The sequence below is a fragment of the Arvicola amphibius genome, chromosome 6, assembly GCF_903992535.2.
Source record: "Arvicola amphibius chromosome 6, mArvAmp1.2, whole genome shotgun sequence".
Taxonomy (NCBI): domain Eukaryota; kingdom Metazoa; phylum Chordata; class Mammalia; order Rodentia; family Cricetidae; genus Arvicola; species Arvicola amphibius.
The window spans coordinates 82,835,554-82,957,449 of NC_052052.2; the positions used below are offsets into that span (position 1 = coordinate 82,835,554).

At 48.2% G+C, this 121,896-nt stretch overlaps 1 protein-coding gene across 4 annotated transcripts; it reads left to right on the plus strand.

Annotated features, from left to right (window-relative positions):
- The first annotated feature begins 34,292 nt into the window (after window positions 1–34,292).
- On the plus strand, window positions 34,293–121,618 carry Whrn (whirlin). Of its 4 annotated transcripts, XM_038333098.1 has the most exons (13): window positions 34,293–35,730; window positions 64,236–64,454; window positions 75,814–75,939; window positions 100,090–100,292; window positions 101,461–101,497; window positions 102,922–103,134; window positions 103,729–103,938; window positions 106,604–106,636; window positions 117,005–117,076; window positions 117,898–118,432; window positions 119,943–120,124; window positions 120,501–120,623; window positions 120,941–121,618. In XM_038333098.1, exons 1-13 carry the CDS (start codon window positions 35,113–35,115, stop codon window positions 121,121–121,123), a joined length of 2,754 nt encoding a protein of 917 aa, XP_038189026.1. In that variant the 5' UTR covers window positions 34,293–35,112; the 3' UTR covers window positions 121,124–121,618. The 4 variants fall into 4 exon arrangements, with proteins under 4 accessions (XP_038189026.1, XP_038189027.1, XP_038189028.1 ...); XM_038333099.1 differs by lacking the exon at window positions 106,604–106,636; XM_038333100.1 differs by lacking the exon at window positions 75,814–75,939.
- The last annotated feature ends 278 nt before the right edge of the window (window positions 121,619–121,896 follow it).

Genomic DNA, 121,896 nt, shown 5'->3' on the forward strand with positions numbered 1-121,896 from the left:
CTTGGGATCAAAAAGAAAGTACTCTGAGACCATGCCAATGGCTCACTGCTCCCTTCCTGCACCTGGGCAGATGGCGGAATCAGGCTTAGGCTAGCGGGACAGCATTTGCGGATTCCTGCCGCCATAGGGAGAGAGGTGTTTTCAGACTGCACGGTGCTCTGCGCGTCAGATTTGACTGTAACTTGGATAAAGAGTTTCTGTGCTGCACGCTCAGTATCAAAATTAAACTGCTGAGTGCAGCTCCAATGTGGACTGCTGTGTACCTGTAACTGTGTGCAGCTCAGGGACACCAAATGACTGAGGCAGTAGCAGCTCTGGCTCTGCTCCACCATGCTGAATTGTGCTGACCTCAGGCAGGAACTATCGTAATTACCATGATAACAGCGCAGTTAAGGTTTAGACTTGGCTGAAAACAGGCAGTACCATATTACCTGTACATGGCGCAACTTAAGTTTTTAAAAAGTGGTTAACCTTTTAAGAAGTGCTCCTGGATATTAAAAAATTACAGATTCACAATAGGACAGATTCAGACATATAAATGTACGTAGGCTTGAGAGAAGAAAAAAATATAAAAAATAAAGTTAATGCCTTAAAAAAAAAGGTTAAAGTCTTTAAAGAGACAGAGTACAGATAGTTATAGATTAAAAGAAGTAAAGTGATAGAGTAAAAATAAGCCACGTAAAAATGGAAAATTCACAGAGAGTCTGGATTATGTATTTTGTTGTGTTTTCTTTGATTTTTTTGACTGTAAAGGAGCTAAGTACAGAGAGACATTTCATTATATGGGCTGCCAGGCTAGACCAGAATGGACATCTTAACGGTATGACTTCAGGATTTGGATCTAAGAACATGATGCTTTGGAAAAGAGTTTCTTCTTTTGTTTTCACAGAGGACGAGACTCTGTGGATTGCTTCTATCCCAATATGGTATGATAGACCACGCCCTCCTGAAAGGTTGCTGTGAACATCTTCAAAAAATTACTTCACTCAACTGCCAACTGAGAGGAACCTAGCACACAGGTTATACCATGAAAGACCTAAATAACAGCGCCCCCACTCAGCAGGAAGCAGTTTGGAGAGAAATAACTGCGCCCACATTCCCAAATATTGTTTATAAATGTTCTTTTACATTTAAAGGGGGATATGATATAGATATGAATAATTTGCATTGGTATGGATTTTAAGGTCAATTTGTTATATGTATATGTATTTCTGATTTTGATTAAGCTATTGTGATTGTAGTTTATTTTAAAGAATGTAATGTATAATTAGGAAATATAGGTTGTTAATGGATAATCATCGATTAATAGTCAAGCTTGTAGTCATGTTAGTCATTTTCTAGATGTGCATAGATATATTTCAGATAGGCATTCTTCATATCTTTCAAAGACTGCAGAATATGGCATTTAATGTTTTAATAACTTAGGGTTTTTCATGACAATGAGACACGTCTGCTCCTGGCAGCACCAATCTACTTCAAGAGGAAGATGGGCATCGAAGAGGCTATTTATGGAGTTTGTTAGCCATTTGGGCAAGAAACTGGTCTTGCCTGGACTGTTGCATAAACTGGACACAAGGAACCCACACAAAGAGGACTGCTAAACTTGCCTAAAGGTGAGATGGTCTCTCAGGGTTCCTGATTCGTGAAAGAGTCTGCGAGACGTTCTGCAGGACACAGCAGAAAGTGACTGAACTGTCTTTGGAATTTTTCTGCTTCATGGAAATGTCTGCTGGATACTGTGGGCCTGAAGCCCGAAGATGGATGCCCCGACGGTACAGAGGAACTTTGGGTGACTGTCCAGGCAGCGAGTTGTCTCTGTCATTTCTAGAGTTTTATAAGTTACTTATTTCTTGTTTACTTAGGTAGCATTATATCCTTCTGGAGTCTTTGATGGAGCTGAAGAATAAATAGTTATAGATTTCCTTAGTTATGATAAAAGATAAAATAGATTTAAATATTGTAACTGTAATACTTACTTGATAACTGTTTTGTTATATGTAATTTTGCTATGTTAAAGTTGAAGCCTTTCTTTTTTGTTTAAACAGAAAAAGGGGAAATGATGGAGGAGAGTTATCTGTCTATGTTTCTTTCATTGGTTAATTAATAAAGAAAACTGCCTTGGCCCTTTAAGAGAACAGAAAATTAGGTAGGTGGAGTAGACAGAACAGAATTGTGGGAACAAGGAAGTAGAGTGGGGGAGATGCTTCAGGCAGTCGCCATAGTGAGTCTCCATGCTGCTCCTCTCCGAGATGGACACAGGTTAAGATCTCTCCTGGTAAGCCACACCTCGTGGTGCTACCCAGATTACTAAATATGGGTTAAAGAAAGATGTGAGAGTTAACCAATAAGAGGCTGAAACTATGGGCCAGGCAGTGTTTTAAAAGAATACAGTTTCCGTGTAATTATTTCGGGTGTAAAGCTAGCCGGCGGCCGGGTGGCGGGACACAGCCCCGCCGCTTCACACTACACAATCCCAATCAAGGTCCCATTAAAATTCTTCACAGAGATTGAGAGGACAATAACCAACTTTATATGGAAAAACAAGAAACTCAGGATAGCCAAAAAAATCTTATACAATAAAGGTACTTCTGGAGGCATTACCATCCCTGACTTCAAACTCTATTACAGAGCTACAGTATTTAAAACAGGTTGGTATTGGCATAAAAACAGAGAAGTCGACCAATGGAATCGTATAGAAGACCCGGATCTTAAACCACAAACCTATGAACACCTGATTTTTGATAAAGGAGCCAAAAGTACACAATGGAAGAAAGAGGGCATCTTTAACAAATGGTGCTGGCATAACTGGATGTCAACCTGTAGAAGAATGAAAGTAGATCCATATCTATCACCATGCACAAAACTCAAGTCCAAATGGATTAAAGACCTCAATATTAATCTGAACACATTGAGCTTGATAGAGGAGAAAGTGGGAAGTACTCTACAACAAATGGGCACAGGGAACCGTTTCCTACGCATAACCCCAGCTGCACAGACATTAAGGGCAACATTGAATAAATGGGACCTCCTGAAGCTGAGCAGCTTCTGTAAAGCAAAGGACATTGTCACTAAGACACAAAGGCAGCCTACTGACTGGGAAAAGATCTTTACCAACCCTGCAACTGACAAAGGTCTGATCTCTAAAATATATAAGGAACTCAAGAGACTAGACGGTAAAATGCCAATTAACCCAATTAAAAAATGGGGCACTGAACTGAACAGAGAATTCTCAACAGAAGAAGTTCAAATGGCCAAAAGACACTAAAGGTCATGCTCAACCTCCCTAGCTATCAGGGAAATGCAAATCAAAACAACTTTGAGATATCATCTTACACCTGTCAGATTGGCTAAAATCCAAAACACCAATAAAAACCTTTGCTGGAGAGGTTGTGGAGTAAGGGGTACACTCATCCATTGCTGGTGGGAATGCACACTTGTGCAACCACTTTGGAAAGCAGTGTGGCGGTTTCTCAGGAAATTCGGGATCAACCTACCCCAGGACCCAGCAATTCCACTATTGGGAATCTACCCAAGAGATGCCCAATCATACTACAAAACATTTTCTCATCTATGTTCATAGCAGCATTATTTGTAATAGCCAGATCCTGGAAACAACCTAGATGCCCTTCAGTGGAAGAATGGATGAAGAAACTGTGGAATATATACATGCTAGAATACTACTCAGCGGTAAAAAACAATGACATCTTGAATTTTGCATGCAAATGGATGGAAATAGAAAACACTATTCTGAGTGAGGTAACCCAGACCCAAAAAGATGAACATGGGATGTACTCACTCATAATCGGTTTCTAGCCATAATTAAAGGAAATCGAGCCTATAATTTGGGATCCTTGTGAAGATAATAAGAAGGTGAACTCCCAAAAGAAGATACAGTAATCCTCCTGGATATTGGAAGTAGACACGATCGCCAGGCAAAAATTGGGAACTTGAGGGTTGGGCGAGACTGGGCCAAGGGAAGATGGGGAGAGAAAAGTGTGAAGGGGAGAATGGGGGGAGCTCAGAGGAATGGGATGCTTGGGATACAGGAAGGGTGGATATGGGAGCAGGGAAGCATATATCTTAATTTAGGGAGCCACCTGAGGGTTGTCAAGAGACTTGACCCTAGAGGGGTTCCCAGGTTTCCAGGGAGACGCCCCCCAGTTAGTTCCTTGGGCAGCTGAGGAGAGGGAGCCTGAAAAGGCCAGTTCCTATAGCCATACTGATGAATTTCTTGCATATCACCATAGAACCTCCACCTGGCGATAGATGAAGAAAATGACAGAGCCCCACATTGGAGCACCGGACTGAGCTCCCAAGGTCCTGATGAGGAGCAGAAGGAGAGAGAACATGAGAAAGAAAGTCAGGACCGTGAGGGAACCTCCAGCTGGCGATAGATGAAGAAAATGACTGAGCCCCACATTGGAGCACCGGACTGAGCTCCCAAGGTTCTGATGAGGAGCAGAAGGAGAGAGAACATGAGAAAGAAAGTCAGGACCGTGAGGGAACCTCCAGCTGGCGATAGATGAAGAAAATGACTGAGCCCCACATTGGAGCACTGGACTGAGCTCCCAAGGTCCTGATGAGGAGCAGAAGGAGAGAGAACATGAGAAAGAACGTCAGGAACGTGAGGGGTGCGTTCACTCATGGAGACGGTGGGACAGAACTAATGGGAGATCACCAACTCCAGTTGGAATGGACTGATGGATCATGCGACCAAACCCGTCTCTTGGAATGTGACCATAAGTGGGGGCTGACTGAGAAGCAAAGGACAATGGCACTGGGCTCTGATTCTTCTGCATGGACGGGCTCTGTGGGAGCCTTCTCAGCTTGGTCGATCACCTTCCTGGACCTGGGGGGATTTGGGAGGACCTTGGTCTTAGCATAGATTAGGGAACCCTGATGTCTTCTTGGCCTTGAGAGGGAGGGAGGGGAGGTATGGGTGGAGGGGAGGGGAGGGAAGGGGGAGGAGGACGGGAGGGAAGGGGGAGGAGGAGGGGAGGAGATGGAAATTTTTTAATACAAAATATAAACCATGAAAAAAAAATTAAAAAAAAAAGTTGGAGAGATAGCTTACCATGTAAGAACACTTGCTGTTCTCACAGAGGACCAGGGGTGGGTTCCCAAAACCTACATGGTGGCTCCCAAACATCAGTACTGCCTGTTCCAGGGGATCTGGCTCCCTCTTCTGGCCATAAAGGGCACTACATACATATGGTGCCGTCAGACCACTCATGCTTAAACTTTTTTTCAGTAAATCTTTAAAAAAATAAATAAATAAAAGAGAATAACACTACTGGGACCCAAAGTTTAAGGAATAGTAGGTAAGCTTCAGAATGAGTACAATGGACACCAACTTAGTCACCTAGTTCTAGTCCTGCTTAGTGGCCTTCATTCGTTTGTCTGTTTGCTCTGTCTCTGTGGGTACAGCCTTCATTCTCTTGTCTGTTTGATCCATCTCTGTGGGGTTCTGCAGGAACATTTCTATAATAGTCATGTGCCCCAGAATCTTCAGTTCAGGTCCCATGTAGGGACATCTGACCAGAGATGACCGGGTGGCTTCTGCATTCTGAAACTTTCTGTGTATAAAGCGGTGGCTACGACGTGGTCCTTGCCCAACACCAGCTTCCTCCTATTGGAAACATGTCTTCTGAGTTCTCTGTAGGCAGATGACTGTAATCCTGTCATGTCTGAGATAAAGGCAAACCGTCCTAATGCTCGCGTAACTGGTCCCAGTTGTCCTGCTACCTAGGGAGGCCCAATGTTGCTGCTTGGAAGGGACAGTGTATGAAAAACTAAAAGCTCTTTTAAAACAAATCAGTTCTGTCCAGTCATCAGCGCGGAGAGCCGTGGGGTCTGGAAGCTGCAAACTCAGAGAGATTGGCTCCTACCTTGCCTTTTGTCACAGGGATTTGGAGCCTACTGCAAGCCCAGAGCAAGGAGCCACTTGCTTTTCTCACGAGTGCTTGACATAGACTTAGGACAAGAAGCCAGTGTATTCATGGGGTCCCATGGAAGGACCATGAACCAACAAAGCAATTTTGGAAGTAAGCAACAGGATGCTCCCATTTTAGTAAAGAGAACTACTATTTACTACAGTGGACTGAATAATGTCATCTTACGTCAATCACCTGAACTGCAGGAAGTGACCATCTTTAGAAACAAGGACATCCTCACAAACATTACTACTCAAAAACCATCAGATGAAATCAACCTAGATTTAAGGTGGCTTCTAAACCTGATCACTACTGTCTTATAGGAAGAGAAGACACAGGGATAGAGAAAAGGTTCACGTGGAGGTGAGGCAGTAATGGGAGGGAACCACTGCAAGCCAAGAAAGAGAAGCCTTTCCAGCAGCCACCAGAAAAGGGCGCGGTACAGAAGGGTTGTGGACTTCCAGCCTCGAAACTGTAAGAGAATACATTTGTGTTGTAAGTCACCGAGTTGGTAGGAATTTGTCTGGACAGCCTGGGTAAACCCCACTGATTTTGCTGCTTTCTGCAGAGCTTAGGATGAAACCAGGCCTTGTACACACCAGGCAGGGCTCGATCACCGAGCCATGTGTCCTGCCAAGTCCATACTTCTTAAGAGGGTTCTAGAAAGGCCTTCCAAGAATATATGAAGTCAGGGACCAAGCAGGTTAGGGACACCAACTGACAGGCAAGGAGTTGTTGGGTCTCCTTAGCCGGTTGTTCCCCTTGGTGCTCTTGAGTTCACACTCATGGGGGCTGCAAGACTGGGGGAAGGAGGGCTCTTGCTCAAATCTGTTTTCCCACTGAGCAGGTCAGTGTGGCTACAGCAGTAACCCCTCATCCTGGTCCTTGGTTCCAGCCTTCAGTTCTTTCTGTCCTCAGACTTAGTCACACTGTACCTCTCACGGAGTGCCTTCACCTGCTGAGCAGGGGCCACAGTTCCGCGTGACCTGAGCAGTGGCCAGAGTTTCTATGACCTGAGCAGTGGCCACATTTCCGCATGACCTGAGCAGTGGCCACAGTTCCGCGTGACCTGAGCAGTGGCCACAGTTCCACGTGACCTGAGCAGGGGTCACAGTTCCGCGTGACCTGAGCAGGGGTCACAGTTCCGCGTGACCTGAGCAGTGGCCACAGTTCCGTATGTCCGTTGGCCCCGAGCCACTAGGCTCTGAGAACCCAACTTTCTTCCCTTTGTTCTTTGAGGTCCCAGGGTGATTTTTGAAAAATTATTTTTATTATGTATTTGAGTGTTTTGCCTGCGTGTATGTCTATGCCTTATATACATGTAGCACCCATAGAGAGCAAAAGAGGGCGTCTGGACCCTGGCACTGACATTACAGAGGTTGTTGATCACCATATGGAATCTTGGAATCAAACTCAGGTCCTCTGGAAGAGCAGCAAGTACTCTTAACCACTAAGCTATCTCTCCAATCCCTCTCAGGGTGATCTTTGATCCATGCAACTGCCCTCTGCAACCTCACAGTTCTTTCTGGCCTTTCCACCCTCCCGTGCATGAAGCAAACCTCTTCAGCTGAATCTCTGCAGAGTGGCGCAGCACCGTGGTTTCTGTTTCCATTGTGCTGTCCTATATGGTTCTGAGTCATGACATGGGCAAGGCCTTAGCCAAAGTGTACTGGACACGTGGTCCTTGGAAGAAATAAACCGCTGTGGCACTGGGATTTCTGTGCCCTGCCCTCCAGTTTTGGTCTGCATCATTTACTCTATCTTAAACAATAAAGGAAGCATCAGAGTCATGCTGTTCCCATCCTGGGAAATGTCCTTTTCTCAGTCACTGAAACACTCACTCCAGGACCCCTTTGGGAGTAGGATCATCATAGATGAAAAGGCTAAGATGGCATCATAAGACAGTTGTGGGAGTTGTTGTTGGCTCTTTTTACTCTTTCTCTTGTGGGCCCACCACCCAGCTCCCAAACACACACACACACCACACACGCACATACACACAGACACACACCACACACCACACACACACACACACACACACACCACACACACACCACACACCACACACACACACACACACACACACACACACACACACACACACACACACACAGAGAGAGAGTCTTAGCTTGGCTTATTTATAGAAAGCTTTCCTTAACTTAAATTACCCATCTACCTTCTGTCTCTGGGTTTTTCCTTTTCTTACTTCTGTATATCTCCCTTTCATTCTTACTCCGTGCTGGTGTGTGGCCGAATGTGGCCCGTAGCATCCTCCTTCCTCCTCTCCTTGTTCTTTTGCTCCTTCTTCTTTTTGCTCTTGTTCGCCTCTATTTATTCTCTCTGCCTGCTAGCCCTGCCTATCATTTCTCCTGCCTCACTATTGGCCAGTCAGCTCTTTATTAGGCCAATCAGGTATTTTATTTTATTTTTTGTTTTTGTTTTTCCATATTTTACTTTTTTTTCTTTTTTTTCCTCTCTCATGGTTTATTTTTTTTTATATTTAAAAATTTCCATCTCCTTCCCTCCTCCTCCCCCCTCCCTCCCCTTCTCCTCCCCCTTCCCTCCCCTCCTTCTCCCCCTTCCCTCCCCTCCCCTCCACCCATACCTCCCCTCCCTCCCTCTCAAGGCCAAGGAGCCATCAGGGTTCCCCACTCTATGCTAAGACCAATTTCCTCCCAACTCCCCCCAGGTCCAGGAAGGTGATGGACCAAGCTGAGAAGGCTCCCACAGAGCCCGTCCATGCAGAAGAATCAGAGCCCAGAGCCATTGTCCATTGCTTCTCAGTCAGCCCCCGCTGTTGGCCACATTCAGAGAGACGGGTTTGGTCGCATGATCCATCAGTCCCATTCCAACTGGAGTTGGTGATCTCCCATTAGTTCTGTCCCACCGTCTCCATGAGTGAACACACCTCTCTCGTTCCTGACTTTCTCCCTCAAGTTCTCGCTCCTTCTGCTCCTCATCAGGACCTTGGGAGCTCAGTCCAGTGCTCCAATGTGGGGCTCAGTCACCTTCCCCATCTGTCGCCAGCTGGAGGTTCCCTCACGGTCCTGACTTTCTTTCTCATGTTCTCTCTCCTTCTGCTCCTCATCAGGACCTTGGGAGCTCAGTCCGGTGCTCCAATGTGGGGCTCTGTCATATTCTTCATCTATCGTCAGGTGGAGGTTCTATGGTGATATGCAAGAAATTCATCAGTATGGCTATAGGAACTGGCCTTTTCAGGCTCCCTCTCCTCAGCTGCCCAAGGAACTAACTGGGGGCGTCTCCCTGGAAACCTGGGAACCCCTCTAGGGTCAAGTCTCTTGACAACCCTCAGGTAGCTCCTTAAATTAAGATATATGCTTCCCTGCTCCCATATCCACCCTTCCTATATCCCAAGCACCCCATTCCTCCGAGCTCCCCCCGTTCTCCCCTTCACACTTTTCTCTCCCCATCTTCCCTTGGCCCAGTCTTGCCCAACCCTCAAGTTCCCAATTTTGCCTGGCGATCGTGTCTACTTCCAATATCCAGGAGGATTACTATATCTTTTTTTGGGAGTTCACCTTCTTATTATCTTCTCAAGGATCCCAAATTTATAGGCTCGATGTCCTTTAATTATGGCTAGAAACCGAATATGAGTGAATACATCCCATGTTCATCTTTATGGGTCTGGGTTACCTCACTCAGAATAGTGTTTTCTATTTCCATCCATTTGCCTACAAAATTCAAGATGTCATTGTTTTTTACCGCTGAGTAGTATTCTAGCATGTATATATTCCACAGTTTCTTCATCCATTCTTCCACTGAAGGGCATCTAGGTTGTTTCCAGGATCTGGCTATTACAAATAATGCTGCTATGAACATAGATGAGCATATGCTTTTGTTGTATGATTGGGCATCTCTTGGGTAGATTCCCAATAGTGGAATTGCTGGGTCCTGGGGTAGGTTGATCCCGAATTTCCTGAGAAACCGCCACACTGCTTTCCAAAGTGGTTGCACAAGTTTGCATTCCCACCAGCAATGGATGAGTGTACCCCTTACCCCACAACGTCTCCAGCAAAGGTTATTATTGGTGTTTTGGATTTTAGCCAATCTGACAGGTGTAAGATGATATCTCAAAGTTGTTTTGATTTGCATTTCCCTGATAGCTAGGGAGGTTGAGCATGACCTTAAGTGTCTTTTGGCCATTCGAACTTCTTCTGTTGAGAATTCTCTGTTCAGTTCAGTGCCCCATTTTTTAATTGGGTTAATTGGCATTTTACCGTCTAGTCTCTTGAGTTCCTTATATATTTTAGAGATCAGACCTTTGTCAGTTGCAGGGTTGGTGAAGATCTTTTCCCAGTCAGTAGGCTGCCTTTGTGTCTTAGTGACAATGTCCTTTGCTTTACAGAAGCTGCTCAGCTTCAGGAGGTCCCATTTATTCAATGTTGCCCTTAATGTCTGTGCAGCTGGGGTTATGCGTAGGAAACGGTTCCCTGTGCCCATTTGTTGTAGAGTACTTCCCACTTTCTCCTCTATCAAGCTCAATGTGTTCAGATTAATATTGAGGTCTTTAATCCATTTGGACTTGAGTTTTGTGCATGGTGATAGATATGGATCTACTTTGATTCTTCTACAGGTTGACATCCAGTTATGCCAGCACCATTTGTTGAAGATGCCCTCTTTCTTCCATTGTGTACTTTTGGCTCCTTTATCAAAAATCAGGTGTTCATAGGTTTGTGGTTTAAGATCCGGGTCTTCTATACGATTCCATTGGTCGACTTCTCTGTTTTTATGCCAATACCAAGCCGTTTTCAATACTGTAGCTTTGTAATAGAGTTTGAAGTCAGGGATGGTAATGCCTCCAGAAGAACCTTAATTGTATAAGATTTTTTTGGCTATCCTGGGTTTCTTGTCTTTCCATATAAAGTTGATTATTGTCCTCTCAATCTCTGTGAAGAATTTTAATGGGACCTTGATTGGGATTGCATTGAATCTATAGATTGCTTTTGGTAGAATTGCCATTTTTACTATGTTGATCCTCCCAATCCACGAGCAGGGGAGATCCTTCCATTTTCTGGTATCCTCTTCAATTTCTTTCTTCAAAGACTTAAAGTTCTTGTCAAATAAATCCTTCACTTCCTTGGTTAGAGATACTCCCAGATATCTTATGCTATTTGTGGCTATTGTGAAAGGTGATACTTCTCTGATTTCCCTCTCTGCTTCCTTATCCTTTGTGTATAGGAGGGCGACTGATTTTTTGGAGTTGATCTTGTAACCTGCCACGTTACTGAAGGAGTTTATCAGCTGTAGGAGTTCTTTGGTGGAGTTTTTGGGGTCGCTTATGTATACTATCATATCATCTGCAAATAATGAAAGTTTAACTTCTTCCTTTCCAAATTGAATCCCCTTGATTCCCTTATGTTGTCTTATTGCTATTGCTAGAACTTCAAGCACTATATTGAAGAGATAGGAGAGAGTGGACAGCCTTGTCGTGTTCCTGAATTTAGTGGGATAGCCTTGAGTTTCTCTCCGTTTAATTTGATGTTAGCTGTCGGCTTGCTGTAAATAGCTTTTATTATATTTAGGAATGACCCTTGTATCCCTAATCTCTCCAAGACCTTTATCATGAAAGGGTGCTGAATTTTGTCAAATGCTTTTTCAGCATCTAATGAGATGACCATATGGTTTTTTTCCTTCAGTTTGTTTATATGATGGATTACATTGATAGATTTTCGTATGTTGAACCAGCCCTGCATCTCTGGGATGAAGCCTACTTGATCGTAATGGATAATTTTTCTAATGTGTTCTTGGATTCGGTTTGCCAGTATTTTATTGAGAATTTTTGCGTCAATCTTCATGAGTGAGATTGGCCTGTAATTCTCTTTCTTGGTTGAGTCTTTGTGTGGTTTAGGTATCAGGGTAACTGTAGCTTCATAGAAGGAATTTGGCAGTGACTCTTGTGTTTCTATATTATGAAATACCTTAAGGAGTATAGGTATTAGGTCTTCTTGGAAGTTCTGGTAGAATTCTGCATTGAAACCATCTGGTCCTGGGCTCTTTTTGGTAGGGAGGTTTCTGATAACAGTTTCTAATTCTTCGCGACTAACAGGACGATTTAGAGCATTTACCTGGTCCTGGTTTAACTTTGGTATATGGTCTTTATCTAAAAAACTGTCCATTTCTTTTACATTTTCCAATTTTGTGGCATACAGGCTTTTGTAGTAAGATCTAATGATTTTCTGAATTTCCTCTGTGTCTGTGGTTATGTCCCCCTTTTCATTTCTGATCTTATTAATTTGCGTGTTCTCCCTCTGCCGTTTGATTAGTTTGGCTAAGGGTTTGTCAATCTTGTTGATTTTCTCCAAGAACCAGCTTCTTGTTTCATTGATTCTTTGGATTGTTTTCTGTGTTTCTATTTTGTTGATTTCTGCCCTCAATTTGATTATTTCCAGTCTTCTACTTCTCCTAGGTGAGTCTGCTTCTTTTTTTTCCAGAGCTTTCAGGTGTGCTGTTAAGTCACCAATGAGCACTTTCTCCGTTTTCTTTAAGTGGGCACTTAGTGCTATGAACTTTCCTCTTAGCACTGCTTTCATTGTGTCCCATAGGTTTGAGTATGTTGTGTCTTTGTTTTCATTAAATTCAAGAAAGACTTTAATTTCTTTCTTTATTTCTTCCTTGACCCAGGTGTGGGTCAGTAGTTGACTGTTCAGTTTCCATGAGTTTGTGGGCTTTCTGGGGGTAGCATTGTTGTTGAATTCTAATTTTAATCCATGGTGATCCGATAAGACACAGGTGGTTACTAATATTTTTTTGTAACTGTGGAAGTTTGCTTTGTTACCAAGTATATGGTCAATTTTCGAAAAGGTTCCATGAGCCGCAGAGAAGAAGGTATATTCTTTCCTATTTGGGTGGAATGTTCTATAGATGTCTGTTAAGTCCATTTGGTTCATTACCTCCATTAAGTCTTTCAATTCTCTGTTAGGTTTCTGTCTGATTGATCTGTCCATTGGTGAGAGAGGAGTGTTGAAGTCTCCAACTATTAGTGTGTGTGGTTTGATGGCTGCCTTGAGTTCTAGAAGTGTTTCTTTTACATAAGTGGGAGCTTTTATATTAGGGGCATAGATATTCAGGATTGAGACTTCATTCTGATGGATTTTTCCTGTTATGAGTATAAAGTGTCCCTTTCCATCTCTTCTGATTGATTTTAGTTTGAAGTCAACTTTGTTGGAAATTAGTATGGCCACACCCGCTTGTTTCTTAGGGCCATTTGCTTGATAAACCTTTTCCCAACCCTTTACTCTGAGTAGGTGTCTGTCTTTGTGGTTGAGGTGTGTTTCTTGTAAACAGCAAAATGTTGGATCTTGTTTTCGTATCCAGTCTCTTAGCCTGTGCCTTTTTATAGGTGAATTGAGTCCATTGATATTAAGTGATATTAATGACCAGTGGTTGTTAACTTCAGTCATTTTTAGTAGTAGAGTTTGTGTGTTTCCCTTCTTCAAGTTGTGCTGGTGGAGGGTCCCTAGATGCCTGCGTTATTGTGGGCGTTGTTGGACTCCTTGGTTTGTGATTTTCCTTCTATTACTTTCTGCAAGGCTGGATTTGTGGCTGCGTATTGTTTAAATCTGTTTTTGTCCTGGAATATCTTGTTTTCTCCATCAATGGTGAATGCAAGCTTTGCTGGGTATAATAGTCTTGGCTTGCATCCATGTTCCCTTAGTGTCTGTAGCACATCTATCCAAGCTCTTCTGGCTTTCATGGTTTCCATTGAGAAATCAGGTGTAATTCTGATAGGTTTCCCTTTATATGTTACTTGACCTTTTTCCTTTGCAGCTCTTAATATCTGTTCTTTATTCTTTATGTTTTGTGTTTTGATTATTATATGGCGTGGGGATGCTTTCTTTTGATCCAGTCTATTTGGTGTTCTGTAGGCTTCTTGTACCTTCATAGGAACATCCTTCTTTAGGTTGGGGAAGTTTTCTTCTATAATTTTGTTGAATATGTTTTCTGGGCCTTTGAGTTGTAATTCTTCTCCTTCTTCTACCCCAATTATTCTTAGGTTTGGTCTTTTCATGGTGTCCCAGATTTCCTGAATGTTTTGTGTTAAGAATTTGTTAGATTTGTTTAGTTCTTTAATCTGTGAGTTTATTTCCTCTATAGTATCTTCAGAGTCCGAGATTCTTTCTTCCATCTCTTGTATTCGGTTGGAAATACTTGTCTCTGAAGTTTCTGTTCGTTTACTCAGAGTTTCCATTTCCAGTCGTCCCTCAGATTGTGTTTTCTTCAATACCTCCATTTCATTTATCAGGTCTTGTACTGTTTCCCTTACCTGTTTGATTGCTTTTTCTTGTTTTTCTTGTTTGTCTTGGGTATCTTTGAGAGATTTATTTATTTCGTCTACCTTTTTGTTTGTCATCTCCATTTCTTTATGGCAGTTTTTTACTTCCTGTTTAAGGTCCTCTATTATTTTCATAAAGTACTGTTTAAGGTCGGTTTCTTCTATATCTTCTGGGGTAGGGTGTTCAATTCTTGTTGTTTCGGGATGTCTGGCTTGTGGTGATGTCATGTTGCCTTTCATGTTGTTGGAGGAGCTCCTGCTTTGGCGCCTGCCCATCTCTTCCTTCAAAGGGAGCCCGGAGGCGTTTGGTGTCCTAGACCAATCTTTGCTGTGACTGAAACTGGTTGGATCTCCCCAGTGTCAGAGGAGGACCTATTCCTTGCGACCCAATCTGAAGATGCCCGCACTCCCTTGCAGGAATCCTCAGACCTGCCTGGAGGCCAGAGTCTGACTCCTCTGGGTGGATGGCCTTAGAACAGGAGCAGGACACCTGAGAACACTAGGGAAAGCTTGGGAGACATAGGGAAACCGACACAAGCCTGCAGAGGGAAGTGGGGGTAGGGGGTCTGTGCTCTCTTCCAGGGCAGGTTGCCCCAGGGTCTGCATTCACTCACCAGTTCAGATGGAATGTCAGGGCACAGGATCAGGGATTCCAGGCAGCCCAGGGTCGCAGCCCCGAAAAAAGGGCCAAGGTGGGGGCAGGGCGGGATGGAATACCACACAGCGAACCTGGCAGCACAATCTGAAGGAGCCCGCACCCCTCCGCAGGTATCCTCAGACCTGCCTGGAGGCCAGAGTCTGACCCCTTTGGGTAGATGGCCTTAGAACTGGAGCATGACACCCCAAAGAATGATGGATCCTCTGGCAGACTGTCAGGTCCCCTTGCAGGCCAAGCAGCTCTCAGACAAAGGCCTACCTTGCCCAGGGCAGTCAAATGAAGGAGGGGACCTCCCACCGGCCTGGGTGCACTCAATTCCAGGTCCCCAGAGCCCAAACAGGCTGAGCTGTGGGATTTTGTGGCCCCAAAGACGGGAGGATGAGGCAGGGGGAGAGGGGGAGGATTCTGGGTGCAAGCTGGGAAGGGACAGGGAGAGAGAGGCAGTATCCGGGGAGAATAACCCCTGCAGGAAGAGCAGGAAGTGTGCTGGAGGCAGGGGGAGTTGTGGAATGTCGGTGGTCCCTCTCCGGGCAGCTGCCGCGGTTCGGGCACTCACTCCTCACTCACCCCAAAGAATGATAGATCCTCTGGCAGACTGTCAGGTCCCCTTGCAGGCCAAGCAGCTCTCAGACAAAGGCCTACCTTGCCCTGGCAGTCAAATGAAGGAGGGGACCTCCCACCGGTCTGGGTGCACTCGATTCCAGGTCCCCAGAGCCCAAACAGGCTGAGCTGTGGGATTTTGTGGCCCCAAAGACGGGAGGATGAGGCAGGGGGAGGCCCAATCAGGTATTTTAGACAGGCAAAGTAACACAGCTGCACAGAGTTAAACAAATGCAACATAAAAGAATGTAACACATTTTTGCATCATTAAAGAAATGTTCCATAGCATAGACAAATACATAACTTTATTTTGCTTTTTTGAGGCAGGGTTTCTTTGTGTAACAGCTCTAGCTGTCCTGGAACTGTCCTTGAACTCACAGAGATCCATCTGCCTCTGCCTCCCAAATGCTGGCACTAAAGGCAGGTGCCACCACTGCCCAGCTAAAATATTCCCTTTTTCTTTTTCTTTTTTTGTTTTTTTCGGGACAGGGTTTCTCTGTAGCTTTGAAGCTTGTCCTGTAACTTGCTCTGTAGACCAGACTGGCCTCAAACTCACAGAGATCCACCTGCCTCTGCCTCCCAAATGCTGGGATCAAAGGTGTGTGCCACCACTGCCTGGCAAGTGTAACACAATTTAAAATAGTATTGCACAACATAAGTACCTAATCTGACAGGAATCCTGATAAGGTGGTCTATTCTGAATCAGAAAGAACATCGCCAAACTCTTTTTATGAGACTATAATTACCCTGATACCCAAATCACACAAAGGCATTAGTAAGAAAGAGAATTACAGACAAAACTCACTCATGAACATTGATGCAAAAATACTCAATAAAATACTAGCAAACCGAATCCAAGAACACATCAGAAAAATCATCCACCATGATCAAGTTGGCTTTATCCCAGAGATGCAGGGATGGTTCAACATATGAAAATCTGTCAATGTAATCCACCATATAAACAAACTGAAAAAGAAAACCCACATGATCATCTCATTCAATGCTGAAAAAGTCTTTGACAAAATATAACATCCCTTTATGATAAAGGTCTTGGAGAGAGCAGGGATACAAGGAACATACCTAAACATAATAAAGGTGATGTACCTAGCTGATAGCCAACATCAAACTAAATGGAGAGAAACTCAAAGCGATCTCACTGAAATCAGGAACAAGAAAAAGTTGTCCACTCTCTCCATATCTATTTAATATAATTCTTGAGGTCCTAGCTAGAGCAATAAGACACCAAAGGGAGATCAAGGGGATGCAAATTGGAAAAGAAGTCAAACTCTTACTATTTGCTGATGATATAATAGTTTAAATAAGCAACACCAAAAATTCTACCAAGGAACTTCTACAACTCATAAACACTTTCAGTAATGTAGCAGGATATAAGATTAACTCAAAAAATTTAGTAGCCCTCCTTTATATCGATGATAAATGGGATGGGAAAGAAATCAGAGAAACATCACCTTTCACAATAGCCACAAATAGCATAAAATAGCTCATAGTAACTCTACCTAAACAAGTGGAAGACTTGTATGACAAGAACTTTAAATCTTCGAAGAAAGAAATTGAAGAAGACACCAGAAAATGAAAAGATTTCCCATGTTCTTGGATAAGTAGAATTAACATAGTAAATATGGCAATCTTATCAAAAGCAATCCACAGATTCAATGCAATGCCCATTAAAATCCCATCAAAAGTCTTCACAAACCTTGAAAGAATGGTACTCAACATCATATGGAAAACCAAAAAATCCAGGATAGCCAAAAGAATCCTGTATAATAAAGAAACTTCCGGAGGCATCACAATCCCTGACTTCAAACTCTACTATAGAGCTACAGTACTGAAAACAGCCTGGTATAGGCATAAAATCAGACTGGAGGACCAACGGAACTGAATAGAAGACCTGGATATCAATCCACACACCTACAAACACCTGATTTTTGACAAAGAATCGAAAAAAGACAAAATAGAAAAAAGAAAGCACATTCAACAAATGGTGCTGTTATAACTAGATATTAACATGTAGAAGAATGAAAACAGATCCAAACCTATTACCATGCACAAAATTCAAGTCCAAATGGATCAAAGACCTCAACATAAAGTCAACCACACTGAACCTCATAGAAGAGAAATTGGTGAGTACACTTGAATGCCTTGGCACAGGAGACCACTTCCTAAATAGAACCCCAGCAGCACAGACACTAAGAGAAACAATTAATAAATGACACCTCCTGAAACCGAAAAGCTTCTGTAAAGCAAAGGACGTGGTCAACAAGACAAAATAATAACCTACAGAATGGGGAAAGATCTTCACCAAGCCCACATCAGACAGAGGGCTGTTTTCCAAAATATACAAAGAACTCAAGAAATTGGTCATCAAAAGAAAAAATAATCCAATTAAAATTGGAGTACAGACTTAAACAGAAAATTCTCAACAGAGGAATCTAAAATGTTTGCAAGGCACTTAAGGAAATGTTCAAAATCCTTAGCCATCGGAGAAATGCAAATCAAAACAACTCTGAGATTCCACCTTACACCTATAAGAATGGCCAAGATAAAAACCACTGATGACAGTTTATGCTGGAGTGGATGTGGGGTAAAGGGAACACTTCTGCATTGCTGGTGGGAGTGCAAACTGGTATAACTCCTTTGGATGTCAGTGTGGCGATTTCTCAGAAAATTAGGAAACAACCTTCCTCAAGACTCAGTAATACCACTTTGGGGTAAATACCCAAAGGATGCTCAATCGTGCCACAAGGACATGTGCTCAACTATGTTCAAAGCAGCTTTGTTTGTCATAGCCAGAACCTGGAAACAACCTAAATGCCCCTCGACTGAAGAATGGATAAGGAAATTGTGTAATACACAATGGAGTATTACACAGCAGAAAAATAATGACATTTTGAAATTTGCAGACAAATGGATGGATCTAGAAAACATCATATTTAGTGAGGTAACCCAGACCCAGAATGATAAATACCATATGTATTCACTAAGTGGCTTTTAGACATAAAGCAAAGTAAAACCAGCCTGCAATCCCAGAGAACCTAGACAAAAAGTAGGACCTTAAGATATACATGGATCTACTCTATATAGGAAGTAGGAAAAGACAAGATCTCCTGAGTAAATTGGGAGCATGGGGACCATTGGAGTGAGTAGAAGGGGGGGAGAAGAAGGGATGGGAACCAAGAAAAATATATAGCTCAATAAAAACAATTTTTAGAAGATGGTCTATTCTATGCCCAGGCAAGGTTGTTAATCATGATAAAGAAATGGAGGCCAAGGGACAGGTGGCTCAGTTGTTCATCTAACTCCCATCAAGAACCAACAATCTGACACTTGGGACCCTCTTGGACCATTGAGCTGCCAATGGACTCTCTCACTCACTTTACATGCAGAGATGTGACAGATTGGGCGAGGTAGAACTGCCCAGCTGACCACAGAAGTGTGAGTTCAGCCGCTGGCGTCTGTCACACTGAACCACAGGATGGCTGCTACATGGTGGAAACTAACTGACATGCAAGATACCAAGGTGTTAGAGTGTCTTCCAGAATGACAGCAGGATCCAGGGCTGCTGGGTTGCAAGCTGGAGTGTTTGCAAGTCTCCTAGGCATTGCCAAGCAGCTTTGGTTGTGCCAATTTACTCTCATATCAGCCCTGTAAGTATGTTCTTTCTTGCATCACAGTGTTGCCAAAACCTGGTAATGTCAGCTATTTTGAGTTTGCCAATCTGCTGTGTGTGAAGTGGTGTCTTGTTGTTTTAACATGAAAGTCCCTGCTGACAGGTGAGGCTGCAGGTTCTGAATTCACTGATTTCAAAAGAGGCGATCTTGGTCAGATACGTGCTTCACCATCTTGAGCTGGCTGACTTCCATAGCTTTTCCAAGATATGCATGTTAGGGACTGGGAATATGGCTCTTAGGACACTCAGGAAGCCATCCGAGGTTGACTTTGGCCCTTCACATGCATGCTTTTATATGCACGCATACCCATAGAGAAGAACATGGACAGACACATGAGTGCACACATACACACACACACACACAGAAACAGGGGGACATGGAGGGGGGACTTTTCTCCAGGAAGACATTTCTGACTCTAGCCCCTCTATGCTGAGCCAGATGCTCTAGGCCCTGTCTCCTTCACTCTGCTGGAATATCCACTCATACACTGATCTTTTATCTCCCCACTAGAGAATGAAAATTCATACGTGTCAGTTGACTAGCCTCTTCAGATTTAGCTTTCCAGCCTCAGTTCCCCTGTCTGTGAAGTGAAGATGAGAGCTGATCTGAGTGTTAAGTGAAGAAAGGAATATAATGATAAAAGCTCCTGGTACATCCAAGCACTTAGAATAAGGGAACTTTGGTGTGGCAAGATATACCTGTGGGTGCACTGGTGGCATGAATGTCATGGGGTAATCAAGGGCTTTATGACTGGATTTGAGACCCTCACTCCACAGGAGGAAATGCATGCCTGCTGGCTTAAATCTGGCCAAGAATCCACGGCTGGGGGGCTCATAGGCCCCAAGGATGAGCTTCCTGTCATTAATTTGCTAAACAGACATAGTTTCCTCAGATTTGTATGTCTATAGCCATAGATGGTGTGAAGCTCTCAGACCTCATAAGAGAAGTTTCTTTGTTTAGTGGACGACAGTTACTGCAGAAACTCACAATGAGTCAATGTACGAATAATTGCTACCTGTGCAGAGCGCAGACACTACTGGGACATCTATATAACACCCTTCCTCCCAAGACTCAGAGACCACTGTGGAAGGGGGAGCAGAAAGATCACAAGATCCAGAAGCAGGGGAGGGCCAAGGCAACAGTATCTTCTAGACATGTCAGGACCACTGTACTCAAGAACTCCAGCAACTGGGGTTGCCTGCATGAGATCTATGTAAGATCAGGTGATTCAGCATAGATAGGAAAGGGCTCATGAGACCCCACCCTATATGAAGAGCCATTGATGGTTGGCTTTTGGGGTAGGGAGAGTACTTTTCTTCGTGGGTCTGGCTCTTGGTAGGTCAACCACGTTCTAGTGGATAGCCTTGAAACCATGAGCGTGTGGGCAGCACAAAATGGACTCAGAGGGGTAAAGGAGGCCAAATTGGGAAGGGGTGGGAACTTAGTGGGTAGTTAGGAGGAGGAATAGAGGATGAATGTAATCAAAGTACATTGTATCATGTATGAACTTCTCAATAGAAATATATTAGAAAAACTTAATCTTTTTGTGTCATGGACCATAATTTTTTTTTAATTTAAAATTAAAATTTATACATTCACAAAATATTGTGCAAATTTGTGAACTTTATAGGGTCTCCAAGGCCATAACTCCAAGTGAGAACTTACAATTTAAATATATTTTAAAATGTCAACTCTTGTTATCAATATACTGTCTCGGTTAGCTTTGATTGTGAACTTGACACAGCCTAGAGTTGTTTTAGAAGAGAGCCCCAGCTGGGGAATTGCCTGGACCAAACTGGCCTGTGAGGAAGTCTGTAGGGATGGCCGTTGTTGCTCATTGATGTTGGCGGGCTCAGCTCACTGTAGACATCACCATCCCTAGGTGGTCCTGCACTGCGGAAGTATAGCCAGACTGAGTATGAGCTGAGTGTAAGCCAGCATGGAGCCTCTGGATGCAGCATCCGCATCCCCCATGGTTGTTTCTGCTACACTTCCTAGTCTGTGGAGTGAGCTCCAGTTCCTTGGTCAAAGCATCTTATCATAGCAACAGAAAGGAAACTACAACATAGGTCCGCACTCTGCAGCTCCTGATAGATTTTTACTAAGAAGTTCTGCTGAAGGAGTTAGTTATGAAATCACTCAGATTCCCCTGTAGAACTCAGTGAAGGGCCATCTCAGGCCATGGGTCAAACCCTCCCAGCCCATCACCTTCAAAGAAATGGACTCTCAGCCAGCTATGTGACCTTGGCTTTTTCTGAGAAGCAAAATCAATGGCCCAAGGCCTTCTCTGAGAGGCCAGCAAGGGCTTCCACTGACTCCATGGGCCATGCTTTCCAGCACCCTCAACACAGTTCAGTAAAAAGGCCTTGTTTCCTTCAACTCTGAAACAAGAACAGTGTGATGCTAATATGTGCAACTGTGTTCTGCTTCCTGCTACAATGCTTTTTAATTAGGCATCCTGAAACCCCAGAGGACAGACTGCTCTCTCGTAATAGTGTGTGCCAGAAAAACCACTGCCACTGCATTACAGTGGAGAAAGGTCGCTCAGCTGCTAGGCCCCTTCAGACGCTGTTTACAGAGCCAGGGAAGAAGTGCGTCCTTCTCAAAGGGGATCAGTGACGTGACTAAAGGAAGAAAAGCTTGCATGGTTGAGACTGTCCCCAGTAGAGCTAGATTGAATTTGAATTTATATATGGAGCCCCAAATCTTCACTCAGTTCCTCAAAAATGTAAACATATTTGTAGTTGAATTACATTTTGTTTAGATTTTTTTGACACAAGGTCTTGCTATGCATCCCAGGCTGGTATTGAACTTACTGTGTAGCTCAGACTGACTTTGAGCTAACTCACAGATATTTTCCTGCCTCAGTTCCCCAAGTGCTAGAATCACATATGTGTGCCAACAGGCACAGCTAGAATTAGGCTTATAATTTTTTTAACTTTATTTAATATTATTATTAATATTAGTAGTAGTAGTAGAGAGGTATGTGTGTGCATGTGCATGCGTGCGTGTGCATGCATGAATGTGTGTGTGTGCGTGTGTGTGTGCATACGTGTGGCTCTGCATCTGTTGTTCACTGTGCCTTTTATCAACTTATTGAACACACAGGACACAGAATAGGAAGGATTAGCCACAGTCAAAGACTTACGAGGTCGCAATGTGTAAAACAAGATTTTGAATCCAGATCAGCCTAACATTGGTGCCTGCCATCCCTGACCAAACTGAACCTCGCCAAGTTTGCCCACTGGTGACGAGAGCAAAAGGCATCATTGGCCAGAAGGCGTTTTGCAAGTCACTTCCCAGGTGAACAGTCTATCCACACGGTGGTGTCCCCCTGGGGCTCAGCCGGGTTCCCAGCGAGCGCTGGCATCTCTCACCCTCTTCAAAGGATGCAGCTCTCCCTAGGGAGCTCTGTGGAGTAGGAGAGCATCCATGACTGTTGAGAGCTGCTAAGTAAGGTGCATGATGCTCCCTGTGGAAAATGAGGACCACACCTGCCCATCAGTGGCACTCTGACTTCCAGAACACTGTCAATGCCTGCAGCTCACTGACTCTTTGCAGCTTACAGCATGCTGCCAATGTTACATAACAGCAGCCCGGCCACAACTCAGCCCTAGCTCTGCCTCTTCAGCCATGCCTCTGACACAGGACATCTGCCTAGAGTGTCCTTTCTACACGACCCACTTGGTGACCCCTACTCATTCAACATCAATCCTCCAGGGTTTCCCCTTCAGCAAGTCTTGATCTTCCCTGGAAGATTCGCATCTATTTTGTGACAGACATGTCCTAAGGTGACCCCGGGGAGTGACACTCTTGTATATTCTCAGTTATCTTAGGTTAGACACAAACTGCAACTTGCTTTTAGCCAATTTGAAATGATAATGGGGAGAGGATGTCACTGCTTTGATGAGGTCCCTTTCATGTCAAGGATGCTGGGGGTGGCATTCTTATGATTGTATTATGTTCTGGAAAATATCATCTTAGACAAGTTAACCTGTGTCAAATTATGAACAGCTTCTTGGCATAGAGCAACTGTCAAAGAGTAGGGTTGACAATCCTACGGTCAACTCCATGAGCATGGAAGAAGCTCATCTTTCCCAGTGCAGGTGCCAGGGGAAAGCACAGCAATGCTTAAAGTATCCTGTGAGTAACAGCTCATTATATATATTAGTTAATGAATAGACTGTCACACATATGGCCCGACCTGTGTGTGTGAGTGAGTGCATACGTGTGTGAGTGTGTGTCGCTCTCTCTGGGTATGTGAGTATGTGTGTCTATGTTTGAGTATGTGTGACTGTGTTGTGTCTCTGTGTGTGACTGTGTGAGAGTGCGTGTGTGTGTTTGCATGCATCTGTGTATGTGTTCTATCACACATCAGAGGACAATCAATCTCTAGTGCTCGCCTCTCTGCTTTGTATGAGACAGGATTCTATGTCACTGTATTAGCCAGGCTAGCTACCCCGAAAGCTTCTTATAAGTTTCCTCTCTCTGCCTCCCATTCCCTTCCCTATGGGATGTGCTAAAACCAGAGATGATTGAACATCTTGCTTTTACAAGGGTTTTTTTTTTTTTTTACATTTTTTTACAAGGGTTTTGGGGATTTAAACTGAGGTCATCGGCCCTGTGGGGTAAGCATTTTACCCAGTGGGCCATCTGCATAGGCTCCACAATCATTCTTTATGTGTCATTCAATTAGGTGGCAGTCATAGGAGCAAGGACTCGAGCTCTGTTCTTCTAGCCTCACATAGTTTCTGACACATAGTAGGCACTAAGTAGTTAGTGGATGAGAAACGAATGTGATTTCTTTAAGGTTAAAAAATGATCGGCTTTAGAATACTGAAACTCCATTTCCTGTGACCTTCATGGAAAGCCAATGAAAATATCAAATTTCTAAAAGAAAGAAGTGTGAGAGCAAGCATTCTTCTGCAACAGCAGTCGAGTCTTTGACACAATTTGCCAAGTACTTGGGCACACTGGGCCCTGTAAATGTAATAACAATGTCTTCCGGGTGCCTTTGAAGATAGTCAAAGGCAAAGGCAGAAAGCACAGAGCCAGCTGAAAGGCCAGGAGGATCATTAGCAGCTATTTGAAACCCGGAGGCAAAGGGACATTGAGTGCCTGGAACCAGTCAGAGAAAGAGCCATCAGTCAGCCATGGAAGCAAGGACAGAATCCAAATTTCTGTGAACTGAGAGCCCCCTCCCTCATCCTTCTCCCTTTCCTACCCCTCCCTTCTCTTTCATCAAAACAAAATACAGTTCTTGCCTGTGGAGATGGCGCAATAAAGCAAAGATGACCTGAGTTTTGTCCTTAGTGCCCTCAGGGGAGGAGGAGAGAACTAATCCCTGCAGGTTGCCTCTGACCTCCAGACACACAGACACACATTTAATAAAAGAAATTAATTCTTGGAGCCAAGAAGGCCCACAGATCACCACCTCCAAATCCCTCACACTATAAATGAGGCACCAGTGAGTGGACGAATTAGTCAACAGTATAGGATGGTGCCAAGCACAGCATTGAAGACCAGAATCTCCCCAAGAAGCCACAAGTTTCCACAAGAAATAGTGAAGGAAAGAGATAATTAAATGAAAAGTCAGGTATCTTACTTTATTTTCCTTTTTAAAACTGAGGGTCTCAAGGCTGGCCTTGAACCCACAATGTAGCTAGGGATGACCTTGAACTTCTGTTCCTCATGTTTCCACTTCCCGAGGCCTGGGGTTATAGGCTTTCACTGCCATACCTGGTCCATGTGGTGCTGGGGAGTAAACCCAGGCCTTGTGCACGCCAGATTAGCACTAAGCAATGAAGCTACATCCTCAAACTAGTAGAGGTCTGCCACCAGCCTGTTCCAATGCTTTCACATGTGTTTGCTCTATTAGCTAACTACTCCCCTTTCAGGCCCCTGTTTTTAGCTCTCTCTTTCTCTCTCTCTTTTTTTAATAGGTAAAGAAACCTAAACTGGGAGAGACAATGTGGTTTCTCCAAGGTTATATAGTCAGGAATCACTTTACTAACTGGCTGTAGTGCTATTTGTGGTCCTATGGTCTGAAATGAGTGGGGAAACTGAGGCTCAGAGAAGGGGATACTGGCTGTGAAGCAGGTCTGGGACCCTTAGTTTACAATTCCCATTGCTTCTGTCCAGGTACGTCACAGTCACATCTGATGTCCACAATGCGCCACATCCCGCCGCGGTGTGACTCCTATGAACTCCCAGAACACGTCAGTAGAGCAGAGGTACGGAGAACCATGAACTGAAGGCAGCTGTGGGTGCCCACATTGGTCCGGCTGAGATCTTGAAAAAGGTCAGTGCATTTGTCCTCAGAGCTTCCCTAATCTGAGCCTTGCTGGGGTGGGAGGTGGCATCCTAGTGCCAGTTCATAATCCCCTGACGAAGGGAGCTCATACAGACCCGGTAGCAGTGGGGTTATAGACCAGCAAGCTCTGTCTCCTTTCAGCTCACAGATTGGCTCCCTGGGATTTATTTTTGCTATCATGAAAGTTTGCTATTCCCCCAAAGCCGTGAAGAGGAATCGGCATCAGTTCCATCAGCCATGCTACTACAACGCACAGGGAGGCAAGGGGAGTGCACAGACCCAGAGAGCCTGCTTCCAGCCCAGATGCCCAGTTTCCTCATCCATAGAGGCCAAGTAGTGATAATATTCATTTCACGAGATGGGGAAGAACAAAGAAGAAAAATGTCTGGGCAGCATAGTGCCTTCTGTACCCATTCAGGATATTGTCTGTCCACCCACTAGTAAAAGAGCTTGAATAGGCACCACTGGCGGTGGGGAATGGTGGGCAAAATAGAGCCTTCTCAGCCCAATTATGTCTGTAAGACAAGTCCTGAGGGATGGGGGGGGGGGACAGTAAGGAATCATTCAGCATAAAGAAGGAGCACCTCCCATGTGCTCCCCCTGGGCTAATAAAGTAGTTGCGCTCCCATGTGGAGCTTTAAATGAGATGGATTCCAAGCGTTTTGAAGCTGACTTTGCATACATCAATACAATCAATGCTTGCAATAACACTCATGACAGCATTATTGATCCAACATTACAGATAAGAAAATTCAAGTGAAAAGGTTCTTCCTAGTTTGCTCAAGGTCACAAAGGTAATAAACGGAAGAAATTTGACGTTGGAGATCAACTTGGTGCCCTGACACCTCTCTTACATGCAAGTCACACAAATCTCCTTGACTCTTGACAGATTATATCCGAGAGGCTGCCTATGGTGTTGGTTAGCCATTTGGGCAAGAAACTTCTTGCCAGGACTGCTTGATGAACTGGACATGTAGGACCCGCAGAGGAATGACTGCTAAACTTGCCTAAAGGTGAGACAATCTCTCAGGGTTCCTGCTTTATGAAAGAGTCTGACAGACATTCTGTAGGATACAGAAGAAAGTGACTGACAAACTGCCAATATAGGCGGAACTGTCTTTGAAATTTCCTGCTTCATGGAAAACTCTGCTGGATACTATGGGCCTGTAGGCTGAAGATAGGTGCTTGCAATATTCCAGAAGAACTTTGGGTGTCTGTCCAGGTAGCAAGATGTCTCTGTCATTTCTAGAGTTTTGGAAGTTGCTTACAGTGCACTTCCTGTTAACTTAGGTAATATTATATCCTTTTGGAGTCTTTGATGGAGTTGAAGAATAGATAGAAAGTAGATATAAATATTGTAACTTTAATTCTTGCTTGATACTTGTTTTGTTGCATGTAATTTTACTATGTTAAAGTTAAAGCCTTCCTTTTTGTTTAAACAGAAAGGGGGAAATGGTGTGGGAGGACCTTCTGTCTATGTGTTGCTTTTATTGGTTTTATTGGTTAATGAATAAAGAAATTGGCTTGGCCTGTGACAGAGCAAAAGAAAAGAGCTAGGTAGGGAAAACTAAAGTGAATGCTGGGAGAAAGGAGGCAGGGTCAGAGAGATGCCATGGAGCTGTGACCATAGACAGATGTGCTGAAACTTTGCTGATAGTCCATGACCTCATGGTGATGCACAGATTAATGGAGATGGATTAAGTTAAGATGTAAGAGTTAGCCAATAAGAAGCTAGAGCTAACGGGCCAAACAGTGATTTAAATAATATGGTTTCTGTGTGATTATTTTGGGAGTCTGAGCTGCTGGGCAGCCAGGAAACAAGCAGCCTCCATACTATAACAATACCTGTCTCTTTCCCATCTTCTGTTGTTTGGGATACTTTCTCTTTTTCTCTCTCCTCTCTCTTATCTCACTGCACTTCCATCAGTACTGTTGGTGTTCTCTCCCATTCATAGCAGAGACTGTTTTCCTTCCTCTGATGATGCCATCCATCCCTACTGACATTTGCAAAAGAAATAAGCTGTGGTCCTGCAGCCTCAGTGACAGCTCTGGTCATGAAGGTTCTTTCAGCCAGGCATCTTCACACCATAGAGAGCTCCCCATGACACCCAGCATCAGATAGCTTTGAGCCCTGTGTCCAAGCTGAGAACCTCAGAGGTCCCCCAAGTCCTCACCACGGGAATGCTCTTTCAATGTTTTCTTGACTAAACTCTACTTTGTCTTCTACTACAAACTGTCAGCTTACCACCCAGGAATTATTGGTGCATGCCTCATTATCAACCTCTGGGTTGTCCCCTCAAACCCTCTAAATAAAATGTTCCACTCATAGGAGAAATGCTGTCCTCAACTGGTCCCAGCAAGAATGCTGGAACAATTTGACATCTGGGAGACATTACACAACAGAGATGGAAAATCAGAGCTTGGGGAGGGGTTAAAAGACTCTCTGGGTTAAAAGTCTAATTCTCCCTGTAGGTACACCTCCCATCTTGAGGACAGTCACTCCCTGGTGTCTCAGTGTCCTCTATGCTCTACCAGGCAGATGACATCTCCTTTACTAGCTGATAGAAAGAGAGTGAACAAAACATATGTGTTTAAAACAGTGCCATTCAAAAAAACACCAGGTGTAGATTTCTCTATGTTCCACAGGAAGTGCATCTCAAACTAATCTTCTATCACCTTCTAAGGAGACATTTCAGTGAATTAGAGGGAAGGAGAGAGGCTCCAAATAACTTTGAAAAGAGCTTTTAAAGATTGAGAGAGAGAGAGAGAGAGAGAGAGAGAGAGAGAGAGAGAGAGAGAGAGAGAGAGAGAGGGAGAGGGGGGGGGAAGGAAGTTATGGTCTGCCCTTCTGTGTGTCATATGCTTCATTTGATGCATAGGACATGAAATATGTAGACTGTATTTGCTAAGACTGTTGTGCCCTAAATCTGAAAATAAACTCCACAGCTCAAAGTTTGAATAGCTTATTTCAAGCTGATGACACTACTCTGGGGAGGAGGCGGTTTAGAGAGTTGGGAGGTGGGGTCCAGTTGCTGGAGTTATGTTGCTGGAGGCTGCACATTTGTTCTCTGCTGCCCACACTTGAAATAACCACCCAGAAACTATATTATTTAAATCACCGCTGGCCAATTACTTAAGCACATTTCTAGCTAGCTCTTATATCTTAATTAACCTATTTCTATTAATCTGTGTATCACCACTTGGCTGTGGCTTACCTGGTAAATATTCTGTCCAGCATCTGTCTCTGGTGGGGCTACATTGCTTCTTCTTGACTCCACCTACTCTCTCTCTCTCTCTCTCTCTCTCTCTCTCTATATATATATATATATATATATATATATATATATATATATATCTTCCAGCCTGGCTATATTCTGTTAAGCCATAGGTCAAAAGCAGCTTTATTCATTAATCAATAAAAACAACACATACAGAAGGACTTAGCATACCATTTCCCCTTTTCTGTTTAAATAAAAAGGAAGGTTTTAAGTTTAACATAGTAAAATTACATATAACAATACAGGTATTAAGCAAGAATTAAAGTTACAATATTTAATATCTATTTTTATCATAATTAAGGAAAACTATAACTATTCTTCAAACTCCATCAAAGACTCCAGAAGGATATTACCTAAGTAAACAAGAAGTGCACTGTAAGCTACTTCCAAAACTCCTGAATTGACAGAGACATCTCACTGCCTGGACAGTTACCCAAAGTTCTTCTGTAACATTGCAGATACCCATCTTCAGCCTACTGGCCTGCATTATACAGCAGACTTTTCCATGAAGCAAGAAAATTCAAAGACAGTTCTGCCTATATTGTTAGTTTGTCAGTTAATTTCTTCTGTGTCCTGCAGAATGTCTGGCAGACTCTTTCATGAAGCAGGAACTGCAAAGGACTGTCTCACCTTCTTTAGGCAGCTTCAGCAGTCATTCTTCTGTGGGCCAGTCAAGCAGTTCAGCAAGAGGAGTTTCTTGCTCAAACGTCTACCAAACTCTTTGATGAGCATCATCTTCTTGAAGTAGATTGGTGCTGCCAGAAGCAGATGTGTCTCATTGTCATGAAAAGTCCTAAGTTTTTAAAACATTTTAAATGCCATATTCTGTTAGTCTTTGAGAGGTTTGAAGAATAACTATCCATCTGAAATATATTTCAGCATATCTAGAAAACCTAACTAACATGACTACAAACTTGACTATTATAAATGACTATTAATGTATATTTCTTAATTATACATTACACTTTTAAATGTGCTGCACAACACAATACCCTAACCAAGAGCAGAAATATATATATATATATATATATATATATATATATATAATAAACAAAAATGATCTTAATTTTGCATCAATAGACCAAGATCTATATCAATGCAAAGTATCCATCTCTAACAAACATTTATAAACAATATTTGGGAATTTGGGCATAGTTCTTTCCAAACTGCTTTCTGCTTTTTGTTGGGTGAAGTATTTTGGGAAGTTTTCATGGAGACCTTTTGGGTGGTCTTGGTCCATCAAACCATATTAGTCTGGAAGGAATCAATAGGTTCTCATTTTTCTGGAAACAAAAGAAGAACATCTTTTCCAAAGTAACAAATCCTTGGACCCAAATTTTGAAGTCAAGATACCTATAAAATATATGTCAGTTTAGCTTACCATACCATATAATGAAATGTCTCTCTGTACATTTCACAGTCAAAAAATTTAAAGAAAATACAGTAATATACATAATCCAGATTATCTGTGTATATTCCATTTTTATATGGCTTATTTTTCTTTATTCCTTTAATCTAGGATTGTCTGTACTCTGTCTCTTTAAAGACTTTGTTTTATTTTTTAAAAAACCATTTGCTTCTTTTTATAACTGTAACTGTCTATATTCTTTTTCTTTCCTCTCCCAAGGCTATGTGCATTTAACCAACACTGTGACCCATTTAGAGGCCTTTTTAAAATCTGAATCCGTCTTTATTGTGTATCTGTAATCCTTTTCTGACCAGGACCACTTTTTTTTAATGCTAAGTGGACATGGCTAGGACCAAGGCTGCTTCGCCGTTTGGCTCCACCCAGTCCAACATGGCAGAGGTCTGTTCACCACCTCTATGAGCCATGCACACAGCTCCAGTTCCAGATATGCAGTGGGTCTATGTCGCGCCATTAAGCAGTTTGTAACACGCTGCTCTGTAACTAGACCTCCCAAAAGAGTCCGAGTTGTTGATGCAACTACAAACCAGAACATTTTCTTAAAGAAACCATGCAGTTTTACTGCTACACTGAGTCAGGAAGCTTTCTCTTAAAAGAATCATGCCTCTTCTAGCAAACAGAGCCCACCTGAGAAAATGCTGCTTTCAAAAAGCCATGCTTAACTCTGTTCTTTAGTGTCTAGAATTCCATTTTATTCTCAGGTTTTACATTGGTGCCAAATTGTTTATGGAGCCTGCTTGTTTCATTCCCAGATGCCCAGACTTGAAATAATCACACAGAAACTTTATTATTTAAATCGCTGCTTGGCCAATCACTTAAGCATGTTGCTAGCTAGCTCATATCTTAAATTAGCCCATTCATATTAATCTGTGTATTGCCATGTGGCTGTGGCTTACCAGGTAAAGTTCCGTCCAGCATCTGTCTCTAGCAGGGATACATGGCTTCCTCCTGACTCTGCCTACTCTCTCTATATAGCTCTTCCAGCCTGGCTATATTTTCTTAAGCCATTGGTTGAAAGCAGATTTATTTATTAACCAATAAAAGCAACACATATACAGGAGGAGTCTCCATACCTGAGATGGGTCACTGGAAACAGCCTTTTGGGATCATATTGTCACTGGTTAGTTCTTTTCACACCTTACTTCCTGGCCAGTCATGATGTGAATTCCTGGGCCAATGTGTCACTACCATAATGGTCTGAACGTTTTGGAACCTTGAGCCAAAAACTAATGCTCACCCCACAACTTGTTTTTGTCAGATATTCTGAGCACAGCAGTGCAAAAGTAACTAAAGGAGAGAGAAACAACAGACAAAAATCCAGCTCAACAAAGAACACATCTAAGCACTTATAAGTTGTGCTAAGCACAACATACAACACAATTCCTCCTCCCATGCTGTCTTTTTAGCTGTCCAAGTGAGTCCAAGTTCCCAGAAACATCTTAACTAAAAGGTTGGCTCAGGTTGGTTGTAAACAATAAACAATTAAGACTGGTTTTGGTGCAGGGTATGGTGACACTTTGAAGGTTGAAGCAGGGTGGTCATGAGTTCAAGGTCAGTCTGAACTACATAGCAAGTTCCAGCATAGTCTGAGCTATGTGGTGAGATCTTGTCTCAGAGAACCCAGGCTTGGGGCATAGCTCAGTGGTCTGAGCTCCTAGTTAGCATGTGTATGTGTTTGCTAGGTTCAATTTCCAGCACTGGGGGAAAGTTGCTTTTGGAAAGAAAACAAAGGGCTTCAAATGCAGGAAAATACTGCTTTCGGTCTGAAGAGGGCAGTATGCAGCCAAGGCCAGACAGTGGTTTCCTTCAGGATCTGAAGGGAGGCCAGCCCTTAGGAGCCCAGGCAGCTTGGGTTTCCAAGAGCTTATTTCTTGAAAGACAAACACATCTTCACACATGAAATAGGATTCTTGAGGTTTGAGCTTAGTCACACACTGCCTCTCAGAGGGACACAGTGCAAACTGATACGAAGGTGGTTATGCAAGATGGATGGGAGAGTCCCCGTTTTCCTTTCCTGTGCTTGCGTCTGCTCGCTCAGATCAACCTTTATGAAGTTAAACAATAGCACAGCCTCCCAGATGGCATCCCATGTTTGCAGAAGAAAGTGTTTCCTTTTCTTCTAAGACTCTGAGAACAGAGGCTTCTGCTGCCTAAAGCAAAACTATTGTTGAAAACATCCTCTGCACAGAAGGGAAATATTGGGAATGGGGATTTTAGCTCCTGGGATGCTTTTATCAAACCAATAACAGTAATTATAATTAGAACACACACAAACTGAATGCTAAGCATGAAATAAATTTTCAGAAAACCTGAACTGTATGCAATTAAGCCCCGTGTGGTGGCATTTCCAGGTATTCCATTAATACATGGGGGGAGGGCTTGGAGCTTTCCTTAAATATCTTGGTCTGGGTGCATTAAAGACACAACTAGAGTTGAAGAGGGGAAATAAGGATGCATAGCTTGAGCTGCTACACACAATATGTAAGACAGATGTCAAAGGGTCACCCAGATGGCCACTTAATCCGTCATTCTATGACACCCTGTGAAATATGTTCATTGAGCGCCAGTTCTACCCAGGTCTGAATTAAAAGGAGGGGAGAACTTCATGGAAGGTAGAGCTTTAACTCTTTGCCTCCATTTTCGGGAATGCATTAAACTCAGTGTTAAAAATCTTCCATGGCTTCCCATTACTCATAGAACAAAGAATATTCTTCGAAAACATTTATTATATATTTTTGCTTATTTAGTCACTTATTTATTATGTGCCGCAGGGTTGCCACACATGCCACAGGAAAGGACACCTTGCAGAAGCCGCTTCTCCCCTTCCACTTTTAGCCCACCCACTGAGCCATCTTGGCAGCACAGAAAGTCAACCCTCACTTGTTGCCTCTCCTCACTGTGGGCCACCTTGACACTGCGACGTTAGTCTTTCACTTTACCTGGACTTACATCATCTCTCCTTTGCTAGGTCAGAGATTTCATTCCTTTATCCTGGGTCTCCAGCATCTGGCATATGACCCAGCAGCAGAACAGGTGCTGGGAAAATGTTAAATGAAGAGTGGCCAGTTCAATAGGTAAGTAGAGAAAACAGCAAACAAGCCCTTTCAGATAACCCTTCTCTGTTTCTGCTTCTCCCGTGTCAGAGTCAGCCATTTCATTCCCGTGATGGCAATCCAGGACTGACAGGGAAAGGCAGCTTTTCACAGAACAGCTTAGGAGGGCAGTTCAGGTAGGAAGAGATGCACAAGACATGTGGTAGGAGTGCAGAGCGCTATAGCGCTCCATAGAGTACAAGCCCTGAGTTTTTCTTGTGATCCTGTTTAAGACCTGAGTGTCCGATGACAGACTTCAGCCACATCTTCTGGCATCTTATTATATGAAAGTATAAAAAGACTGTCTATAGAGTTGCTGTGCTCCCCCAGTGTGGCAAAAATGACGAGCAGGACATTGGCGTTGATACAATTCACCTAGCTACTTCAAACTTCGTTTTAAATGCACCCGAGTGTGTTTGCAAACTTTACATTTCTGACAACAGTGCGTTCCTTTCTTGCATCCCGGAGACCACCAGAACAGGGGCCCAGACTGGTCTATCCCAGCCCAGGACTTGGCTCCTGCTGGCATTTGTGCTGCTTATATTCATCTCTTGAGTAGTGCAGGTGACTGACAATCGTCCACACACACACATAAACTTGTCAGCCCGTGTGCAAGCAGCAGGAACATTTTAAGGCAGAAAAACAAAGCATGAAGAATCTAATATTTTACAGGGTAAAAGTTGGCCATTTTTCCCAATTGAGAATTGGCAAACCGGCTAATTGCTCCAGAGCGACCCTAGAGTTAAGCTGTGATCGCCGGAAAGCAGTTTTTAGGATCCCATCCTTTCACCCTCGGGCTGGGGAAGTGGGAAGTCTTCGCAGGGCCCCCAGGGCTCCTCCTGCTGCTACCCCCACTTCTCCCCCCTTTCTTCCCTGGGGCCGAACTGTTTCACCCCGTCTCCAGGCAACAGTCAGGCGCGCCAGGCGGGACGTCATTTCCTGAAGAGCCCGCGGGGGGAGGGTGGGAACAGGGCGGGGAGGGGGAGGAGCGAGGGGGCGGGGCCAAGACCCGGCTGGCGGCGAAGGCGACGGCGTCGGAACTAGGTGGAAGACTCGACCCAGAGCTGCTCAACAGTTCGCAAAAGTCCGGGCTCTGCGGCGCGTGGCTCCGGGTGCGCCCAGGCGGCGCTGGGGCGCGGGGACCCCGGGCTGCTGCATGGTGGGCGGCCCGGGACATGCCCCGCACCCCACGCCGGACGCCCCCGTGGCTCCTCTGGCTGCGACTGCTCCGGACTCTGGGACTAGATCGACCGACGCCCTAACTAATGACTTTGGGGTCCCCCAGCCTTAGAGGAATGAGCAGCTCGGCTGGGGGAGCCCCGGGCATGGTGTGACGGGGCGGGCGGCGTGGCTGCGTCCCCACTGCGGCCACGCGTGGTCCCCGCGTCTTCCGTCATGTAGCTACTGTCCCCGCTCCTCTCGGCCTCCAACCGCAGTCTCCGAGACCTCCGGCCTCCAGCAACCAACTCTTTGTCCCCTAGGATCCCCGCGGTCTTCGCGTCCTTAGGATTGCAACAGCCGTCTCTTCGTCCTCCGGATTCCAGTTTCTCCACCACCCACCCCGCCCGCTGCCTTCGTGCCCCTGGGACACCAGCCGCGGTCCCTGCTGTCTCCCCAGGATCCAGCCACCTCTCCTGAGCACCCCCCCCAACCCACCCTGCAGCCGTCGTCTCCGCTCTCCGGCCGGTCTAGACTGCGGTCTCAGTCTCCGCGTCCTCCCCAAGCCGTGACCTCGGCGCCCCGGGGAATCCAGCTGTCGCGCCGCTGGCCGCAGGTGCAGCAGCCGCCCCGCGCCGCGCGCCCCGAGTGCGGCCGGGCTTCGGCGGGGAGATGAACGGGCAGCTGGACGGTCTGTCGGTGAGCTCGTCCTCCACCGGCTCGCTGGGGTCGGCGGCCGCGGCGGGAGGCGGCGGGGGCGCAGGGCTGCGGCTGCTGTCTGCCAACGTGCGCCAGTTGCACCAGGCGCTCACGGCGCTGCTGAGCGAGCCCGAGCGGGAGCAGTTCACTCATTGCCTCAACGCGTACCACGCGCGCCGCAACGTCTTCGACCTGGTGCGCACCCTGCGCGTCCTGCTGGACAGCCCGGTCAAGCGACGTCTGCTGCCCATGCTGCGACTGGTCATCCCGCGCTCCGACCAGCTGCTCTTCGACCAGTACACTGCCGAGGGTCTCTACCTGCCAGCCACCACCCCCTATAGGCAGCCTGCCTGGGCCGCTCCCGACGGCGCGGAGCCCGGGGAGGTGCGGCTCGTGAGCCTGCGGCGCGCCAAGGCCCACGAGGGCTTGGGCTTCAGCATACGTGGGGGCTCGGAACACGGTGTGGGCATCTACGTGTCACTAGTGGAGCCGGGCTCCCTGGCTGAGAAGGAAGGGTTGCGGGTCGGGGACCAGATTCTGCGCGTCAACGATAAATCTCTATCCCGCGTGACCCACGCGGAGGCTGTCAAGGTAGGGCTGTGGTTTGTGGGAGTGGTAAGAGAACGGTACCGGCAGTATAGTGTTGCCTTTTCGGTTGCCCTGTGCAGTTGTCTCTTATACCAAATCGCTTGACCCTTCTGGTCTCCCGTTGTGTTTTTGTTTTGTCCTCCGACTTTAAAAGAGGAGTATCTAATTTGTGACACAGATAGGTAGGTGTTCCAAGCAGAGAGGAAATGGTGATTTTTGCCTTGGGTGCCCTAAAGGCTAAGGTACAAACACAGTATCACGTAAGCAAATGCCTGGTCACAAAAGTGTGAAAAGGGCTGCGTAGTCTTAGGTTAGAAGAGAGCCCCTGCTTGGTATTGCATTACTGATGGTCCCTCCTGCTGCTGCTGCCTGTTCTTGGGATCCATAGGGTTTTGCCTCTGAAAGAAAGTTCTGCTTTATTGCTAGTGACACAGGAGGAGGCTGGGTTACCACAGAGCTGGGGTAACCCTACTGTTTGTAGGCTAGCCGGTATATCCTGGAACAAGCCAGACCAGAGACTTTGTTGCAAACTAGGCTGCTTGTCTGTACATCCGAAATGAACCCCACAGTTCCGTGAAAATATGCATGTGAGTGTATCTGTTAATTGAGAAAAATAACCTCACCACACCCAGCTAGTAGGAATCTAACCCTGCTGTGTGGAGGAGCATTCCTGTTTGCTAATCTTACCGCCCAGGGTGAGTGAACAGCAGCCAGTTAGGTCCCTGGGTGGACTCAAGGATTTTTCTCTCATAAGCATTAGCCCCGGGCCTACTGCTTCTTAACACACAGACTGAGGAGTTGGAAGGAAAGGAATGACAGTTCACTATCTGCTCTCTTCAGAGAACTGCTTCCCCCTGGTTAGGGCTAGCCTGTGGCGCCCTCCCACCCCACTCTCTAGCCCAACTTACACATTTGCAGGAAATTAGACACACTGGCTGCTGGGCACTCCTAGGTATCAACAGCCCAGGGCTGCTTCCTGTGCAGCGTGCAGTGGCTTTCGGTCAGCTGAGTCAAGCAGACTCAGTGTGAGTGCCTCGGACACCATCATCTGTCTCTGACCTTGGCTTTGATCATTTGCTTTTCTACTCAAGGACCCCCTTTCAGGAGGCCCCTGAGGTTTCTGAAGTGTTCTTTCCCATTTCTGGGGAAAGCTTAATGGCCTTTTATTATTCTGGGGGTAGCAGACAAAGCTCTGCCTGGGTTTCTCATTCTCTCAGGCTCCTTCCCTAACTTGATTCTCTCCTCTTTATTTTGCATCCCGTATATCTATAAAGAAATAGGCCATTAGTGTTGTCCTCAGAGGTCCAAAGTTCCCAAAACGATGAACTGATGCCCTAGGGAGACTTGATCCCAATGCCGCTTATAAGCATGGATTTAGCTTTCATGGCGGTTAACAGAAGCTGAAGTCGCTCAATCTGCACTAGATGAGAGACTGGAAAGGCAACCTGAACATGAGCAATGCAGGCTCTTCCTCCAGTTTGTACCTCACATCTGCCACCGAAAAGGTTGTGCACAGAACTGTATGTCTCAGCCTCTCCGAGTTGCTCCTGGGTGCTGCCGAGCTGTGGCTCAGGGCAGTACCTAGCATCAGTACCGGCATCAGCAGCTGCTTGCTGCTTGCAGAGGGACACCTCAGCTCTCCTGCAAAGGAAGACTTACCCCGGGGTTGAACGGAATAGAACAGGAACATGCTTGAAGTGTGACATCTGCAACACAGGGACCTGTGTGACCTGAGTGGACTTGGGCATCTGCTTCCTCCTAGTGGTTACACATGATCTCGGGACCCTTCAGAAGCACGGGAAAGGCCATGTTGTGCCCTCCTAACTTCAGGGATGAAGGGGACAGAATCTGCAGTGATTCTATAGACGAGGACGCCGCTGCAGGGTTGCAGCATGCGCAGGTGGACATCTGGAACAGCTGGAACAGCTGGAGAGTAAACTGCAGAGACTCAGAAGGGACCACAGTTCCTCCAGGAGACACAAGCTGTCATCACCTGGGAAGTCTGTATGTGGGGCGTCTTGGCCAGCCACGAGCTGTAGGACCCAGAGGGCTCTGTGTGCAGACGCTAGCTGGACTCCAGGCTTCATTCAGTGTCCCCGAGTTGTCTCCTTGTGTCTTCTTTCTGTCCCAGGATCCTCCATCCCATTTAGTAGAAGATATCTTTTTAATTAAAAAAATCTGTATTTTTCTTTTATAATGACAAAAGGAAGTGAAGCTCAGAACTTTCCCAGAGGAGAGATTGTTTGTATGCATATACAACATAAAGAGAATCCAATTAAAACAAGCTCTAAGAATCAATGTCAGAGTGCCTGTGCATCAAAGAAAAACACAGCTTTTAAAAGAAGGATCAAGTAAACAGGGCTGACTCCTCTTCTTGACTGATCTTACATCCACTGATACTCAAAGCAGTTTGCTGGGAATTTAGTCCTGTGCCCAACAGGATTCCCATTCCTCTCTGAAGTCTAGTTATCCCGTCAGCAGTAACAGGTCCAGATTAGGCAAACCACTCACTGTGTAGAATTGTGTTGAAATGTTTGATTTTCAAGAGGAAAAAAGAAAAGCTATTTGGAATGAACAAGAGTCAAACTAGTAAATTTTTTTAAAGTGCTCTTTCAAAGGTCTCCAGCCCAGACATGCGAGATTAGGCAGCCAAGGAGTCAGTCTATAGACTTCTTGCTACATTAAGTTCTGCTGCACACTTGGCGTGTGTGACCTTGGACAAGACTCTGATATGATCTGCTCCAGGCTAGATGAGTTTGGGGGTGTTCAAGGTCCTTCCCAGTTCTGGGAGTCTGATTTGCTTGGAATGTGCTACCCCTCTGGCACGTAGACCACCTGATTATCTGTGTTCTTCTTCTTTTGGAATTGCCTTCAATTAAGGCAAAAAGAATTGGCACGGATTGGGAGAAGGGAAACTTGGCACTCCTGGGTAACTTTGTGCTAAATCAGGAAATCCATGGGTTATACACTGTGCCAACGGGAGCCCGGCTGCCGTCTCTCATTTCTCAATCCGAGAACAGCAGCCCTGGTGTGAGTCCAGAGTGGGTGGGAATTGCCGGTAGGATTGGGGCACAAACAGCACCATATTGGGAGCTCTGGAGCAAAGCCACTTACACACTAGCTTTTCTAGTCCTTTTTGATATAGGTAGCAGCTCTTAGGATGCCCAGGTACTGTTTGGTGTTTGTGTGTGTGTGTGTGTGTGTGTGTGCGTGTGCGTGCTTTACTGTTTGGAATGTGTGTGTGTGTGTGTGTATTGCTTTACTGTTTGGGGTGTGTGTGTATGTGTGTGTGTGCTTAACTGTTTGGGGTGTGTCTGTGTATGTGTGTGTTTGCTTAACTGTTTGGGGTGTGTGTATGTGCTTTACTTTTTGGTGTGTGTGTGTGTGTGTGTGTGTATGTGTGTGTGCTTAACTGTTTGGGGTGTGTGTGTACTTTACTGTTTGGTATGTGTGTGTGTGTGTGCTTTACTGTTTGGTGTGTGTATGTGTGTGTGTGTGTGTGCGCTTCACTGTTTGTTGTGTGTGTATGTGTGTGCATGTGTGTGTGCGCTTCACTGTTTGTTGTGTGTGCATGTGTGTGTGTGTGTGTGTGTGTGTGTGTGCTTAATAAAAACTGAAGAGCTTCTTTGAAATCCCTGCGCTCCCACAGGTAAATCTGAGCAGCAAATTAGGATCTGAAATATTCCAGACATTAAGAAGTGTTCGTGGGCCCTTTTAATTAATTAGACTATCACTTTTCCCATTCCTTTGCATAATAACCCAGGAGGAATCTGTCAGCATTAATACAAGTCATTATATTTGTCCAAGAGGTTCAGAATGACACATTTGTCATTTCACATTGCCGTGGTTGGTGAGGTCACTATATATTATTATTGCTTCCAGATTTGTATCTAAAACCTAGTTTCTTGCACCTAGTCTTTTTCTGGGCCCCAGTTGTTAACTGTGGGTACAAACTGGCTTCTCTCTTGCCCAGTAACAATTCTTGGTTCTCATGAATCCAGTCAGCAGTGACCGGCAGAGTCCACTCTCCAGAAAGCTGTTGGTTACCTCATATCCAGACTTTATGCAGGTGCGGGAGAGGGTCTGTGTCTTCAGTGCAGTCTCAGGCTGACATCCTGGGCTGTAGAAAATGATGCCCACATCAGGCAAATCTTGCAGCCAGCTCTTTGCTGTTAAATCAAAGCCACATTTTTCAGCACTGCTTGTGCAGCCTGGGTGACATTGGTGGTCTGGTAGGTGATTTGCCTTCTGACTTAAGAGATAGAGAATCAGCCTAGCACTGGCTTTGGTACTTCAGTCATCCCGATCCGTTGGCCTCCCCAGGCAGCTTATGACTCGCCTCAGGAGCTCCTTTGGATGGAGCTGCCGAGAGAAGTGTGGGTCCCCACCACTGCTGCTGCACCCCAACTCTGCCTGCCTCCAGCCACATGCAGGAGCACAGCCCCACCTGCCGCTACAGCAGGCTGCCCGTCATCTGCGCTTGCCTATCTGCTCATGCATGTCTCCCCGGATTCTTAATCTTCCCTCCGACCTGCAAAGGGATTTGCAGAGAAGCACGCATTTGGAGAGGGCTGGGGCTCTAGCTGGCTTTCTAGCAAAGCTCTTTTATGGCTTTTAGTTCCCATTGTTTGGGGATATCACTCAAGTGCCCAGCCAGGACCAGAGAATTTGATTAGAAGAAATGACATTTAATGGCTGGAAGTTGCTTGAGGCTGAAATACCAATCTTCACATACCCATTCTTTTTTTCCTTCTTTTTAAACCCCCAAGCAAGAGTGCAAGCTGGAGTCTAAGCTCACAGATGTCTACTTGTGCCGTAGAGTGGGGGTGCTTTTATAAAGTTTCTTGTGCAAGCTGGAGTCTAAGCTCACAGATGTCTACTTGTGCCGTAGAGTGGGGGTGCAGCTTTTATAAAGTTTCTTGTGCAAACTGGAGTCTAAGCTCACAGATGTCTAATTGTGCTGTAGAGTGGGGGTGCTTTTATAAAGTTTCTTGTGCAAGCTGGAGTCTAAGCTCACAGATGTCTAATTGTGCTGTAGAGTGGGGGTGCTTTTATAAAGTTTCTTGTGCAAGCTGGAGTCTAAGCTCACAGATGTCTAATTGTGCTGTAGAGTGGGGGTGCTTTTATAAAGTTTCTTGTGCAAGCTGGAGTCTAAGCTCACAGATGTCTAATTGTGCTGTAGAGTGGGGGTGCTTTTATAAAGTTTCTTGTGCAAGCTGGAGTCTAAGCTCACAGATGTCTACTTGTGCCGTAGAGTGGGGTGCAGCTTTTATAAAGTTTCTTGTGCAAGCTGGAGTCTAAGCTCACAGATGTCTACTTGTGCCGTAGAGTGGGGTGCAGCTTTTATAAAGTTTCTTGTGCAAGCTGGAGTCTAAGCTCACAGATGTCTACTTGTGCCGTAGAGTGGGGTGCAGCTTTTATAAAGTTTCTTGTGCAAGCTGGAGTCTAAGCTCACAGATGTCTACTTGTGCCGTAGAGTGGGGTGCAGCTTTTATAAAGTTTCTTGTGCAAGCTGGAGTCTAAGCTCACAGATGTCTACTTGTGCCGTAGAGTGGGGTGCAGCTTTTATAAAGTTTCTTGGCAGCAGCATTTCCTTTCACTTCACAGCCAGGCAGGTGCCAAGGGGAAGTGTGTTTTTCATTCCTTTCCTGCATTCCAGGTGGCAGCTGCAGGCACAGGGCCAAGGGTCAGAGAACATGAGCCTTGTTTTTGATTTCCTTTCTTCTTTTTTTTCACTTTTGAGAGCAGAATTGTGTTTGTATAGGCATATATGTATGTTTATGTGGGTGTGTGCATTTATGCATGAAAATGTGTGTGTGTGCGTGGGCAGAGAGGGGGGAGTAGCCGGCCATGGTTGACATTGGCTGTCCTTCTCTATTGCTCTCTACCTTTTTTTCTGAGACGGTGTCGCTCAGTGAACATGTAGTTCAACGGTTTGGTTAGGCCGACTGGAATCTGCCTGCCCCGCTGCCCAGCACTACGGTACAGATATTCACTGCCACACTTGCCTCTTGAGCAGGTGCTGGGATCTGAGCCTGGATCCATGCTTGTGCAGCAGTTTTACTCACCCAGCCCTTGAGAGGAGCTCTGAGTTTATGGCCAAATAGGCAAGATGAAGATTCCCTACACATTCCCCTGCCTCTGCCGTTTCCAGCCCCCACACCCCAGGTTGCATCTCTATCAGAGAGAAGTTGTTCAGGACGCTGCATGTGTTCATGCAGCCCCACTGGTGTTTGCTGCATCCCACCTTTGCACAGAGTGTCTGCCTTGTGCTAGGTGTTTTGTCCCTCCTGTGCCATTTCATTGTCCCAAGGGGAGGCAGGGAGGCAAGGAGATTATGGTCTAGGAGGTTTCTGACCGGAACCCAGTCCAATGACTGTGTAGCCAGCGTCTTGGAAGGCAATGTCAGAACCCCTCTGAGAGACAGGCGATATCTTAATTTAAGCCTAACAGCGGGGGCCATTTGAGAGCGTCTCAGAGACCCTAACCTCAGAGCAAAGCAACATGTTTAGGGCATCACCTTGTCCATCAGAGCCGTTTGTCCATACATCCTCTAAACTGCAAACCTATGATGTAGGAAGTCAGAATGAGGACACAACCCCTGTCCCTAGCGTGTCAAGTAGCAGGGCACGGCTCTTACGGCATCTGCAAGTAACCAAGCATTTTAAGTACTGTGACATCCGTATGTCTTGCCACCCTCTTGAGCACGGTATCCTCACCTCCATCCCATCTTCCTAGCCCTTGATCGTCCTTTGGTTCCTGTCAGCACAGCTGTCCCCCGGGATGGGAAGTTCTTTATGTCTCTCAACCATCTACCTCCCCCCACAGAGAAGCTCTGTGACAGCCAACACCGCCTGTGCTCTTCTCGCTCCATAGCCCCAGCATGCCTCCTGTAGGTACCTCAACAAATGAGAGAGCGTTGACTGCACGGGTAGAATGTTGTCCCAGGCTAGTAAGCATCCCTCCATTCCTGAGTGTGAGATCTGAGCAAGTCCATGTGGAGACCCTGAACGGAAGCCCAGGGAAAGCCGTAAGCTGTTGTGTGTGCTTTGCATGAAGCTGGCTGAACCTCAGTCATGGGTTGGTGAATGGACATAGAGCTCCTATCTGCCCCCTTCCAGGATGGTTCTGGGTATCCATGACTAACCAGGTGAGAAAACCTCTGGATCTCTCTACTTCTAACTCTGTTTTATTTAAAGACTTCTAAAAGTCATAGCCTATGTCTGGGGAGGTGACAGATTTTCCCACCTTCTGTGGCCCGCATCCACTCTGTGAGACCCTGTCGACAAGTTAATTTATCACTTTGCTAGTAATTTTAAAGCCATATTCCCAGAAGCGATTTTTTCCACAGTCTGATTGTGTCTGTGGTTCCAAAATAGAATTGTTTATGCATTCTCATGCAATCAGTGATCCAATTTGGGGTGAGTTTCATCTGGCTTTGGGGTTTTATTAAAGCAATTGCAAGTTACAAGCCCCAACATGCACCAGGCTAGGCCTGCAGTAATCACACCTGTGCGTCAACGCGCATCCTTCAAGGATGCGGAAGTGAATCCATTTCTTCTCTTTTCCAGTCCCAGCACCTTGGGAATTTGTGTTCCTTCTGCTCCATTGGCTGTGGCTGTGCTTCAGCTGTCAGCCAGTGTCATGGTTACTCTCCCTTCGGTACCTGACTTTGGAAGATCCCAAATACATAAATAGGAAAGGGGGTATTTATAAATATCTAAGGTATAGTGCTCACTTGTTAACTCACAAAGGTTAGCTTTAAGCCTAAGAATTGATAACCACCGTAACACTGAAGTATGGGGAAGCCTGCTTGCTTCAGGATCCCCCACTCAAACATTTACCCCCTCACACACACAGCCTTGCCAAGACAAGAGGTTCTGGGGATATGTTCATTTGTTAGGGCGCTTGCCTCATGTACATGAAGTCCTGACATTAATCCCCAGGACCACAATAACGGTGTGTGGTGGTACACACTTCACCTATAGCACAGCACTGGGGAAATTGAAGCAGGAAAATCAGGTTAAGGTCATCCTTAGCTCCATATGGAGTTAGAGGTTCCTGGGCTACAGGAGACAAACAGCAAGTAGGGCCCATCCAACCACTCTCACATACTCCCCTCCCCCACCCAACGCCTTGAGCATCTTTCTAGACGTGTAGAGTCTCAGGAAGGGAGGTCTGAGATGGAGTTTGCGTTTGTCTGACAGTGTTTCTTAGCAGTGACCTTGCTCAGGCCTCCTTGTGTTTCTGACCCAGACATTTCCAATACTGAACATAACTTATGGTCCTCACAAACATGCCATTGTCCTTATCTCATTGCATATTGAGAGCTGGAAAAATTAAACTGTGGAGGTCCCACTGCAAGCCCTATAGTAGAAAATGTTATCGGTGGTTCTAACTTTGCTCTGAAAGCCTTTTAGTGTGCCTACTTAATTGTTTGGGTTTTTTGTTTGTTTGCTTTGCTTTGCTTTGTTTTTAAGTGTTATTGGAAGAAAATAGCAGGACTTGGGGGCCTGTGTGGTGGCTTGTGGCAGTCTGAATTGCAGAGTCATGTGCCCGGTGGAGTCAGCATCCCCACGTCTTTGAAAATGCAATGGCTTCTGTCTGGCCGTTGGTATCTGCAATTTTGCTTTATAGCCACAATAAAGCTTGTTAGATAAATGGAACTGGGTGTTCCCACCTGCCTTTTGATTATTTTTGTGTGAGGCCTTAACTAATGGGAGGCTTATGAAACAGCCCAGAGAAGACAGCCTTGTCCCTGGTCTCAGCATCCTGATGGGCTCCCCAGGAGTCTCCATGAGGAAAGCCAGGAGGCTGCTATTTCCAGAACCCATTAAAACAATTAATGCAGGTGAGAGTTTGATTTGGTAGCACAGACTTTTTATACTTAAGGAAAAACCTTGTAATTGATTTAAACCACATCCAAAATGGTGTGCTAGACCTCTTTAAGAGGTTTCTGATTAAGAAATCTGGTCCAGTTCTTCTCCCATGTAGCTATGCAAGATTGCACTCAAACATTAGGAGAGGGGCTTTCCTTCTGCCCTTTAATCTTCTGGCTCAGAGTGGGGTGGCCGGCTTTGTTGTATGGACCGGCTTGCCTTTTCCTCTCCTCCTCCTTGCAGATACCAGCGCTTTCCTCACCTCTCTTCCTGGAGCCCCAGCATCTCCCCAGTTCTCCCAAGACGTAATGTCAGTACACACGTCTGCATTTCTGCACATTTTCTAGCCTGTGTCCCTGATGTCCTCCGGCCCCAGTATATGTCCATGCCACCCATCTGGCCACTATCTGCCTTTCTTTGCCAGTCTACTGTGGGGATGGCTCCAGCCCGACACAGGAGTGTCCAAGCCCAGTCCCTCACGGGGTTTCAGAACACACATCTCCTCATCACGGCTGCTTTTCAGCTCTGTCTTCTGTTCTGTTCAGGCCTTGCTTTCTCTAGATCCCTGCTTTTGAGCTGGGTGTAGGTGCTTTTGAGCTGTCTAGACCAAGGATCAGCTCTGTCCTGCCAACTGCTCCCCAAATAATCACACAGAGACATAATATTAATTATAAGTGCTTAACTGATAGTTTAGACTTGTTTTTAGCTAGCTCTTTAAACGTAAAGTTACCCATTTCTGTTCATCTGTGTGCTGTCCAAGGCTTGTTTACTTCAGTACATACGTCCTATCGTGGCATCTCCTCTGACTCCACCCTTCTCCCCAGTATTCTCTGCCCCTAAAAATCCTGCCTAGCCATTGGCCGGTCAGCCTTTCACTAACAGTGAGAGCAGCACATCTCCACAGTGGCCATCCACAGCTCTGGAATACCACAAAGCAAGGGTCCGACTTTTAGCTTGTCCTCCACGGTACTTAACCTCATCAGCTTTTACATACAGACAGCTTTTGTTGTTGTTGTTGTTTCCAACTGGGTCTCTAAACGGAGGAACCCACGTGACCAACCAGGTAGCACACTCTTCGAAATAAGGTTTGTTTCTCTCTACCTTTGACACCCAGGGTTACCATCAGCCCAAACCTCAGTGCACCCCCCCCCCCCGCCCTCCAGACCTGCCTGGACCCTGCCATCACTTCCATTTGTGGGAAACATTCTGATCCTGCCCTCCCCTCCCTCAGTACATCCCTCTGCTTCACTGAACTACAACATACTGGGGGCTTACAGTGAGCCAGCACAACCTCACAGCGTCCTTGCAAAGAGCTTGTCACTTGCTGTTGTCATGGACCATTGCAGGTGAAGTCCCTGCCTCCATCCACGTGGCAGGATGGGTTACGGCAAAGCTTCCTTCCCCAGTGCTGCTGTGAAGCTCTCTGTTAGCTCCTGCACCACTGCTGGGGCAAGGTCAAGAGCAGAGCCAGGTTGTAGACCCAGGCTCTCTTGACCAGAGGAACAGAAGATAGGGCTGACTTCTCACACTGCTATTGCCAGGTCTGGCTTCAGAGTCTGGCTCTACAATGTTGTAGGGCTCCAGCATGCATCTTAGCTTTATCAAAGTTGATGAGGGCTACAAAGATGGTTTAGTTGTAAAGGTGCTTGCAGCAAACCTGCTGACTTGAGTCTGATCCCCAGAAACCACATGGTAGGAGAAAACCGATTTCTGAATGTTGTCTTCTGACCTTTACACATGAACCCAAACACACACACACACACACACACACACACACACACACATTAAATAAATAAGAGTAAAAAAGGCCTTTTTTTATGTGAGCCATGCAGTGCAAGCAAGTCATCTGATTTCTTCAGCTCTAAATGCAGGTGCAGGTGCAGGTGGCCAGGCAGAGACTGTATTAAAGTATTAAAGTATGTAGTGGGTGCATCTGTTAATCTGAACATCTGAGGACCTCCTGTGCTGTGCTGGGGTCTGTGCACCTACCAACTGATGATCCTTCTGGTACCAGAGAAGGTGTGAAGGGAATGACACACAGATATTTATAATCCATAACATCATAGCCAGTGTCACCAAGGTTAAGCCACCAGGAGCTCCGTGCACCCCACATGACTCTTCCACATCCCCAAGGAAGAGGAGGTGATTGGCTATGAGCTCTTAGCAGGGAGGAAGTGAGGTTGGTCTTGGAACCTGGGTCTGCCTGCCTGTCTCCAAAACACACACTCACTGCCAAGGCTCTGCACGAGAAGTCTTGCTAGCAAGAAGAAGGCTTCTGTGTGTTTCCTCCCTGAGTTCTGTCCTATGGAAATGGCTGTGTAGCCATTTGGTGAAGAAACCCACAAGGAGGCAGGAAACCCAGGTTCTGGTCACCCTGCCTTTCCCGGGAGTCTTGTATTTTATGATAGACTTTGGGGACAGGAGCCACTCTAGCGTCTTCCCATTGCCCCCTTGACCCTGCTGTTACTTTCGGCTTTCCCTTCCTGGCTATGCCCTGACCTTTGTCAGATGTTGATTTGTTTTTTGTTGTTTTGTTTCGTTTTGGCTTTGCTTTGTTTGAGACCAGATCTCTCTATGTAGCCGTAGCTGTCCTGGAACTCTGTATGTAGACCAGATTATGATGAATATCATAGTTACCAAAAATGACTCCTGCTCTATTCTTCATCTCCCTAGCTTTTTCTTTTTCATTCGCAGGAATACTTATATTTCGAACACATTTCAAATTCACAGAGATCCTCCTGCCTTTGCCTCATTAATGCTGTGATTAAAGGCATGAACCACGATACCTGGCTTTCTCGGGGTTTTATTTTGTGCATCGTCAATGAAAATTCTCTGCTAGATGACAGTCATCTCAACTCACTCCCCTATACCCCTCTCGCCCTTAGAGTAACTGAGTGCTGGCGATCATCCTGCATAGTGCATTCTCTGACTTCATCCACACTGTATGGAAAGAGAATTAGAGGACTTGGGGCTGGGTTCTGTGAAAGACTGGTGGCCATCCGCCATCCACCCGTTTGACTGGACAAGTCCAAGGTTCAATTTGCTAAGTTTATAGGAAAACATGGAAAAAGTGTGCCTGCGTCTTGGAAGTAAGATGTATGTATACTTGTCTGTCTGTCTGTCTGTCTGTCTGTCTCTCTCTCTCTCTCTCTGTGTGTGTGTGTGTGTATGTGTGTGTGTGTGTGTGTTTCTCCCTGTATTATTTGAGTGACCTGAAATATAAGGGCCTCAGCTAATAGAAGGGCTTACCATGGAAGCCCAACATCCTGGTTCAATTCCTGAGCCACATAAAGAAGGACAGAGAGAGACTCCGTGGTTTTGTTCTCTGACCTCCATGTGCATGCTCCCTCATACCATATGCACATGCAATGATAAAGGACCTGGGTTTAGTCCCAGCACCCACATGGCATATGCATATGTCCACAGCCATATGTAACTCCATTTCCAGGGGATTGATACCCCCTTCTGCCCTCTACACCTACAAAGCATGGATGTGGTACACACACGTACATTTGGGCAGAAGACAAGTTAATAACTCTTAAAAAGCAGAAGTCTTATAATTGAAGGTAGTCCCGTCCACCAGGAAGTCATTCCTGTTTATAAATAGACTTGTGTGTTTCCAGTCCCCCATGAGCACTGTTTTGGGAGTCATCGTGGCCCCCTTCCCAGGGGAACATTGCTATTTGGGAGTCTCCACACACCTGCCTGTCTGACTGCCTTTGTCTGTCTGCTGCTTTCGCCCAGCAATGTATTCAGACAGTTTCCCCCCTTGAAAAATGTTTCTAGTATGTGATTTTAATGACAGCATTATACATCGAAAGGAAGAGATGTGTGATTTAACTAGCTGATTTCTTCCTGCTTGACAGTGTGTGCTTTCGTTGCTGGCCATATTGCTGCATTCCACGTCATACTAATCTTTAAGCGTGTCGCTAATAATTCCCTGGGCTGTCTCTCTGGAGATGCTCAAAGGAAAGGCATCATTTTCAAACTTCTGATAACTGGCCAAACTACTCTTTGGAAGGAAATTGTTTTTTTGCTAGTCCCTCCTATCCATGTTAACTGCATGTGAGAGCCCTCATTTCTAACCATCTGTGCCCAGTGTATTACTTTTCCATTTTCCAAGCTGGTAGACAAAACACTATCCCATCTTCTACGTCTGTATTGTGCATGTAGATGTGTCTGTGCTTTCTGACCTATAACTTCTTATTGGTATTCTACCCATTTAATAACAAGTTTGTATTCAATGCCATCAACCCTATCAGTCTTTTTATTTCCGACATTTGCTGGGTTGGTTTTGTAAAAGATGGTTGATCATCCGTCTTGAATTCAGATTCCTCAGGCTGAAACTGAATTAAATTGGAAGCCCATCCCTTTTCAGCTGAGAAAGGTCAGCAAGCGGTGAGGGCTGAGGCGTTCCCAGGCTGAGGAAATCAACCCCCTCGGCGATCTACTCATGGTCTGAGAAATTGACATTGATAGAAACAGACATGCACTTTGGCAATTGATCTCAAGCTATAAAACACTCCATTGCAAACCCATCGAGACTCAGCTCGAGCAATTTTATTTGTGCTTTCTAAAGCATTGTTACTTCTTTCAAAAAGGAGAGAGAATAAAAAAGACAAAAATTAAAAGAACATTTGTAAAGCAATTTACTTAGGTTAGAAGGCACTAGAAGGCAGCCTTGTGAGCAATTGCAGATCTGCATTGAAAAAGAATCGATATCTTTCTGGAAACTTCTCTGCCCTCATCTTGGGAGTTTTGGTCACTGTCACCCATGCTCCCTGCAGATTTTTCAGACTCCTCCCAAGGTCAGGATGTCACCTCCCCCAACACACACCTTCTCTTGCTTGTTGATGTTTTCAATTCTTTTTGAACAGCAAGCTGCAACCCACAAAGTTATTAGGGGCAATGACAGTAAAGAACAGGGGCTTTTAGATGTCAGATCTCTATCCCAGCCTGGGATCCATGTTCCCAGGGCAAAAGTAAAGATTTCCTCTTTGACATGGAGGCTTTGGAGGAGGCAAAAGACTCAAAGGAAAGAAGGAGGGAGCTAGCTGTCAGTGAGGCCCTAGTAGAAGGCATTCTCTTCTGATTGGTTAGCATATATCACACACAGCCATGGGGTTCATTCTACAGGACTGTAGCGCATTTTGATCATCACCCCCTTCTCACTCCCTCTGACTTCCCTTTTCCAGTTAGTAGTCCTCCTGCTTTCATGGCCTTTGTGTGTGACTCTGAGTTCGGTAGGATTGGCGACAGGAGCATGGTTGAGGGTTGTTACAGAGCATGGGCATCTTACCGTGGCTACTGCTGGAAAGGTGTATACCCCGCCCCCAGCACACATCCCTACGGTTCCTGGGGGGGAACCTCTGAAGCCCCTTGAAAGACAAATTTCACCCATCACTTCCCACTTGTGTGCCGCCTCCTGACCTTTCTTCTGGCACTGCCACACTTCCTGTGCCTCTGTGCATGGAATCCCCTGCCTCCTTGAAGTTTTCCCTCCTGTGTACACCATATTCTTTCAGGGTGCTTGCAGAGCACTGTGATTCAGGAATGGGTCCTGGAGCATGCCCACAGATGCCCCCCAAGGCAGGGTGTTTCCTCCATGTTTGCAGCAGCTCAAGCATACAGATGTGGAGCAGATGGACCACATCGTGTTTCCAGTTTGGCATGCAGATGTTAGTGATGCTGTAGCTAAGCTGTGGTTGACTGATAGAATGTTCTTACCAGACCACGGAACTAGTATGCCATCATTCCATGACAATAACATTGTGCGACTTTTGTGTAAGGGCATGTGTATGACTCGTGTGTATTCTTAGACTAAGCTTGGGAGAGGAGGGAGGGGACATCAGAATTATTGTGGGAAGGATCTCTGCCTCTGACTGCAGAAAAATTTTTAGTCTAGACATGCCGAAATTTCAAGACTCAGTATTCACTCAGCATCTGTGTTAGTGAGTACCCACCACAGTGGCAAGATTTAACACCGTCCCCATACTCTACCTGTTTAATTCCTTTATTTTTCTATGTCTTAATTAATATTCCTACTTAGGTAAAAAGTGACAAGTGACTTAAACTTTTAAAGTGCATCATTAAAAAGGCAGAAGGAGCTGGGCATGTGCCTTTAATCTCAACACTGGTGCAGAGGCCTCTGTGAGTTCAAGGTCACCCTGGTTATATAGCCAGGCTATGCAGAGAGACCCCATCTTAAAAAAGAAAGAAGACAGAGGGCTGGGAGATTGTATTAGACTCTGATGATTAGAGTGTTGGGGAGAGAGAGTGTTGCTGGGTGAAGCTCTTGCCTCACAGCTGTGAGGACTCAAGCTTAGTCCCTAGAAGCCACATGAGAGGACAGTTGTAATCACAATAGTCCTGTGAGAATCCCCAGAACGTGGTGTATGAGGCTGCGAACGAGGGAAAGGGGAAGGACAGAGAGAAGAAAGAAGAAAGAAATTGATCTGTTTGTTTTGACAAGATTTATTTTTATGTGTATGAGGACTTTGAATACTTGTATATATGTGCACTGTGTGCTTGGAGGTCAGAAGAAGGCACTGTCTGTGTATCATATGCATGCAGTTACCAAACAGGCCAGTAAAGGGCTCCGGATCCCCTTGCTCCAGAACTATGGAATTGTAGGCAATTGTAAGCCACCATGTGGGTGTCGGGAATGGAACCTGGATCCTCTGCAACAGCAGCAAGTGCTCATAACCACTGAGACATCTCTTCCTCAGTCTCAAGAGAGACTCCATCTTAAACAGTGGAGATTGAGGACCAACATCCAAGGTTGTCTTTAATCTTCGCACACACAAGGGTCACGCGGGTTCCAGCACACTCACGAATACACACTTATCACAGACACTAGCCATACACATACACCAGACAAATACCTAAAACAGTGATCTTAGGGAGTATGAGTGTGTGCTTCACCTTTATAGTGGATTCTGAGGTTTCTAGAATCAAAACAAAACTAGAAATCAGCAGCTGAGTGCCTATAATCCTAGCACTCCAGGTCAAGCGATGGAGGCAGGAAGACTAGGATTTAGACTTCAGTCGGGCTGTTTAGCATGATTTAAAAACAGGTGAAATATGAAGTGAATTGTTTTCGTTTTCCTGGAGAAGTCATCCACCCTTCTGAGATGTAACATCCCTGCTGGTGGCCAATACTGAGGGAGGCTTTCCTGCCCATGTCACTGCCTGTCACTTTATGTGGAACCCCTGGCCCTAGCCTATGTTTTCTACCCCTGGAAACACCTGATATCGAGCCAAGAGAATTTTCCACCCTCTAGTCTGTTGGGGACACCAGAGATAAGATAGTCACCTGTAGTAAGAATGTAGAAGGTAAACTTGCTGGCACAGGGGCCCCACGTGCAGAGACCTGCGGTGGAAAGAAGCCCTGAGCACCTGATACTGCAGGAAAGCTCAGGTAGCCGCAGCGATGCAGCTTCCGGGGCGGGACTGACGCAGGCCTGAGGTGCACGGCCGGTAGAGGAAGCTCGGTTCCTCAGAAGGCACAGGGAAGGGATAGGGACCACTTTCATTCTAACGCGAACCTGGCCACTCTGCAGTGCTGTCTCGTGCTGAAAGAGGAGTCTGGGGGCCTCTACAGTTAGGTCCTTAACAATGAAGAAAATGGCGCCCATTAGAGTTTTTATTTCTTGTGACATTGAAATATGCTGCTGGTATGGAGTCCACACTGCCAGTTCTACTCTGTTTCAAAGCAGGCTGAATGGAGAGGCCTTTTCAGACCATCCCTACCTAGCACCTGCTCAGAGCTCAGGAGTCTGAGGACTACTGTCAGCTTGCAGCCTGTAAGTCCATGTCCCCACTTTAAACTGCCCTATTTGGGGCAAGGTGTAGAGTTTTGGTTTTGCTAGCCTTGTGGTCCTGGACCCCAAGGGAAGGGGTGGGGTGGGGTTGGAGAAGCCTAGATTCATATTCAAGCCTGGCCTCTCACTTTGTTTGTGACCTTGCAAAAGAGTCATGCCTTTCCTCTTTCATGCTGCTGGAAGAATATGGTTGTCATTGTGATTTTCTATTGCTGCCCCCTGCAGGTGTCCATTAGAATCACAACAGGCAGAGAGGCAGGTGCTGGTTGTACATAAATGAAGATGCCCAATCTAGAAAATTAGATGCATATGAACTCAACACTGTACCTAAGAGGATATTAATCACAAATGTCTCTACTGGCAATAAGTAAAAGCCCAAATTTCCAGTGTTTGAGGACTAAGAACACCATGCTCGTTCCTCTTGCAGTGTGGAAACATGAGATTTATTGAACTGGTTATGAAATAGCTCCAAAAATATTTTTCATCTAAAAAAGTGGAGGTGGGTATGATTGTGCATACCTATAATAGCAGTCCCTGGGAGGTAGAGGCAGAAGGATCATGAGTTTGAGGCCAGCCTGGGTTATTTGAGACCCTGTCTCAAAACCCCAAAAGCAATAAAGTGAATGAATTAATGAATGAATTGTTTAGTTTAATGTGCCTAAAATTTCTCTTATGAGTCTATTTATGACCAAAGAAGATAGTTTTGTTATTGCTTTCTTTTTGTTGTTGTTTGTTGTTGCGTTTTTGCAGTGCTGGGGGTTGAAGTGGAGGCCTTCATGCTGGACACGTTCTCTGCCACTGAGCCATCTCCCAAGCCCCATAGACAGCTTTGTAGATATCCATAATGGTTTCACAAGATGCAGGACTGAGTCAAAAAGGACAGATTGCAAAGCAGAACTCTGTTTAGTATAACGCCTGACCCTTTGAGCTGTTAACATATGTTTGGGGCACCGAACACTTTGTTTTACTTTATTTTATTAAAGTATATTGTGTGGTCTACATGTGTGTTGTAGGTATACTCACCCAGATGTGCACATGCAGAGGTCAGCATAGTTGGGTGTCTCCCTTAGTTTTTGAGACAGTGCCTTTCACTGAACTTGGAGTTTTTTGATTCAGCAAGCCCTTCTACCTGACTCTGCTCCCTGACTACCTACCCTCTACCCTGCCTAGTTCCGGGACTATAGACTTTTGGCTTTTATAGAGGTGTCAGCGAGCCAAACTCAGGTCCTCATGCTTGCATAGCAAGCACTTTACCTACTGAGCCATCCCTGCAATGAGTATTGGCTCATTGAACCATCTATGACATGGTATCACTGTTGCTCAAACTCATGCCGTGGAAGTTGGCTGTAGATTAGTGACTTGCCCCTGGCTGCAAGTGGCAGATCTGATGGATTCCTAAGGAGTCTCCGAAGGTGTGGCTCTTACTGCTTTTTCTGCTGGTGTGGCCATGCTTCAATGAGCCCAAGTGTTTTGTGCTTTCATTGATGTGGAGATCTACAGGCTGGTGATCTCAGTCTGTGACATTAAGTTTAATATATTGCTTTGTCCTAATTTGAACAGGTTCCTGGGAGCTCCTGACAATATAGAAAGCTCATTAAATATCATGATGAATGAGTGGATATATGGATTGTGGATGGGTGGGTGGGAGGGTGGGTGGGTGGGTGGATGGATGGATGGATGGATAGATAGATACATACATACATACATAGATACATAGATAGATACATAGATGGATAGATGGACAGAAGGTGGATGGAAAGATGGATAGATGGGTGGATAGAATGAATGGACAGGTGGAGGATGGATGGATGGATGGATGGATGGGTGGGTGGGTGGATGGGTGGATGGATGGGTGGATGGATGGGTGGGTGGATGAACATGTGTGTTATAGGTATATTCACCCAAGTGTATATATGAAGAGGTCAGAGGTCAGCATTTGTTGGGTGTCTCCCTCAATCTCTACCTTATGTTTTGAGACAGTGTCTCTTACTACACCTGGTGCTCTTGGATTCAGCAAGCCCTTCCTCTGTCTACCTGTCTCTGTCCCTAACTACCTACCCCCATCCTGCCTAGTGCTGGGACTACAGACACACTCTTGTCTCTTATGTGGATGCTGAAGATAAGCAAAGCAAGATAATATAGCAAATAGAACATGTAAATGTGCATTTTCCATAAAGGCCTGATGAACTTGACTTAGAACCCAGAGTGTAGCTGCAACACAAACCCAGAAGCATGGTAGCTACCCTTGGAAGAGAGTCATTCACAATCCAGGGACACTTCCACAGGTGATGGGACTTGGAATAGAGAAGTAGACCCTACTACATGCCAGTTACTTTTTAGACGGTGTACATCGTCTTACTAACCCCTACTGTTTAGATGGTGTACTTTGTCTTCTAACCCCTACTTTTTAGACGGTGTACATTGTTTTACTAACCCCTACTGTTTAGACAGTGTTTGTCATACTAACCCCTGCTGTTTATATGGTGTACATCGTCTTACTAACCCCTTCAATTCCTTCTTACAGAAACAGCACAGAGAGATTGGGGGGTTGCTTAGTATTACAAAGCAAGTTATCGGCAGAGCTAGGAAACTTTTCCAATGTGTCTGAACCCTGGCTGACATGGGGTCAGGAAGAGTGGGCTTGCTTCATTCTCCCCTTTCTTTCCAGACCAATAATCTGGGTCTTTATCAAAGTTAGAGTCCATTCCCACAGAGAGCCTGCCCCTTGAGGTCTGAACCCTGAAATGCCCTCTCCTACCTTGGATGAGGGAAGTTTCTTCGTGCATGAGTGGCCCTTGTGGCCTTCTTCATGTTTGCTTCCATGCGTTATTTGAGCACAGCCCGTCCTTGTAGTTAGCATGCCCTTGAGTCGTGTGCTGTGGCTGTTCCATTGTGTCATTCTGACCTCTGCTGTGGAGGGGCATCCGAGTCAGTGACAAAAAGCCAAGTGAGGTGATTGGCCTTCTGAGAGCACCATGTGTGGAGACATGCAGGCATAATCCATATTCCCAGTATCCTGACTCGGCCCTGGATGGCAGTCTGGCGATGGAGAGCACCTGCCCCGTCCTATCTGCCGGTCAGATTGGGACCACTCTGATTGCGCTGGAAGAGCACAGGGAAACCCCTGGGTCTGGTTTTTCCAGTGGTAGGCGATGATTGTGGTGAGAACCTAGCTAGCATTCTGATAACTGCCCGTGCAGTGGGCTCCTCCACCTACAGAGGGAACAGATCCATGATCTTCAGCTTGCACCACAGAAACAGATGGACAGGAACCATGGTGACATACATGTAGCAGATAGCAGATAGGCAGTTGGTTGAGGCAGATGGGCTGGTCTCAGGGGTACTGTTTCAGGGAGGAGTGTTGATGCCAGCAACACAAACACCGATTGCTTTCACGGAAGTGTTTGTGCATTTTACCTCTCCTTTGGGGCCGTCTCTGGCCTTCAGACATCTTTGATAAACCCAGTTTTGGGTCTGCCTCTTGGCATGCCTCTGATGCCTACTCTGTGTTCGGCGTTATGTTTTTCTGAACCCCTCTTGCCCCTGCCAGCCGGTAGGCTACCTCAGAGATCCAAGTTCACAGCGGGCTTAAGGGCATAGGTCAGTGGCATGGTAGGAAGAGCACCTCGCAGTTCTGAGTGTTCACCCCCAGAATGGCCTGCCCACAAGCCTGCCTGGCATCTCTCCCTACATGTCCCCAAGGCCCTCATCTCTCTGCTGTCATGGGTGACCACTCACTATATGACCCTGAATCAGATGGATTTAGAACTTCCCTTTGGATGGTATCACAAAGTCCAACCTGATTATTGCCAGCTGGCAAAATGAAGGCCAAGCAAGAGCAGGAAGAAACCTCAGATCCCCTAGTGAGACTGCATGGCATGGTGGAGTCGGGCCTGGCTCTCTCACCAGCCTGAGGTCTTTGCGCTTTCCCTGATACATGAGGCTGTGGGTTACCCGTTGTGCTCCTCTAAGAGAGGTGCAGTGACTGACCTGACCTTCTTTTGGATGGGACCTTGCTGTCCCCAGCTGTCCTTCAGAATGCTGTCCTCTATTTACTGACCCCCTCGGAGATGAGCCAGAGTGGAGATTAGAAGGTAGCAACTGAGTCTGTGAGCCTTCCTACCAGACATGCACTTTTGGTTATTAAAGAGGGTGAAGTGGCAGACATTCTCCTTCCCACCCCAGCGGCTCAAGGCTGGCTTTCAAGCATGCCTGGCCACTGAAAGTGCTGGCTCAGGATTCTTGTTTCTTTCTATTTTTCCAGAAAAATAGAGAATACCACAGATGTTCTTGCTCTCCACAACCCCGGAAGCCACATTTATCCTCAGAGAAGAGTCAGCAACAGGCTCCAGAATGGTCCGTGGGATGTGGCTGGCAGCCCTCCATCCTTGCACTGAGGAAGGTGGAGTTTATGGGGGCTGGGACTCCTTGTCCTGAGCAGTATCTCGTACCCTCACTCTCCATCCCTTCCCCTCTCAGGTTTTTAGGCATCCCTTCTGTAAAATGTAGGGGCAGGCAGCATGGGGACTCAGGGGTGGGCACTCATGGCTGCACCCTGGCAGCACCAACAGTGGCATTCTCATCAAAGGCATTAACCTCATCTTTCTCAAGGTTGCTGCTCGCCTATTTATAGAACTGACCAAGTGGAGCCGACAATGATTCTGATGCTCACTGCAGCGTTTCTCTTCCCTCACTTTCCCTTCTGACTTCCAAGACAATGCTTTTCTGTGGATTCCTCTCCATGCAGAGTCCCGCAGGGAGCTGGGAAGAGGCTCTGCTGTCTGTGGGACACCTGCTGTGCACACAGGCCCTGAATCATACCCACAGTTCCATTTGTCCCCATTTACACACACCTTTGAGAGGGCATGCCACCAACCCAGTGCCTCTCAGTGGATGACTGCAACTTAACCCTTTCTTCTAGCCTGGGCAGTCTGTAAGCTCCTGCCAGTATCATCCCCTGGCTGCATGATGGTGCCTATGGCGGCAGAGATTTCTTGTGGGGGTACTTTTTATGATAGCACCCTGACAGGCCTGTCAATCATTTGTCAAGACCTATTGTGTAACAGCCCAAGCTTTGCCTCTCATCAGTCTACAAGTGTTGTGGGGACATGTTTTATATCAGAAACAATGTCATAAAGTCCTACTGTGTACTGAGTGATGTCTTGCCTGCCAGCAGACTACAGCTGTCATTGATGCCTGTAATGCTACCTGATGATGCCTTGTCCCTCAGCAAGGACAAACATCACGAGGACCTGTTGTGTGAGTGATCGTACCTTGTCTTTATGAGGCGATCACCATCTTGAGGATCTGAAGTATACAGGAGCAGTTTTGTCTCCCCAGACACAGCTTGTCACTTAACTGACCCAAGTGTTATGAGACCCTACTGTGCAGTTGGCAATACTCCATCTTTCTAAGCATAAGTATCATAAAAGCCTACTGTGCACAAGGTGGTAATTTGTCCCTTGACAGGCCTGGTACACAGTAGGTTCTTGGTCGGGCTTAATTTCATCATGTGCCTAGGATGGGATGGAGGACTCCTGCTGCTTGGAACAGCATCGGGCAGGGAAGCGTTGTCCTTTTGGAACAGAGAGCAGCAGGCAGGGAAGAGGGCATAGGAGGGAGAGGACAGAAGGTGTAGGTGCCTCTGCTTCTGCTGATCTTGCCCGTACCCCAACAGTCACTCTCTGTTTTGCTGGAGCAGAAACACACCTGGTAGATCCGAGGCCTGTCTCCCCTGTATCTTCAGCTTCACAAAGGTTTGGTTTTCTTCACTGTTCTGTCAGGGGAGCCCAAGGGAATACTCAAAAACACTGTAAATCTTTCCCTGCTCTTTATCTCAAGAATCCTTTCTAAAAAGAGTTTTGGAGAGCTGCCCTGCTCATTGCTCCTCCACCCTGGCCTGGCTTTGCCTGTGAAAGCAGAGCGAGGCCCCACCCCCTGGGAAAGCCAGAGCCCCATGCTGTCTGAAAGAAACCTCACCCCTCGCCCAGAGAAGCAGATTAGGTAATAGTTTAGGTGTTGTATTCTTATTTTGTCATTTTGGAAGCAGTGTGCTTTCATTATAGCACGGCCACAGGCAATCCCATCCACAGGGAGGTGCTGGGCTTGGTAATCTCTAATCCTTTGTTTTCTTGCATGATTTTTCTCCTGACATCCTGAGATTGTGCTAGAAGCCATGATTTGTAGCCTGTCAACCCCACTTCACATTAGAATTTGTCATGTCCGTGGCATTGCGAAACCTCTGTGGGTGTGCTCTTCCAGCAGCCTACAGGCTTGGTACCTAGAGAAACCTTCCCTGTGCAGACCAGCCCCAACTATGGGTGCAGTGTCAGCGGGGGCTGCCTTAGGAGAGTATCATACAGTGGGCAGCCTACATCTTAGGAACTGATTTGCTGGCATTTCCATGAGGCTGGAGCCTGAGACAGCATGCAGGTGTGATCAGGTGACCTTCCTGGCTTGCAAAGGACCAGTTTTCTTTCTGTGTCCTATTTAGAGGAAAGGAAGCAAGCAAGCTCTGGTGCATATGCCCACCCTTCGTGTAGAGCCGCTAATCTCGTCATGAAAACCCTGTCCTCATGACCTCATTCCCCAAGGCTCCATCCTCTCACATTCACTAAAATAGGACCCCAGTGTCTAAATTTGGGGCAGCTACATACTGGGACCCCTAAGATGAGGTTTGTTTGCTGTTAATCCAATACCAAGTGACTGTTCCTTAGAATCCATGCCTCCGTCTCCATTACAGGTGCATTGTGGAAAAGCACTGTGACTGAACTCAGCTTCTACCCAAGGATATAACCTTCGGCTTACTCCTTGTGTTTCTCCATCCTTATACTGGAAAACTGTGCAGCAAAGATGGTGCTTATACTTGATATTAGTAACTTGGTGAATGGAACCCCTTGCTGTGTGTATAGGCCGAGAGTTCCTGCCCTCCGCTCCACCCGTCTTTGTAAGACTTTAGTGTGGGGGAGGAAATGAAGGACAAGCGTTTAGACACCTCCACAGCTAGAACCGCTTTGTTTTATGTAGGATGCGATGTCTCAAGATCTGCTTGCACCGTGATCAGGGTGCACAGCCCATCAGCAATGGCCAGAGTTCACCACAACTTCAAGCTGAGATTTTGTAGTTAAGGAATAGGGATGGGGTGGAGACGTTTTATTAGGGGAAGAAAGGGGAAGTCAGCCTTTTTCCTTAAACAAGCTGTTATTGAAACTGCAGAATCTGTTGACTCATTTACAACCACCTGGCGTCTGCAGTGGGGGTAGCTGCTTCACTTATGCAATCTCTAAATGACTGACTTCCTGCAACTCTGAGCTCAGTGTTTAGCTTTGACTTTTTTTGGGGGGGGGAGGAGCTTTACCCATGATAGGATTCCCAGAGATGGTACATGCAGGTACGGGTTGGAAGGCCTGCCACACACAGCCCTTTGTAAGGGTTAAGCTGCTGTTGTTGATGTTTCTGTTTTTGACTCTTGTATCTATTATTTTACTGGGGTTCCGAGACCACGGTCATGCAGGGTCAGTGTTTACCTAGAACGTTTCACAAGGTGTCACACGTGTTCAGCATATATTCCTGTCCCTTAGAATCTGTAGCAACTCGGCACAGAATGCATTTATGCCCGAGACCCAGTGAGATGGCTCGATGGATGCAGGAGCTTGCCTCCACACCTGCTGACCTGAATTTGATCCCTAGGACTCACACGGTGGATGCAGAAACCAGCTCCCACAAGTCGTTCTCTGACCTTTGTGCATGTGTCACGTACGTGCACATTGTAGAAAGAAGCGGCGGGGCTGCGTCCCGCCACCCGGCCGCCGGCTAGCTTTACACCCGAAATAATTACACGGAAACTGTATTCTTTTAAATCACTGCCTGGCCCATAGTTTCAGCCTCTTATTGGCTAATTCTCACATCTTTCTTTAACCCATATTTAGTAATCTGTGTAGCACCACGAGGTGTGGCTTACCAGGAGAGATCTTAACCTGCGTTCATCTCAGAGAGGAGAATCATGGTGACTCACTATGACGACTGCCTGAAGCATCTCCCCAACTCTCCCAGAATTCTGTTCTGTCTACTCCACCTACCTAATTTTCTGTCTCTTAAAGGGCCAAGGCAGTTTTTTTTATTAATTAACCAATGAAAGTAACATAGACAGATAACTCTCCTCCATCATTTCCCCTTTTTCTGTTTAAACAAAAAAGAAAGGCTTCAACTTTAACATAGCAAAATTACATATAACAAAACAGTTATCAAGCAAGTATTACAGTTACAATATTTAAATCTATTTTATCTTTTATCATAACTAAGGAAAGCTATAACTATCTATTTATTCTTCAACTCCATCAAAGACTCCAGAAGGATATAATATTACCTAAGTAAGCAAGTCATATGCAACTTTCAAACTCTAGAAATGACAGAGACAACTCGCTGCCTGGACAGTCACCCAAAGTTCCTCTGTACCGTTGGGGCATCCATCTTCAGCCTACAGGCCCATAAGTATCCAGCAGACATTTCCATGAAGCAGGAAATTCCAAAGACAGTTCAGTCACTTTCTGCTGTGTCCTGCAGAACGTCTCGCAGACTCTTTCATGAATCAGGAACCCCAAAAGACCATCTCACCTTTAGGCAAGTTCAGCAGTCTTCTTTCTGTGAGTTCCTTGTGTCCAGTTTATGCAACAGTCCAGGAAAGAGCAGTTTCTTGCCCAAATGGCTAACAAACTCCATAAGTAGCCTCTTCGATGCCCATCTTCCTCTCGAAGTAGATTGGTGCTGCCAGGAGCAGACATGTCTCATTGTCATGAAAAACCCTAAGTTATTAAAACATTAAATGCCATATTCTGCAGTCTTTGAAAGATATGAAGAATGTCTATCTAACTGAAATATATCTCTGCATATCTAGAAAATCTAATAACATGACAACAAGCTTAACTATTATCAATGATTATCCATTAACAACCTATATTTCCTAATTATACATTACATTTTTAAATGAACTACACAATTACAATACCTTAATCAAGATCAGAAATACATATACATATAACAAATTGACCTTAAAATCCATACCAATGCAAATTATTCATCTCTATATCATATCCCCCTTTAAATGTAAAAGAACATTTATAAACAATATTTGGGAAAATGGGCACAGTTTTTTCTCTCCAAACTGCTTCCTGCTGAATGGGGGCGCTGTTATTTAGGTCTTTCATGGTGTAACCTGTCTGCTAGGTTCATCTCAGTTGGCAGTTGAGTGGAGTAATTTTTTGAGGGTGTTCACAGCAACCTTTCAGGAGGGCGTGGTCTATCATACCATATTGGGATAGAAGCAATCCACAGGGTGTCATCCTCTGTGAAAACAAAAGAAGACCCTCTTTTCCAAAGCATCATGTTCTTAGATCCAAATTCTGAAATCATACCATTAAGATGTCCATTCTGGTCTAGCTTGGCAGCCCATATAATGAAATGTCTCTCTGTATTTAGCTCCTTTACAGTCAAAAATTTCAAAGAAAACACAATAAAATACATAATCCAGACTCTTTGTGAATTTTCCATTTTTATGTGGCTTATTTTCACTCTATCACTTTACTTCTTTCTCTTTAAAGACTTTACCCTTTTTTAAGGCATTAACTTTATTCTCTATATATTTATTTTTTCTCTCTCTCAAGCCTACGTTATATTCATCCAACATTGTGAGCCATTTAAAGGCCTTCTATGTCTGAATCTTTCCTATTGTGAATCTGTAATTTTTTACTATCCAGGAGCATGTCTTAAAAGGTTAAGCACTTCTTAAAAACTTAAGTTGAGCCATGTAGAGGTAATATGGTACCGCCTGTTTTCAGCCAAGTCTAAACCTTAACTGCGCTGTTATCATGGTAATTACAATAGTTCCTGCCTGAGGTCAGCACAATTCAGCATGGCGGAGCAGAGCCAGAGCCACTCCTGCCTCAGAGCATGGTCTCAGAGTACTTTCTTTCCGATCCCAAGTGGGAACACAAATATCCAGGCCCATAAAAGCCATTGAAATGCTTTAAAGCCAGAGTTCGCGCTGGCGGCACAGCACAAGGAAGCTGCGTTTTAAAATGACTCAGCTTTTTCTCTGCCGCTATTGCTGAAACAGGAAATCTCTGTACGGCATGTCCAGGCAAACAGCAAAAAGCTGTGTTAAACTCTCTCTCTCCTTTATTTAAAGCTTTTTCAGGTTTTTACGTGGATTTGGTCACCACGTTGGAGCGCCAATCTGTAGAAAGAAGCGGCGGGGCTGCGTCCCGCCACCCGGCCGCTGGCTAGCTTTACACCCGAAATAATTACACGGAAACTGTATTCTTTTAAATCACTGCCTGGCCCATAGTTTCAGCCTCTTATTGGCTAATTCTCACATCTTTCTTTAACCCATATTTAGTAATCTGTGTAGCACCACGAGGTGTGGCTTACCAGGAGAGATCTTAACCTGCGTCCATCTCAGAGAGGAGAATCATGGTGACTCACTATGGCGACTGCCTGAAGCATCTCCCCAACTCTCCCAGAATTCTGTTCTGTCTACTCCACCTACCTAATTTTCTGTCTCTTAAAGGGCCAAGGCAGTTTTTTTTATTAATTAACCAATGAAAGTAACATAGACAGATAACTCTCCTCCATCAGCACATATACACATAAACACAAACAAACAAGTGTAATAAAAGCTTTAAGTGGTATAACAAAAGACTAAGTCTTCTCCAGAGGATTATACCCAATGCAGTGCAAGTGCAATGCCAGCAGCTGCTGCCATGTGCTGTTCAGGGGATGCTAACAGGAAACAGTCTGTGGATGTTCAGAACAGATGCAGACTGAAAATACAATCCTCAGATGTGTGTGCATATGCATGCATATGGGAGCACAAATTGAGTGTTTGATGTCTTCTTGGGTGACCCTCCACTGACAGGGTCTCCCAGTTCTTTCCAGAGTTTGTGAGTTAACTAGTTTAGCTACCCAGCTTGCTCTGGGCATCCTGTCCCTACTTTCCAACTGCTGGGATTACAAGAGGCTGCCATGTCAGCCTGACTTTGGGGTCCTTGGGATCTAATGTCACATATGTATGGCAAATGCTTGTAACCACTGAGCAACCCGCCCCCACCCAGGTCCCTGGATGCATTAAAAACAAAACAAAACAAAAACATTTTTGTTCTGTGGCTGAATGAATCTGTGGTGTCAAACTATGGGTACAGAAGGCTTATGGGAGCTAACTGTCCTTGAACTGGGCTCAGATTTAGATACGAGTAACAGTAGTGAAGTCCAGAGGAGGCCCAAGCTTCTAGAAGCCCTCAACCATCGCCTAGGGCACACATCATCCTCCTAGGGTCAAACTGATGTGTTTCTAGGGTCATACTGATATGTATGTGATACTATCTGGCTTATTGGGGGCCAGTCACACAGGCATTCTATGGTACCCACGCTCCAGACTGCAGAAGACAGACAGGTGCTCAGCATAACCACGCTGTGGCACAAGCAGTGTCAAAGAGGGAGTCCCCTGTATGAGCTACACTCCAAAGCCAAGGCCTCCAGCACCAGCCCAGGGCCAGCTCTGCATTCAGGCCGCGTAAGGATAGGGCCTCAGGTCTGCTCAGTTCCATCTCCTCTGCAAAGGTATCTTGTGAGATGGCTTTGTGTTTGGACCACTTGAAATAGGACGGGACAGATGCTCCATTTTCACATGCGGTGGTGTGGGGAATGGGACCAAGACCTAGTTCCTCCTCCAGGTGTGGAATCTTGATAGGAGGTGAAGTGATGGAAGAGTGGGGGTGTCCCCTTCCCTCTAACTGTGTCCCTCTCTCTTCAGGCTCTCAAGGGCTCCAAGAAGCTAGTGCTGTCTGTGTACTCAGCTGGGCGTATCCCTGGGGGCTATGTCACCAACCACATCTACACCTGGGTGGACCCACAGGGTCGCAGCACCTCTCCTCCCTCCAGCCTGCCCCAGCCACATGGCAGCGCCCTGAGACAACATGAGAATGACCGAAGGAGTGCCCTACACCTCCTTCAGGAAGGAGATGAGAAAAAGGTGAGATCTGTCTGAATGGGTAAAGATGGTGGGACTTGGGGAGGCCTTGGGTTTCCAAGCTCTTTGTACACCCAGGGGCCCCCTCAAAGCGAGAAGGACCCAGGCTCTGTTACTTCTTTTGTATTCCTCAAGTTTGTTCCTGGCTTCTGCTTGTGACCTATAAGATGTATATTGCCTTATAGGATAAGCTGCTGCTACAAAGTGGTACAGATACTCTGGCTTATTGTGACTCTTTCTCCCAAGCAGAGTGGAAGGGACCTTCTGGTCTGGTATACAGCTCTGAACTAGGACTTATTCAGGGATGTAGATTCCCACTACCCACCAGCTCCTAGGGTGTGCTCCCTTCTGGTAGTTGAATCTGGGCCATAGTAAGGCCCTGCTTTCGCACCCATGACAGGGGCAGAGAAAAAGCTTGGGGCATGCCTTCACATGGGAACTTTACATGCATTGAACTCTTCGTGGGTCCAGATTCAAGCTTGGACTGTGCACAATCCACGTCATGGTCCTGGGAGTGCCTTGGGCTGTAAACAGCCGAAACCAACTTGACTGACTCTGGAATTTGAGAATGTACTAGAAAGGTGTGAGTAATCTCAGAACTGGACCTAAGGAACTCAGGGTGTATCTGCAAAAGGATCCCCACCACAGTGACCCATATCCTTCCCTTCCAGTCTTCTCTTTCAGGGAGGAAACGTCTTTTTGACTGGCAGGATGTCTTGAACCTTGATTGACAGGACCACTAGCCCTCTAGCTGGTGGAGAAAGGGATTCTGTAGTCCATAGGAGGTCAGGCACCAGTAAATGTTGCCTATAGAACCGTCTTCCTCCTCTTTCAGAGAGTGAGCTATTTTGTACAAAAAAGAATGGGGGAAATGGTTGAAATCCCCCCCAAAGCCTTAACCCATCTGGGCGTGTTCGCATGGTTCTGTTTGCATTGTGGGTGCTTCCGGGATCAAGAATACCTGTTACTGTTATCCTGCCAGAGTCTCTTCTGGTTTAGGACTTTGATCCTTACAGACCAGAGACCACATAACTTGGGGTCTGGGGCCAAGCTCCTTCCTCCACAGACTCTTCCTCAGCTCTCTTTTTCCTGTCAATAAGACCAATAACATTTACTTAATGTGGTTTGTATTCATTGTGCAAACATCAATATGAAGGACGCAGGAAGATTTCAGTGCCTTGTTGGGAGGTGAGGGTGTGTGGGAGCCTAGCTGGTGTGCACAGGACGGCAGCCAGAAAACAGGTCTTCATGCCTCCCTACCAGGGACACCCACCTTAGGCCACCGTGAAGGGGAGTTATCAGCCCTGGGCAATGGTCAAGCCAGCTTTGCAGATCAGAGCCCACTTTGTTGTTTTCTGACGCTGCTGTCCTGTGTAGACCCTGAGTCCAGAGCTAAAATTGCTATGATTTTGGCCGGTCCTGAACTCATGCGGCTTGAGAGTTGTACAGCATACCTTCCTGAGTCCTTGAAACCACCTGCAGGGCATGTAGCACCAGAATCTGAGCCAGAGGGTGAAGGTAGAGAGGTAAGATCCCAGGAAGCAAACTAAAGAACGCTGTGTCTTGGCCCCTTCCTGCTGTGGCAATAAAAGCACCTCTCTCTGACTGGGCAGTTTATAAGGTCACGAGATTGTTTTGGCTGGTGGCAAAAAGGCTGGGCACCTGCACCTAATGAGGGCCATGGTGCTGGACCACCACATGGTGGCACAAAGTCGGCCCAGGTTTTCTATACGCAGCAATGTAGAGGACATGTTTATTTACTCTATGGACAGGGTAAAAGCCCATGAAGGAAAATGAAGTTCCAAGAAGGGCTGAGAAGTAACGGGAAGGGCAGACCTGTCTCAGAAGTTGACAAAAGAGCCTCTAAGTACCATTTCGGAGCATGAAAGTCCCAGCAAGTCAGGACAGCATGTGCAAAGTTCCCAAAGTAGGACTGAGCCCAGTATCTTTGAGGTATTGAGTGGACAGGAGGGTTTAGGTGGGGACATTAGATAAAATCCCGCACCCCCCACCGTGGGCATTATGGGGCAGCTTGTAGAATATGGAAGCTGCATCTGAGAGGCAGGGAGAATGCAGACACCACAGGAGGCAGGATCTACCCCCATGGCAGTCAGGTGTCCTTCTCAGGTGGCCCAGTGCGTGTGTCCAGTGTAGCAAGAACAGTTCAAATGGTACTTCTGCTGCTTCTGAACTGTGGGACCCTGGGCATAACCTGTGTGGGCCTGGGATTCCTCCTCTGTGACATCCCTGGGGAAACTCCATGGTAGTGGGGTTCTGGTTTGAAACCTGATCTGTCCTCAGTCCTCAGTGCCTGAAACAGCATGGGTGTTTGTGGCAGGAATTATTTGAGTGCCAGCGACATGATTTTGCCTAGAAGCAGCATGGAAGCTCAGCCTTTGCTCCATAGCTAACTAATCTGAATCTGGTTGGAGCAGCCTTCAGAGAAGAGCTGTTGGCATCTTTGGTGGCCTTTAAGAAGCAGCCCTCATGGTAACCCCTACCCTCTAGAAATGGAAAATACTTCCTGAACCCTGCCAGTCCCATGCCACTCCTAAATAGGGACATGCAGCCATGTCTCTAGGCCTCTACCTTTGGGGTCTGTGACAGCTTTCATCTTGACAGGATCTACAGTCAAGCTTCCGAGCGTGTCTGTGAGAGACTGTCTGGATTACTCTAAATGGGTCTGGAACTCTCACCTTGAATGTGAGAGATATCATTCCATGGACTAGGGTCCCAGACTACACAAAAAAAACGAAAAGACGCTGGGTTCCGATTCCTCTCTCTCATGTGAGCAGCGATTCCGTCTCTCTCCTGCTGCCGTGTCTTCCCACCATGATGAGCCCCAAACAAACCCTGCCTTCCTGGGGTTGCTTTGCCAGAGATTTTTGTCCCAGCAGCAATCAAAGCAGCTAACCCTGGGGATGTGGATGGAGGCCATTATCACTCTTATTCTGCTGCTCTCCCTCGACTCACATCTGTCTTGAGAATCTGAGAAATCATAGAGGAACAAGTGTGCACTTCATGTTTGCTGAGCTCTTCCAACTGATCGCCACCATGGCTGGGTCCCAAGTGCACAGTAGATTCTCTGAGTGCATCTCCCTTGCTGTGCACCCACACACATTGCATGTTACACAGTGAAGTCATGTAACAGCACCCATCCCAACTCCCATGACCAGCATTCTGTTTTCTGTCTCTAAACTCTGAACCTTGGAGGACTGAAGTTCTGTTTGTCCTTCTGTGACTGCCAGGCGTCACGATGTGTGGTATCATCATGATGTGCTCATCTTTGTAGCATGCGCCAGAATTTCCTTTCTTCCCAAAGTGGATTACTGGCCCACTGTGACTGACCTTTGTCATTTAGGGCCATTATAACATGGCCTTCATGGCTCATAAGCCACAGGTATGTGCCCTCCCTATTCAAGAGGCCAGACGTCCCAGCCAAGACCTGTGTCTGTGAGGATCTGGCTCCTGGTTTGAATGTCACCTTGCTGTTTCCTAGGGCAGAGGAGTAGGCATGGTTTCAAAGCTTCTTTCATGGACTAATAATCCTAATGCTAAAGGCTGTCTCCATGGCACCCACTCTCAAAGCCTCCCCTCCAGATACTGTCGCATGGTGACTAGGTTTCAGCGAGGATTTGAGGACACAGACCTTCAGTGTGGGATCTAAGAGAAGCTGCCCCTTGCTTTTCTGTCAGTGGGCGTCTGGGGTGGGTCCCTCTACTGTGATCACGGCATACACACACATCTCTGGTCCTTCTACTGCGATCACGGCATACACCTAAATCTCTGGTCCTTGTACTATGAGCACTGCCACCGCGATCACGGCATACACACACACCTCTCGTTTTTCTACTGTGACCACTGCCACCGCGATCACGGCATACACATATATCTTTGAGTGTCCACTCTCAGATCTTTGGGCACTGCTGGATTGTGTGGTTATACTGGGTCTGAATTTTGTGTTTTCTTTTAGACAGTGTCTCTTGTAATTCGGACTGGTCTTCAAGTTACTGTGTAGTCAAGGATGGCCTTGAATGCTCACTCTCCTATCGTTACGTGTTTATTTATTTATATGAGTATTTGTGTATGTACCATACACATACACAGACCTGATGTCTGTGGAGGTCAGAAAAAAAGTACCAGATTCTCTAGAATTGGAGTTACGGATGATTGTGAGCTGCCATGTGCGGCACTGGAAGCCAAACCAGGTTCTCTGCAAGTGAGCAAGGGCTCTCAATTGCTGAGTCGCCTCCAGCCCCTCTGCCTTTACCCTTTAAATGCTTGCATTATAGGTGTGCACCACTTCATCTGGCATCTTGGGTTTTGATGTTTTTAGAATGTTTTATTGGCAAATATTAACTCTACATGATAATGGGTTTCTCTATGACATTTTCAAACATACATGTACATGATGCACTTTGATTATATTTACCTCCTCTGCCCTCTCCTACCCCTCCCACTTGCTAGCCCCAGCCTTGCGTGCCTGTGGAGGCCGGAGGTTTACATCAGGATGGCTACCTCTGTCAGTGCTGCTCACTGCATCTGGAGCTCGCCGTTTCAGCTTAGTGTTAGGCTCACTGGACAACGAGCTCTGGAGTTGCAGGCACATATCGCCATACCCAGACTTTTACATGGGTGCTGGGTATCGACACTTAGCACCTCATGCTTGTACAGCAAAGGCCTTGGCAACCAAGGCATCTCCCCAGCCCCTGGTTTTGGTTATAAGGATGGGGTCTCCTGTAGCCCAGGCTGGCTGTGACTTTTCTCCTTCTCCCACTGGGATTGCAGCTATGAGCCACATAGCTGGCTCCATTTCTAGTTCTTCTGAAAGGAACTGCTGTGCCATTTTCTGCAGCAGCTGTGCTGTTTTATTCTACCTGCAGCTCGCATGGTCCTGGTGTCTCTTCTCTGCCTGTGAGCAGTCAGTCACCCTAGCACGGGACAGCCTTTCCCTCGTCTGTCTTCACCATGGGCCTTTATGTGCCACCTAAGCGGCGTGATGACAGTGCTGGAGGTCACAGCAGGGGCACAGCGAGTTTACGCAAGGCCAGCCTGTCCCTTTCCAAGCTTTCCATTCTAGTCGTCCCCACTCCAGCACCCAGTGTGAGGAAGACCCTGTGTGCAGAGGACTTACCCTGTCACATTGCCTGACGTGGGTAAAAGGACAAGGTAGGGTGCTCTCCTCTCCTGCTAGAGGGGTTGAGGCAGGATTCGGAAGAGAGAGTATGGGGCTGGCCTAGAGAGGGAGCTTCGGGCAGAGGAAACAGGTGATGGAAGCATAGACGTCTGAAAGAAGAAGTCAGGTCCTGAGTAGTGTTTGGTTTTCAGCCACGTACTGAGATGCAGGCTGGGAGTGCTGGTGGGTGAGGGGCTTTCGTGCAGGACACAGACGTGGAGAGATGAGAAGAGTGGATTCCACATTTGCAGAGAACCTTGGCAAGGTCCTGGAAGTGAAAAGGATCACACTCTTGAAGGAAGGAAAGTAACCAGCTGAGGACAAGCGGAAGAGTCCTGCAGCTAGTGAGGAAGTGGCTGTAGCCAAGGCGAACTGGAAGCAACCTTGTAGGAAGGGCCCTGTCTGTGCAGAGTTAGCTCACCGTGCTCTCCCCGTGTCTATAACCAGGGTGAGAGGATGTAGCCCTGACCTGGGTGGGTGTTGACTGAACAGGAAGAAGGGAGAGCAGGGGTGCAGCTGGGTGGGAGGGAGGGTGAGTGTTGCTATGGCTCTTAGAAGGAGGCTTGCAGAGCCTCCCCCGGGGAGCAGACTGAGCTGAGGACTCTGTTCCTGTGTTCTGGCTCATTTATAGCAGTCCCAGAGACAGGTCCTGCAAGGACACGTGTCATAATGCTGTCTCCATCTTTATTTGAGAGCGGTCGTTGTGCTGATGAATACCAGCCTGCTGGGGTGCTTACCCAGCTACAGCTTCAGGATTTCACTGGGGTGCTGTGGCATCATTTGGCTCAAAGGCCAGAGCTACGCTGTTCTTGCAAACAGTGTCGTTAGTATTGCTGAGTGCCCTGAGGCGTGAGGGGCAGAGTGCATCGCCCAGGACACACTGCTGGTGACTGGCTGAGGCAGGCCTCACTTCTGCTTTCAGCTTGTCTCTACCATTCAGTGTCTCCTGACTCTGACCTCGGGGCTGGCCTCGGTCCCTCTGGGATGAGCAGTTACAGCCTGCTGCAGCTCTAGCTCCTCACAGACACAGAAGCAGGCCCAGCCAGCCTGGTCCCAAAGGAGCAGCAGCTTCAAGTTCAACAGCACCAGGTTGAAGCTTGCATCTAGAACTTTCCATCACTGATTTGGAACAAGCCATTTAAACCTGAGTGCACCCCCTAAGTGCCCTGTACATGGCTTGGGGACCTTCCCACCAGCCTTCATCAATAATAGCCATGCACATAAGCTCAGTGCCCAGCATCAGCAGTCAAAGTCCCAGGACAGACGTCCAGAATACTGATCAAATACCTCTGATGGGCCCCTGGGTACTGTGAAGAGCAAAGATGCTCACTGTCCAGGAGGGTGACCCGCCAGTGAGTGGGCCCGCAGCAGAGGTATTGGAGCAGATGGTTTGTGGCATATTATATGGGGCTTGTTTAGCCCAAGGAGGGCTTGGCACACAACAGGCTGGCTTTAGAGAGGGCAGAAGGCCCCTTACGAGGTAGTAGGTGTGTGTTGCCATCCTGTGGGTAGAAGTCTCCCACAGGAGTCTTTTGAAGTTAAAGAGGATGGAGGTGAAAACCATTCACCGTCTGCAGAGCCCAAAGATTGGTCTTTAAGGAGGCGAGCTCAGAGCAGCAGAGGGACCACGGTTATGAAGGGTGGAATGTGTTAGGGATGCTTTGGGCTGTAGATAACAGACACTCCGGGGCGTAGAGTGTGCTATTGCTCCACTGAGCATGCCCAGGTAGCCAGCTAGGCAGCTTAGCCTGGAGGTGAGCATTCCCTTCCTCTTGCTGTTGGTTTTTACCTCAGGCTTGTTGCATCATGACTGCCAATCTGTACCCATTGCTCCTACACAGCAGTGTCCTGAGAATGCTCCCTCTGTCTCTGTTTTTAGAGTGGATGATTTTTCTGAGACTCACCATCAGATAGCCATTATCCTGCCTCTTATCTAGAACCGACTCAGGACCACCTAGGTACCCTGACAGGGGAAGCAAGAACTTCAGAGCTGCCAGAGGGAAGGGTGCTGACTTTTGGGAAACTCCCCTTGTTCTCTGATAGACTTGGGACTCAACACAGGACGTGATGGGATGGCCTCTGGCTAAGCTGCCAGCACATGCCCCAGGCAGTTGGCATGACTCCCATCCGCCTGCGGAGAGAGAGCAGGAAGATAGAGTAGTGATAAGGCTTGCCCCTAGTGGACCTGCAGTGGAGGATGAGCCCTCTGACCGAACTCAGGACTGTGTGGATTGTGACCCCATTTTGCAACGCAGTGAGGACTGAGCCTCAGTTTCTTTCTCCAGAAACAGGAGTGGTGCTAATGGAGGGACCTGAGCAACCTGAGCATCACCTTCACAGCGACAAGGGACAAGTCTAGTGACTCCGGCAATGATTGGTTCCTGTTCTAGTAAATACGTCACTGCAATGACATTCATTTTGCTTGGCAAGAACGCTATTGCTTTTACCCCCTACATGAGTTCTGTTCATGTCAAACACTGGTTGGATTTCCAGTGCATGATGGCAGATGGCCCTGGGGTTGATAGAATTTTACTTTATTTCTATGATCAAAATTGAGTTCTATTCTGATGTAAAGGATTTGTTAGAGATGTCAAGGGGATGAAGGTGCCCTGTTTCATCTCGCAGGGGGGGGGGGAGGACACTGCTTCAGGTGTCTGTTGCTGTCCTTGCGCCCTGACCTTAGGTACGTCATCTCACCAGCACTTCCGATCTCTGCCTGTGGAATCCTCAGTCCTTGTGTTTTAGAGCCGGAAGGGCTTGCCTGGATGGACTAGGTCTGTATGCAGGTGCCCAGGGAGTACGGTAGGGCCTTTTCTGTGCCTATGCTGTGAGGGCACAGCTGGACTGGTTTTGTCCTGCCAGAACGTAGTCTTGAGGCTGAGTTACCTGCTGAGCACAGCCAGCCTTGCCCTTACCACTGTCTGAAGCTCTCACCTCTGTATCATCCTATCTCATGGGACTCTCCAGAAACTGACCTGGCTTTTCTCCATCCATTCTTTTTTTTTTTTTTTTTTTTTTTTTTGGTTTTTCGAGACAGGGTTTCCCTGTAGTTTCAAGAGCCTGTCCTGGAACTAGCTCTTGTAGACCAGGCTGGCCTCGAACTCAGAGATCCGCCTGCCTCTGCCTCCCGAGTGCTGGGATTAAAGGCGTGCGCCACCACTGCCCAGCTTTCTCCATCCATTCTAAACAGTAGCCTGAGCCTGTCATCTCCTCTGGCCTCCTGTTTGTCCCATGTTGTCACAGGCTAACCGAGCGTTTTGCTGTCCCCACCACACTCCAGCACAGAGAGTCCTTGTGTGACTCAGTGTCTAGGCTGTACCCTAGACACTTTCCTCCTTGCAGTTCACAAGGCTTTTGGGTGTGTTTCCCAGGACTTTGCTCCTAAGTTTCCTTACCAGAAAGGCCAGGGTCTGTGGAAAGAGGATTGCTCATAAGAGGGTCCCGGGATAGTAGGACACTACCTGAGTATAAGGACATGTAGGTTTTTTTCCTAGCCCCTCATAGGACCTACAAGCCTTGTGCAACAGATGGACTTTGCAGAGTGAAGGATCTTGAAAGGCTCAGAGGAGGGCTAGGAGGGTGTGGGCCAGAGGAAAGGCAATGTTGCGCTGGCAGTAGGGACCCCATAGGAAGGTTCTAATCTCTGAGTGAGAGACGTCGCTAGGTGTTGGCAGCGCTGGAGTCTCCTACCCAGCCCACACTACTCACGGTCAGGACTGTTTGCTCCACAGTGGTGCAGTGCCTGGACACCAGTGCTGATGAGAGGACACAGGCCTGGCCTGGCAAGGGAGGGGGTGCTGCATGGCTGTCACAGCAGAGGCTTCACTAGTCCCAAAGTGAGCACAGCTTGGGGCGGGGGGGGTTGGGGTAGAACAGTTCAAAGGAAGGGACTCGTGGTGAGGCCTCAATGATGGGCACCCCAGCCCTTGTCTCAGGGGATCTCCTGTACCTTCCCAGAAGGCTCATATAACCCACACTCCCTTTTCCGTTTTCTTATTACCCTATGCTGTCAGGAGCATCTCCAGGGACAGACCCTGCCACGCTCTTCTCTGGCTATGCCTGGCTTAGACCTTGTGCAGACACGATTCTCCCGGCACATGTCAGTTCCTATCCACCAGTCTGTCTAGGACATGAGGCATCCACCAGTCGTCACCTCCCAAGAGTTGCTCCTCCTAGAAGCTTAGCCAGTGGCTTGCCTTCTCCTGCAGATAGAAGCAGCCAGTGCTTTCCAAGTGCTTTCTGTTCACGTACAGCTCCCAGTGCGGCTCTACCCATCCCCCTTCAAGGCAAAGAAACAGGCACAGGGATGATGCTCATTCAGGGCCACACACCTACCCAACGTTATCAGCTTCAATAGTCTGGCTCTGGAGCCAGCACCTGTCACCTCCCACATACACAAGCCTGTGTATGACCAGGGACCAGAGTGGGCATCAGACCTAGGTTAACTCAAGTCCATACACGCCTCCGATAGCAGAGTGCTGGGGCAGTCCCTCAAGACTGGGAGTCTGTAGAGCCACGGGTTCAGGAGAGGATGTCTGTTTTCCTGATCCTCCCTGACTCACGGCCCCGTGCATCCCTTCCTACGTTGAGGAAGGCTGTTCTGAGTGACCACAACACTCACAGGGTCATAGCTGAGCCCTTCCCCAACCTGCTGTGCTGCTCAGGGGTAAAGGAACAGAGCAGGGAAGGGAACCAAGTCGAGTAGATAGACCTTCACCCAGCTTGGCCAGATACACTTGCCTGATGTTTGTGGGTTTTTCCTACGTGAGCTTTATCACATGCAGAATAGAACCAGCCAGCAGTGGACAACTTTTGTTGGACATATCCTGTGATATTTACTAAAGCTTCATGTGGCACTGTGCTTGGGTCTTTGTAAAGCAGGCAGACTCCAGCTTTATCCTCGTGTTCAGACAATGGGGCCGAGTCTCCATGACGTTAAGTGACTTCCCTGACCTGTCTTCTTTGGCACCTCTGCCTAAGTGGGTGCTGGATTAAATGAGGCACTGGAGTGAAGGAAAAGGCTCTTCCTGGTGGTTGAGGACAGAACACCCTGTAACTGTTAGCCGACTTACCTTGGAGGATAAGACAGCTCATCGTTGGGGCTGGAGAGATAGTTCAGTGGTTAAGAGCACTAGCCACTCTTTCAGAGAACCTGGTTCAATTCCCAGGACACATGGCTACACTCTATGTCTGTAACTCCAGTTCCAGGGGACCTGACACCCTCACACAGATACACATGTAGGCAAAACACCAATGCACATAAAATAAAAATTAATTATTTTAAAAAAAGACAGCTAGTAGTGACCTTTGCCCTCCATGCTGCCTGAAGGTCATGTCCTCTACTTTCTACCATAGGTGCTTAGTGCTGTCCTTTCTTGGGTCCCTTACATTTTCAGGAGTCTTCTTGATAGGGGCTATTTTATCTCTCTGGGCTAGGTTTGAACTATCCTAGCCCCTCCTCTTTTCCTCACAAATCCTTGCATGCCTGAGGTTCTCCTATCTCCTGCCCTAAGAGTCCCTGTGGCTCAACTCCGAAGCTGTGTTCCTACCTCTAGCACTGACAGCCCTACCCAAGTGTTCACCCTCCCAATTCCTCAGACACACCACACTCTCCAAAAGGCCCCCCACCTCTCTGGTTCCTAGTCTGGGCCTGTGTCTCTGTGGCCATGCGGCTCATGACTCCCTTCTGCTCTAGTCCTGCTCACCCATTCCACATCGCTGTGGTCCCCTCCTGAGTAGGGTAATGTCTAGGCATCTCCACAGCCCCACGTCGGCGTGGGGATGTCCTGGGTTGCTGTGCCCGAGTGTGCTGAATGGGGTGGAATGCAGCAATGTGGCCTAGCAGAACAGTGTTGGGAAGCTCCCTAGGGAGTCCCTCTGGGTTCAGATGGTAGTGGAGCCAAGCTGAAACCAAGCCCTAGTAAGGTTGTGGGCTGAGCCCTGGACCAAGAAGCCCCCTTTGGCTGGAGCCCCAAGATGTGCTGATTATGTACACCAGCCTCACCTGTGAATGCACGTGGGGATGCTAGTGCCAAGGTGCCTGTGGGGGTAGTGCCTTGCCTTGCACTGCTTTGCTGGATAGGAGCCTGTGTTTTTCAGGGCTTAGGAGGTTTCTGTGGTGTGCTTCCCTTCCTCACCTAGTGTTTGGCTTCCTCCAGGTTTATGTGCCTACCCCTCTCCTTGTAGGTGAACCTGGTGCTGGGGGACGGCCGGTCCCTGGGCCTCACAATCCGAGGTGGAGCTGAGTACGGCCTTGGCATTTACATCACTGGCGTGGACCCGGGCTCAGAAGCAGAAATCAGTGGGCTCAAGGTGAGGGGACAATGGGCCATGGGCTGCATGTGTGGGGACGTGGGTGCGAAAGGTCAAAGTAGGTGGTGGCCCAGCTGAGGACTGAATTAGCTGGCAGCCCCGGCTGGCTGCTGGGTCTGTAGTGTGCAGCTTTGTGTAGCAGAAGGGCAGCCATAGGTAACCGGCCAGTCCAGCTCTTTTTGTAAACATTGTTTTGTAAACAGTCCAGGCTGCTGTTTTGTAAACATTGTTGATGCCCCTGATGGCTCTGACCCCAGGGCTCCTTCTGACACAATGAGAGAGGAAGAAGAAGAGAGGAAGCTAGCAGTGAGCTGGCCTGTGGCTGTAGGAGGCAACAGGGCTACCATGCAATCCAGCCTAGCAGTTACTGAAATTGCTTAATTAATTATCTCATGTTCTAAACAGAGCTGTGTTCCTAGCACTTGAGACTCACACCACATGTATCATTACACACTACCTGGTGGGGTGAGGTGGTGTCCCCAGGTTCTCCCATATATAAAGAGTTCCCACCAACTGGTCTGAGGTGGGTCTTGAAACAAAGCTTGCACCCAGTGAGTCTTGACTAAATCCCAAAGGCCGGGGTGTAATCTTCAGAGCTGAGCACCCTAGAGGGATAACGAGTGCCTCGTCAGAGAGCCAGAGACTCTGCATGCCAGGACACCGGCCCAGATCACTGAGACACATGGCAGCCCATGTTTGAGCAGTCATAGGTGCTGGGCCCACGGTGATGTGGTATGCTGATAGTGGGACCAGGTGTGGCATTTGAATCAGGCTCTGGGGACCAGAGAGGCAGATGATGAGACAAACTGGGGAGGTATGGCACACAGTGCTGAACAGCGTCACAGTCAGAGTACAGGTGACTAGAGGAGTACCTAGCCCAAGTGCAAGCCTGGAGACATGGTCAGGAGAGGTGTCTGCCACGAAGGATCCGGCATGTGCATGTGAGTGTGTGCATGTATATGCATGCATGCATGGCTGCATCTCGGGATCCACAGGCCCCAAACCCCAGCATGGCAGACAGACTGTCACAGGGAGGTAAGGCAAAAATCGGCTTTTGGGAAACGTGGGATTTGGAATGTACTCTGGGCTCTACAGGGACAGGCAGTTCCATGTCCCAGCTCCCACTCCAGTCCTTCATGGCTGTGTGACCGTAGAGCCTCCTTCGCCTGCCTCAGCCTCCCTGTTCCTGCGAAGGAACAGACTTGTTCAAAAGATAAAAGGAAACAAATTGCTTCACTAGTTATTGTAGTAAACATGGGTGTAGACTGTGTGTCTCTCCAAAATTCACATATCACATCTTCATCGTTCAGTGTGGGGCCAAGCGTTAGAGCCTTTGGAAAGTGCCTGGGTCGTGAGGGTGGAACCCTCCTCTGTGGTGTCATTGACCAGGCAAGAGAGGCCTCACCAGGCACAAAATCCACTGACATTTTACTGTGGAGCTGTCCAACCTCCAGAACTGTCAGCATGACATATACGTGAGCCGTGCTGTCTGAGCGACTTGGGTGCAGCTCCTGGCCACATTATATTATAGAGAAGGGATTACAGAGTTCCACCCTCTGCAGGGTTAATAGGCAACTAATGTTTGCTGTGGGAGGGAAAGAGTTTCTTCAGTGATGCAGCTGCTGTCTAAATTGCACATGCAAATACATCCTTACTCCTGAAATGAAACTCACTGGGACACACACACACACACTCATGGGACGGGGGCAGCAGATAGCACTGTCTCTGACCTCCAGAAATTATGTCCTATTGGGAAGATGGGCAACAAAAATACTCCGGTCCTTTGGTTAGGAAGAAGGCAAAGGAGACACATTTTGCGAAACTTTCCTATTGCCTGAGTTTGTCATGTGGTTGCGGGTGCTGGGGGGGGGGGGTAATTTGCTTGCAAACTGCCCACCTTCAGTTAAGTCCTGTGCTGTCTTCGGCAGGGAGGCGCTTGGTGGTGGCTGCCACCTTCCTTTCCCCTCCCAGGCCCCTTTCCTGTGCTGACACCTGCCCACACTCATTGGGCATCCAGCACTGATTAATTCTGTTTATTGCAGTGCACTTTCCATGGAATTAGGCATATTGAAATGGAATAAAGGGCCTGCTTGTGTGGGTGGTAGAGCCAGAACAGGCTTTATTTGTAAATAGCGCTCCGTGCTGCAGTGCAGCGCCGCCTTCCACAGGGCTTCCAGCTGCTCAGCCCACTTAGTTTCCAGGGCCCAGTGTGAGCCCCGAGAGGGGGCAGGACACTCAGGCCCTGAGTGGAAAAGCAGTTGGGAGGCCAGTCATACCCCCAGCATTTAACCCGGGGTGGTCTGTGCAGCTTGGAGTGCGTCTACCTTCCCAGCAGGGACAGCTCCCATACCCAGCCAATCTCCATTCTTTCCAAAGAGCGAACTGCTAAGCGTCTTTTGTTCCCTTGGGGACAGCCTATACTGAATGGCATTTAGAAGCAATCGTAATAGCACTTACCATCCATTAACGGGTTATTATGAGTGAGACATGGTGCTAACATTTAGATACATCTGCTTGTATTAAATCCTTTCCATAGCCCTGTGGGGTGGGGGTGGGAACTTTCACAGCACAATTTAACAGATGAGCAACTGAGGCTCAAAGAAGTGCAGTAACTTGCCCAGGGTCACACAGGGATCCACCCTGGCCCTTCTGGCCCTTGTAGCTACATCCTTTGTTCTACCTTTGTTCTATTGATGCTCTCCCAGGTTGACCCACCTCCATGGCCTCTGCTGAGTCTGCCCAGGCTGAGAGCCCACTGCTCTCCTACCATGGGGACCAGGCTGCTGTCTTAGATAGGATCCTCGGAACAGGACCTTTGCTTTTGGGAATGTCCCACTTGTGGGGCAACTGCTCTGCCACCCGTGGCTTTGGAGCGGGCCTTCCATACATCTGGAGAAGAAACGGTATCTCAGTGACAGGGGACGGTCTGCACTTTGCAGGTCTATTAGGGGGCCTGGGCTGTGTGCTACCTTCATGGGCTGGTCCTGCCCACCTGGTCTCTCTGCTTCCTCAGAGCAACACCTTGTGCTGGGAACCTAGGAGGTGGCGGGAACCCTGCTTACGTCATCCACTCAGGTCTGCAAGGGCGGTGGAACTCCGGTCCTATGCATGTCAGGAGTGTGCATGTCTGACATGTCCCAACCTGAACACAGCAGTGCTGGCATGTTGATGGACGTGGTATTAGTGACTGTATTCATTCATTTTTCTCATTGCTATGACAAACTGCCCAAACAAAGCAATTCAGGAAAGGGCTTATTTTAGTTCACAGATTGAGGGTATGGCCAATCAGTCATGGTGGGCAGGAGTGTAAGACAGCCAGTCACAGTGCATCCACAGGCAGGATGCAGACAGGGACATTAGCCCATGGAGTGACACTATGCACATTCAGAGTGAACCCTCAATTAGACTTTCTGGAAATAACTTCTCGACACCCAGGGTATGTTTTCGTGGAATTTAAGTCTAGTCAAGTTAACAAGATTCATCAACCATCATAGTAAACTTACTGCCCACATAGGATGCAAACTGCACAGCCTGCCCTTGCTCCTCGGTGCTGATTGCTTTGTGCTAAAGCAGGCTGCCTGGCACTGCCGCCCACAGTACGGCTGCTCATTGCGGGTGCCCTGGGAATGTTCCAGGTAGAAGGCAAGTGGCCGAGGCCTGTCATGCTCACATCTCAGCCTCCAACTTCACGTATTCACACCTGAGCTGAGAGAGGCCGGAGGAGGGGAATCCTGGAGCAGAGGAGCCTGACAGCCCCGTGGCTGCTCTCTCTTCCTCTGGGTGGGAGAAGGGTGTAATTATTACCAGATGATGATGTTAAATGAAGGTCCTCCAGATGGGCTTTCTGCCACTTGCTCCTGGGGACCCAAACTTGGCCAGATATTAAGAGAGAAGTAGCAGAGGACATGAAGGTGCCTTAGAAACAGTCTCTAAATGATCATAATGAAAATAATACACATACCAGCTTCACGTTTATATAACTCCTGATGGCTTAAAAAACTCAGCTCAAAAGAACATACTGTGATGGATTCCTTGGCAGTGCTAAGGAATTTATCCGATTTTATGGCAGTCATAAGTAAGATGACAGAAATAATCATCTAATGTTTATATAATTCTTGGGAGTCTAAGAGCATTTTGCAAACAGTGTTCTCTCTTTCCACAACTTAAAATGAATGAACCAATTTCTTGAATGACACAAACTATTCACACCTAGGAAAAGAAAAATAGATCATCTATGTGCCTGAGCTATGTCAAAGAAAGGAAGTTTGTAGTTATCAAGCATCCCAAGAGAAAATGCAAGCCCAGACACTTTCACAGATAAAGCTGCCAAGAGGTTCAGGAAGTACTGTGTAGTCTCCTCCTGCAAACAGACGAGGCCGTACATCCCAGCTCATTTTGTGAAGCCAGCACGATATACTACTACGACCGAGCAAACTCCCTACCAGGAAAGAACATGACAGAGCATGGTCCTTCATGGATGTAGGTCCTAACACCCCCAGGAGAGCATCATCAAATCCAGCAAGAACAAAGGGACTGGAGGGATGCCTCAGACCGTGTAAGTGTGAGGACAGGAGCTGGGATACCCAGCACACACATAAATGTCAGAAATGCCACAGGTGTGGTGGCCACCTATAATCTCAGAACTCTGGAGGCAGAGACAGAGGGTCCCAGAGCAAACTGGCCATACTGGACTAGCTAAATCTGTATGCTGTAGGTTCAAGTGAAAGATCCCATGAGAATAGTTAAGATAGAGAGAAATCACATGACACAGTGTCCTCTGCTCTCCACATGCATGAGCATACATGTGCATCTACTCATATGTGCATGTGCCCGTGTGTGCGCACACGTGCACGCGTGCACACACATGCACACACATATATCCCTGAGCAAACTAGGGATTGAAGGAAACAAATAAATGAAGGATATAATTTTGAAAAACTATGCAGGGGCTAGAGAGATGCCTCAGTTGAAGAACACTTACTGCATGAGACCCATGTCAGACCCTATGTCACAACTTCCTGTAACTCCAGTTCCAGGAGACCTGATGCCTTCTTCTGGCCCTCACAGGTCACTACACTAATGCTTACATATCCCTCCATAATTAAAAATATCATCTTAAAATAATACATACAGCAAAGATGAATCCTGAAGCTTCGTTCACATGTTGGAAAACTAAGTGCCTTTGCCTAAAATTAAAGAGCAACAGAAGGTGAACAGAGGCTTCCGTGGACTCTCGTGCTGGTGAACAACCATCCTAATGGTGCAGCCCTTTAATACAGTTCCTTATGTTGTGGTGACTCCCAAACATAAAATTATTTCGTTGCTACTTCGTAATGGTAATTTTGCTAATGTTGTGAATCATAATGTAAATATTTGATATGGAGGTGGTCTCAGGTGACCCCCAAAGGGGTCCACCACCCACAGGTTGAACACCACTGAGCGGGAGGAGTGCTCCAGGCAAAGCATGAATGACCTTAGGCAGGGAAAGCGTGGGCCATAAAAGGAGGGGCTGGATAAAGACCTCCAGCCAGGCTGGCCCTCCTAATGTTCCCACAACCTCCCAAGGCATTGCCAACAGGAGAACAGCTGTGGAGCAGAAGCAGAAGCTGGAAGAGGGGAGGAAGGAGGGGCAGGGGCTTATTTCAGCTTCTCTCTGTAACTGCTGCTGCAAGTTTTCTCCTCCTCAAGAATGTGGATTGGGACTTCTGAAACCATGTCATTTCCAAGAAATTTTAAGCTAGTCTGAGATCACAGAGGCCAGGATTACAGATTTACAGGAGGAGATGGGGGAAACCCTGTGCTGCAGGATTAGTCAACTCAAAGAGAGGGGGCAGGAGGGGCGGTTCAGAACCACACAGAGGTCAAGAGGCTTGCATTATGCTCTGAAAACACAGTGCCTTGAGCCATGCTCAAGAGAGGCTGGAGGTGCTGGAGGCAGAGACGCCCTATACAACACACACATACACACGCACACACACACACACACACGTACACACACATGCACAATGCACAGGCACACATGCGTACATATGAATCCACACATGCATAGGCACACAAACACACATACATACAGACACACACCTATACACATGTACACACATGCACAGACACACAAACACACATACACACACGTACACACATGCACAGACACACAAACACACATACATATAGACATCCACAGACACACAAACACAGACACACAAACACAGACATGCACACTCCCACCCATGTCTGGGTTGTGAACACTGTTTTCCATGTAAAAGGAATATAAGGACCTGGGCTCTTGGTAAAAAGGACGAACGTCAGGTAGGAAGATCGCAGACAGCTGCGACTTCTTTCTTTTATGACTATCTCTGGAATGCTGGCCCAAGCCTGTAATCCCAACTCCTTTAGAGGTCGAATCAGGAAAAATGCTGATCTGAGGCCAGCCTTGTCTTGTGTGTGTGTGTGCACACATGTGGGTGTTCTCATGAAGCCCAGGTTGGACTCAAACCACTACATGTGGAGGATGACCTTGAACTTTTGGCCCTCTGGTAATCCTGAGTCCTGGGATCACAGGCCTGTAGCCACACCCACTGGTTCTGGGAAATTCAACACAGGGGTCTGTGTATGCCATGCAAGCAGATCCACCTGAGCTACATCTGAGCCCACGCTCATAATTTCAGATGCCCGAAGGCAAAGACGTGCTAACATGGAATCAAGCAGAAAGGTAAGTAGATGCAGTATATTCAGTGTGTGCACAGTGCTTCTGGGGGCTTCCACAGCCTAAGGAGAAGGCAGGGCACAGTCACAGCCTGGCTTTGTACTGAGGTGATGACAGAAAGGACTGAGTAAACAAATCAGTGCCCATTTGCGAGATGCACAGAGAAACTGTGGAACTAGATAGTCTGTGGGCAGAAAGAAAGATTTATTGGGAATCAGGCCTACAAGGCCATCTCTGGGGAGAGAAAGTGCAGAGAGATGAGCAGAATGGTGGAAAAGCAAGCAGATTTTGTATGACAGTCAGACAGGGTAGGGTCTGAACTGAAACATGCCCAAATTGCCCTTGTCAGGGGGAGTTGACCTTTGGCGAAGGTTAAGGGAGGTTCCTGGAGGAGTAAGGGTAGTCCCTAATGAAAAGAAAATGCCTTGAGAGAAATCTTTAGTCTTGCTTGCCTGATAATGATCCTCTCTTTACCCTGCCAGAGTCACCAGCACTGCCATGGGGGGAGGCGGCTAAGGACCTGACACCATTATAACATAGGGACATGCATCTGACACCATTATAACACAGGGACATGGGGCTGACACCATCATAACATAGGGACATGCAGCTGACACTATTGTAACACAGGGACATGGGACTGACATCATCATAACATAGGGACATGCAGCTGACACCATCATAACACAGGGACATGGGGCTGACACCATCATAACATAGGGACATGGGGCTGACACCATCGTAACATAGGGACATGGGGCTGACACCATCATAACATAGGGACATGGGGCTGACATCATCATAACATAGGGACATGGGGCTGACATCATCATAACATAGGGACATGGGGCTGACATCATTATAACATAGGGACATGGGGCTGACACCATTATAACATAGGGACATGGGGCTGACATCATCATAACATAGGGACATGGGGCTGACACCATCATAACATAGGGACATGGGGCTGACATCATCATAACATAGGGACATGGGGCTGACATCATTATAACATAGGGACATGGGGCTGACATCATTATAACATAGGGACATGGGGCTGACACCATTATAACATAGGGACATGGGGCTGACACCATCATAACAGGGTTCTATGAAAATCTCACTAGAGCATCATAGTTACGTCATCACTGCCTCGTGGGGCAGGGCTGAAAAGTGGGTAGAAGTTCAAACTCAAGATTGTATTTCCTCAGATCATCCCTTCTAGTGTGTTCCTAGGCCATTAAGGGAAAAGTAGAGGATGGAGAAAAAGCAATGCTAACCCTGAACACACCTCTGAGTTGAACATTAATAGGTTTTCTGCCCTCCAATAATGAGTTTCTCCTTCGATGCAGTAAGCCAGATCTGGTCAAATTGAAGAACTATAAACAGATATATTAAGCAAAGCAACTCCCTGAGCGGTTCACTGGTCTCAGAAAAGGCCAAAGAAGTGACGTGATGATTGTATCCAAGTGTGGTTTAAAGCTGAGACTTAGGTGGCAACCTGGCAGCTGGCAGCTCCAGGGGAGGAGGCTGCAGTAGGGGGCAAGAATGCAGTGCTGGGCTCTGACTTTTTCTTTGTTCTGAGACTCTGGGCAGACAGGGTTTGGGGAGGGGGGACGGGGAGGAATGAGGCTTCCTGTACCATGGCAGGACAAGCCAGAGGCTCCAACTGAACAGGAGTAATGCTGTTTTAGAACATGGCTGTGCTTCCCAATTGCAGAAATAATTTTGCTCATTGTATATTAGAGAAAACATCTCCATACAGCTCTGCAGAGAACTGCTTCCTCTTCTACCTGCCTAAATGCCTGACCTCCCCACCCGGACATGGCAAACCAATACAGCCCAAATCCCCTGAGAGGCACCCTGCTGAGTCCTGAACCCTATCAATGGTCAGTAGCCTAAGGCCCAGAGAGGTCATCATTTGCCCAGAGTCACACAGCAAGGAAGTGGTGGCCCTGCCCTGATATCTGGCCATCTAGCTGGGAACCCCACATATGTGTGACAGAAGAAATAAGCACCAGATGTGTCAAGCTCCCCAAAACTACTCTGTGCCCTCTGCCCTGCTCCTGCCTTCAGCACAACGAACACCGGCAGCTAGTCCTGGTTCCTGTGTGCCTTGCTTTAAGGCTTGGGACCTGGGGGGTTCTAGCAGTCTGACTGTAGCCTGTAAATGCCTGGTGGACTACAGATGAGATGGCTGAGCGAGAGCAAGCCAGTCTTTTTCAGATGCACAACAGTCACCAGCATTTAGAGAGGGCAGTTTGTACCAGGCACAGCCCTTTAGCCCTATGAAGGAGGCCCTGACCATAGCCCTGCTTTACGGATGGGGACCTGAAGCACAGGAAGGTTTAGCCACTTTTCCAAGGTCACACAGCTAGTAGGCAGAGGCGCTGGGATGGGAAGGGATAAGATACAGTCCTGAAAAAATCTTGTTCCCATCCCTTCGCTCTCACGCCCTTCTAGCTAGTTCTAGCAGCTCTCACCGTGGTGCCTTTCTGAAGCAGTCTTAGCATGCAGGGCTTTCTGATGCAGATGGCTGGGTTCTGACTCTTGGCTTGGACTCTGTGGTGTGTCTGCCTCACGCTTCCCTGTGGGCTGTGTCTGCTCCGTCTCTGGTCCCCCCAGGGACACTGCTGGCATCTTCAAGACTAAGATAGAAAAGTGACCTCCCATCCTCTTCCTGCAAACCACGCCCCTCCATGTGCCTTCCCTGAGTCCTCTCTGCTGCCCTCAGGCAGCCCTAGGAGGACCTGATGGCTCTGGCCTCATTTTGCCCCATCCAGCTGCTTGCCCTGAGCCTATTGCTAACCAATGAGTGGAGCTGGGGCAGGCTCCAGAGGCTCCGGCCACAAGAAACCCGCTCCAAAGAGGAAGGCTCCAGGTCACCTTTTTATTACTTGAGCAGGGCTTTGTCCTGTTTCTTTGAATTTAGACGCAGTCCCAATGACAGCAGGCTGCCCGCCGGCACACTGACATTTGGCACACTGATATTTGTCACCAATGCAACTGTCTTAGCCCTGTACCTTACATGGAAGAGTGCTGCATTACCACCTAACCTCTGTGCACTGCCAGCCCTCTGCAGAATGGGGGCCTGAGGCAGAGATGCTGGTCTACCTGCCATGTCTCCAGGATAGGGCCTGGCTCAGCTTCTTAGTTTTTGTTCTTGTTTTCAAAGACAGGGTCTTGTGCTGACCATGCAGGCCTGTATCTGGCTCACCATGCAGCTGTGAATGACTTTGAACCTCTGGCGTTCCTCACTCCACCGTAGCACTGGGATGGCGTACCCGCACTCCACTGCCCAGTTTATGTTGTGCTCAGAATGCACAAGCGCTTGTGGAAGTGCCTTGTCAACTGAGCTATATCCCCGCCCACAGGGCCCATCCACCCAATCCCAGTGCTCAGTGCTAGGAGGGGACACTGCAGACATGCAGGCTCTGCTTGGAAATTGCTTCTGGCTGAATGAGTAATAGAAAGAGGACTAAGTGGCCCGGGGTGTCTAGAGAGGTGTCACCATTAGTGTGATGCTGTGATCCCTGAAAAACCTGACTGAACACGAGGACGTGACTTCCTCCATGTGGCTGAGATTTTTCTTGTCAGCCAGAGGCATCTGGAAGGGTCTAGACTGAACAGAGCCATATGAGGAGGGAGAGGGGGAGAACGAGAGAAGAGAGGGCAAACAAACCAAGAGAGGAGCCAAGGACCAAGAGAGTGTGTATCCGAAGAGAAACTGGAGGAAGGGTATCAAAGCCCAGCCACTGGGCTGGAGAGGTCTAGCGTAGGGTGTGGGGTGAGGAGCTGGCAGGAGGTACAAGTACTAAGTAAGCCTTGTCCCAGGTTTCTTCAGGACCTGACAGAACCCACATATCTATCATGCCAAGACCCTGTCCTTTCCACTTTCACAACATTGACTCCATTAATCCCACAGCAAGCGTGAGGTAAGGGGTCCCATCCTTTGTCCACCAGTGTGAAGTTTAGAGAGGTCCAGTGACTCACCCAATGTCACATAACTAGGACGTGGCAAAGCCAGGCTTCTCACCCAATGTCACATAACTAAGACGTGGCAAAGCCAGGCTTGAACGCAGGCAGGGTGACTGAGAGTCATTCTCAGGAGAGCTCTTCAGTACCACATAAGGAAGCCCACTGTGGCCATACATAGTATCTTTGTGGCTGGGCCACAAGGTGGACCAATACTTGACAGCCATCTGCATGCCCAGTGCCTAGACAGCAGCTGCAGAACCAAGCTGGTGCCCGGTGTGGTGTGGAAAGTGGTCAGATGTGGAGTTGAGATTCACAAGCAGAGAGATGAAGGAAGAGATTAACATTAGGGGCAGGGTGCACAGGGCATAGAGCAGGTGGGCGGAAGGGGCAGGGAAGAGCACTGGGTAGGTGACACCAGCCCCAGGAGCTGTTTCGGGTCCTTGCAGCAGCAGGACACACCTGGGCTTGCATAATTCATAAACCCAGGAACTGTTAGCTGAGGCTGGTAGGTGGAAGGCAGTCAGGCTACCAGAGTTTGGGGTGTCATGAGAGACATGTAGACACACGTCTGGAAATGTATGTGCATGTGTGTGCACATGAGACCAGAGTTTGGTTGGTGCAGCTTGTACTGTACAGTCAGATTTCAGAATATTTCAACAACTTCCCCCTAAAACTCCCTTCCCCTGTAGAGCCATGGATCCCACCTCCCTCTGTCTCCATCTTTGTCCCCCAGGGCAGTGTATGTCTGTGAGTCACCCAGTATGTGGTAGCCTTTGGACTGTCTCCTTCCACTTAGCATCATGCAGCCTGTGTCAGTACAGTCGGTTTTATGACTAAATAATATACTGTCACATGGTGGTACCGCATCGTTGGTTCAGTAGCCGGCGGGCGATTGGGCTGTTGTCATCTGTTAGCATCTCTCTCTTTCTCTACATACATTCTAGTTGATTGATTAATTAGCTGTGCAGACTGTATGTGTCTCACATCTTCCACTGTGTCTTCCCATGTGCCATGATTAAGCCCCCTAAGCACAATCTGTAAGAGTCATGTAATAATATTCCATCCCATGGCTGCATTATTGACCTGACTGTTCCCTTGAAGTCAAGCATTTAGCTGTTTCTAATTGAAATAAGGTTTTTCCAAAAGAGCAACAAAGTGAGAGAAACCTCAGAGGAGCTTCACAGAGGAGCTTACGTCAGCTCCCAGCTCCTCCCTGCCTGCAGGCCTCAAAGCCTGGGGTGGGGGGGAGAGGGGCAGGAATGATTTAGCCCAAATTGCTAACAGGCTCTTTCTGGCATGGGTGAGGATATGATCCCTGCTCTCTGTTCCCCAGTGCTGGGGTTGCAGCCTCGCTGGCGACATTCAGGTTTTCTGTGGCTATAACCCGTGTCTCCCTGCTTGTGCAGAAACACTTTGCTTGCTGAGCCATCTTCTTCACCCCACACTATTTCAAGGCAAAACACTTGGGAAAGAAAAGGCCTTCCAAGTTCAGTGCTTCATGCAGCATCGCGACATCAGGCACAGACTGTTTCTGTGCTAGGTAGTTAGAAAGGGTGTGGTCCTGCCCTTCCAAGTGCACATCACCCAGCTGTCACGACTGTGGCCAACACTGGACGGTGCAGAGTAGGGAAGAGTGGAGCCAGGGCCTGAGCTAGAACAGGGCAGGATGTGTGGCATGCTCTGTATGAGTCACCTGCAGCTGCCGTAACAAGCCATTAGAAACTTAGTGCTTAAAACAACACTGCTTTGTCATCTTACACTTTCAGTTTAAAATGTCTAAATGTTTATTTCTTCTTGTTCACACACCCATGTACCAGAATGCACGTTTGGTGGGCAGAGCACAGCTTGCTGGAGTCAGTGCTCTCATCTCACCATGGGTTCTGGGGATTAAACTCAAGCCATAAGGCTTAGCTGCAAATGGATTTTCACCTGCTAAGCTATCTTGCTGGATCTTTTGGGGGAGGGGACATTGGGGGAGAGACATGAACTTGTGTAGCCCAGGCTGGCCTCAAAGTCTCTAGGTAACTGAGGATGACTGTGGTTTGGTGGAATTACAGGTGTGTGCCACTATGACCAATTTAAAGACGCTGGGCATCAAAGCCAGGACCTCCTGTATCCTAGGCAAGCCCTACTCTACTGTACTACATCCATGACCCCAGTTTTGTAGACCTAGAGGCCACGTTCCAAATGCAGAGTTGGGAGAGCCCAGCTTGCTCTTTCTAAGAGCAGGGAATCCCAGGACTCACTGTCTAGCCATCTACAGAATGGTGTGCTCCATGCTCAGTGAGACTGTCTCAAAGAGTAAGGTGAGCACTTGAGGAAGACACTGACATTGACCTCTGGTGTCCATGTGCACGTGTGCGCAGACACCCACAGCACTTAAAGAACTCTCTAGGATCCTACAATTCACACTGCTGCATTTCCAAATGTTTCTATGTGTTTTTGTCTCCATCTCCTAACAGTGTGGATGTTCACTTAATACAATATCGGGACAGAGAACTAACACAGGAAGTCTAGCCATGGGCCCTTCTATCTCATTACCCTTTAATTGTGTGTGTGTGTATTATATGTAGGCTTCACCTATGGCACCTTCTTGCAGACCACTTTTGTTATTTCTTATGTAAAAGGTAGTGAACTGTAGGTACCCTTAGCACTTGGCCTGTTAATGTGCTACTCAGGAAATCATGTGTGTGTGCACAGTGACCTTTGTTGATTTGTTTTATAGCTGTTCTGCACCATGATTTATTTGGCCATTCTTCTTTGTATGAATATTTAGTTTGTTTTCTTTATTTTTGCAAGTACAAATGCTGCCGCAATGAGTGGCCATGTGTTTATGTGTTTCCTTTTGGAAGTCTGTTTTCATGAGAAATTTCTGGAAAAGAGCTTCTAAGATACTTCATCCTGAATTCCCAGTAGGATATGTGAGAGTCTGCTTGTTTCTCCAGTCTGGCAAGTGCCTGTTCAGTCTTTCTCCAGTGGGATGGGCTATAAATTATATCTTGGTATAGTTTTACTGTTCAGTTTTCCTATTATCAGTGAAGCTGATGTGTTTTCATTGCTTAAGGGCCATATTGTCATTTTTGTGATTTATTTAAATCTTGCTGTTAGAGTTTTGGATCCCCTCCCCCTAACACACACACACACACACACACACACACAATTTAAGCATTATTTAGCCTTACCTGTGATATATATTACACACATTTCTGCCTCATGGCTGACTGACACACTGTAGACAGAGTGGCCTAAGCAATGGACATTTATTTCCCCCAGTTTTCAAGGTTGATGATTGCCAGGTTAGTGTGGTTGGCTGATTTGGTTCCTGGTGAATCTGATTTTGTGGCTGGCTTATCCTCAGGTCCCCATGTGGCCAAAAAGGGATTCTATTGTCTCTTCATCTTCCTAGAAGGGCACCTTTGGATTAGGGCCCCACCCTTCTGACCTCCCTAACTTTAGGCTCTGTATTCTTCATGGTTTGAATGTAAATGTCTAGTCCCACTCCCTGTCCGATTTCTACTGTCTGTTCTGCTGAGATGTTAGGAGGAGGCTGTCCTGGCTGTACACTTCTGCCACCGTGAAGCTGCCTGCTGCCATGCCTTCTCCTCTAAGGTGGACTGTATCCCTAGACTTTGTAGTGGTATGGCTTCCATAGACTCAGGCTGTGGTCTCTGTTCTTCCCTATTAGATTTCTGACCTCTAGGTTTGCAAAACTGACGTCATGGAAGTAGTTCAGTGGCATAGGGCTTGCCTAGGATGCAGGAGGCCCAGCACCGCTACATCTGTCGTGGTGATACACACCTCTAATTCCAGCAGTCCAGGATCATTCTCAGCTACCATAATTTTTATTTATTTATTTATTTATTTATTTATTTATTTAAATCTAAAGATAAAAACTGCCTGTCCTGGGAGGCAAGATTTCATGTTCAGCCTGGCCCACATAGCGAATTCCAGCCAGCCTGGGCAGCTCAGTGAAACTGTATTTCCAGAGGTAAGGCGCTTGCCTAGAATGCATGAGTATCTGGGTTCAATGCTCAGTACTTTTTTAAAAAGGTAATTAATTAATTGAAAATAATTTCTTTTTAAAATAATAAACATTATTATTTATACTTTTAAATATTTCTGACTAATGCAATTATTTTTGTTGTTTTTTTGTTTTTCGAGACAGGGTTTCTCTGTGTGATCCTGGCCATCTTGGAACTCTCTCTCTGTGTAGGCCAGGCTGACCTCTAACTCATAGAGAGCTTCGCCTGCCTCTGCCTCCTAAATGCTGGGATTGAAGGTGTGTACCACCACCACCTGTCTAATTAATTTATTTTGAAAAACTACTACATTTATTTTAAGGGCTAAGAGTTAGAGAAAACTGAGCCTGCAGTACCGAGTTATGCAGTGCTCCTTCCCCGCAGAGACACAGAGTTTCACCTCCAGTCCTTATTTCTTCCTGTGTGTTTCAGTTTCTGTGATGCTGGAAGTGCAGGCCAGGGTCTCCTGCATGGGCGCAGGTGCTGAGCTTCCGCCCAGCTCTATTAGCAAGAGCCTGCCATTTACATCCATGCTCACAGTTCTTTGGGGTTTACAGATGAATAATGCCACGTACCCTCCCTCTCCCAGCTGATCATCCTATTGTCTGTCTCCATCTTCCTGTCTGTCCACAGTGTCACACAGTTGGAAGCACGCCACACACCATACAGCCTTTTTAGATTTCAGATCAGCCTCTTCCTTTGCCACATTGTTTTCTAACATATCTGTTGAGACACAGCATCATGCATGGCTGTGAGGGTCAGCATAGCAGTTCTGCGAGGGCCTACCACCTGCCATGACCAGCCTGGGGGAATAACACTTCCATCTGCTCAGACATGCTGGGGACCTTGATGACTCTTCTCTGCTGTTCTTTAGTGGACTGGGGACTGCTCTAAGCAAGAATTACTGTGCCACAACTCTGCAGTAAATGTTGAAGGCCCTTCAATTATGATTTTATTTTTCCACATGAACTTCCATGTTAACTCCTGATGAACTTGGACTGCAGTTTTTACTAGGCTGCCTTTGTAAAGAGCTACAAACGGGCAATGCCCAACCCTCCAGCACAGAGGTTGCCTCTGCCTCTGCCCTTAGAATTCCTGTCTTTGAAGTAGAATGGCTCCAAGTCGCTTCATATGGTACTGCATAGTTCTTGTCTGTTCTTAAGGATTTGTCTCTGTTGCTATTACAAATGAGATTTCCTCCCCTTGTTTCTGCTACTTTGGTGTGTACTTTAGGCTACCTGGCCACGATCTTACCGGGAATTCTTGCCTCTCCTCCATCTTTGCACACCACCACATCCAGCTTTTTGTGTGGGCCCTAGAGCTTGAACTCAAGTTGACAGGCTTGGGTAGCGAGCACTTTTACCCACAGTCATCTCCCTAGCCCCCCAGTTTCCTTTCTTTAGAATAAGGTGATTCGCAATAAATTCCATTTCTCAGAGCCCTGTCTGTGCTTCCAGCAAAAACAAACTTATGATTTGTCTTTCTGCCTCTGCCATCTTTGTGACTGAGAATTCAGCTACTCTTCCCTGCTTCACTCAGTGGAGCTGGGCTTCAGGTCCCTGTCTCTCACAGGTCCAGGCCTTGTCAAACCCAGCATTTCCACAACAGGAAAATGTCCCATGCTTGTCTGCAGGAGCCCAAGGTCTGGGTCTGGCTCTCATTTCTCAGCTCACTTAACTGCCCATCCCAGGGCTCTGTTGAGCATTTTCTGGGTGGTACCATCCCAGAGGTGCAGAACTCTGGCTTTGAATTCTCCCATCCAGTATGACCAGACGGTGACAGGAACTAGGAGGATGTCGGTGACTCCTGTCTCTGAGGCAGTGCTATTTGAGCAGGCAGGCTCAGGTGGAGAGTAGAGGGCAGAGGGCCTGGAACAGAGGAACAGCGTGTAGTCTTGAGGAGCGAAAGTTCTGTGTGTTAACCAATAGAGAGCTAGCGAGTAGAGTGTGTTAACCAATAGAGAGCTAGCAAGTAGATCGCCACTGAAAGACCGTGGCGGGAACTGCAGAAGCCACTGCACGGGACAGGGTTAAGGAGGGAGTGTCACGATCACTGATCACTTAGGAACAGTGTTACAGGTGGCTGAGGCTGGAGCACCCGGGCCTGCCTTAGAGACAATGTAACTGCATTCAAAGTGAAGCTGGTGCCCTGTGGGGAAAACAGACCTCGATACAGCAGCTATACATACTATATATACGATACAGTGGGTTGGGAGGCCAGGGCTTGGGAGCTGGGGAACCTGGTGGAAAAGCAGGCTCACAGAAAGACCCTGGGGAAGGGCTTGGTTGGAAGAGCTCAGTTTATTAAAGTAGTCATTGTTAACAGGTGGTCAAAGAAATGGAGACTCTGCTGAGGACTGGCTTTCAATTTCCTTAATTTTAATTAATTTAAAGGTAAATGCTGGGATGAACTAGGAAGAGTAGAGGAAGGGGGAGCTATTAAAATTATATTGTATGAAAAAAGAATCTATGTTTAATAAAAGTGAGAAAAAATCAAACTGTACATGCAACATATACTACATGCTGTAGAGCATGTCGTGGTGTTCCTGTCCTGTGTGATGAGGCTGGATGCCCAAGTCATCAGAGCTGCAGTGTTACATGGTCTGATGGTCCACTGGGGTAGGACCGGAGTCATCCGTGTGGGGTCATCTACTCTGCCACCATCCTACTCTGGGTATTCTTGGACAAGTGCTTTTACCTTTCTGATCTTCACTGCTCTCATCTAGAAAAGAGGAACCCTTATCTGATATTTACTTGCCTTGGGTGGTGGGCTTAAGGTGAGCTGAACCAAGTGGGCGGCTGGCCCAAGTCCGGCACTCACCAGTTCCATGCGGGTTGTTCTCTGGAAAGTCCCTAGCAATGACCTCAAGGCCCTAGCTCTGACCTTGATCCAGTCTGACTGTGGGTGAGTCCATCCCCCCTCCCCCGTCTGATCTCAGGTTTCTCATGCTGCCCTGAAGCCTTAGATCAGGCCTCCACATGGAGACTGCAGATCTGCCAAGGTTTGCAAGAAGGGAGCAGGTGCCACAAACTGGAGTTGAGCCTGAATGGGCTTTGCCCTACTGCCCACTGCCTTTTCGGTAGGTTCTGCTTGGGCAGAATCCAGGTTTATAGAGGCTCAGCGTGTGACCAGCACCTTCCATCCTGGTCCTTACCCCTACCCCAGCTTCACACTGACCCCAGTCTTTCATTTAAGTATGAGCAAGGTTTGCCAACTTCCGAACTGTTGGGAAAAGCTGATGTTGTCTCATTAAAACTGCATTGTTCACTTGTAGTGAAAGGGGTGGGCGGGGTGGGGGCCATTAAACTTTTATACCTTACATGGAAAACTATTAAAGATTCATAACTGCAATAAAACTCCTTAATAGAATGGGAATGCTAACTGTGGTGGCACTGTAATCAGCTGGGCCTCATTTGGGGCCCCATAGTCTGCTGCAGTGAGTCCTTGGAGTTTGGTAGAGCCCCAGAGGGTTCCATGAGACCTTTCAGCCCTGTCTGTTCCAAGATGACGATCCTGTCTTTCTCTGCTCAGCACAGGGATGGAGTTCTTGGCAAACTTCTTTGCCGACAACCTTTGCTAAGGGATCTCAGAGCCACTGTCGCCCACCTCAGCTTCTCGCTTTTCTTTCTTCAAGCCCTGTCACCAGCGGGCATAGAGTCCCTACGGGTCATGAAGCCCAGGAGAGGCAGGCTGGTTTGTTTGTTTCCTTGTGATGATGCCTTGTCAGCCCAGCCCAGCCTGTAACTGGTGATGCTCCTGCCTCAGTGCCCAGGCACTGTTTGCATGTGTGCTTCACTGGGTCTAGCATGTCTCTATGTCTTTTCTCCTCCTCCTTCCGTTTTTGAAATTTTGAGTAAAAAGTTTTATGAGATCATTATCATTTAGAAGGCCTTTAAGAAGATTTTTACACTAATGAACATTTTTCACAGTCTGAAAAAAAATTTACGTTTCTGCTGATGACTGTTTTTCTATTGGAGCCCCTCTCTACACAGAAGCATAAGAAACCCCCATCATAGCTTCTGGTTAGTTTAAATATGGCAAATCCATAAAGGAGTGTGTGTGTGTGTGTGTGTGTGTGTGTGTGTATGTGTGTGTTTGTGCGTGGACGTGTGCATGCATGCATGGGTGCGTGTGTGTGTGTGTGTGTATGTGTGTGTTTGTGCGTGCACGTGTGCATGCATGCATGGGTGTGTGTGTGTGTGTGTGTTTGTGCGTGGACGTGTGCATGCATGGGTGCATGTATGTGTGTGTTTGTGCGTGCACGTGTGCATGCGTGTATGTGTGTGTGTGTGTGTGTGTGTGTGTGTGTGTGTGTAGATAGACGAGAAACATTCTTGTGGGAAGCCCCTCATAGTGAGTCTTCTCAGCACTCAGTGGAGAGACAGTGCAGGCTGGGGGCACAAGGCCACATCTCCAGTCTTGTCACATTCACTTCTGGATGGAAGCCAAGATGTCTGTAAATAGAGATGACAATGGGAACTTGAGGGTGGGCAGTGTCCTGAGATGGTCAGCTGATGCTGGAAGCGGAAGAGGTGGGGCCGTGGGAGGATTTCCAGAGACAGACGGGCCGGGTTTAGTCAATGAGTGAGTGGTGAGGGCGTCGGCGTAAGTAGGAGACTTCAGAAACACAACTCACACATACTGAGTGCTGACCGTACGTAGGCTCTCCTCTGTATGTCCATCCTGTGTTATTTGAAGTATGGGAGACACAGTGTGGGCATGCTAATTCACTCAGGAGTAACAAACCAATATTTTCTGAGTTTTCCAGAGGAGGTAACTGGGAAATGAGGCAACTCATATGCATAGCGGGTAAATGGCAGAATCTGGAGTTGGGTCCAGACCCCGAGGTCCCCTTCAAAAAAAACATGTTCCCCGTGGTCTGTTACATAGCAACAGTCCGGGTGGCCCAATCATGAGGGTGTTGTTCCCAATTTGAGGGTGGAGGCTAAGAACCATGGCAATAATTTTCTCAGGTCCCTTGAAGGCTACACGAGCCACCCTGCTGCCTCTGAGGGCCTCCCTCGTTCCTGTGTGGGCCCCACATTGTAGAGTGTGAATCCTGCCTCCTAGTGGCCAAGCTCAGAGGAAAGCAATGCCCTGCCCCTGCCTGTGTGTCTCATTTTCTCAGAGCACTAGAACGTGAGCCTGCCACTGGGTGGCCTAGAGGTTGATAGAGCAGGTTTCCCTGTGCCCTGAAATGAACAGCATTCCCATGGCCCAGCCCCTGTCCTCCATCAATGGTCTCAAAGATGGTAGCCATGGCGACCAATAAAATAAAACTGCCTTCCCTCACTTATCCTCCGCCATCCTCCTATCAGTACTCACCGGATCACATTGCCCCATGGACCAGGGTTGAGAGCACCTGCACTGGTCCCATTGTTACCCATGTCCTTGCTGAACCACAGTTTCTCCATGTGTAGGAGGCCCCAGGGAAGGCTCAGGTGAACATATTATTTTGCCCCTTTCTTTCCACCTTGTTTATATACACATCTCACTCTGGACTGGGAAGGAAGACCTACATCTCAATGGACAGAGCTCATGGCTTTTCTCTGAAAGGGTGAGAGTAATCTTCAACTTCTTACTACAAGGTGAAAGCAATGGAAGATGGAACTCCCCCTCTGCTCGCCTCTATCTAACACTCCTCCCCTGCCACTTGCACCGGGCTGATGAAGGTAGAGCCTGAGAGAGTGGCTTGGTGCTGCTCATTCGTTCATTTTTGGTGTGACTTTGGTGTCTCTGAACTGATCTATTCTGTTTCAAAGGAAACAGATGCAGAGCCACGAAGAGCTTTGTGTTTCTGTCTCTGGGGAATCTCATGCTCAGCTGGGGAACGGCTAGAATACCCTCTGAGAACACTGAGACTTGGGCATACTTGAGAGAGTGGTGCAGCCCACTTGGCTACTGTGCTATTGTTGCTGGACTCCTACAGGAAGACTCTAGTGTAGACAGCCCACCCTGTGGAGCACCCTGAGTGAGACGCACAAGCTTTTCTTAAGAGTGGTTTGTCAACTGAAGAGTCATACGAGCAGTCAGTTTCTGAACTGACAGAGCTTCTGGGCACATGACGCTCAGTCTCAGTTACTGTTCTCCTGCTGTGAGAGACACCAGCCTTTAGAAGAAAGCATTTAACTGGGGAATGGCTTACAGTTCCAGAGGGTGCGATCATCATGACTGGGAGTGTGGCAGCAGGCAGGCTTGGCATTGGAGCAGTAGCTGAGAGTTCATATCAGATGCTTAAGTTGCAGGCAGAGAGAGACTGGGTCTGATGTGAGCGTCTTAAACCTCAAAGGCCACCCCTAGTGATACACCTCCTTCAGCAAAGCCACACCTGCTCCAACAAGGCCACACCTCCTTTTCCTTCCCAAATAATTCCACTATCTGGAGACCAAGCATTCAAACATGAGCCTATGGAGGCCATTCTCATTCAAACCAGCACATCTTCCTACAGCGAGAGGGTTAGAGGTTGCCTTGGACCAGATCAGATGCTGGGGAAGGCATCATGGAAGGGCCAACTGTAACTCCCAAACACGGTAGTTTTCAGCCCAGCCCTGGAGAAAGAAACCAGAAGGGGTGAGGGAACCAGGCTCGCAGGCATCCATTTGGGTAACCTGTGCCCTACTCCAATACCCTGCTGTTCTCCGGCTGGATGACAGGGAAGCCCTGTCACCTCAGCCTCCTCCCATAGGGATAGGCTTATTCAGCAGTCCTGAAGGAGCGGGGCTCTGCCAGTCAATCTGAGATTCCAGCACATAGATACCAGGATGTAGTTGAGGCCTGCACTGTGCCGGACCACTCACGGCCTGTAGAAATGGTAGGGTCTGAGTCCAAGCTAGGGGGAGGACTGACGTTCAGAGCCACAGTAGCCCATCGGTAGCCTGGGCCCATAGGTGTAGCCTCTACACCTGCCAGGTCTATGCAGTAGGCACCAGGAGGCCGTCCCTGTGCCAGGTCTATGCAGTAGGCACCAGGAGGCCGTCCCTGTGCCAGGTCTATGCAGTAGGCACCAGGAGGCCGTCCCTGTGCCAGGTCTATGCAATAGGCACCAGGAGGCCGTCCCTGTGCCAGGTCTATGCAGTAGGCACCAGGAGGCCGTCCCTGTGCCAGGTCTAAGCAGTAGGCACCGGGAGGCCGTCCCTGTAGGTGTTTCACATAAGCAGAGTGTCACTGCGAGGACTTGTGTGGTGGCCCTGGGTCTCGGAGCCATGCATCATCATTCTAAGGATCTACCACTTATCTGAAGCTCCCTTTAACAAGGTGGTCCGTGTTTTATCTGGCTGGACACTGCTGCTCCCCCAGACAAGTATATTTAATTAAACTGAGGGCTGTAATAAAGTATGCGGAAAGGAAGATTAAAAGTTGAAGCTGCAGAGGGGCACTTAAGAAAACTAAACCCTGGAATATGAGAGGTACAGCCTTGGCCGTGGCTCCCATGGCAGGCTCCGGAACAGTGTATGACATGCACAGGAAGGCATGAGCAATTCTCCTGTGCTGGGCTCAACTGCCGTTGGGCCAAGGCAGAACTGACAAGATTCACACCATCACGAGAAAACTGCTGAGCACTTGCTGGCAACGCTCTAAGGCCTTCCGTGTTGGGTCTTGTTTCTCTCTCTTTATTGGGAGCCCTAGGGGCCTATCTACATTCTCAGTGCTCAGTCTTCTAACTAGGGAGGCCAGTGGCAAGGGAGTGAGACTCGTCATTGTGGGCGGTACCAAAGTTTGGTGGTATATATAGGCTGGGATAGCTAGACATTTGAAGGAGAGCAATCCTTGGCCAAGGCCCAGTTCACGTCCACTCAAGGGAAATGGGGCGATGTTATATGGCATAGAAATAGCAGGGTCAGGATTTGAACCCGGGTCTGATGGTCTGTGAAGCCTTTAACCACATGTTTACAGTCTCCTGCATGATGACTGTGGCCCACAAAGATGAAATGTTGACTCAGGAGACACCCAATGAGCAGGTGGAGACCCAAGGGAGAGGCCACCATGGGTGGAGGAAGGGAAGAAGCTAGCTGGTGTTTGGGTCAGAGTCAGGTCCGGCTGTTGCAGGCAGAGCTAAGGAAAGTGACTTTGGAATAGGCTGGGTCCTCTCGCAGCAATTGGTTTCAGGAAGAAAAACGAAGGGGCCTTGGGCCAGACTGACCCAGGTTTTCCATGTAGTTTCCCTCATTAGTGCTGTGACCACACACTAAGGGAAACATCCTATTGTCTACCTTTCCTGAGGAGAAATAACAAATATCTCTTCCCCTTAGATAAGGCATCAGTGACAAACCAAGGAAACAATTTTCCCCAGGTCCAGTTTGATGAACCAGTGAACTCACTGAAGTTACTTACAGTAGTACAAACAACTCTGGGGCAGCCTCATCCGAAAATGCACCTCCTCAAGCAGCTGATTCCCCCACTATTGATAATGAAGGCTCAAAAGGAGGGAAAGAAATCTAGCTGAGACCAGTCAGCGGGTGGGCTGGCTACCCTTCAGGTTACAGCAGGCCTGGTGTTTCCCCATCCATGGGCTTGAGGACCTACTAGGAGAGAAGAAGGCCCATTGAGTCCCCACCTTTGGGGTCCAGCGGATCCCATTGCACACTGCACCATCTTCCCCCTGCCTCTTCTGGTTTCGTTTTTGATCTGCTTTTATTGGAAAGCTAGTGGCTTTGTCTCTGTCCTTTTATCTTTTCATTTTAAACTTGCTTGCTTGTCTGTTGTTTTATATTACAGAATAAACTGGCTGCTTGTCATAAGACTCCAAGCAGCGTGTATTCCTTCAGGGGAGTGTTCCTTTTCTGTGCTTTTTTCTCCTTTAGTAAATTAAAGTGTTGCTGACATTGTAAAGTGGAAAAGCATGTGAGCTAGGGGATAGAGAGGTGGTGCGGTGTTTAGAGGCGTTGCTGCTCTGGCAGACAACCCAGGTTCAGTTCTCAGTTCTCAGGTGTTGGCTCACAAGCACCCGCAACTCCAGTTCTATTGGATCCAATCCCCTCTTCCGACCTCCGTGGGCACTAGGCATCACACATGCATATAGTGCACTTAGATGTGTGGTGTGTGTGTGTGTGTGTGTGTGTGTGTGTGTGTGTGTGTAATAATGAACGTGTGCTAGGTAAGAAATCTCACAGCATAGTCTCAGATATGGAAACAACAGGTGTCTACTTCACTCCGTCCCTGCACCCTGCAGTGGTTCCTCTCACCCTCATCTCTGAGCTGGCTTGCTTCTGATGGACTTTGGGGAAGATCATAGCTGACATACTCTCAGAGCTGTCACTAGATAGAAAGTGTCCTTTCTAGTGACAGGAGCAGGGCTCAGGGCTGGCACTGGATGCAGGTCGTCATTCCCTTCACATGTGACCCTCGGGCATCCATATAGCCTCTGTGAGCCTCAATAACCTCATCTCAGTCTGGCAAGTGGAGAGCTGGGACAGGGGCAGCCCATGTGATGGTGTTGGGTCTTGGCAGGTTGGGGACCAGATTCTGGAGGTGAATGGGCGGAGCTTTCTCAGCATCTTGCATGACGAGGCGGTGAAGCTGCTCAAGTCATCACGGCACCTCATCCTGACGGTGAAGGACGTTGGAAGGCTGCCCCACGCACGTACCACCGTGGACCAGACCAAGTGGATTGCCAGTTCCCGGATTGGGGAAAGCACCACCAGCTCAGCAGGGTCTGGCTCAGGCACAGGGTGCAGGGACCCTTGGGTGACTTCTGAGAATCAGTGTTCCTCTCTCTCTTCTGGTGTCCCAACCCTGAGATCCATTGCACTTGTGGGCATGAGCACAGGCTCTTCCTTTCCCTCTCCTAGCCTCAGTGTCCCCAGGGAAAGATGAAATGCAGGCCTTAGAGCCCCAGTCTCTGCCAGTAAGCAAATCACTTACCTCTCTCTGGGTGCCTAGTGTTGCATCTGGATGTAGGCTCTGCCCCCATCCCATACTGCCAGAGAGGACCCCAGGAGGTACTTAGGATGAAAAAGTCTCAGAAGCCAGGCATAGTGGCTGGGTGGCTGGGTGCCCACTAGCAATGTACCCATGTCACCCATGGTCCCCAGCATACATCTTCACCTTGTGGCTGGTGACTCCTTGTCTGGCACCCCCAACAGTGTCTTATTTCTTTCCTTCACTTCCTTCCTTTCTTCTGTATAGTGCTACATTTTTTTAAAAAAATATTGATTTCCAACATATTTTTAAAATCAGATTTCCTGTTTAAAAACTGGATTTCTGGTACAAACTCTTGCAGCATAAGCCTGTGTTTTCTCGGGGAAATATGAGCTAGAGCTGAGGGGTCCCTACAAGTTGCCCCCAAGGGCTCGCAGTCCTGTTCCCCACCCTCTCAGGGGGTGAGATGGTTGATCTGGATCACCTGCCGGAGATCTTCCATTCTCCCACACCTGTGATTACCATCTCCCCATTGCTCCCTTGCCAAGCAGAGAACTCTAGGCCCCATTAGGACAGAAGGTACACCTTGCACGGTGTGGCAATACAAAACGTATTACTAATGGAGAAGGCTAAAAGCCTCCTGTAAATATTGGGGGCCACCTGCCCTTCAGCAGCTCCTAAGCAGTGACCATGATGCATGGGTGTGTGGTTTCTCACACTTTTGCTATATTGGGAGTGGAACGAAGTTTTCTGAGACAGGTCACATGTCCTAGGCTGGCTTGGAACTTGCTCTGTAGCTCAGGCTGGCCTTGGTTTTCAGATCCTCCCATATGCTGAGGTCATAGGCATGTGCCCCCATGCCAGATACTAAGCCAGACTTTCCTGCTTCCGCTCAGCCTCTCCCTATGTGACCCATGCAATGTACTAGCATGTGCTGAAGGGGCTTGTTTCTCTCCGTAGGTTTCCAGGGGACCTCAGAGAGGAAGGAACAAACAAGGTAGGTATCTTCATATGTGGGACATCCTTGGTGTCTTCTTCCTGTCCCCTCAGTTCCAGACAAAGTATGCCCAGGGCCTTACACACTGCAGGGAGTTTCAATCAGGCTGCCCAACTGTCCAGATGCTTGCTGCCTTCCAGCCCCTGCTCATTCCTGGGATAAGGGCAGGGAACAGAAATCACCGGGTCCCTGCTCTGTAGTGTGAAGCAGCGGGGCTGCGTCCCGCCACCCGGCCGCCGGCTAACTTTACACCCGAAATAATTACACGGAAACTGTATTCTTTTAAAACACTGCCTGGCCCATTATCTGTAGCCTCTTATTGGTTAATTCTCACATCTTCCTTTAACCCATATTTAGTAATCTGTGTAGCACCACGAGGTGTGGCTTACCAGGAGAGATCTTAACCTGTGTCCATCTCGGAGAGGAGAAGCATGGAGACTCACTATGGCGACCGCCTGAAGCGTCTCCCCAACTCTACTTCCTTGTTCCCACAATTCTGTTCTGTCTACTCCACCTACCTAATTTTCTGTCTCTTAAAGGGCCAAGGCAGTTTTCTTTATTAATTAACCAATGAAAGAAACATAGACAGATAACTCTCCTCCATCACCTGCTCTACAGGCTGGGGTGAGGGGGAGGTCCTAACCAGTGGAAGACTCACAAATTGGGACAGACCAAGCATTCAAATAAATATCTAACTAGAAAACAGACTTGGAACCATAGAGGCAAGGTGGGCATTAGGAAAGAGTAAGAGATGAGTCACTAAACCTCAATGGGACGCCGAGCAGAGGGAGAGATGCGAGCCACGCCAAGGCAAGAGCATGTGCCAATGGGACGGAGTGGGCATGGGTTAGTGGAAGACTAGAAGAAGAGAATGGGTGTGGTTTAGAGCAGAGTGAAGTCAGGCTAACCTGTGCTCACAGGCTTTGGGGCTATGGAAAGAGCACTGTGTACAGAGTCCACTACAAGAAGTTTGTGTTTCCAATATCGTTTTAATGCTCTTGGCAGGGTGACAGTGTGGGCCAGGGAACCCAAGGAGAGACTGGTCCGAGACGAGGACTGTTGGTATAGTTTGGAGTGAGTTAGGGGTAGAGATCTGAACTGCAGTTTAGAAATGCGGGGACTCTTATCACTACAGCTTACTAAAAGAGATACCAAAGCCCACAGGGTCACATGGTGTGTGGAAGGATAGGCACAAGGATATGCAAGAGCCAAATATGAAAGTGCCCAGTGACTGATTTGTGACCAGAGACAGCCACACAGTGCCATTGCCCCGGGGTTGGGTGCAGAGGTTCCTGTGTATGTGGAGATAGATCATCAAATGTAGAAGCCATGACATGCCTCCGCATTGTTGCTACTGGCTCTACCAGGTCCTCTGGCTCCAGAGCAGCCTAGACTTCACTGCCCTGTGTCCTTCTGTCTTCCAGCCAGGATTTTACAAAGGCCCAGCTGGCTCCCAGGTGACCCTGAGCAGCCTGGGGAATCAGACACGTGCACTTCTGGATGACCAAGCTCGACATCTGCTGACGGAGCCGGAGCGTGCCACCATGATGTACTACCTGGACCAGTACCGTGGTGGTGCCATCTCTGTGGAGGCCCTGGTCATGGCACTGTTTGAATTGCTCAACACACATGCCAAGGTACTGCCTTATGCCCCATCCTGTCACCAAGGACTTCAGATCAACTGAGTAGATACAGGGGACCAAGACCTCAGATCCCCTGGGTAGATATGGGGACCAAGGCAGCCCATCCTCCACACTCACAGACTTCTGGGCAGAGGGTAGAGACAGAGTGCAGTGGCCATTATCACAGAACGTTCTTCACAAGCCGGGTCTTGAGGGATGGGGAGGGACTAACCAGTTTGAGAAGCCTGCTTAGGTAGAAGTCTGTGGGCCAGAAACTGCTGAAAGGAAAAAGTAACTTAATCTAGTGGGAAGGTATAAACTGAGGCAGGCAGAGGAGATACTGCTTGCAGACGCACAGGGTTGAGAGGGCATTCTGAGGGGGAAGGATGGCCAGAGTCTTTGTGGCATGAGTGTGATACTAAGTTCTGGGACTTTGTCACCTGTGTGTGCTGAGAAGGAAGAGATAATGGGCCTGGTGTTTGAGTGCTCCCCTGAGGACACTGGAGAGTCACGGGAGGTTAGGGAAGGGAGAGCACCTGGGAATCGAGACACCAGTCTCGCCTGCTGGCGGAGGGCCTGAATATCCTTCTGCCATATTCTCCCCTGCAGTTCTCTCTCCTGTCTGAGGTGAGGAGCATCATCTTGCCCCAAGACCTGGACCTCTTTGACCACCTGGTGCTGAGGCGAGAGATAGAGTCCATGAAGGCCCGGCAGCCCCCAGGCCCTGGTGCTGGAGACACCTACTCCATGGTATCCTACAGTGACACGGGTTCATCCACAGGCAGCCATGGCACCTCCACAACTGTCAGCTCAGCCAGGGTGAGCTGCCCCTGCCCTATCCCTGGTGAGAAAGTCAGGGGTGCAGTTAAGACATCAGCTTTCCCTTACAGAGCCTCGAGTCCCTCATCTGTAAGAGCCTCTCTGTTGTGGAGTATCTACTGTCTGCTTGACTTGGGGACAGTGGACATGTAAGAAAGATGTGCCTATTGGGGCTCTCAGTCTGGGGATCCCAAGGAAAAGGTTTTTGTAAGGGACAGTTAGGGGCCAACAAGATGCCTCCAAGGGTAACGGTGCTTGCCACCAAATCAGTTCAGTCCCCGGGACTCCTAAGGCAGAAAGAGAGAACTAGCCCCTGCAAGCTGTCCTCTGACTCCCACACATGTACCACCTGCAACTCTAGGTCCAGAGGATCTGATGCTCTCTTTTGACTTCTGGAGCTTCCTGTACATGTGTGCAGACACACGTATGTGCTTGCATGCACGCATGTACACACACACATGATAAAAGTGTAGTAAAAATTTAAAGGATAGTTGGACACAATAACAGTTATATAAGTGTAGTTCATAAGAAGATCAAATGGAGAAGGCGTGATGTTCGGCTCAGGATCAGCCCTTACACAGTAGTAGTCATGGTTCGGACTGTGGTTCTGGGTTTCACAAGAGATGACCTCTTGTCTGTGGAGCCCCAAGCCTGGCTTGGCTTTCCTGCCAACCAGCAGCTCCCAGTCCAGCATCTAATCTGTCCTGGAGTGCCATTCATGCCAGGATTGTCTTAGGCAAATGCCTTGGGTTTTGTTTGCTTGGTTTTTATTTGTTTGTTTGTTTGTTTCATTTGTTTTGAGACATATGCAGCCCTGGCTGGCCTGGAACTTGCTATGTAACCAGGCTGGCCTCAGACTCACAGAGATCTCCGTGCCTCTGCCTTCTGAGCGTTGAGAGTAAAGACGTGTGCCAACACGCCAACAACAAATGCCTTGTCTCGTATCAGGGGACAGCCAGGTTTCTTGTAGGAGGGTGAGTCAGGTGGGTGGGCTGGAGGCCCAGAGCTGCTCTTGTCACCCTTGGAAAGGGAGGGAGGTAATGGTGGCTCTGAAGCCAGAGCTCAGAGGGTTCAATGGCAGGCTGACCTGCAGGAGGGATGAGACCCACAGAGAGCAGCCTTTGCACCTAGGCATTCTGGTTTCTCACATGGCTTAACACCAGAGCGCTGGTGTCTGGAGGACCCTATCTCTTTCATCTGCAAGGGTCCTTGTTCTTTCCTGAGGTGACGCCAGAGATCGCCATGCCTCCCTCCAGGGCTCTGAATAGGTCAGCAGCTGTTTTTCAGCTCAGATCCAGGACTGGACAGAGGCCCTGCCCCCATATTGCTAGGTTTGCTCCAACCTCAGGCTGTGTAGCACCTCATGATGAGATGATTTCAGGCTAGGGGTCCTGGTCTGCATTTTATTATTCTCTGAGTCTGAGCTCTTATGACCTTGGCCTTAAAATGTTCATGTGTTGCAACCAAGCGTAGCTCTAAAACCCCGGGAGTCACACACAGGCTGAACCTGTACATAGCAGGCTGCACAATTAGGACCAGAGTGAGAGCATCTTCTGGTCCAGGAGGCAGCAAATCTGGGTTTGAGTCCTAGTCTCCTTGTGCCTCAGTTTCCCCATGTATATATAAACTGCTCTGGCTGCAGCAACCTGAGGTTCTGAGGACAGAGCAGACTGTGGGACAAGAGCAGAGCTCTGCAGAGAGCAGCAGTGACCTTCCCATCCCTGAGAAGTCTTGCCTCAGTTTAACCGAGAACAGCACCCATAATGCCCCAGTGCACAGGGCACACCTTGGGCACAGCAGATCATATATCAAGAGTGGTTCTACACAAGCAGCTTCTGGGCAAATGGGAGGGCACCCCAAAGTCCCTTTGCACCATTTCTAAAATGGGAACCAGTCAGAATCCATGACCATTTAGGGTGCCCTGGAATGTCAGAACAGGTCATACCCATGTCCCCAGGTAGAGAGGAACTCCTGGGATGGGGCCTAAGAGAGACTTACAGGTAGGAAAGTCCCCTTACCTTTCTGTACCTCCGTTTCCTCCCTTATAGGGGAATTGTTATGCTAAATTCCCAACTTGTAGGGAGAACAGAAAAAGAAAGCTGTCTTAGACTGTACTGGAATCTGTGGAATGTGGCCACAGCCCTCCGACAGCCTTGGCTTTCCCTGCTGCCTGCCCGCTTGGGCAACCCCTTAGAGATGTGCTCACTGGGCAGCCTCATTCTCAAAGGCTCTGGGAGGCACTGGGCTGGGGATGCTGCCCCTCCCTATTGCTCTTTCCCAGGGTACCCCACAGGGACTCTCTGAGGCTCAGTTCTAGGACCACAGCTGATACCTGAGGACCTAGCCTGCTGGACCAAAGTCTCCGATCTGTCCTCAGCAGGTGTGACCTGCGACAAACTGCTCCCTTCCAGCCTACTTTCCCATCCGTGAATGGAAATGCTGGGGCCACACCTGCCCCAAGTTTCCGACCTCTAGACACCCCTGGGAAGGATGGCATTGGCTCTCAAGAGCAACAAGGCCTTCCCTTCCAGCTTCCTCTGAGGACCCCACTATTCTCCTCAGTAGGCGTGCGTGTTGGGGGGGTCACTGTGCTGAAGCTTCTTGATCCCCTGACATTCATTTCATGTATTTTTCTTTTTGCCTTTTGCATATCCACCCTCCCTAGGAGCGGCTGCTGTGGCTTATAGACCTGATGGAGGTACCGTCCTTCTGCAGGGGTGGGGGGCAGAGGTGGGGTTAGCCCTTCTTGCCGCTTCTGACCTCTGCACTTGTCTCATTTGGGGACCTGGTGTTCTTGTTGTTCAGTCTGTCTTCTGGTCACCACTGCATCAGTGGTCCCAGGCTCCGGATAATGACCTCTGTTCAAATTCTGGCTTAGCCCTGTCACTTGCTGTGTGACCTCAAGCAGTAGCTCTGCCTCTCTGAGTTTGGTTTTAGGAAAGGAGGGTGTTCCTTCTGTGCTGTGGGTGAACAGCATGGCCAGCCTTTGTTGGCCGTGGCCTCTGCCTGACTGCAATGCTCTCCTTCCTGTTTCCTGTGGCCTGTCCCATAGGTTGGGTGACTGATCTTACAGGAAGTCTTCCCTGAAACCCTTGAGGGGATGACATCCAGCTCTTGCCTCACCGTGCTTTCGTGAACAGGAGAGGTGTGGTCAGTAGCCCCTATGTGGTCACCAGTTTTTGAAGGAAGTGACCATGTCTGGGGTCACTGCAGGGTCCCTGGAGTTTAGCTCACAACTCAGCCCCTGTGGATGCTGCAGCCTTTATAACAGCTGGGACTTGTGTGTTCTCTAAGGTCCAGCCCCAGCATTTCTCAAACGTGTCTCCTGAGGCCTTCCCAATGACCATGAGCACTAAGGCCCTCCTGTTACAGAGAAGCTCAGAGAGGAAGAGCAGCTTATCCCAGGACACACAGCTTAATGCACAGGGTCCCTGGCCTGCTTGCCTGTGTGTGGTGTTGTGAACACTGTCCTCTGACCCTGGTTCTTCCAGACATTGTTTGCTGGGCGTCACCTAGCAGTCAGCCTGTCTGTCTTTTCCCTCACTACTCTTCCTTCCTTTCTTTTAATCCTTATGGGGTGCATGCCATGTGCTGTGTCCAGCCCAGGAGCTATGGGGCAGCAGAGAATAATAGAGATCCTCTCTTGAGCTGGAGTTCAGAGGCCAGCAGGAATGGCGGAGGATGAGATGAGTGCACCTTATGTGATTAGAAAGAGAGGGCAGGGCACCAAGACCCGAAGCCGGTGAGAGAGAGCCATGCCCACATCTGGGGCTGGGGGCAGTTCAGAGAGCAGGAGCAGCATGTGCAAAGGCCCTAAGATTGGAACATGACAGAGAGCCATGCCCACATCTGGGCCTGGGGGCAGTTCAGAGAGCAGGAGCAGCACATGCAAAGGCCCTGAGATTGAGGCATGCCTCCCGCCTCATAAACTGTCTAGGACACCGATGGAGTGGATCAGGGTGAGTCCAGCAGGGCAAGCCATGTGCTGAAGCCTGTGAACAAGCCGAGGCCCTGATCTGGGAAGACAGGGCCTGACTTCATTTTAACCAGCCTCCGATTATTGAGACTAGACAAGGGATGCACAGACACATTCCCAGGGAATAGCGAGGGCTCTGAGGAGATGGTGCAGTCAGTTGCAAAGAGACACGGTAATGGGTTGATCAAGTGTCAGCTCTTCCTGCCTCAGACTCTGCACACACAGGTCACCTGGGGTGAGGGACAGGGGACACAACCTCCCTGCCTGGAAGCATGTCTTTATTCTAGCACCACTTGACCCTCCAGTGCCGTGTGCCTTTGGGGATGCCCTTTCCCTAATCTTGCTTTAGTCTCCTCATCTCTAAGACCATGGCTGACCTCCATGGCTCCTTGGATTCTAAGCATCCTTTCTGTTAAGTAGTGCTGTCTTAGGGTTTTATTATTGTGAAGAGACACCATGACCACTGTGACTCTTACTTAATTAGGGTTGGCTTACAGGTCGGAGGTTTAGTTCATTATCATCATGAAGGAAGCATGGTGGCACGCAGGCAGAAATGGTACTGGAGAGGTAGCTGAGAGTTCTACATCTGGATCAGCAGGCAGCAAGAAGAGAGATTGACACTGGGCCTGGCTTGAGCATCTGAAACCTCAAAGCCACCCCCATCTTCTTCCAACAAGGGCACACCTCCTAATAGTGCCTCTCTTATGAGTCCCTGGGGGCCATTTCATTCAAACCACCACAAGTGCTAGAGAGTGTTCAGGAGGGTATGTCAGGGGATGGTGACATTGTCCCCCAGCTCTGCAGGGCTATAGCAGAAGGAGAAAGATATGGCGGAGAAGTTTACCCCCAGTCAGGCACTCGGGACTGGGCTGCAGCTTCCACTGCAGTGAGGCAGAACAGCAAGCAGAACTGGTAGAAGACAGCCAAACCCATTCCCTCCTTTTTCCCCAGACCTTGAACACACTACATTCTCAGAAACACCAGTCTTGTTCTGACTCCTGAGTGATCTGACTTCACCAGTGGCAGGGAGAGTAGTTGGGGACAGGCAGGGACTGCATCACCAACAGGAGCCCAGAAGATGGCACCGGCAACCACCCACAGGACTGGCTTCCAACATTTGCCTGTGTCTCAGGGAAACACACCTTGTCTTGGCACCTGGCTGCCAGTGACCCAGAGGACCAGGCATCCCGGTTCAGTTTCCACAGAACCCAGATTCCCCCGGTCACATGGTAGAGTGATCCATCCCAGGTTACTCATGGTCCACTGTGCAGCTATATCTGCTCAGAGCAGAAGCCATCAATCAAGGAAACCCCCACCCACCGCCTCCTTCAGTTTGTCTGCCACTCAACCTTGAGCTTTTTCACCAGCCTCTAAACAGCATCATGTTCCCTAAAGAAATCACTGGCCTGCAGCGTGAGAAGACAAATGCCTGCCAGCGTCTGTGCATCTTCAGTGTGAGCAGGGCAGATGCGCCATTGCCCCAGCTGTAAATCCTACCAACTGGGCTTGGTACTCCAGACTCACAATGGGTTGTCTTGAGCAGGTAGCATAAGCTTTCCGGTCCTGTTTCCACATGTGCGCACTGGATTGGAAATACCTGTATCTTTGGGTTGTCCAGGGAAACTGGGTGGATGTATGTTGGGAGCATATAAGGGTAGACAGAAAAGGACTAGAAGTCAAGGCCGCTATTGTTCACTCATACCAACTGCATAGAATCTGATTATCACCCTGGATGTTTCTGCCGGGATTGAAATACTTCCGCTGTGTCTGGAGTGGGGCCCCGAGGCTTCCAAGGATGTTGGAATGGTACCCCACCCTTGAGGCCACACTTTCCTCTTCCTTAACACAGGGAGGCAAAAAGAGGCTCCCAGCATTGCTGCATCAGTTCCTGAGCCTTCCTCTTTACAGCACATTGAAGGAGGAAGACTCAAAACTCACTGGAGTGAGTGACATCTTCTTGTCATTCAGAGATGGGACAAGGAGCAGAGGGTGGGTCTGCTCCCTCCTTTGACTTGAGACTGATTGTTAGGCTTAAAGACTCCTCTGTTCAGTAGGAGACCTTTTCCTTCCCTCACCTGTCCAGCCTGCCCTTGCCGTGCAGTGTTTGAGTTAAGCTCTCCCTAGCATCCGCCCTGCTCACCTGGAACTCACAAGTCCAGTGGAAGAAGGAGATTTTGGCAAAGGGACCTACATAAGGAGTGGGACCGTAGCTCATATTCCTAGCATGAGCGAGGCCCTGGGATCCATCTGCAGTACCCTAGGTAAACAAGCTAATTATTCAGTGCCTGAGGGTATATGAGGGGATGGAGGCAGGCACGGTGACCTGGACACCGCGGAGACAGTCAAACCAAGATCTGGACTTTGGCACCAGTCAGGCACCAAATGAGGCAAGACAGTTTAGGAACTTTAACTTCAGCTGTGGCATACGTGAAGCGTGGTGTTGGGGATGATAGGATGTGGGACAAAAGCCACCTGAGTGTGCAGAGGGCCACGGAAGCGGTGGGCACCGTGTAGGTCCCTGGTGAGCTGACATGCCTTCATCTTTTGTGCTGTGACAAATTACCTGGCTTAACTTAAGAGGAGGCTTATTTTGGCTCTAGAGAGTTCACCCCCACGCCTGTGCACAGAGTATCATAGTGGCCAGAACATAAAAGGGGAAGCTGTTCACTTGTTGGAGGAGGGGGCATGAAACAGAAGGGAGTATAGAAAGAAGCTAGGACAAAATGCAGCTTCACAGACACACCCTCCAGTGATGCAACATCCTCCGACTAGGCCCTACTTCCTCTTTTCACCATGTCCCAATTATGTCACTATTTTGACTACATCAAAGAATGGATCTGTTGATTAGGTCAGAGCCCTCAGGGTCCTATCACCTTCCCAAAGCTCATCAGCTGGACACCAAGTCCTCACAAGGCTGTGGGAGACATTTCATATTCAGACGATTAACAGTGCCCAATGCCAGGAAACGGACCACCCCAGCATAATCCCAGGGTGTCCCTCCTCTGAGAAGAGCATCGCTTCATTCTAACAGTCTTACACAGCCCCAGCACTCCAGAACATCCTGTCACCAGGGGCGGAATGGTCCTGTCCATCTCACGGCCAAGCATTTACAAAATACCTGCCTCCCTGTGTGAGGACTGGGGGTACTGGGAGCCGTTTTCATCAGATGGAGCAAGACCATGAGCTCAGCTCCTCTGAATGTAGCAGCTCTGTTGTCTCAAGAGAGCTGACAAATGGGAAGCTGGGCACTGTACTGGCTTGTGGAGTCCTTCACTGTCTGAGCCGCAGGCCTCTGGAGGCTGGTGGAGCCCTGGTTCCCTTCTTAGAGTAGCAGCTTCAACTGTTTAGTAGTGACAGAGCACTCAATTGTTTGATAGTATGCCGTTCTCAAACCATGGAGGCACAATGGCGGTGATGCTGCCAGCTCTCTTCTGGCAAGGAAGTGGGGCCCTGGGTCAGTAAGCCTGTGGTTGTGAGGACAGCATGGGACTGGGAGATGCTGTAGACAGCTGAGTGACAGCAAAGGTCCCTGGTGATGGTGGCTACCTTCACTCCTGTTGGAAGACAGTTCCAAGCCAGGCTGCCTGGCCCTGAATTCCCTCTCCAGAGACCTGATTTCCCTCATTTGCCCTAAGGTCTCCTCCTGACCTGGCTTTTGTGGGTCATACTTTCTTTCTGCTGTGTGCCATCCTTTTCCCAGGACAAATGAGGGAGATGCAGGGCCAGGTGTCACCTCAGCAGAAGGACGCGTGGTCTGGCTAGCGACATCTCAGCTGGGCTGTACTATGACTCTACCTCCATGCCCTGTCCTGAGAGGCGAATGTGCCCTTTGCTCTCGTGAGAGCTCTTTGCTCTCATGTTCTGCGTGTGATGGAACGGGACTGTCCTCACAGATTCCCAGCCGGCTTTGAAGAAGGAATCACTGTCCCAAGCAATGCCCGGACTTCTGCCTCCCCAAATCATTTCACCATCCTTTACCTTACCTGGGGAAAACTCTTTTCATACCAGCTCTGGTTTTGCTGCCACCTTGCTCACCTTGCTTTTTTCTCTGTGCATCTGCTTTTCCTGTGGCTGAACTGTCTGGCTTCCCCAACCCTCCCTACCTTTGAAACCTCTCCTTCCTTCCCCCTTATTTACACTCTTTCCTCATGCAGAAATCAAATACTGCCCCTATACACAGATACACATGCACGCGCGTGTACACACACACACACACACAAACACAAACACAAACACACACGGCCTTCTGGAAGCGTTCGTAATTCAGTGCCTCAGTTTCTCCTTATACAGAGTGGGCAGTGGACCATCCAGTGCCAGACCTTAGGTGCATTTTGTGGTGGGGGAGGGGACGGAGGGAGTGACCTGACACAGGAGTAACAAGGCTGGGAGAACAAAGAGCTGAAAATAGCACCTTTATGTAAGCAAGGAGCAGGAGGCAGGAACTGGGATGACTTGGGGAGGGTGACAGCGTGTGGGGAGGAGCATTACTTTGCTGAGGTGGCGCTGATGGTACCCAAAGCGGGCATTGCCTGTTCTCAGTACCTAGGCGGAAGTCAGCGCAAGGATAGATCCTGGTCACTCATTTCCTGTTTACACTTTCCCGTCTCCATTTGCTTCAAGCCAGATGTGTGAGGATCTGGACCTTGCTGTACCCACTCAGATATACAGGAGGGACTGTCCTGCACCTTGAATGCCTTGAGGACGTTGGAGATGAGACAGTGGGGTAGGAACTTAAAGACCTCTAGACTTGGATGGGTGACTTTGGACCTCTCTGAGCCTCAGGCTGGGCTGTAGAACAGAGGGGATTCTCATGCATCAGCCCTTTGGGTGTGGAGAAAGCCGCAGGCAGCTGGCATTGGGATGCAGTATCCAGGACATGCAGGCATGCCCTGTGGCCTCAGACCTCAAAGCCTGCCCTTAGGGTTCTGCTCTATCCCTTGGCTGGGCTTGTTGCAGCTATTTCAGGTGTACAGGGAACATGCCTGGGAGACTTGGGGCTCCAGAGTGTCTGAATCTGGCTGACGGAGCCTGGCTGTGCTGCTCTCGGCTCCAACCAGCTGCCTATGGTATACGGTCTGCTCCACTTCTGCACCGGGGCTCTGTCCAGTTCCAGGTGGGATGACAAGTTACTATAGAATGGCTGTCCTATTGAGAGTTACTGTTGCTCTGATGAAACACCACAATCAAAAGCAAGCTGGGGAGGAAAGGGTTTATCTGGCGTATCCTTCCACAACCATATCCCATCACTGAAGGAACTCAGAACCTGAAGGCAGGAGCTGATGCGGAGGCCATGGAGGGGTGCTGCTTACTGGCTTTTGCCAACCTGCTTTCTTACAAACCCAAGACCACCAGCCCAGGGATGGCATCACCCACAACGGGCTGGTCCCTCCCCCATCAAACACTAATTAAGAAAATGCCCTATAGGCTTGCCTACCGTCCAATCTTAGAGAGGCATTTTCTCAATTGGGGTTTCCTTCTCTCAGATGACTCTAGACTGTGTCAAGTTGACACAAAATTAGCCAGGACAATGGTCATGTATCCTTGGGCCTGTCACATTCCTCTAGATCTATAATCACAGGAGAGATGACCAACAATGGAGAAGAGCCATGGTGCTTGCCTCAGGGTCGTGGGAAATTACATAGAGTAAGGTAGGAAAAAGAGCCAAGCACCTGATTCTCACCTGACCTCCATGGCCCTCAGAACCTTCCCTCCTCACCCCCTAAATCATGGTCAGTGTTTGCCGAATAACTGAATGATGCTCCAGCCTCCCAGTGCCCTCTTGCAGTCATCTCCCCTCCTCCCCCAGCATGCCCTGCAGCAGGTGATATGGGACATATGTGCCTATAGCAGAGGCTTCTTTTGGCCTGGGAGTAGACATCATGGATTTTCAGAATTCTGTGTCTCCTACTGAGGCCAGAGCTTGGCTGTGGAATTCTGGGAAGGACCTGCCCAGACAAACTCCCCTCAGCTAGGAAACCGTCTCTGATGCCCATCCACCAGGGGTGTTTCCAGACAGCACCATGCTGATAGCCTTTCCCTCTGAGGGGCTCGCCCACAAGGGCCAGAGTATACTTGGTAGACCTTCCACTGTGGGGGAAGTTTGCAAGGCTTCCTGGGTTTCTAATGAGGAAAACCTTCCAAGGTATAGGGCCAGGCCCTATGGGAAGAGCCATCTCGGGTTAGTGGATTAACTGCATGACATGGTCAGCTACCCAGAGAGGCTTATGACTTCCATATTGTCATGTAGCCATAAGATGCAGAGCTGGATGTGAGCTCAGGAAAACCTCAGGGGTGGCCTATGAAGAGGACCTAGCATCCTGTCCACTGTGGCTTCATCCCTGGCCTTTGCAAACACATGTCCTCTGTCGCCCCGGAACACCTGCAGCTTCTGAGGAAGGAGTCGACATCCAAGAGGCTCCACATGAGGGCCTTCCTTTACAGTTATGCCAGCCTCTGTCCCAACCATCAGGACTGGCCCCCTCCTCAACTCCCAGCATGCTCAGCCCCTGCCCCGGCAGCTAAAGCAAACAATCCATTCACTCATATAGACTCATCCTTTTATTTAGACCCAGCAGCCACGGTTCTGAGCACGGAAGGCACAGTGGCCTGCCCTAGTTTATACCCAGGAGGAAGAGGAGATAATACAGGTGCATATGACCTGTGTACAGAAAAGTGGGCCAGGTCAGGATAGATGAGCAGTGCTATCTCTGGTGCCCATGGAGACGGCTGGCCTGGGAGGTCTCAGTGGCAAGAACCGAAGGAAAGGTGGAAGTGAATCATGGTGCAGGTGGCAGAACAGCTAGTGCAAAGGCCCTGGGGCAGGCGTGGTTGCCGTTAGACTGGAGAAACAGCAAGAAAGAGCCAGGTCGTCTAGCCAACAGTGAGTTTGGGGGGCTTGGAATGTCTCCCAAGTGACATGTTAAAGCTCCGGGGCCTTGCTTGGGCTGGGCATGTACATGGGTTCTTTTCTGAGGACTGAGTGGGCAGCAGAGATGAGTGAGAGAAGAGGAAAATGGACAAGGGGAGGGGTGGCTTGCTCAGGTAGACCCCATGCCGGAGGTGACCCGGGAGCCAGCAGAGTTGATGGCTGGTGGCAAGAGCAAGCCGCGCTGCCTGCAGTGCTCCCTCTTGGCAGAAGGGATGAGCAAATGGAATCTTCATGGAAAGCAAACTTGACCTCATCCCCGGACAGCCCACTGCCCCTAGGCGACCAAGAGCTGGCAGAAAATACTCAAGAATTCTCTGTGTTCTTCTGCATTTATGCACACACAGTTCCCAGTGTCACACACATGGCTTCCTGCTCACAGAGCCAGTGTCTATCCCTGACACATCTAGGAAGCCTTGCTTGGTCTCTTTCCCTCAGTGTACCATGTGCTGATAGCCATGTGATTGCCTCCAAGGTCATCCTCCACCTGCCCTGCTAACAACACACACACACACACACACACACACACATTCAGTCAGGGTGCTGCCTCTCCTTCAGTCCTAGCTGCTGGCCCAGAGCCTGGGGATTATTCATTCGTTATTAATGGGTCACTGGAGACTTTAGCCAGGTCTAGGTGCCTGCATCAGCCAGCGTTGTCCATGGAAGCAACCTACAGGAACACTCTAGAGCACAGGATTCATGAGGGCAGCACGTGGGAGACCTTGGCAGCTGGAACGCCCCAGGACTTTGCCTGCAGGCTGGAGGCCCGAGACGTCTGTCTTATCCAGCTCAGCTTGAGAAGCAGCAGTCCTGCTGCACAAGGGCAGGTGAAGGTCTTGGTGAGATTCAGCGCTGGACTGCTCTGGCCTGGACCTGGGCTCAACCATTACATTACAAAAGGAAAAAGTAGACTGTGAGGCAGGAGGAAGTGGGAATCCCTTGAATTCACTCTTCCTCCACTGTGGCGTTCCTCTGGGGCTGTGGTGTGGACTGTGCCTCCACAGCAGAGAAGATGATGTTTGTGGTTGATTTCTTTCAGAAACATCCCCACAGGCACAGAGAACTAGCACGTACTAGCTGTTTGTGCATCCCCTAATCTAGCCAAGTGAACACAGGTACAGTCTCATTGATAGTCTGGAGGGAGAAGGAGATGATGGCCTCCCGAAGCTCCCCATTCCCCCCACTGCCAGAGAACACCTTCCTGGTCCAGAGAAAGCCATTGGCATCATGAAGTCACTTAAGGGAGTGTGGACTAGGGATGGAGTGCGGCTCTGCAAACACGGCCCAGGGCTAAGAGCGCTTGCTGCTCTTCCAGCGGATCCGAATTGAGTTCAGGGTTCACAACTGGCTGTAACTCCAGCTCTAGGGAATTTGACTCCTTTTTAGGTCTTCACATGCATACCACACCTCACACACAGACAGACACAGATGCGTGCACGTACACAGTGTGGAATAAGGAGGGGGTGAATGTTTTGTCATATGGGATCCACTTTTACATTAAGTTCCCCCTTTGAAGTTGGAGCCATAGAACAGCACTCTTTTCTTACACACACCTCTGTGCCTGTGGTGTGCCCCGCCCTGCCCCTCCCCGCCCCACCCCCCAGCATTCTGTCTGCCACTGGATGAAGGGACTAAACCTGTTGAGCACAACACTTACGGTTCAAGTCTAAGACAGCATCTCCAGATCAAGGGAGGTCTGAAAATGATCAGGAGGTCACAAAGAACTGACTTCACGGTTTAGAATGTAGCTCAGTTGATGAGAGTGCTTTTTTTGTTGTATAGAAAGACCTGGGTTCGATCCCCAGCATCATGTACACCCGACATGTTGGCACATGCTTCTAATCCTAGCACTTGGGAGGTAGACAAAAGGAGAATCAGTTCACTGTCATCCTAGGCTACACAGCAAGTTTAAAATGAGGCCAGCATGGCCTCCATTACATCCTGTCTGAAAAATACTAATAAAGAAAATTTCACTTCAAAGTGACTAACAGAAAAGTTCACGGCATTGCTTTGAATGGGTAAGATAAATATCCACAGAGTTGGATCTGCCAGGGTAACCTCAGCCATCGGAAGGGGTCACAAGGTCATAAGTTTCGTGGACCAGAAAACTCGTGGCCTCTCCTCCCAGCTCTTGCCTGCTCAGCTTCTCTCTTGTCCATTTCCAGAACACGTTAGACCTGGAGGGAAACGGCGAGACCACCCAAGGCAGCGCTAACACCCTGCCGGATGTGTCTGTGGTAAGACCTGCTTGGTTATGCTCCCAGCTTTGCTTGTGGACTCCTGGGCTCTCCTAGGGATAGCCACAGAAAGAGGACACAGGGTGGCTTTGAGTGTGGAGTCTCTGCCAAGAGCCCGCCAACCCAGCTGATTGCTGGATTCTAGTCCCACCTCCCTGATGCCTGTGTAGCCCTTCTGTAACATAGAGATGAAAACGCTGCACCTCACTCATAGCTGGGGTCAGAGTGAGTTGGGTGACTTAGTCAAAGCATTGAGACAGTGTCCACAAGGCTATCAGAGCTTTGCAAGTGTGGATGCTGACCTAAGGAAAGGGGCTATGAGCGCTGCATCTCAGGCACCTTGTCAGCACCTGCTACTCTGCTGCCCTCATCCCTGTTAATCTTATGGCAGGTGCACTGTGCTCAGAGAGGCATCTCGCCCTGTCCATGGCCACACAGCCCTGCAGCCCCCAGGTGCCTCCACCCTTCCTCCCACCTCCACTTGCCAAGATCATTCGTGCAATGGAAATGCTTGTTTTGTGTTACCATCTTCTTCCTCCTGCCTCTAATTAAGTCTTGTCACTCCTGATGAGCCCCTGCTGACGCCAAGAACTTCAATTCCCAGAGGAACCAAGTGGATCCCCAGAGAGACCTGCCAAGATCCTGGCACTCCTCAGCTGCTGAGATGTAGGGAGCAGTTTTCCACCGAGCGATGCATTATTCAGCGGAGCGTGGCCAGGAGCTGAGGCACAGGGCCCGAGTCCTTGCGGGTCCAGCACGCTCGCTGTCCCTGTCTGGCCACCATGGGCTCTGACTTCTACTCCTGTTGGGTCTTTTGGCAGGACGATGTCAACCCCCCCTCAGAAGATCTGTCTGGCATCAAGCCACCTCCTCCCCCACCACCATTAGCTCAAGATCACGACCACCGACTTGACCAAACACAGAAGCCGGGAAGGGAGGACCCTACACCTCTGTCTTCTGCTGGCCGCTCAGGCATTGTCTTCTCAGCACCGCAGAATCGAAGCCCACCACTGGGCCCTGCACCCTCCCTGGGGCCCTCCTCAGCACAGGACTCACCCACCTCTCCCATTTATGCTTCCATCTCCCATGCCAACCCCAGGTCTAGGAAGCCGCTGGACACCCACCTGGCCCTGGTTAACCAGCATCCCATTGGCCCCTTCCCTCGGGTCCAGTCCCCACCGCACCTGAAGAGCCCTCCTGCAGAGACCCAAGGGGCGGGGGCCTGCCTCCCGTCATCATCGTCCTCTGATCACCCTGCCCCTGTGGGCGCAAACCAGCACTTTGTCTTGGTGGAGGTGCACCGTCCGGATAGCGAGCCTGACGTGAATGAAGTCCGGGCTCTGCCCCAGACACGCAGTGAGTACGGCTGCCCAGCTCTGTGGGTCACTCATCCTGTGGTGACTGGTAGGGCCAGGTGCTGCAGAAGGGTCTGCCAGCCTGAGGTCTGGCTCAAGGCCAGCATGAAGATGGCCTGAAGCCAAGACTTGGGTTTGAATCCCACTTCTGCCACTGACCAGTCATTTGCTGCAAACTACCCTGACTGAGTGAGTGACACCTTCCCCTGGTAATATGGAGTAGGTATAGGCGGTACTGTCAGGTCACTGGGTGGGGTTTATGTGGGGGTGGAGTTAAGGGTCTGCTGCCCCTTCTCCTGGCGTCTGTCCATCTCACAGCCTCCTAGGGAAGACTGTGCTCCTGACCAGTCTGGCAGAAAGAAGGTGTGACAGTCCCGTCACTGGCCTCTAGATGGCGTGGAGAAGTCAGACCTGCACAGGGCCAGTCTAGGACCCCCTGTTTTCTAAGGGATGGCAGTGAGAGAGGATGTGAAGGAAATCCTGGCTGGCTGTGCAGCAGTTAGCTAGGCTCTGCTGCCATCTTGTGGTTGAAGTGTTACATGATGCCCACTAGGAAGCCTAGGAAAAGGGCAGGCAGGGGCAGGCCAGGGCAGAAGCACAGGTGATGGGCACTGTGTCCCTGCCCTGAGGAACAACTGGCAAGCACACCTCTGTAGATACACTGGGCAGGGGATGGTGGGAGCTAGTAATGGCTAGAGGCCTTGCTTGCTCTTAACTCATGGAGCCCTGCCACCGGCCCTGTGCCAGCATTCTGTTGGTCTCCATTTCCCCGGGGAAGCCTGAGATGCAGTAGGCAGATGCATGGCAGAACCAGGCCATGAGAGCAGGCTGCCCTTCACTGCTTCTCCTGGTCTTCGTGATGACCGTAGGTGGGTATCACTCTCCAGGGCTAGAACAAGGGCAGGGCACCCAGGCTTGCACAGCAAGTCTTGGGGATTCAGACCCAACACACCAGGATCTACAGTGCATATTCTCAAGCAAGAGCCTCCAGCTCAGGGTCCAGTGACTACACAGAATAAAGCAGCTTCACTGTCTAGAGAATGGGATATGTTTGGCTACCACTCAGTTCACACCAGGGTGGTCACGGGAGGCGAGGTAAGGACAGGGTGGAAGACCCTCCATGTTTTTCCTGTGTAACTATGAGCTTAAAAAAACTCCTAATTCAAATATCTATCATTAAAAAATCAACATTGTGTGAATTTAAACAGCAAAGCAGCAGCCCACTTCTGTGAGCGGGGCTGGCCCCTTAGCCTGTTTTCATCTGTATGCCGATGGTTGGGGTCTGGGCAGAAGTCCTGGATGTAGTGACCATCAGGCCTGGCCCTGCTGGCAGATCAGGTGGTCAGGAGATGCGATTGGTTGCAGGGATTATCCCCTGCCCTCCATCCCCTGTATCCCCCCATCTTTCCCTTTATCTTTGCATGGTGAGTTTCCATAGATACCACCCCCCAACCCCATCACCTTCCCCAAGGTTCCCTCCGTGACTGTTTCTGTCCTCTGTCTGCCCCCAGCAACCTCCACTCTCTCTCAGCTCTCAGACAGTGGGCAGACTCTAAGTGAGGACAGTGGCGTGGATGCTGGGGAGACAGAGGCCAGCACCTCAGGCCGAGGCAGACAGGCAGCAGCCACTAGGAGCAAGAGTGGCAAGGAACTGCCCCGGACGGAGAGGACCACAGAGGGTGCCAATAAACCCGTGAGTGGGGGAGCACACACAGGCTCCTGGTGGAGGATAGACGGTCCTGGGAATCAGGAGATGCTTAGTGTGTGGCCCTTAGCAGGCATTGCCGGAGAGATCCAGAAGGGCCACAGTGCTAGGATTCTGGAGTCCCTCTTTGCCCTGATCCCAGGCAGCAAGGACTGGCAGCTCTTCTATACTTGAATGTGGCATGGTAGCTCAGGCGGTCTGTGATGTCAGGCCTGGGATTCGAGTCTCTGCTACACCAGCAGCCTGGGCCTTGGGCATTATTAAAGAGCCAGGGACACCAGGTGCTTAGCTTAGTCTGTGTCATATCTGAGGCTCCAACTGTCCTCCACTACGGAGTTCAAGGCCACCTTTCTCCCACCTGCAGCCTGGCCTCCTGGAGCCAACATCCACTCTAGTCCGTGTGAGGAAAAGTGCAGCCACTCTGGGCATCGCCATTGAGGGTGGTGCCAACACACGCCAGCCTCTGCCCAGGATTGTCACGATTCAGGTATGTCCTCAAGGTGCCCTGTGTAAGTCTCCCTGTCTTAAAGAGCTCTTTCTTACCACCCTTAGAAGAGGTGACACAGAACCTCAAGACAGAGCCAGTGCCCCTCTGTCTGAGCAGGCTAGCAGGAACATGTCCTCCCACCCCCACTCCATCCTGGCCCAGAACTTGGGAAGTTGCCTCCTCTTGCTCTGCAGACCCCAATTTTGCCAGGACTGTGGGCTGTAAGTTAGTAACATAGCTGCTTATTGTAGTGGGTGTTCTTAGCGGGTGTCACAACCAGGTACCCACATGACCTCCGCTTGTGTCTCCCTGTGCAGCGAGGAGGTTCTGCCCATAACTGTGGGCAGCTGAAGGTGGGCCACGTGATTCTGGAAGTGAACGGGCTGGCACTGCGGGGTAAGGAGCACAGAGAGGCGGCCCGCATCATCGCCGAGGCCTTCAAGACCAAGGAGAGAGACTATATTGACTTTCTGGTCACCGAGTTCAACGTGATGCTCTAGGGATGGAGCAAGACCAGGACTGTAGGACAGGGTCACAGGCAGACTCTCCATCTCACCCTGACACACATCCCCTGCCTGGTCCCCTGGCCAGACAAGGCAGGCAGAGAGTCAGGTCAGAATCTGTGTGCCAGAAACACAGTAGGGGCTCAAAACTGTTAGGGACGGATAGGGTGCTGCCACCCCTAAGCACCTAGGCCTTGGCTGTGAGGTCACGGGAGAGGTCACAGACTGCTTCCTGCCGGGGGACCTTCAGTGCCACAGTGAGCCGCCAGCACGCCTGTTCACACCAGTAGCACCCCCTCCTCCTAGCTCAGTGTCCTTATGGTATTTATTCATCTCTTTCCCTTCCTGCGCTTCAGGCGACCCCAAGCCCCAAATTCCCTTTGCACCCCCAGCCTATCCTGGAGGCCTTGCAGGCGACCAACAATGTCGGTGTATTTATATACAGAGCTTATGACTTTAATTTTTCAATAAAGAAATCTGAACAAGGCTGGGGCAAGTGTGCTGTGTTGTGCTGTTGCCTTGGGCAGGGGTTGAGATTCTCATTGTGGGGAGATGGGAGGGATGGGGCACCTACATTGTCACGCACTGTCAGCTGAATTCGAAACACCAGCTTAAGTAATGTGAAGTTAACATTTTTAAATCAAGGCACACAGGTATGCTTCTGGATAGAGTATGCTATGTGCAGAATGTTTAAAAACACACCTTGGGGCTGGGAAAGTGGCTTAGTCAGTAAAGAAATGGCTATAAAACCATGGAAGACCTGAGTTCTA

Excerpts from the sequence above, each read along its gene's own strand:
- Whrn (XM_038333098.1), top strand. The coding sequence starts at position 35,113 with ATGAACGGGCAGCTGGACGGTCTGTCGGTGAGCTCGTCCTCCACCGGC. Across the intron at positions 75,940-100,089 it reads CAGAAATCAGTGGGCTCAAG|GTTGGGGACCAGATTCTGGA; the intron begins GTGAGGGGACAA and ends GGGTCTTGGCAG. Across the intron at positions 103,135-103,728 it reads TGCTCAACACACATGCCAAG|TTCTCTCTCCTGTCTGAGGT; the intron begins GTACTGCCTTAT and ends TCTCCCCTGCAG.